The sequence below is a fragment of the Ruditapes philippinarum genome, unplaced genomic scaffold (assembly GCF_026571515.1).
Source record: "Ruditapes philippinarum isolate M1 unplaced genomic scaffold, ASM2657151v2 ctg25_1_1_1_1, whole genome shotgun sequence".
NCBI classification, from domain to species: domain Eukaryota; kingdom Metazoa; phylum Mollusca; class Bivalvia; order Venerida; family Veneridae; genus Ruditapes; species Ruditapes philippinarum.
In genome coordinates this window covers 263,708-399,958 of record NW_026852675.1, presented here as the reverse complement: position 1 = coordinate 399,958, position 136,251 = coordinate 263,708, and the positions used below count along the sequence as shown (strand labels likewise).

At 32.3% G+C, this 136,251-nt stretch overlaps 8 protein-coding genes across 9 annotated transcripts; all 8 read left to right on the top strand.

Moving 5' to 3' along the window:
- The first annotated feature begins 21,454 nt into the window (after positions 1–21,454).
- LOC132720891 (uncharacterized) lies at positions 21,455–29,381 on the top strand. Its single transcript, XM_060705128.1, has 3 exons — positions 21,455–21,873; positions 24,369–24,759; positions 28,355–29,381. The coding sequence occupies exons 2-3, from the start codon at positions 24,714–24,716 to the stop codon at positions 29,338–29,340; spliced, it is 1,032 nt and encodes a 343-aa protein (XP_060561111.1). The 5' UTR covers positions 21,455–21,873; positions 24,369–24,713; the 3' UTR covers positions 29,341–29,381.
- Positions 29,382–38,648: 9,267 nt separating this feature from the next.
- On the top strand, positions 38,649–45,198 carry LOC132720764 (heat shock 70 kDa protein 12B-like). Its single transcript, XM_060704979.1, has 2 exons — positions 38,649–38,763; positions 42,381–45,198. Exons 1-2 carry the CDS (start codon positions 38,745–38,747, stop codon positions 42,890–42,892), a joined length of 531 nt encoding a protein of 176 aa, XP_060560962.1. The 5' UTR covers positions 38,649–38,744; the 3' UTR covers positions 42,893–45,198.
- Positions 45,199–48,148: 2,950 nt separating this feature from the next.
- Positions 48,149–56,649, top strand: LOC132720884 (heat shock 70 kDa protein 12B-like). The gene is made up of 6 exons (XM_060705119.1): positions 48,149–48,203; positions 48,830–48,860; positions 53,155–53,458; positions 54,022–54,240; positions 54,732–54,867; positions 55,358–56,649. Exons 3-6 carry the CDS (start codon positions 53,165–53,167, stop codon positions 56,404–56,406), a joined length of 1,698 nt encoding a protein of 565 aa, XP_060561102.1. The 5' UTR covers positions 48,149–48,203; positions 48,830–48,860; positions 53,155–53,164; the 3' UTR covers positions 56,407–56,649.
- A 7,332-nt stretch (positions 56,650–63,981) lies between these two features.
- On the top strand, positions 63,982–84,816 carry LOC132720877 (heat shock 70 kDa protein 12B-like). Its single transcript, XM_060705107.1, has 5 exons — positions 63,982–64,051; positions 72,462–72,764; positions 73,627–73,845; positions 74,364–74,499; positions 83,266–84,816. The coding sequence occupies exons 2-5, from the start codon at positions 72,471–72,473 to the stop codon at positions 84,315–84,317; spliced, it is 1,701 nt and encodes a 566-aa protein (XP_060561090.1). The 5' UTR covers positions 63,982–64,051; positions 72,462–72,470; the 3' UTR covers positions 84,318–84,816.
- An 804-nt stretch (positions 84,817–85,620) lies between these two features.
- LOC132720801 (heat shock 70 kDa protein 12A-like) lies at positions 85,621–86,034 on the top strand. Its single transcript, XM_060705022.1, has one exon. It carries the CDS (start codon positions 85,621–85,623, stop codon positions 86,032–86,034), a length of 414 nt encoding a protein of 137 aa, XP_060561005.1.
- Positions 86,035–99,111: 13,077 nt separating this feature from the next.
- On the top strand, positions 99,112–104,411 carry LOC132720861 (uncharacterized). 2 transcript variants are annotated; one of them, XM_060705088.1, is made up of 4 exons: positions 99,112–99,321; positions 101,416–101,480; positions 102,659–102,862; positions 103,474–104,411. In XM_060705088.1, the coding sequence occupies exons 2-4, from the start codon at positions 101,449–101,451 to the stop codon at positions 103,766–103,768; spliced, it is 531 nt and encodes a 176-aa protein (XP_060561071.1). In that variant the 5' UTR covers positions 99,112–99,321; positions 101,416–101,448; the 3' UTR covers positions 103,769–104,411. The 2 variants fall into 2 exon arrangements, with proteins under 2 accessions (XP_060561071.1, XP_060561078.1); XM_060705095.1 differs by having other exon boundaries at positions 99,115–99,321; positions 103,495–104,411.
- A 5,739-nt stretch (positions 104,412–110,150) lies between these two features.
- On the top strand, positions 110,151–118,049 carry LOC132720852 (calcium-binding protein 1-like). Its single transcript, XM_060705079.1, has 3 exons — positions 110,151–110,313; positions 115,257–115,460; positions 116,892–118,049. The coding sequence occupies exons 1-3, from the start codon at positions 110,288–110,290 to the stop codon at positions 117,133–117,135; spliced, it is 474 nt and encodes a 157-aa protein (XP_060561062.1). The 5' UTR covers positions 110,151–110,287; the 3' UTR covers positions 117,136–118,049.
- Positions 118,050–120,825: 2,776 nt separating this feature from the next.
- Positions 120,826–133,893, top strand: LOC132720794 (uncharacterized). The gene is made up of 7 exons (XM_060705012.1): positions 120,826–120,955; positions 124,342–124,515; positions 126,206–126,385; positions 127,106–127,275; positions 127,922–128,091; positions 129,091–129,248; positions 130,911–133,893. Exons 1-7 carry the CDS (start codon positions 120,826–120,828, stop codon positions 130,964–130,966), a joined length of 1,038 nt encoding a protein of 345 aa, XP_060560995.1. The 3' UTR covers positions 130,967–133,893.
- The last annotated feature ends 2,358 nt before the right edge of the window (positions 133,894–136,251 follow it).

The window sequence follows — 136,251 nt, the reverse complement described above, 5'->3', positions numbered from 1 at the left end:
TCAAATATGCAGATTTTTACATTTTTATTACCATTTTAATTCTTTGCAAATTTCTTTTATGATTTTACTGTTTTGTGTAAAATAACTTATACTTACAATCAAAAAGTGGAAAATCCTCCGCCTAATCCTTTAGCCTTAGGGCTGAGTTATTCTTTTTTTTTTTTGGTGGGGGAGAAGCTCAATATACCATATTACTCCGGGCGTTGCGTATATTGATTATAAAAATTCAGAGAACATGTTCAATCATGAAGTTGTTCCTTTAATGGAACGAATGGATAATGCGTTATTGCGTCTTGACAGAACTGAAATTATGCTCCCAGATATCGACCAGTCAGGAAATGGTGACTTGATCGAATGAATAATTGATTTGATGTTACTATACAATAATCACTATGAAATAATAACGTTTTTGGTACGTTTTGAACTCACTTCACTGTACACACCGCGAAAAATGTTTCATTTACATTTTAAATTTTTTTTTTTTTTGTCATTTGTTCATATTTGTTAAATTATCTGAACATTATATGTAACATAACATATCTTGGCATGCCAACTTCTGAATCCAATATTCTGAAGATAATTAGATAAGGTGAAATAATTAGAAAACTGTAGTTACCAGAGCCAGGGTCCGTCGCTTCCGGAAATCTTGTTTAAGGTACATTTCGGATTCTGCCGATGTGTCGGCAGAACTTCCAGCACTACTTCGAAACAGCTTGTTGAAATAAGCTTTGTAGGCGTATAGGTCACCTGTCGAACTGATCAGATTTCTGTTCATGTACACGTCATTTTTTTTTAAACATGGCATGAAAAAATAAATCACAAGGCGACACTTTGGCGTCATCGAGCAGGGAACCTCCGTCGGCCTTCACTATTCTAACCTTTAAGAAGAGTTTTGTCGATTTCGTTTCGCAGTAAGTATCACCCTGGAGCGAGGTTTCGAACTCCAGAGGAGCGTCTACACCGCTGTACTGAGAAACGGGTCTAATATCTTCGAGTTCGAATCTTTGAATAGCAACCTGGTTAGGATACACTTGAAAAATGTCCAGGCTACTGGGAGCGCTCTCGCTGTTGCTCATCGGAGAACGAACAGACATCTTTGCCTATCGCGATTTACTGAATATGTCGTTTAATGCTTTGTAGCTGAATTTCTTCTTTTTCTGAGATTTGCCGCCACCAAAATGCTGCCTCTTCTGTCGCTTTTCTACCTTTGATTTTACAAGTTCCAGATGTCTAATTTCCGACTTTTGCTTGTGGAAAATGTCGCCGCCACTTTTGAGTTCGCTTTCGGCCTGATCAACCGTTTCCCCGACTGGTGACACGAATTGTAACTTTACTTTCCCCGGTCCTTTGACTAGTGCTGTAGGCTTATCGGACGAAACAGAGTTTTTCGGAACCCTTTTTCTCAAACTTTAAAGTCCGGGATGTACAACAGCCTAGCGCCTTGCTCCAAATGATTGCTCATCTTTGGCTCGTCAGCGTTAAAACGACTGTAAATTAGCGGGCTGGAAAGCGCTGGTTACTCATGAGCGCTTAAAGGAGGGCTGATTTTGATTGGCTGTATTAATTCCCGCCCATCGTCCGCGTATAATACACTGTAGAAGGAGCAATACTTATGAAATGTAACGTCACGCTTAAAACACACCCAGACAAATCCTCAAATTTGTCCCCAGATTTCTTAAGTACGAATATGCGCACATTTTTTATCTCACGTTGTTGGACTCCCTTATAAAATGAATAATTTTCTACGGTGTCCACCGAAAACACAGTATTTTGGGAATAAGTTTTTTCCCCCAAGCAGCGAAAACGACATTTGAGCAGAGATACAGGTCTTGTCCTCTCAGATTAGCGCCCACATCACGCCCACACTCGACGGTCAAACTTACTAAGGCAACACGCAAACACCCATTCCTTAACAGAAGCGTTTCGTCCAGACCTACCCAGAAATCGCAGCCTTTGTTATCTTGATATAAGTTTAAAGAGTTTAAACTGCATATATCTACGTGAAATTGGTCCATTTTAGTGACGTTTTGTTCAATTTATTTACGAATATTACTACAACTCCACTGGCCTTAGATTTGTTTTTTTTATTAAGATTTCAATGTTACACTACAGTATGAATTCAACTTGATGATTTTTGTTGACAAATCGATACGTATTAACGCATTTCAGTTATTTAAGAACTGAATTTCTCGGAATCCATCTATCGAATTTCGGTCCGAGACCTCTAAATCTTACGAGTACTTCCTGGCTGCGCCCTCGTTTTCTTCTTTTGAGAATTTTCTCGATTTTCCAGTCACTAGAATCGCTAATGTTTTTTGCACACGCTGAATTTCAGTTTCATAAAATGTCCCCTTGATTGGTTCCTGATCAATGTCCATCAGGAAATAAACGGGCAAGTTTTCTCTCATATTCCTGTCCCGGATTAAAAAAGTTCATCCGTGAACTTCTGACTGTACGCACGTTCAAATGTTCTCTTGGCTAATCTTATCCTTACCAGGTCTCCCACACTGTACTTGAACGATCTAGGGCGTGAGTAACGGTTTTTCCTACTAGCGTTTGTGTACATCAAATTCCACAGCTTCACCTGGTTTGATTCGCTCACCTGGCTTGGGCTGAGACCGAACAGCGACGAGTGCACTCGATGATTGTAACCGGAAACCAGTTAATCCAAGACCGGAACATGGGAATATGACCTGTTTTCGTAACACCATCTAAATATCGCGTTCTTGATCGTTTTATTGAACCGTTCAATTGGCTGACATTTTAGATTGCTTATTGAATAGAAATGCTTAACACCCCTTTTCCGGAGCATATCATTAACTTGACTTGATACGAATTCAGTGCCCCTATCAGACCTAACCCGATTTGGCAAGTTGTCGTCTGTAAGAATTTCGTCCAGTGCTTTTGCCACTGTTTTCCTGCTTTTGTTACTTAAAGTTTTCACAAATGCTAGTCTGCTAAACACGTCAATGACAGTGAGCAGGTACTTGGTCCCCTTGTTACCACGGTGACGGCTAAGCTTTGACATGTCGCATAGATCCATATCGTACTGTTGCTTTAACCCGCTGACCACTATCCTGTTTCTCTTATGACGCCTATGAACAGATCTGTTAAGGCTGTACGTGTCTTGTGACTCTAAAAATGACTTAATTTCGGACCTGCTTACATCGTACTTTCCCTCTCTCTCTATTTCCCTTCTAAGTCTTTCCGGTCCACTGAAACTGGCGGGATGTGCCGGTCCGTGTAAATTCGCTGTAAATACAGAACTTTTGCGTCCGGCTGTCTAGTTTTCTCGAACATTTTCTTTCTTAACAAACAGTTTGTTTTCGTTAAATTTAAGTCCTGGGTATCGTAACAGATAGCCTACGGCGGAACTCATCAGCACTATCCAAAGTTCCTGGTTTGATCCTTGACCGAGAGACAGATTCAGCGCAGCTATTAGAATTATACCGTACACTGCAATGATCTGGGCTACGAATGTTACTCTGTTTTTGGGAATACGTTTTCCGCAGTAAAGACATTCGGATGACACGCTGTCCGTTGTCAAGCTCTTTCCGGTATAGGAATTGTCACAGGTTTCTTTAGAGCTTTTATCTGATATTCCACCGATGCTCAATTTATCAGAAAATCCTGCGTGTACTACGCATTCGTTTTCTACAGTACTCATTTTTGTTTCAGTCAATTTTCTAAATTGAAGTTCTAAATTTTATCCGTATCTAAATGTGCCTAACAGTTAAATGATACTAATGATCGATAAGCGCAAAAATAAATCTCTTTTCCGATTTATTGACACTGATAAGCATCTTTTTCTATGACCAATACACATTTTCTAAATATAAATATTATTCATAAATAACACTAATTAATCGTGTGTGATAAGCATCTACTTTCGCGCGTTCTCTGTCCAAGGGTGTAATAAACCGCGGCTGATGCAATACACATGCCGCAATACACTAATTGATTACGTCAAAGGCCTCTACGCCTTTGTCTTCCAAACTTAAACTCTCTCATATCTCCCCTACTGCTAACATACCAAATTTGGAGGCAATTAAACTTATAGTGACCAAGTTATGCTCTGGAAAAGCCTATTAAGTAAGAAAATTAACAAAGGGAAATAATTAAAAAATTATGAAGTGCATAGTACAAGTTTTTGTGCACAGCACTTCTTCTCAATGAGATCTATCATCCTATGAAGTTTCAAGTCCATAGCTTTTATGGTTTATGTGAAATGGCTGGGACAAAAATAAAGTTAGAAAATTTACAAAGGGCAATAACTGAAAAACTCCTAAAGTGCAGAGTACCGGTTCTTGTGCATGCTGCACCTCTTTCTTATTGAGATATCATCCTCTGAAGTTTCAAGTCCATAGCTTTTATAGTTAAGGAGAAATGGTCCGGACAAAAATAAAGTATGAAAATTTACATAGTGCAATCACTCAAAAAATAAGAAGTGCAGAGTACCAGTTCTTGTGCACTGTGCTTCTTCTTAAAAAAAACTATTATCCTATGAAGTTTCAAATCTATAGCTTTTTACAAAAGCTTAGTTAAGGAGAAATGGCCCAGACAAAAATAAAGTATGAAAATTAATAAAGGGCAATTACTTAAAAAGTAATAAGTTCAGAGTACCATTTCTTGTGCATGCTGCATTTCGTCTTAATGAGATCTATCATCCTATTAAGTTAGAAGTCCATAGCTTTTATACTTTAGGAGAAAGGGCAATAACTCAAAAATTAAGAAGTGCAGAGTAACGATTCTTATGCACTGCACTTTTGGCCATTATAAGAAACATGCGTACTAAGTTTGAAGTCAATCCGACTTATAGTGACTGACCTATGCTCCGGAAAAGCTTAAGGGGACGCCAACGCCGACAACGACGCTGAGGTTGCCGACAAAAGTAATCCCAAGGCGACACAAAAAGTGCTTGTTGATTATATAGCTTTAGTGATTACTATAACTATTCTTTGAAATATAAAATAGTAAAACGCTATTCTAATGTTTGTAATATTCCCTTGGTAATTTGTTTGAATAATATATGCATTTATCTAATTTTTTCTTAAAGTTTCCTTGTTAATCAAAATGTGTTCTGATATAGTAAAATACATATCATTTTTTACACCTATTTTGAGATTGTGGCATTCTTCCAAATATTATTCTTCAGTCCTTTAGCATCCCATTTTAGGCGGTTTTTATTGTAACATGAAGGAAAGGCGGACAATCATTGATCGCAATGTTCATTTAGGATTAAACTGTAACATTCAAATAAGAAATACACAGGCATTTCAGAGTTTAATATCTTTATTGAATAATAAATTCCAGATAACTATTCTTTTCAGGCAATATATCAAATTGATTTCCTATATTACCAAAGGGTGAAAATGTAAAAATAGATAACTATCAGAGAAAAAAATAAGAGAGAAATAACCAAGTATAGTGAACATATTTATTCACTATCTTTAGTATCTGTAAGGCAATAAATTCACCGAAAAGAACGTCTGTTATAGCCGCTTTTTCTCTGCGATCTAACACCGCAGTTAAAAAAAACATGAACGGAAAATAATAACAGAAGAGGAATGTTGGTATTATTCCACTTTCGCACTCCGTTGATATTTCAAAGATATTTAACCTTTGAGAGAAACAAGCAGTTACTTGTCCAAAGCAAAATAAATATGCTAGAACTGATGTCATGGACTTAAAGAGTGAAATGTTACTTAAAAATGACCATGTCTAACCACGACTTAGACTTATGTATGGAATGGAATGTACAGAAATGTACAGAATGTATAGAAAAATACCAAGATTAAATCAACACGACTTTAAAGGAAGATAAATTGACATAAATCATTTATCCTAAAATATAAATGTAATACAAAGTATACATTAATTAAATCTTGTGATGATGATGATAATACATAGTTTGATTTTAAATAGCAATATTCATGTTGACATATGGAATTGAATTTACATTCCACATTGTACGTCTGAAAGATAAAGAGTTTAATATTGTCATTTATTATTTTCATTATGTTTATATGAATATTAATTCTTGTTTAATTTTTCAGACATCATAACATACTCAAGCCAGTTGTAACACACAAAACGCTACTTGTAATGGTGAAACATCATGGACTTCACATTGTTTATATTCCACTACATTCAGAGTGTATTCTAACAACAGGACTGAACAGTTTCATCAGAACATTGAAAGTGTTGTGTTGCTTGAGTGATGTTTCAGAACTGATTTTTTTATGTTTGATATCTACATTGATAGTTTATATTGTGTTTTGTTAATTCAATTTTTTATGTATATACTTTTCTTATTTTGATTCATATACTTTTCGAAGTAAATTTTTGTTTTCAAATTTTGATAAGTGTCTTAAATAATGGGTAATTCTTTCCTTCCTTTGTTTTTGACATTATATTTATTAAGATTTAATTTCTAATTACATGGGGTTCTTTGATTTTAACGAGGGAGGAATGTAATAGGATGGGTATTTACGGTAATCTAAGTTAACAGTTAATCTATAAGTTATGAGTTACTATCTTTCATACTTATTGCATGGTATATAGAATATTATTCTCAACCAATGAAATTGTTGCAGTGAATACTGAATTGTATAAATAAGCTGACTTTGGCAATGTTAGCTAGGTTAGGTACTGCACCTACTCTGGTCAGTACTACAAGGTTTAGCCTTGAAACATTAAACTGGACTTAGTCTTAAATACAAACGTTTACGTTTATTATAATCGACCGCATATAAAATATATCATAAACATAATCTAAATCAAATAATAAATATAGTTATTCTTAATATAAAACTAAATATAATTTGATTAGTATACTCATTAAATTTGTTAGGGCTTTTCATATATTAAAACCATTGATTGAAATTGTATTTACTAGTTGTTGTCGTTTAGTCCATCATCTTTATATAATGACACTTATAATTATATATGTCTACCGAGCCTTGAGAATTTACTCGAGTTATAATTTGTGATCGTTTGGTCTCCGTGTAAAGCATTGATTCTCATTAGAACCTGACCACTATTACATTAGATATCATAAAGAATGGTTATAAGTTGCCGTTGTATTCAACTCCGCCTGAAATAGTTTGCAAAAATAATAAATCAGCTTTGTTGGAATCAGATTTTGTAAATGAAACTATTCAATATTTGTTAGATAGATCTTTAATTAAAAGATGTTCAGTTATTCCATATATTGTAAATTAATTGACTGTTTCTGTGTAATGATCTGGTAAGAAAAGACTTATTCTTGATTTGCTAATTTTAATCACCATCACTGGAAACAGTCTGTTAAATTTGAAGATTTAAAAGTAGTTCTTTCACGTCTTCAATGAGGTGTTTATCTGCTCAAATTTAATTTATTCATTGATATATATCACACATGTTTTTGAGAGTTTGCATGGCCAGATAACAGCATTGTTATGTATTATTAATTTCTAGTACTTCCTTTCAGATTATCAAGACCTTGTAATATTTTTTATGCTCCCCGAAAAATTTCGGGGGAGCATATAGTCGGCGCCTTGTCCGTCTGTCTGTCTGTCCGTCCGTCCGTCCGTCTGTCCGTACAAACCAGAGCTACATTATGGGGTTAGGTCTATTGTTCTCATAACAATATATGTCTTTGATGTTATTCATTCCGTTTCTCTTGTGGGGTTATTTTCTGCAATGTGGGGTTAAAAAGAACAAAAGAAATAACAAAAGAAAACCCCATAATGTAGCTCTGGTAAGAACCTCCGTCTATCCGTCTGTCCGCACTCACAGGAGAGTAATTATGTGGCTAGAGGGACAATAGGTAACTGTTCTTTCTCTTTGATGTCGTTCATTCCGTAATGCTTTTGTGTGGCTATTTTCTTTTGCGTGGCTAAAAAGAACAAAAGAGAGAACAATAGAGTAGCCACATAATTACTGTCCTGTGAGAACTTCCGTCTGTCCGTCCGTTGTCTTGTCCGGAGCATAACTTGAAAACCCTTGGAGATATTTTGTTTAAACTACATACAGGTGTAGAGGGCATTGAGGGGGGTGCAGTGTTAAAGAAACATAACTCTATTTTGCCCTGTTTTTTTAATTATCTCCCCTTATAGAAAAATCTTGTCCGGGACATAACTCTAAAACTATTGCCCTTTGTTCACTTTTACATTTAGAAGTTGTCGGGGACATAGCTCGGAAACCATAAGAGATATCAGCAAGAAACTTTGTAGGTTGATAGATCGCATTAATTTTCTAGTGCAGTACAAGGAACAGTAACTCTGCCTTGCCTAATTTTGGAATTATTGCACTTTGAACTTTTTCCAGGGACAAAACTACAAGAGGTGTACTTTCCTGTGTCCAAAACCTATTCGGGGAGCATCAACCGGCTAAAACCAGCCTCTTGTATAAAGCTAACTTTCAATTTTCAACTTTTATTCAGAAATAGGCCCGGTTTGGCTTGAGCTTTACATAAACAACAAGCATAGTAAAACAACATGACAAAAGATAAATGTATACATAAACTGGTAAATACTATATTATATACAACGCATTATGAGATCACTTGAGCCATTTCAATCACAAAATATTACTGTCCATGTACAAATTGAGACAACAGAACGGCTAGATTCTTTTTATGATGATACAGATGAGATTTGTTGAGGACAATATGCATACCTCAAACAAAGAAGATTAAGTTTGAAGGTGGTTAAGTTTTATGGAGAAAAAAAAAACACTTTAAATTAGAAAAATGTCAAATTATTTAAAAAGAAGTATAAGAACATACAATTTTAAATATTTCTCATATTAGTATATCAAGAAACTGTATGCAAACCTTAGATAAACAAAATATATCAATTTTATACATGTCAAAAAACAGTTTAAACAAAAACATGTAGTTAACATAGCATATTGTAGCCAGAAATGTTGAACAACTTATTGAAATTCCATGTATTTGAGCTCTATAATATCAATTGGGTATAAACTTGATTCTATCAACATTAAAATGGCAACATTCAAAAATATACTGAAATTTATCCCCTTACTTGATTATTATTATTATTACATAGATGACAAAATCTCAAAAGCTTCAACACCATACCATATATTTTTTTCAATTGACAATTTATGATTGCGACAACTGAATCTACATAATTGTAAAGTAAAATCTTCCAATAATTTTCAAAAGACCATCTGTTCTTAAAAATCCTATTATTTGTACACTTGCTGCACCAAAAATATAAGTGCACCATGACAGACTAAACTGATCTTTAAATCTGTTCTTTAGAAGGGAGACACAAATTTTAACAGAGTTAACAGTTTGCTGATACCATACATCAGATAATCCAGGATTTTTAAGATTAGTCTGAACATAGTCAATATATTGACTGTGAATCAATTTCTGCTCATGAAGTCGTAGCATAAGTCTATACATAACATTACTAATTTTAGAAGATTTATCAGAAACAATATGACATCAAAAGTTAATAACCCTGCTTTTGATAACACATTCCATTGGCAGAATGCCTAATTCCCCATACAGCATTACATTTGAAGTAGTTTTTTCATATAAAACTCAAAATTTGCTAAGGTTCACCTTTATGACATTGCATATTTCAGTCTTATTATCATCATATTAAAATCATATTTCCGCTAAAGATACACCTGTACGGGGACCTTATAATCGTGTACTTAAGTTATCGATTTGGCATGTACACCTAGCACGCTAAGCACGTGGAAAAGCATACCCAATGAAAATTGGTGTTTTCTGGCCATGTGCTTTTACTTAGACGTGTTCAAGCGGGAAGATTTGTCTCGTTTTACTATAAACCTGTGTTCGAAATTAACAAACTATGGTAAATCGACAGGTTAGACGTCGTATAAGTGAGATGAGATGAACAGGTTAGAAACAGGTTGCATGATGCTGGGTTGAGGTCACGGAGGCCAGCAATTTGCATTCCTTTGACACAACGCCATATTTCAGAGCGTTTGCAATGTGCGCAGACTCATGACACATGGACAATTAATGATTGGACCCCGGTCCTCTTCACTGATGAGTCAAGGTTTTGTGTGGACTTCACGGACAGACGGGCTAAGGTTTGGAGAAGTACAAATGAACGCTTAGTTCCAGCATGCGTTGCACAATGCGACCGTTTTGGCGGGGGTTCAGTCATGGTGTGGGCAGGAACAAGCTATTAGGGGAAACCGGACCTACACATCATTGAAAACTGTACAATGACGACAGTAAGGTACGTCAATAAAATCTTAGACGTCCATGTACGCACGCACGCTGGCGCAGTCGGTCCTAATTTCATTCTAATGGTATCGATATCATCGATATCTTGAGGAGGAAACTATAGTCCGCATGGATTGGCAAGCGAGGTCCCCGGATTTAAATCCAATTGAGTATGCTTGGGATATGCTGCAGAAAGCCATTTCTTCACGCCACGTCCAACAGGAACAGTTCAGGAGCTACAATATGCAATCATAGAGGAATGGGCCTCGAAATTCCTCATCACAAGGTCCGAAAACTTTAATGTATGAACTCTACATCCATGAAGCTATGCTTCTATTGGATATATTTACTTTTGGCCACTTATTCGTTTCTACATAATTAGCTTGGCTTTAATAAGGTTGACGAACTTATCCTCTATGTATGAAGCGAGGCTTCAGTTACATAGTGTAACCTAGTGCCGGTGAATTCTTCTGCAGACTGAGTAATTTTGGCTCTAATCACCGTATTACCTGCTGAGATGATCGCTTAAGCTTGACTTTATTTTCATTGACTGATTAGAATAATCATAATCACTGATACGTTCACAACATTTTATGATATCAAACGATTATTAAAATTCGTTTACCAAACGTATATTCTTAAGTACTGTAAAATAAAATGTATTGTCGCAATATAAAAAAATTAATATAATAGTCAAGTAACAGTATGATTGACAATCTTAATGCAAAACGAACATACTTTAAAAATGTCTAAACATTTCACTACCTACGCCTCCATTTTACATGCGCCCGCAAAATATTATTTTAAACTGCCTTTAACAATTAGATTTGGCATGCACACTCTCCGAATGTCCTGCATCTTGAGATTCCCATAATTACTTTATGTATTGTTCTACAGTGCTGTCTTATGTAAGCTTTCTTCTTACATTTTATTCCACAAACATGACAAATTGCACGGTAACAACCTATCTTGCTGTCATAAAACCTAATCCTAATGTTGCATCTATGCATCTATCCGTCTATGTCAGAAACTATAAAAAGGATTTATCGAAATTTCATCATTCAATTTGATATCTAAATGTGTCCTACCTTTAATTTCTGAAGGTTTCCAGATGTATTTACAATGCTTGCTTCAACCGGTTCTCAAATGACTGGAAACTGAAATCATTCTATAAAACTTGAAGAAATCATTGAAAGTGTAGCACCAGTATCAATTAAACAATTAGCTTTGATCCCATTTATTGTAGCTTCAACAACACAAATTAGACAAGTTTTCACTATCTTTCTCTAACACATTAGTTTTTCGGTTTGAAGACTTTTTGACAGTTGTATTTATTATGAAACTCCTTACCACATTCATAACATTTCAAATACTTTGCATTTGATCCATTTGTAAATGTTCCTGAAGACATTCGTTTACTCGTTTACTTTGTTTTCGCAGGGAAGTATTTTTGTTTCTTTTAGCAAAAGTTTGAATTCGAAACGTTGATAACATATTTTTTATTCCTGCTCTTAATTGTTTATCTTGTATTTTTAAAATATAATACTGATCAGAATTTAATTTTCTCATATTGGATTTTCGTTCTGCTCTGTTGAAAGCCTAAAGCTCAACAGCGTGTCTTAATGCTCATTCAAGCTAGTAGGACAAGCTTGTTTAATTCCTATCCTCATATACCGAGTTAACCAAAGAATATATAAATTGTTCTTTTCCTAAAGTCTCTTTTACATCTGAAGGCGCTGATGGGTATGCCAAATTAGTCAAACGGCATATGTCCTGCCCTATCTCAAATAAAGATTCTGTAGCTTTTTGTCTTCTTTCTCGTAGTTGAGCTCTATATAATTCGGTTTGATTGGGTGGTGAAAACCTTACTTGTAATGCTAATCCAAGTTCATCATTATTTGGTGATTTGCTTGTCAGATTGCCAAATACACCCTGAGCTTGACCACTTAAGGAAAGTGATAAATAAGGCCCCTTTTCTTTGTTTGTCCATTGATTAATTTTTGAACATGCCTCAAAATGCTCTTTATAGTCTATCTATGAGCTAGTTCCATCATACGTAGCTGGGTTCATCATAATACTTCGTTTAGATTTTGGGTCTGAGAGATCATGTTTTATTTCTGTTGAATTTGATGTAACCATTTGTATGTTGCTGTGTAAGGTCTCTGTTTTATTTTCTGGCTGTGATTTTCTCTTTCGAAAGGTAACATATCGATCTCTTGGATAATTTAAATAAGAGCCATAAGATCCAGTTAACCCTCGTTTTTTACAACTAATAGGGCTAGGTCACTTTCTATTTAAAAGGGCTTCTTATCTGGGGTCTGTGGTAATAACCGTCGCCTTCTTTCGAAGAATGATAAAGCTGATTATTTATCAAAATTGCAGATTTTGACGATTGGGGACCTGTCTCTTAAATTTTATATTTATTGCAAATAGTTTTGGTCTATTTGAGATAGACTGGATTGCTTCCGAAAATAATGCGAAAGTAGATCGTTTCTATTCCATATATTTGAATCCGTCTTCTGCAAAGATTGACGCATTCACAGAGTTTTGGGACAATGATTTCGAATATTTTGTCCCACTCATTCCAATAATTCAAATAGTATTGTCAAAGATGAAATTTGATCAACCAAAAGGTGTTATTGTCGTACCTTGTTGGAAATCAGCTGTATTTTGGCCTATTCTCTGTACAAACGGAAATGTTATATCTAGCGTTAAGGATTGGAAAGATTTGCCTACAAATAAAGATTTGTATACTCGATGTAAGTCCGGGAAGGTATTTTTGGCAAAACAGATTCAAAATTCCGGGTGATAGATTTATTCATTGATTTTTCAAATGTTGATTAATAGTATTGCTTGTATCAATATTTTACTTCAGAGCAATAGGCAATAATGTCAGTGAAAAGACAGCATTGCCAGCAATAGACAGATTTGTTAGTGAAAAGGCAATATTGCCAGGAATTGACAGTATGGTCAGTGAAAAGGTAGTATTGCCAGAAAAAGACAGAGGAATTTATTAGACATCTTTTATTTTGTTTTTAAAAAATCAGACAACCATTTGTGCGTGTCTTCTAGCCTTTCGTGGATTTTTTTAGAAGTTCCGAATTGTTAAGTATTAAAGTGTCTGATATTGTTATCATTCAAGCTTACATGTCATGTCAACGTCTCTTAAAAGTGGTGATTTTTTATCTTGCGATTTGCATTGTTCAAAAGAAAGATATTCTGTGAGAAAAATTTACAAGGCTATGTCATACACCACTTTACGTGAAGAATTTCTTAGGATTAAAGACGTCAAGCAGTACTGCTTACATTCTTTAAGGTCAGATTGTGCCACTGTCGCCGCCAGTAAAGGGTTAAAAGGTAGGTTATTTAAACGGCATGGTTGCTTGCTTAGCGACAGTGCAATAGATGGATATGTGAAGGTCGATTGCTGATTATTTGTATCTCTATCTTTTGGATTGTGAATTTTGATAGCCAGTTTTGATATGATGCAATATGCGTGTTATAAGATGTGTAAATATACATGTATCATGATTGATAGTGTTCATTGAAATAGTTTTCGTTCACATTCTATCATTCTGTTTTTCGTCATTTTTTTTTAATTTTTATCATCATTTTTAAAATAATATTATATAGTTAAATTTTCCAGTTCTTTAAATTTCAACTGTTATCCAAGTGCTTCAGTTACAAATTACAATTTGATATTGAAAAGAAGACCGCGTTTCGTTTTATTCCTTTAATGTGATTAATAGATTGAGGGAAATATAATTTCTTCCGTTTGTGCAACGAATGAGAAGGAAATTATTTTTACTTAAGGTAACGTAGTCACTGTCAGGATATTTAGTTAAGCGTGACATGAGTGCACGTGTAAGTTCATTTCGCTTTGGATAACCGTCCGGTTTACATCGTTATTTTTTGTCAAAAATAGAAAGCAAATAATTATAAATAAAAAATGTCTCATTCATAGGTAGAGTGTGAACAGATATGCTTTTGTAAATTTATAAAATGGCGACAAAGTATTTTCTTTAAATTACTAGAAAAACATTATTGTGTCATATAAAATAATGAAATATTGTATGCATTGTTGTACCATCGGTTACCCAAGAGCTTCTGTTACAAATTACAATTTGATATTGAAAGTTAGAATTGTGTCTTTATTCGTTTAATGTGACTTAGTAAATTGAGGGAAATAATGATGTTAAATAATTGTTCTGCAAAATGTTCTTACTATGGCTTTAGATGTCCTTATCAAAATTACTCTGATGAATGAAACTACTAATGGGACAAATGAACTTTCTATAAATTCCTTTCTTTGACCTTGGAAATAAAGAAATAAGAAATAACAGTGACTCAAGTCAGTTTACTCTTAATTCTTTTACAATAGTAATACATACTTAACAACATTACCTATTGAGAGGACGCATAGGCGTGAATTTGACGAACTTCTGACCATCTAGCTTTCACTTTCTTTAATACAGAATTGTTGAAGAAATTGCCCAGATAAACTGTATGACCAGATAAACAAAACGTTTGAGCAACTGGTGATTATTAATTATTTTAAAACAGTTAGTTCAAGGATATTGATTTGATTGTTGTTCAAATTTTCGTATAATGTCATTCAACACGTGACAGTAAAGAAACTTATTTATGTCCATCTAACCACATTAGATCGCTGCCGAATAAGATTGAAATGTTTGGCCTGACAGTTTGAAAAAAAAAACGACAAAATGTTTGTAAAAGTTAAGGTTTAGACAAAGCCAGTGCTAGGGGCTTGAAAGATATCTTGTGTTTCCCAATACGGTTTTACGAACAGTCTCAAACAATGCAAGCCTGCAGCAATTTCAGTTTTGTTGATTAAGCGTTCGTTGGGTACTTTTGTTCTATTTTTTAGATGTCCTGTTCCTTATCGTTGATGAAACTCCTTTTGCGATTGCATGATATTTTGAAAACTCAGTCAGTCAAATTGTGTTGGATTCCAGCCACGCAGTAATTAAAGGAAATTAAAAAGTAGATGCTTTGGCTAGAAAATCTAAACATTCTCAACCAGTAGATTTATAGTTACCAAAACGTGATTTTAAACCATCAATTAATAATATATTTCATCTGTGTGGAAATCAAATGGGGACAAAGCTGTATTTAACAAACTTCATGATATCAACCCTTTTCTTGATAAATAAACATCTCTATCTCTTCTTATCACTCATGATCAAGTTGTTCTTCTCAAATGTAGAATTGGACATACTAGAGTAACACTTTCTTGCCTCTTTTACAATTTGTATTGCATGTAATGAATATTTTACTGTCAACCATTTTCTTCTTGAATACTATAATCTTTCACACGTTCGTGATAGATTTTATCGAGTCAATTTACTTAGAGAACTTTTTACCTCAGGTCTAAAACACTTATCGATAACTTAAAGAAGTAAACAAGTATTTTAAGATTAACTTTAAATTTTACTTGTACGAACTATTTTAAGTTTATCTATTAAAGTATTCTACGCGGTATGACAAGTAATATGACAGTGTTGCCGTTAAACCGAAATAGACAAAGTTCCTTATCGGTTTCAAACTCGTGGTTTTCCTGTGTAACTGAGTATTTTGGAAGTGAGATACTGTATAACAATATTTTGTAACTAAACGTTGCACTCCCTCAGTATCTTCGTGCCCATGTTTCGCTGATACAATGATACATATTATTCATTGAACAAATAAATTTTGTTGCAATTCTTGAAAATAAGGGTAAATGTTTACATATCAATCTCTGAAAACGTTAACTGGCGAAATTAGACTACCGCATTTGAATATTATACTGTAATTAAGAGAAAAAAAATAAAATGAATTATAAAACAAAATTCTATACATGTAAAAAAATCGCCAGGGTTAAGTCAATACTAGTGAATAAACGTCTTCTTTTTTGTTTTTTCCAAGGCATTAACTATATATTTGTATTAAATATATAATGCATAATGATTTCATAATAAGATCAGAAGTTATCGAATCAATCCACGTGAAACGAAATGCTTTGAAAGGAAGTAAATCAATTTACAGACGCCGCATTAAAATTGTGTATGATTAAAATAATTTATACGGAGGTATTTATAACTTTAATAAATATGAGTTCATGAATTTCTTTCAAATATGCTTAAATAAATTAATGGAAATAAATGAAAATAAAACTAAATCTAAAAGCGTAATCATAATTACATATACGCAAATTAAGTATCATATTCAAGTTTCGGTTTCTTTTCCACTAAACTTGATTTGACTTGAAATTCATAAGACGCTAGGATTGTTTTCCTGTTCAAAGGAAACCAGTTACTACTATCGCCAGTTTGTACGTAAGTTTATTTCATGCATCATGTTAAGGATTGACAGATGGACCTATACACTGTGTATTTATCTTTACCCTTTTCATCTGGAGTATTTATCATTTGTATGGTATTTAATTCATCAATATTTCTTTTCTTTTAATGGAAGAGTTTCTTTTACAAAACAACAACCTGAACAATAAAATATACATATAGCGAAAATTAATGTCAATACAATGTATTGTTCAGACTAGAGAGTAGTAATTCCTTCTGGTTCATTTGTTAAGCCATTCAGGATTTACAAACTTGCTTGCTAAGCAGCGATATAGTTATTGTGACTGTTCGTTAGGTGAGGTCTATATATACTGTTTCCGAATTAACTGCCAAATTAGAGTTAAATATTATATGCTACGATAAGTTTAGGTAATAACTAATAAGAAATGAAGCTAATGTAACATATTGTATACAAATGTAAACAAACCGAGTCATTCATAAGAACTTGTATAATAAGTTATATTGAAGTAAAATAATAAATACGAAACTGATAGTATTCCGAGCTCATAAGGAAATATAATTATTTCTTAATCGATCAATGAGATACAGGCACAAATTACAACCATCTATTCACAATCATAGATTCACAACCTATCACAAAGTCTTTAATACGTTCGACATGTATTTGTAAGATGTAAATGAACCCATCAATAAATGACATGATTGTTAACTGGACACCCACATCAATTTATAGAAATTCCTATGTATGACTTAACGATTTAAGCTACAATGCATGACATCCGCTTTATATGATTTACATTACTTATGATTTTTCCCCAATATTAATCCTAGAACGATATTGATATGGATATAATAGTACACACACTATGTTTACAATCATATACAGGTTTTGGCCTGAGCTTTTCGTTCGGCTCGTCGCAATTATGTGATTATAAACTGATTAATATTTTTGGTCTTTACTATCATGCCTCAACAAAATGACTTTTTATTCGTCATATGCAGCGCACCTGATTTTGATAACATTTAAAACGCATATATTATCAGGATTGGGGATCACCATTATTGTGGTTCGGCTTGAGTTAGAAATTCAGCATGCGATTCTCCACTAATACCGGGACATAAAGTACATCCAAGGGTACTGGAGATCAACGTTTTGATTAAGTCTACGAAAACACAGACACACATCTCTTTTAGTCGATCTACCCTTACTACAACACTGCCACATAAATTAACGATGAACTTATTTTCCTTATTCAGAAAACGTTTGCACGGGACAAATAACCTTTCTTGCATGTAATTTTCAAAAATATTTTTCACAAACTGTAAACATTGTGGACCTGTGACGAAGTTTATAGAGTATTCCTTTTTCTTTTTAGGCAAATTTATGTTTGGACAATACTCTATTGAAATAAATCATAGAAAATCCTATATGAACAAACTGTGCACCCCTGGCCGCCGATGTGATTTTGTATTGTTATGAAAGATGCTTTATGTTGGATCTTTTCGAAATAACACTACAAGATGTGACAGTAGAATTTATTAACTCTTCCCGATATCTTAGTGATATTTTTATTTAAATTACTTTTATTTTAATCAAAGGATGTCTAATACCTATACCAATGAACTTGAATTGAATAAAACGAACTCTTCAAATTTCATCACACTATTTTGTGCTCTTTATCTTAATATCAATATTATTCACCAGAGGGATGACTTTGATTTTTGTAAAGTAAATTATCAACATTTAGATGAGGACGTACCCCAAGTAACATCTAACGGGTATATATATCTCAGTTTATAAGATTCGCTAGAGCTTGTAGCCAATTGAACGATTAAATCGAGCGACATATTTGTATTAATAGCAAGCTTTTCAAAGGGGATGGTATATTTAAAAGTCGTAAGATTTTAGGTCATGGTAATTTGTATGCTGTCGTTACTAAAGTTATTAAACATTTTATAAACATAATTGATGACCCTACTATTTTCAGACAAACCGCATGCTTAGTTTTGAATCTGCCGGACAAAGAGGGAGGCACTATGATGGACAGTTCTTAAAACCCATCGGGACTGTATAAAATTAATTTCGGTCTTCTGCTTTGCTTCTCGAGCCCTTATAGGTGATTTTCTTGTCTGTTTTCCTTTAAGATATTGATAACCTTCATTATGGTTATTGGGTGTACTGCTATATGTATCTACATGATAATTTCTATGATTTTTACTTATTTCATATTTTGTAATTATAACAACTTAATTATACAATTTCACTTGGCGGGTATCAACTTTATTTAAATCATCTCGTTTAAAAGGAATATGGAGAGGCTAATCCTAAGACATGTAGTCCCAGCCTTGCGTCAATGAACTTACAGATGTTCTCAGAATTGAAACCTAGCCTACTCAATGCAAGTTTCATTCGTCAGTAGACATATAATCTTTGCTTCATTAGTGCGAAAGTTTATAAAGTCGGTTAGAAGGCAAAGGAATTTTTTTAGGTGATTATGTTGAGAGGGCATACAAATAACAACCTAAAGTGACACTTTATGTTCATTTTTCGCGATGATGTTGTGTTTTTCTATACCGTGTGTAAAATTCGTTCGATATTATATGTTCTATGTACACAACACTAGAGTACATCTTTTGATTATTGACACACATTTGTGAGAACGTATTGATAATTGAAATTTCTGCAGTAAGTATAAATATTTCTTAAGAAACTGGAACCATCACTGAAAGTGATTCAAACCCCCACCAGCAATCGTATTTTTATTACCAGTGACCCCAGAGAGTCCAACAACAATCCAAGACCAGGTTTCAATTAAAGTTTGCTTTAAACAAAATTTGATCACGATTACTTATTCTAAGCTCTTATAATTGTCCCAAAATATTTTTCTGTATTTAGAAACATCAACCTTGACCCAACGGAGCGTTCAAATGCAATCCTAAGCTGGGTCTTCATAAAAGCTGGCTATATACCAAGTTCAATTACAATATCTCATAACTAATTCAGGTATAGTGCGAAAGCCTTTTTTCTAATTTTAGTAACAGAAACCTTGACCCCAGGGGTCCAAGAACAATCCAACCTGGGGTATTCATTTAAAGAATAAAAAACAAGAAAACTTGCAATATATCAAGCTTAGTAACAATATCTCATTCCCAACTCTATTTTAAGGAAATAATTCTTCTATTTCTAATAACAGTGACAGTGACCTTGACTCCAGGAGGTAAAAAAGCAATCCAAATGGGAATCTTCATATAAGTTTGCTAAATACTAAGTTAATAACAATATCTCATTCCTAATTCTAGCTATTGCCCGGAGATAATTTAAATAGTTTAGTAACATTTACCTTGACCAAAGATGGTCAAAAGCAATCCTAACTTGGGTCTTTATATAAAATGCTGTATACCAAGTTCGATAACAATATCTCATTTTCTATTTCTCATTATTGTACGAACCATTTTTCTTTTTTTAGATAAAAGATAAAAGGACCTTGACCCAAGTAGTCCAAAAGCAACCAGAGCGAGATCCTCATATAAACTCCCTATATACTTAGTTTTATTACACTATCTTATTCCTAACTCTAGATATTGCCAGGAAACCACCTCTCTTTTTTTTGTACTGGTGACCTTGACCTCGGGGTAAAAAAGGCAATACCAACCAGGGTCTTCCTATAAGCTTGCTTGATACTAAGTTTGATTTCAATGTCAGTGTCTTTCTCTTGTTATCACCCGGAAACCATGAAGTAGACCTAGCGACTGACCGACCGACAAGCTGACTTCTTTTTAATTCAAAAGTTAAAAAAGTCTACAACCTTCCCTTACAGGCGTGATTTATCAATATTTTTTATTTGTTTTCAGATAAAGGATGAAAAAGATAATATCTTTTTTTACAAAAAGAAGGCAACAATCAGGCGGCAATAATCACAACAAAAGTAAGCAGTTTTATCAATGTAACTGAAATTATTTTTATGCTCCCGAAGGAAGGTATTTAGTTCGTCCGTAGGTCCGTTTTTTTCGATTCACAACTTAATTCTCGGATGAATTTTGAAATAACAATGCATAAAAATATGACATTTTAGAAAAAAATGCGTCATTCATAATCAAGATATGCAACTTAAAATCAATGTTAGACTAGAAAGAATATTGATCATAAAACTGAATCGTTCGTCGTGTGAGATCAACGTTTCTGTAATTTCTGTATTAATTTTAATATGAATTTGTATTTACAATTCCGAAATAAATGGCAATGCTGTCCTATTGACAAATCATTTCATCTGGTTTCTCTGTGATATGCAGGCTTTATAACTTTTGTTCTCCTTTTTTAAATTTCATTGTATGTAGTTTGTCTTTTGCTTTCTCGTTTAAGCACATTGGTTTTTTTATAAACCATACTCATGTTGAATTCTGCTAAAGCCGGTGCTAGGGGCGTTGAAAATTATTTGCACTTTACAGTTCCGTCATAATCAGACAGGCCACATGATCAGTTTGTCGTTTCGAGCGTTCGGTCTTGGTGATGTCTTTTTTGCCTCTATGTTTTATTACTTTTTAGTAAAAAATGTGATAAACAAGATCAACAAGGAAATGCGGCATTCAATGAACGCAAAACCCTGTATTCTTAGGACCTAAAAGAATGTCTTTATGGTCAAAGTGTTAACACAACGATCACTTACATCGACTGAAACAGAAGTTACAGAACTCAACATTTAAATGCACGATATAGGAACGAATATAGTAATCGAAATGCGTATTTTTTTCTAACTGTTTACTATCATTCAAGTTTGTTTTTTTATTGTCTTATTATTAGTTAGATACTTGCATATATATAAGGAAAAACATTTGCTGTTGTTGTAAGAACTCGTAGTTCAACCATTTCGCTACCTTAAATAAATGTGTACAAACATAGCAATAAATGATGTTTAAATCTAAGCTATGTTTTGCATAGCGATTTTTATGTAAGCAGGTGAAAGGAACGGGATAACGGGTGCTAGACCATTAAAGACTGTCGGCCAATGAAAATCGTTAATATCCCTTAAAGAATTTCGGCCAATGAAAATCGTTAACCCTTATCAGCACGCCGCTCCGAGAACCGGTTTAAACCAGTTACGATTGCGGCCGGACACTCTAAACAAAGAAAATTTTGCATTTTAAATATTATTTGTGTTATTTCTTTAACATATTGTTACAATTTCATTGGAATATTCCGTTTTTTGTGACAATTTCATTTTCTGACAGTAGTTTTATCGTATAATATTGAAGTTTATCTGTCGAAAGCAAGTTTTTTCTGCAATTTATTATTCGTCACATATCGAGTGCGGAGAACAAAGGAATTTATTTGTGAAGGTAAATTTCTGACATTATGCGGGACTCTAAAATATCTGTTGGTGTATTAGGCCATAGCTTTATACGGCGGCTTCAGTACGACATAAATCATCGTCTGCTTCCTTCAAATTATGACTTGGCGAAGTGCTTTTTGTTCCATAAAGGAGTTGGTGGGTTTTCAGTTTGTGAGAATTATCAGGGCGTTATTGGATGCACGGAACATTTCAAGGAGCGTTTTCACAATTTTCTAAGAACTTACAAACCTCAAATAATTATCTTGCAGCTTGGGGAAAATGACATCGACTCGGCAATGAGTCCACTATCCATAGCCAGTACTTTGGAAGAAATTGGTTTAATGATAGTGAAGGAGTATAGAATTAAGCAAGTCTTCATATGTGAAATGTTTACGCGATCAAAACCCAAAAATATAGATGACAAACTTTACGAAAGTAAACGGGTACAAACAAACCATATCTTGAAAACTCTTTTGGAATCTCACAACGACATACGGTTTTGGACCCACCGAAGAATATTTCAAGCGCAGGCTGATATTTTTACCAGAGACGGCATCCATCTCAACCATTATGGACAAAGGCGCTTCTACAGGTCACTGAGGCATGCAGTTCTGATGGCTTCTCGTAAAATAAAGTCGTTATAAAGATAAGTATCTGATCAGCCTAATGCATATATAGATATATATATATATATATATATATATATATATATATATATATATATATATATATATATATATATATATATATATATATATATATATATAAAATCATACTGTACAGGGCTAACATAGAAATAGCAAAAAAAAATAATAAATAAAAATTTAATAAATAAAAGAAAAGGTCATTAATCAATAATATTTGGCGATATTTATCTATAAGTAGACACCGGGCTTATTCTTTATAATATATAATCTTTATAGCATATAAAGATCTAAAGAATATTTCCAGCTGATAAATTTTGTTTTGTATACAATTACTCATACATTTAATCGGAATGGCCTTAACAGCAATTAGCTGTAGATTTGGTGAAACATGCTGGCCTAGTTTAGTATTTGTGAAATTTTGGTAGGCTTTTAACATGTGCTTTGACCGCTGTATGTTCGATGCTATGTTTCTGTTTTTGTACCAGACCATGCTTAGACTTAAGTGGGGTCACAATATTTGAAGACAATGGTGACGTTCAAAATATTTACACTATGGCAATATAAAAAAAATGCTACCTATTTCTATATTATACATTGTATATATATGTGTATATATAATCTTTCTATAAAAAACAAAAAACAAAAAAAAAAACAAAAACAAAAAAACCGGCATTTTGCTGATTTATATTTTTTTCCTTGTAAGTCTTTTTGACTTTAACGTGGTTACAGTTTTGTTTGATAAAACTAGTCGTTTACATTTATAGCCTTTCTGTGGGTCTTTTTTACTTTAGCACATATACAGTTATGTTTGGAAAATTTGTCGTTTATATTTATAACCTTTCTGCGAGTCTTTTTGACTTCAGCGCAGCCACAGTTTTGTGGATATGGTTTGCTGTTTATATTTATAGCCTTTCTGCGAGTCTTTTGACTTTAGCGCAGCCACAATTATTGTGGATATGGCTTGTTGTTTATATTTATAGCCTTTCTGCGAGTCTTTTGACTTTAGCGCAGCCACAATTTCGTGGATATGGCTTGTTGTTTATATTTATAGCCTTTCTGCGAGTCTTTTGACTTAAGCGCGGCCACATTTCTTTGGATATGGCTTGTTGTTTATATTTATAGCCTTTCTGCGAGTCTTTTGACTTTAGCGCGGCCACATTTCTGTGGATATGGCTTGTTGTTTATATTTATAGCCTTTCTGCGAGTCTTTTGACTTTAGCGCAGCCACATTTCTGTGGATATGGGCATTTATTGCTGCTTGATTACATTGTGGTCACATTTTTGCCAACATGGCTATTTTATTTATATCCATAGCCTTTATGTTCCTACCTTGGAATATGACTTTTTTATTTACTGCTTCGTTTTATACCAATATATTTGGCATTGTGGCAGCCAAATTTTTATATCCCGCGTTTATAGTTGTTTGTTGTGGTTGTTTTGCCAACTTCTTTTGGAGTTTTATTTTTCATCTATTTAATAAACTATTATATTTCTATTATAAGTGGATATGCAAGTCACTACACTGCAATTTTTTATCATGACATGTAAATGTCATACACATACACGTTACATACATTTTAACTATTATTTCATAATATTTTTCGAGTATTATACATGTACATATTTAAGTGATTAACTGTACAGGTTAATATTTTAAGTGATTAATTGTACATGTACATTATTTTAAGCGATTAATCATTATTTATTTGCGTTCAGTCACCTGAACACATTATCAAATATAACTTTTATATCAGTTTAGTTAAGATGTGGCTTGCATTCCTCATAAGGTAATCATATAAGGGACATGATTGTTTTACTTACATTAAAGTTTATAACATATATACTTAAATTTCAGGAACAAAAATGCCATCTAGGAAAAGGGTCGCGACTTCAACTAAACGGGGAGGAAACAAAAAACAAAAACAAACTGACAATAGGGCAACGCCTGTCACGGAAACAAACGACAATGCTGTGGCTACGGAAACTAGCACCCACCATAACACAAGGAACAAGGAGTCACGACGCCCATCTACGCATCAACCTTCAACAAGTTCTATAGATGTCGACCAAATTGGAGAAATAGTTGACACATTGTCAACCAAACTGGAGGCTATGGTTGATAAAAAAAATTCAAGACATTTTGGGGAAAGACACAAATGCTTCTCAAAATTTGCCTGTACTGGAATTGCCACAGCCCGAGATGCCTAATTCAACTTCTAACTCTGACCATCAACACGGTCATATAGGTACTGGTATTTCTGGGAACCTTTCTCTTCATTCGTCGCCATCTATCCCGTTACATGCAACCGTATCTTTAAAAGTTAAGGAAAAATATGGCTAATGAATTTGTTAATCTATCATCTTTGTTCAACAAACAGGATAAATTGCTCAACATTACTGTCACTAAAGGCCCGGTCACACAGCTTTTCGCGTCTGTATCGCGGGTAAAAATTCGCGATTTGTTTTTGCCCGCGGTTGCCCGTGGTGGAAAATGTGCAAAATTGGCTTACCCGCGGTTCACCCGTGGTATGACCGCGGAACAGACGCCGGCGACTGTTCCGCGTCCTTTTCGTGGGTGAATCCACAGGAACTTGTAGTCAGATGTGACGACTGCCAGGAGGATGACACTGAAGAAGCCCCTGTAGTTGAAGTAGTCGGACCCAGTGTTGGCAGGAGATTTACAGGCAATGTGCTTGCCGTCGATTGCACAAATGACATGTGGAAAGTTTCAACTGTTCATCCAATTGTCACTAATCTGACGCCACTCTGCAGCAGTCAGTGGTGGCGCTAGCAGCTCATCACGGAACTCCTCGACGATGGCCGAACACACTTCGCGCAACACCAGACTGATGGTGTTGTGAGGGACCCTCCAGCCATACTTCATCTCACGGTACTTGGCGCCAGAAGCAAGGTGCCTCAGGGTGAGGGCAACCTTCAGGCCTGGATCAAGGGGTGCTCGCCAGTTGGTGGTCTCCTTGGTAAGGGCTGGTGTCAGTCTCTGCACAATTTCATCGAACATGGCAGGTGGCATTCTCATGAAGTTCTGGAAGGCCCTTGGATCTTTATTACGGAGCTCCACCATGAGACGATCGTACAGCCCCAGCTCAAGGACCACCCTCCTCCTCCTCCTTCGTCTTCTTCTGTCAATGAGGAGCTGATGGACCTGTACCACTTGGTTCTGATGCTGCTGGAGCAGCAAGACGAGGTTATTACGGTGACGGGGATCCATGTTCACCCCTTGACGTCTGGAGCGCAACTGACGAATGCTCGGCAAATCGCGCTTTTAATATACCTAAAATCAGACGTTGTACGGACGCGATTAGGCCGTGGACAATCGTATTTGGGACGTGTACAAGACGCAATTGAACGTGATTAGGCCGGTATTGGGGCGCGCTGTTTACGCGGAGAAAAGCGTTTGTCCGTGCCTATACGCGGTACACACGCTAATGCACGTGATAACAACGCGGTACAGACGTGCTATGACCGTGCTCCAACCGCGATTACCCGCTAAAATTTCGCGTCCTACCGCGTGTAACCACGTCTTAACCGCGGCCGTAGCACGTCCTAGCACGTTCGTTCCCCGTCTGTACCGCGTCTTTACCGCGTGTGTACCACGTGTACCGCCCGCGATTACCCGCGGTCTAAATTTTGGGCAGCCCAAAACTTTTTCGCGCGGCCAACCGCGTGTGAATTTCTTACCGCGTGTAACGACGGGTAAAGTACGGCTGTATCGCGTCTTTATCGCGACCTCAAAGCGTCCAACAGCGTCTGCTTCACGGGCAGAATTTTTTGGCCATTATTCGGCCGCGATACGCCCGTGGAGGGCTGTGTGGCCGGGCCTTAAGGCAGGCATTCAAGCCGTAACCCCTCTTCAGCCCCGGAAGTTTCTATCAATTGAACAGTGGACAGATCTGTTCGCTGTGTTTGCCTCTGTCTACAGACAAAGGTATCCCGAGTCTGCTGAACCTCTCGCCCAGTACAGTAACACTATAAGATCAATTTCTAAAGCTAGAGGTAACTGGCATTATTACGACAATCAATTCCGCCAGTTACGTCAAAGTCATCCATTAGCTTGGGACTCAATTCACCATGAATTATATATAAAGGCACTTAATCAGAGACAGCCCTTTCTATCCAATGGCCCACAAATGGGCCAGTCAAGACAAACCTGTCATAAATTCAACAGGGGACTTAGATGCTTTGGATGCTCCTACGCACATAAATGCAAGGGATGCTATGGAAATCACCCACTCTTCAAATGCTGGAAACGTCCAGCCGAAACAACTCAATCAGGGCCTAAACCTCCACAAAGTCAACCAAACACCATCAGATCTAACCAGGCCAACTCTTCCCTCTTCGTTACCCACACCAGTTAAATGGAATATATTACATCATTTTCTTTCTGGTTACGACTATACAAAGAGACAATATATTAAAAACGGGTTTCAGCTAGGTTTTAAACTCAATTTTCAAGGTCAACGAATCGGCACAGACAGTCCAAATTTGAAGTCTGCTGCTGAATACCCCAAGATAATAGCCACTAAGATCGTTAAGGAACTTAAAGCTAATAGAATCAGTGGTCCGTTTTCAGAAAAACCATTTAACAATCTTAAAATCTCCCCAATCGGAGTTGTTCCAAAGAAAGAACAAGGGGAGTATAGAATGATCCATCATTTGTCATACCCACGCAATACCGGTACTTCAGTCAATGATCAAATACCTTCAGATTTTACAGAGGTCTCGTATGAAAACATTGATGATGCGATATCAATCATTAAATCGCTAGGGAGACACACTTATATGGCCAAATCCGATATTTGTTCAGCTTTCCGAATAATACCAATACATCCATCTGATTATAGCTTACTCGGCTTTAAATGGGAGGGGAATATTACTATGATAAATGCCTCCCGATGGGAGCCTCATCCAGTTGTCAAATCTTTGAGACTTTCAGTACAGCCCTAAAATGGATAGCTCACATCAAATTCGGAATAAGATATATAGTAAAAATCCTTGACGACTTTTTGTTCCTTGCACCTACTTATTCAGAAGCCTTAGCCTCACTCAATGCTTTCTGCGAAATGTGCGCAATGCTCAATGTGCCACTCAATAAGGAAAAAACTTTCTTGCCTTCCAAAAGCATGGTCTTTTTAGGCATCACTTTAGACTCCACGGCCATGGAAGCCCGTCTCCCACAAGAAAAGCTCGAAAAAGCGTCTATACTTCTAAAAGAGTTATGCTCAAAAGAATTTTGCCAACTTCGAACCATTCTCTCCCTAAAAGGCCTTCTTGATTTTGCATGCTCTGTCATTTCATCGGGGAGAGCATTTCTTAGACGTTTGATAAACTTATCAATTGGAGTAAAAAAGTTACATTATAAAGTCAAACTGAGAAACTCGGCAAAGGAAGACATGAAAATGTGGTTAAATTTCCTTGAAAATTTCAATGGCAATTCTTTTTTCATCAATGAAAAAGGCTATCCAGTGATAGCTTATGCTTACATACAGATGCTTCGGGTTTGGCGGCATTTACCAAAGTAATTGGTTCTACGGAGCATTTCCCCAATCATGGCACAAAGCAAATATAACATTTTTAGAACAATACCCCATTGTAACTGCAGTTTATCTGTGGGCACATCTTTGGCGGAATCACACCGTCGTATTCTATACAGATAATGAAGCATTGGTGTCTGTTCTCAATAAACAGACATCAAAGGTCACATGTATAATGTTTCTTATTAGAAAATTAGTATTACATTGTCTTCAGCAAAATATTGTCTTCCTAGCAAAGCACGTGAAGGGCAAAGATAATTGTATAGCAGATGCTCTTTCTCGTTTTCAGATAGACAAGTTCAAGCAGCTGGCACCATTCAGCAAGCCAAATCCAACAACAATAAGCCCACAGCTTCAACCACAGACATTTTGCAAGGGGTTGAAAATTTGTTGAATGTTTCTCTTGCTCCATCCACCTTAGAAACGTACAAAAGAAGTTGGACTCTTTTTCAAACATTTAGCAATTCATACTTTGAAGCTCCTTTATCACTTCCCATATCTGTCTCAGTTATAGCCTTATTTGTGGGTTTTCTACACCAAAAAGCAATGTCTTCAAAGTCTATTTGTACCTACCTTTCAGGCATTAGCTATGTCCATAAGCTTTCGGGAGAATATGACCCCACTAAACACTTTTTGATATCTACACTGATCAAAGGTACCCAACGTTTGTCTCCGTCTTATGACCTCCGACTACCAATTACTACTACAATTTTGGACAAGCTGCTAGCAGCTTTAAAAATTACAAGTCAATCCTACTTCCATGAGAAACTGTTCTCCGCCATGTTTTTCTTTGCATTTAACGCATTTGCAAGATGCAGTGAAATCACAAAGTGCAAACCATCCACAGAGCCATTTATTTTAAAATTATCAGATATGAATTTTATTTCAGAAGCAGGTCAATCATTTGTGTCAGTAACATACCGCTTCTACAAACATAACTCCGGTAAACCTCACACAATCACTTTTTCACATGGCCATGCAAAGACATCTGCTATTACAGCGATGCATGACTACATTGCACTGCGAGGTCAATCCCCAGGCCCCCTATTTTCATTACCCTCTGGTCAACCAGTACCCAGGAAATTATTTGACAAACAGCTCAAATCAACTTTAAGTTTTTGTGGCATAAATAGTGATAGGTATAAATCACATAGTTTTAGAATAGGTAAAGCCACTGATTGTGCTCAACGAGGTTATTCTGATGCAAAAATACGTTTTTTAGGAAGATGGAATAGTAACGCTTTCCGCAAATACATAAGAGTAACAGAGTGTTGAAAAAACAACCGAATATATATTTTCCGGTTTTATTATGACCTTCGCCCAGAATTACCAGTTACCTTATTAACATGAATAATTCTATCGGCTATACATATATGGCCCTATCAAACCATTAATGAAAGCTACTTGCAGGGGCTAGTAGCTAATAAAAAACTTTTCTTAGCAGTATCTATAATATTCATGATTTTATATGTAATAATTTCTATAATTAGCGCCATACTTCGTGATTTATTAAGCTACTTGCAGGGGCTAGTAGTTTATGATGAAGTTATTCTTATATCATAAATGTAGATAAATAAATTTTTATTTTTGTGCTGCTTGCAGATGATATTTCATAATCTATGTACAAATGTTTGTAACGAAAATATTCTAGTCATTTACATACTGGTAGTCTTTAATGGTAATATTAAAAGATGATATAGGTCATTATTTCCATACATTGCGAGTTTGTTGATTCATTCTAAAGCTACTTGCAGGGGCTAGTAGCATACACGAATGTACTCTATATATCATACATGTAAATATTCGTTCTGCAGCTGCTTGCAGTTGATATTTCTCAAAACTATGTAGAAATGTTTGTTATAGAAATATTCTAGTATTTTCTGTTCACAGACTTGTAGTCTATAATGATAATATTAAAGGGTTATTTATGGCATAAAGTTTTATAAATAACTCGTCATTTGGTGATCCATTCTTAAGCTACTTGCAGGGGCTAGTACCTTATAACGAATGCACTATATATATCATACATATGTTAAATCATATATTGGAGCTTCTAGCAGTGGATATTTTTCAAAGCTTACAAAATATTTGTGATGACAATATTCTAGTCTTTTGCAATTACGGATACATTAATAAGATATTCTTTTTCTACTTACTCTAGTCACATATGTTTTTTAATTATCAAACATATTATGTTTTTAACATTTTTCATGTAAGAAATGTGGCGGAGATAGGTCTCAGTAAGCCCTATCTTTAGGCCATTTTCAAAAGAAAACCTCCACATTTTTATTTGTTTATGTTAAAGGAACATCATTTTTACGATATTCACAAAATTGTTTATATATCAACTTACACGAATATGTTTGATGTACATGTATTTAGTTATCAATGTTTAAAATTCTGTATGTGTGTTAATGATATATGTTGTATATAATTCATTATGTTTAAAATAAATAAGGTCATTCACTGACCATTTAATCACATATGGCATTGTTTTTCCTTACACCGGCCGTCATAAATCTAAGCTATGTTTTGCATAGCGATTTTTATGTAAGCAGGTGAAAGGAACGGGATAACGGGTGCTAGACCATTAAAGACTGTCGGCCAATGAAAATCATTAATATCCCTTAAAGAATTTCGGCCAATGAAAATCGTTAACCCTTATCAGCACGCCGCTCCGAGAACCGGTTTAAACCAGTTACGATTGCGGCCGGACACTCTAAACAAAGAAAATTTTGCATTTTAAACCCACCACCATCCCCAACTCCACACTTTATAAAAATTTACAAACATAATCTGATACCTTTAAGTATGCCTATGCTTCAAAATATTTTACTATAGAATTTATACTCCAACTTAGTTTGTATATAGCTTCAGGGTTTGTTTACATCCAATTTATGGTGTCATTTTCTAAGTCTTTATCTTTTATATTAATGGCCATTTTCAAAAGAAAACCTCTGGTCATTTTCAAAAGAAAACCTCCACATTTTTATTTGTTTATGTTAAAGGAACATCATTTTTACGATATTCACAAAATTGTTTATATATCAACTTACACGAATATGTTTGATGTACATGTATTTAGTTATCTATGTTTAAAATTCTGTATGTGTGTTAATGATATATGTTGTATATAATTCATTATGTTTAAAATAAATAAGGTCATTCACTGACCATTTAATCACATATGGCATTGTTTTTCCTTACACCGGCCGTCATAAATTAGATTTATATTCAAAGTTATATTAATTTTTTTATTTGGAACATTTCTTAGATTTTTCTTGCTGGGTGAACAAATTAATATGAAAGCCGAATTCAAATCCAATTATATTCAAGTGACATTATGCTCCTTTTTCGTTGTTGTAAAGTTTTGTTGAATTAGTAATATATTTCATTAGATTTGCAATTATTATGGAGACTGTCAAATAATTGATAACGAAAATATGTATTATACAATACAAAACCTACATAAATTATAATGTACCACCTTCTTAAGTAAGTGAGCAGAACCGATGCAATCTAAACACTATTTTATGGAAATTTCCGTGCGTCACCCAAATGATTGATTATTTGTCATTGTAAAATATACAATTGAACACAATACACAGTATCTTCTAATTATGTGAATGTCGTTCCTAAATAAGCTATAGGTAAAAAGATTTGGAAAAAGGTAAAGTATAAGTTTGTCACATTAGGGTGAAAGTATATCTTAATTATTGATAGGTATGCTTAAATGGGTGAAAGTGTTTCTGTTAAGTCATAATTATAGGAGACATTCTTTGTCTTTATCGAAAAGTATCAATAGTTGGGTGATAGTAACCTCTAATCTGACGAAAGCATTTCCTTATAAAAGATTAAAAACATCAGACTGTGGCCTTTACACATATCCTTACAGAATTGAAAATAAAACTTTCATCTTGATCAATTCATTCATGTAGATCAACATTGTTCTTCCTATCTTACATTACTAGGCCACTGATAGGAATTTATATGCTATTAAATTAGCGTTATAACGCCTTTCGTTTTGCATTATTACGCCTTTTGGTTCGCGTTATTAGGCCTTTATGTTCGCGTTATAACGCCTTTATTCGCGTTAATACGCCTTTTGATTATCGTTATTACGCCTTTTGTTTCACGTTATAACGCGAATAAAGGCGTTATAACGCGAATTGAAAGGCGATATAACGCGAATTGAAGGGCGTAATAACGCGAATAAAAGCGTTATAACACAAATCAAAAGGCGAATTAAAGCCTTCATTCGCGTTATTATGCGAAACAAAAAATCGTAATTACGCGAATCAAAATGCGTAATACCGCCTTTATTCGCGTTATATCGAGAAACAAAAACCGTAGTAACGCCTTTATTCGCATTATAACGCGAAACAAAAAGCTTAATAACGCGAATCAAAGGCGTTATAACGCGAATAAAGGCGTAATGAGGCAAATTGAAAGGCGTTATAACGAAAATAAAGGCGTTATAACGCGAATCAAAGGGCGTAATAACGCCTTTATTCGTGTAATAAAGCGAAACAATAGGTGTAATTTCTTGAATCAAAAGGCGTACTAACGCGAATAAAGGCGTTATAACGCGAATCAAAAGGCGTAATTACGCGAATAAAGGCGTAATAACGCAAATCAAAAGGCGTAATAACGCGAACCAAAAGGCGTAATAACACAAAACAAAAGGCGTTATACCGCTGATTAAATACCATATAAATTCCAAACAGTGGCCTAGTAATGTAAGAAAAGAAGAACAATGTTGATCGTAAATGAATCGATCAAGATGTACGTTTCATTTTCAATTCTGTACGGATGGGTCCTAAGGCCACAGTCTGATTTTTTATGCCCCTGCCATGTAATGGCCGGGGCATATAGTGTTACCCTGTTCCGTCCTTCCGTCCTTCCGTCATTCCGTCCTTCCGTCATTCTGTCATTCCGTCATCATCAGTTTCCGTTCATTATCTTAGTAACGGTTGTACACATTCAACTCAAATTTGAGATAAGGATATGTTATGAGAAAATACTGGTCAAGATCGAATTTGGTTATGGTTCGATGTTTTTTGGCAGAGTTATGCCCCTTTCACTTTGAAAATAATATGAAATTTTCAGTTTTCGCTCATTATCTCCCCAAAGGTACAACACATTCAACTCAAACTTGACATATGGATACGTCAAAGGAATGCGCAGGTCAAGTTCAAATTTGGTCATGGTTCAATGATTTTTTGCAGAGTTATGGCCCTTTCACTTTGAAAACAATATGTAATTTTCAGTTTCTGTTTATTATCTCCCCAACGGTACAACACATTCAACTCAAATTTGACACATGGATATGTCATGAGAAAATGCAGGTCAAATTCGAATTTGGTCATGGTTCGATGATTTTTGACAGAGTTATGCCCCTTTTACTTTGAAAATAATATGAAATTTCAGTTTCCGTTCATTATCTCCCCAACGGTACAACACATTCAACTCAAGTTTGACATATGGATATGTCATGAGAAAATGCAGGTCAAGATCGAATTTGGTCATGGTTCGATGTTTTTTGGCAGAGTTATGCCCCTTTCACTTTGAAAATAATATGAAATTTTCAGTTTCCGTTCATTATCTCCCCAACGGTACAACACATTCAACTCAAACTTGACATATGGATACGTCAAAGGAATGCGCAGGTCAAGTTCAAATTTGGTCATGGTTCAATGATTTTTGGCAGAGTTATGCCCCCTTTCACTTTGAAAATAATATGAAATTTTCAGTTTCTGTTTATTATCTCCCCAACGGTACAACACATTCAACTCAAATTTAACATATGGATATGTTTTTGGAATGCCCAGGCCAAGTTCGAATTTCGTCATGGTTCAAAGATTTTTGGCAGAGTAATGCCCCTTTCACTTTGAAAATAATATGAAATTTACAGTTTCTGTTCATTATCTACCCAACAGTGTTTACATATTCAACTCAAATTTGACATATGGATATGTCAAAGGAATGGGCAGGTCAAGTTGGAATTTGGTCATGGTTCGATGATTATTTGGCAGAGTTATGTCCCTTTCACTTTGAAAATAATATAGATACATCTTAGGAATAAGTTTAAGTTTGAATTTGGTCGTGGTTCAATGATTTTGGACAAACTTATCTTTCTTGAATGTTGGAAAAATTTTGAACTTTCAGTTTCAGCACTCATACTTTTGTGGAAATGTATGTAGCCATTATTTTGGCTACAAATATGAAATATGCTATTTTCAAAAGGTTAAGACTGAATAATTTCAGTGCCTTGAACATTGTATGAAAATGGTTTGTGTTAACATTGAAAAGTTTTAAGGGCTTTGAACTTAAAATGAAAAAAATAATTTGTGCAAACAAATTTGGAACTAAATATTATAACATCTGAAATTTTGGCTGCATGCGGGGGCATCCGTGGCATGATGAAACATTTCTAGTTTTAAATTTTTTTATTAGGCAATACTTTCGTCAGATTAGAGATTTACTATCAGCTAACTATAGATACTTTTCTACAAAGACAAAGAAGACAATGTCTCCTATAATTATGACTTAACTGAAACACTATCACCATTTAAGCATACCTATCAATAATTAAGATACACTTTCACCCTAATGTGACAAACTTATACCTTACCTTTTTCCAGATCTTGTTACCTATAGCCTATTACCTATAGCTTATTTAGGAACGACATTCACATAATTAGAAGATACTACAGGTTATTAGGTAATCATACAGGATAAATCCGAAGATAATTGAACATATGACGCAAATATAACATAAGATAAGATATAAGATAACATAAGAATAGAAAAAAAATTCATTTACAATAGCGACGTGTGTAAAATCAAATGTGTGATACATGTGAATTCAGAGTAACTGTATTGACATATAACCCAATGGCCCTTTTCGTCTCCAAGTCACCTTAAATTGACAAATATCAAAGAGTCTTCATTAGTTTATGACAATAAGTTTGCATTATTACTGCGCAAATGGAATAATAGTTAATGTAAATGTATATTATATTATTCTATATGATTTTATATCTTGAACAATAAATTCAGATTCATATTGGTCTTCCTTTCTCGCGTTACTAGGCGATTTGATTAGTATAAATATTGTATAAAATTGGCATTATAATGCGTTATAATTTGCGTTATTTAAAAAATGATATATCCCAAACAGTGATTTTATCGCTCAATAACATGATCATCACTGTTTGGGCTCGAATGCGACAAATTATATCACGAGGGCGTAGCCCGAGTGATATAATGATGCGCATCCAAACGACAAGTTGATGTTATCAAGCGATAAAATCACCGATTTGGATATATCATTTCAAATCTAACACGACATCAACAAATAAATGCTGCTGAATAAATTAATTGCGCCTAATTTGTTTCTGTACTTTTTTTCGACGGGTCGAATTCTTTAAGAGTTACGTCACAATTATAATAATTACGTCACATATCTAAATATAGAACGTCAACTGTGACTTTATTGCATAATAGCACACACTTTCGGTTCTTCTATATTCAATAGTGAAAATTGCTGGTCGTGTAAGAATACGCCTTTTGGTTCGCGTTACTAAGCCTTTATTCGCGTTACTACGCCTTTTGATTTGCGTTACTACGCCTTTTGATTCGTGTTATAACGCCTTTATTCGCGTTATTATGCCATTTGATTCGCGTTATAACGCCTTATTCGTGTTATTACGCCTTTTGATTTACGTAATAATGTCTTTTTTCGCGCTGTAACGCCTTTGCATTTTTATTTTTTTTACTTTATGTTTACACTATTAGGCTTTCATAACTTTCGTACTTTTCAGTGATTTAAAAATGGGAAACTCTGCATTCCTTGCGGTTGCTTTTGACTTTGGTACAACATACAGTGGCTACGCTTTCTCGTTCAGAAATGACCCGTTGAATGTCCAGAATAACCAAGGGTGGATTGCTGAAAGTTATCGCCTTATCTCAGTTAAAACACCGACGTGTGTACTACTAAATCCAAGTGGACAGTTCGACTCGTTTGGATATGAGGCAGTGAATAAGTTTGCTATACTTGCCGAAAGCAATAAACACCACGGCTGACTTTTGTTTCGAAGATTTAAAATGATTCTACACAGCAGTCAGGTAAATTTGATAACAGAGTGCTTTAAACTTGAATAAGTACTTTTTACAGCATTACCAATTTTCAATTTAAAATTGCGAAACGGAACATCTGCTTGTCGTTATAAAATAGTGCAGGTTATTTCCCGTTTGTTGTATTCGTGTGTGAATGTAGTGATTTATCAATGTGGCGTGAGCCTAAAAAAATTATAATAATATTTTGTTTTGGAATGCAATCGATTAATCATCAAATCGAAGAATACAGGTTTATTGAGTAATAATATATACACCAGCAATTTCCGTATATCTTACACATTTAATTAAATAGGCTCACATATAAAACAAATCAAAGGATCAACACTATGGTTAAAACTTATGTTTTGTTTTCAAGAATTGAAGATTTTAAACTTTTTTGCCATCATACTTATACACTTTTAGACTGGAGACCGAGCAATATTGATTTCGCCTTTGAGTATGTTAATTACAAAATTGTTACTGCATTGAAAAAAAATGTAGATGCAGATACGATTTTGTCAATCATTACCATAATGATACGTACTTAAATTTCGAAACAGTAAGATATGAACGAACAATCAATACTTTTATTGAACGTCTTAATGTCAATAAAAAAGTTAAAACAATAAAGATGTTATAATGATGAAGACGATAATAATGAAAGAAAATAGGAAATGTCGAACGACACATATGTCCCCTTGCCCCCTTTCTAGCACATGGCTCGTATTATTGGTAATTTTGTTATAAAAACTTACCATAAATGGGTATATGAAAGCTATGGAAAAAACAATAATGACCTACTGGTTATAACTAATTAATATGTGAAATATAAATACCTTGACCTTTGAACTAGTGAACCCATTATGACTAATCAATGTGTGAAATATGAAGACTTTGTGATAAAAAGTTTTCAAGGTAAAAACCGGAAACCATTCTTACATTTAAGGCCACTGTGACCTAGACCTTTAAACAAGTGATCCCAATATCAATATTGGTCATTTACTACACACGGCTATTCAATATGTGAAATATGAAGATTTTATGATAAATAATTTTCAAGATAATGATCGGTAACCATTCTGACATTAAAGGCCTCTGAGACTTTGAGCTTTGATGTAGTGATTCCAATATCAATAGGGGACATCTACTATTTATGACCAATCAATGTATGAAATATGAATACTTTGTGATAAATACTTTTCAAGATAATGAGCGGAAACCATTCTGACATTTAAAGCAACTGTGATCTGACCATTGACCTAGTTACCCAGAAATCAATATAGGTCTTCTACAAGTTATGGCAAAGCAATATGTGAAATATGAAGACTTTATGACAAATAGTTTTCAAGATAATACGCGGAAACCAATCTGATATTTATGGCCACTGTGACCTTGACCTATAATATAGAGACCCGAAAATCAATAGGGATCATTTAATAGTTATGACCAATCAGTTTGTGAAATATCAGGACATTTAAGGCCCCTGTTACCTTGACCTTTGACTCAGTGACCCAAAACTCAATAGGGGTCAATATCTAGTTATGACCAATTCTTTCGGAAATGTAAAGACTTTGTGATAAATAGTTTTTTAAGATAATTCGCGGAGACAATGTGTTCTACTACCGGACAGACCGACCGACATTTGCAAGACAATATGCACCGCACCCTCTTCTCTCGAAGGGGGTTTAAAAATACAATTATTGACACTTCGATTGTAATATGGTTATAATCTGTTTACAGGATTTATCAAGATCGACCACTTTTGAAGATATAAACGGGAAATCAATGCCAGCAATGACAATCTTTACAATGTCAATAAAGTATATAAAAAAACACTTCAATCAGGCGCTTAACAAATAAACGACCGGGATAATGGAAAAAGACATACAATATGTTATTACTGTACCTGCCATATGGAATGATAGTGCTAAGCAGTTTATGCGTGAAGCAGCAGAAAAGGTTAATCATTTTTTTTTTTTTTTTTGAAATTTATATATTCCTCTTTCAATGCAATTGACCTTCTGTTAAGCGACTTTGCAAAGTTTGGTAAAAGTAGTTGTTTATTGTTTCTTAATATGAACATATGATATTTCTTAAAAGGAACACACATGTTAGATGGATGTTTTTGTGACCGGGAATAAAAACAAAAAACGTAACTATTTGTAAACATAAGGTTTGTCAGGCTATATATGAGTAGTCGGCCTTTAAAAAGATGTAATATATCAAACAATTCATATTCAATGGCAAATACAAAGTAACTCGAAAACGAGCACATTAATATCCACTTCTTTCGTTTCAAATGTTTCTGTTATCATATCCTTAGATAAAGCCAAATTTGATTAAATGTTATTAAACTGTCACCATTCAGCATAATTGCACATTTCAAACGATTTCAAAATAATATCACTCATTGAAATGTTTTCCTTCTTTTCTCTCATTTCATATTTGTTGCTTTTGCCCGCCTTAAACTATCTTATGAACCAGAAGCAGTGTCTATTTGGTGTCAAACAATTTCTACAGATGTACAGGAGACATGGTCTAAAGCAGGTAGACAAAACATGGTGATCGATCTCGGAGGTTAGTCATGAAATATTGAAATAGCAATTAATTTTACCCCTTTAATTGACTTAAAATACTAACGAAATTAATTGAAACAATACCTCAAACAGTTTGTAGGAATTCTATATCATTTTTGTTGATTGGATTTCACGAATTTTAGAATCAGACCACGCATCATTTAGTTACAGCTATAACTCGAAAAATTAGACATATCGATACCTAAGGACATTGGTCACATGCTGACAACTTATGTGTCAAACTGGCAACTCAATTTAAATTAACTAAAATAATTGATTTAGACATTTATTTTGATTTTACAATAGTTTTGTTTAAAATGTTCTTTGACATAAAGCAGTAATAAATCAATGAATAATACTGAGTAAAATTATAGAAAAATCAAGACCTTTTCATAGAATGAATAACACAATATGATTAAGCCAAAGTCAGATATAAGTATAACCCTAATTAAAGATGTTTTAAGTTGTTTATTTCATTATCAGGGCTGGGAATCATAGTTGCGAGCTTAATTGTTTAAAAGACATACTTGTCAGTTAAATACATATTCGGAAAGAAAAAATTCTGATGCATTTATTCATTCCTGTCACAAATTAGAAATATTTGTAGGAATAACGAAAATCATTTTTTTAAGTGAGATTGTTAATTTCTTTACTCCTGTTTATGTGAACTCTCATACTCAATTCGTGGATGATCGTATGATGCTGTGTGATCACACGGAACGATAATTACTTGATGGAGGAGAGCCCAGAAAGAAGAAAGATAGGATAAATTTGGCGTCCTGATTGTGGCGTTATCTAAGACAATTCATAGTTTATATATGTACGGTTTCATTATCTTACACTTGATTGTCCTACTAGGTACCTTAATTCATAAAATATCTCGGAAGAACATAACAACATTGAGGAAAATAGTAGCCGTTGTTATGAGGAATGTGTATTTCGAAAAAAAATTATCTTTGGACCCCATTAACTTGAAAGAAAACAAAGTTGCTGCAGATAATATTTTGATGTTCATTTTCTACATGGTTTTGTGTTTGCAATGCAAAAAATAGCAATTTTGCAGTTACTTGGATGCTTTTTCACAATGCAGTTTGATATTAGTCTATAAAAATAAACATCCGTTATAACTTACTTCTGTAACTGGGCCGATTTTATTGTATTCATTTTCTTCATAATCGGTGAGAACATATGATCTTTTTAAACTAAATTCGCATTTGAAATAAAGTATAATTATCATTCCTTTCTAAAATAACTTTAAAATTTTAAAATCATATAATACAGTCAAACTTTGTTTCCTCGAACTCGGAGGGCCTGTGCAAATTTGTTCGATCTAGCCAACCGAGGTTGAACTATTATCATGTAGGACATTGACCTGAAGGTTTCCCAGTTTACATCGAACGAATGTTATCAACGTCAACATAATTATTTGTTACTACATCAGCTCGTCGAATACGCCATTTCTTGTAAATACTAACAAATGCGTATTAACGGTACATTGTGTTCATTTATATTGATGCATATTGTACTTGGTTGAGTTCGATTTGGCAAACATTTTCCACATTTGTTTTATTATCAGATAAATTTTATTTTAAACAATAATTAATAAAATATTTTTAAAAAATCATTTTACAGCAGCATCTTTTGTGGTCATTTACTAAAATAAACACACGTACAAGTATCATTCTATATATACCGCGGCTGTAATTTAAGCCGTCCGGGTAAAAGTCATTGGCCTTTACACATTTCACTTATCATCAAAATTATTGAATTAAATTTATAATTTACCAGTTATTTTCTTCTAATCGTTACTAAAGACGGCGAATAAACAATATAATCATAACAAAAATATCATTTTACAACACCTCTGATTTTGTGTCAATAATCTTAATTACCTTTATCACGATCACGAGGTGTTATAAAGATGCGTCGCCGGCTGTCACTAATTCAGAACATGTCGAACCGCAACTTCTGTTGTCTTTTGGTGTTTGAGAAGCTGTGACTTTCACTATATTTCTACCAAAGGGACCAAAGATCAGATTTGAGAGTACGAGCGATCCGAGGTAGAACAATATATACAATATATATTATATAGGACGTTTGCCGGGACTGGGCGATGAGTTGGGGCGAAGGGAGGTATTCGAGCGATCCCAGCTTGAGCGAACGAAGTTTAACTATATATGATTAAGCTACAATATATGTTGCAAAGTAGGTATGCGCTTTCAACTGAAAATACAAAAAATATATTGAAGTATGTAAAATAAAAGAAAACATTGGAACATAGTTACTTGCATAAAATCTATTACGCCGTATATTAAACAGTAATCTTTATAAGTCTAAAGATACATGTTAAGCGCGACGCCAGCTCCTTTCGAAAGGTAAATAAAACAATCGGTGTAAACTGCAACAAAATACAAGATGCTGGTTTTGATTGTTTATTATCTCTACACTCTGCCTGAAGTTCTAAATAGAGCCCCCTTTCTTACTTATGGCGATATTTTGAAAGATATTGTAGCATGTTCATGCTAATCTGAAAAGTAGTTTCTGTAATGAGAACTTTTATTTGAAATGAGACAATGCATTCTAAATAATCAACAGCAACAGTACATTAATTCGCAACTCATCATTTGGTAAAATTGGTTAATAGATATATTGCCAAAGCAATCCCTGCCGACAAAGCTACAACTTCGCCGTATCATACTTTATATTCAACTTTATTGTATCATTTTGTATCAATTATTATATCCTTGGAAAATAAATAATTTCAAATGAAAATTTAGTAACTGATGCAAAACTATATTTTGAAGTTTATGAAAAATGGGTATATAAGTTATATTAAGGAAACAAACGATTGATAAAGCAATATGATCTGCGTCGTGCGACAACAGTTCATAAAAATTCTGGCCCGCTCGCTACTTTTTTTGTTTTACCAAATAGTTCTGTTAGCAATATATACGATACGAAGCGGAAAATTGTGGAGCGAGTTAATACATATATCTGACTTTCAGTTATTTCCAACAAAAACAGAAATAATATACCTTTTTCATTCAAGGATGGTGGCGTTTGTTTACAAATTGATGAATACGATTCCCAGCCCTGATTATCAAAAATTAGTTTGAGGTAAATTCTTTCGCTATACCAATTGTTTCTAAGATATGTTTGACAAATGCAAATTTCAAAGGCACGTTAAGTATCGGATTTTTTTTCTTTGTAAAGTAAGGGGAAACGTGTATGTTTTATGTTGTTGATATGAACTTTAGATGCTGATCACCTGACGTAAACGGCGTCAAATGTGAAATATATGTTGATAAAGAAAGCAAAATGTAAACATGTGTCATAATAACTTCCATAAACAGTACTCAATCATAGCACTGAAACTTTAATAATTGCAAAACCCGCAAAGAAAATTATGTTATATGAGAAACAGTTCGGAAACTTAGGTAATTAAAAAGCTTTTAAAAAATGAAAATCTTACCATTTTTAGGGTTAATGGGACGTTAAAGTAATTTAACGATAATTGTGTTTTAATTTATTATAATACAAATGTATATGAAATATATGAGTTCACAATATATAGAATCATTTATTTCAAATTCATAAGCTAATGAAGCTTATTTTCAGGAGGTACTGCAGATATATCTGTGCATGAGAAACAAATCGATGACACATTAAAGGAACTCCACAAAGCAAGCGGTGGTCCGTGGGGAGGAACGGTTGTTGACGACAACTATCTAGAATTCCTGACCAAGATATTCGGGAAAGACACTGTTCAAAGATTTAAAGAAGAGCAAATGGAAGACTACTTTCAAATGCTTAGGGAATTCGAAATAAAAAAGAGAGGCATCAGACCTGAATCAAAGGGGATAATTACATTCAGACTGCCTGCATCAATAAAAGAGCTTTATCAAGAGAGTAACAGTCTTCCGTTAAAGGAGAAAATTGACCAGCTGTGGTTGTCGGGTATGGTTACATTAACCAGCGACAAATTGAGAGTTGAAGATTCTGTCATTACACAGTGGTTTGAGTCTCCGATTCAAAGCGTGATTGAGCACGTGCAACAGATTCTTGCAAAACCAAATATGCAAAAAGTCGGAACGATTCTTTTAGTTGGAGGGTTGGCGAGTGTGAATTAGCCCAAAACCTCTTACAGAAAGGAATAAAGAACAAAAGAATAATTTTCCTGACAGAAGCAGGTCTTGTTGTGCTTAAAGGTGCAGTACGGTTTGGACATTTTCAGGATACTGTTCGTTCAAGAATAATGACCCACACAAACGGAATGTCTGTCGTTGAAGATTTTGACGAGCAAAGACATAAAAACGCAAACGTAATATTAATAGATGGTAAGAAAAAAGCTGATAATGTATTTAGGATTATGATGCGAGCTGAAGAGGAGGTAAAACATGGGGATATTATTTCTCAAGGTTCATTTACACCAACTGACCCTGACGAAACGACAGTAAGTGTTTATTGTACAGAAGAAATTGATCCTAAATAAACAACAGACATGGGCTGCACACACATGGGGTCGCTAAAAATAGCGCATTCAAATGGAAGATCGAAAGAGGACAATCAACTAAAAGCATCGTTCATATTTGGTGATACCGAACTTCTCGTGAAAGCTATTAATATCAGAACGAAGGAAGAATTTTCAACGTATATTGAATGTCTATAAAAAATCATAAATACATAAATACATAAAACAGTTTTCCATTCTTCAAATGAATAATTCTTTAGCATGCAATATTTGCAAACGTTAATGTGAGAGCAATTATTTTCTCAATTTAAAGTATAAATAGAAGTGAATAATTAGTCTTTAGACAAAACAGTTATGATAATACATGTTCTCGAATATTTTCTCATGTGTTATTTGTGTGATATTCAATAATGAACGGTTAATGCAGTTAATGTTCAGCCTTAAAAGATAACTGCAGAGTGTGACTATTTTCAATGAACTTTTGAGGCGTGATACGTATAATACATTGAAAGTAAGATGGATCAAAGACCTCATTGAAAATAAGTGATGTAAGTACAAGTTGATTTTAAAATATTGGAATATATTAGCAGAAAATGACACAAATATAAAAAGACGCGTAAAGGAAAAAAGGAAAAGGGGATAACTCGGCAACTTACAAATAAAGACAAAAATATAATGAAATCAATGGAAAGTGTACTGCTACAGAAATAGAGACAACTAGAAACACATGTTTCCTTCTTTAAAAAGAAGCATGCGAGAGGTCATTTTGCAGCAACTTACGGCTCCGGTTAAGCTCTATAAGCTCTTAAAAGAAGTAATGTTTAAAAAAGCAGCACAATTTCGGTAAACGGTTCACTTGGTCATGAAATAGTGCTTGGTTTATCATAGCTATTAGTGAATACGGTTACGATTTTTGCGAAACATGAAATGGTAGAACGATATTCAGAAATCCAATCCTTATGTTTATAGTATCCCTTTGGTAATCAGTTTTAATTATATATCAAATGTTTCAATACTTTCCTATAGTTTCTTTCTGAATCAAAATGTGTTCTGATCTGATGAAAAAATAACATTATTTTACAACTATCTTGAGATTGTTGAGCATTTTGCCATATATTAAACTTCCATCCTTTAACATCCCATTGTAAGCGTTTTTGTAACATGTCGGACAAATGGACACACAAGAGGTAATGAGTGCAAAATTAGAAAGGGTGAGTTTACGGTTCTTCTGCACTACACTTCTACTCATTCAGATATATCTACCTACAACGTTTCAAGTTGATACCCTTTAGGTTTCTTATGTATTGTCCCGGATATATCTGAAAGTGGAAAAAATTAAAAAGGGCAATAACTCAAATATTAGGGAAGAGAGGGTTATGGTTCTTATTCACTGCACTTCTACTCAGTGCTATACTTGTTTATCTACCTGCAAAGTTTCTTGTTAATATCTCTTGTAATTTCAAAGTTATGTCCAGGAGAAGGTTCAAAGTGTAAAAATGAACAAAGGGAAATAACTCCAAAATTAGGCAAAGCAGAGTTACGGTACTTCTATTCAATGAGATTTAATACCTACAAAGTTTCTAATAAACAGTCCTTGTGGTTATAGAGGTATGTCCAGGACAAAGTTCAAGTGTAAAAATAAACAAAGGGCAATAAATCAAAAATAAGGTAAGGCAGAGTTATGCTTTTTACACTGCACTTCTACTAAATGATATCTATCTACCCTCAAAGTGTTAAGTTGATACCTTTTATAGTTCTCAATTTATGTCCCGGATAATGTTCAAAGTTTAAAAAACAAGGGGCAATAACTCAAAAATTGGGCAAGGCAGAGTTATGGTTCTTTTGCTTTGCACTTTTATTTAATGAGATCTACTTACCTACAAAATTTGAAGTTGATATCTCTTGAACACTCTGCGTTATGCCCCAGGCGAGACGGGGTTACAGTTATTTTGCACTGCACTTTTAATCAATCAATCTATCCCGACAAAATTTCTTGTTAATACCTCTTGTCGTTTTAGAGTTATGTCCCGGACAAAGTTCAAAGTGTAAAAACAAAAGGACAATAACTTCAAAATTAGGCAAGGCAGAGTAATGGTTTGTTTGCACTACACTTCTACTTAATGAGATCTATCTACTTGAAAAATTTTAGTTCATATTTCTTGTGCACTCTGCGTTATGCTTCGGAAAAGAAATCTTCAACGGACCGACAGACCGCCCGCCAGCTGACACCAGTATAAGGGTATGAATATAGTAAAAATCGGCCTAAATTTTGATTGTCATAAAACTTAAGCATGGGAAACAAAAATATATCCCAGGTAGTTTTTTGTTGGTTTTTGTAACATTTGTTTCCAATTTATGATGTTTCAATTATATGTGATTCAGGCAGTGAGCCTCTGTGCCTTTGGGCTGTTGATAAGCTATTGCCTTTATTATTACTTTGCAACTGATTAAATATGGACTTCTGATGATAAGCAGTTAATTGCTCAGAACATTTGCTGATGATGGCACTTGAATACTAAAATAATGGTGCTGTATGTCAGACAAACTGCCTGCTGTCTTATCAGTGTCCCTTTAGAATTAACAATGACAGAAAAATATCGGATAATAAAGCCACTTTTCTCTGCAATGACACTCTGTATGAAAATATCTGATTTGCAAAATGATCACAAAGAGAGAATTTTACAAAATCTTGACTTTACAATGTCAAGAAACAAAACTTACTTCAAAAAAATATAAAAGTATTTTAGTAAAATTAATGAAATAAACATTTTTGGATAAAAACCTTATATACGATATGACTAACTTGACTGTCATGAAATATTGTATAAAGGTATGCTTTCTGTTACTTTGGATAGAGACGTGCCGGTTGTTTGAATTTGAAAAGATACCAAATGTATTGACAATAAGAAAATAATATGAATTGTTTTTTGTTTTTTTATTTTACTGAAAATGAGATATTATTAAAAATGTAATGATAAGCTTTTCTGCTGCATTTCAAAATATTTATATGTTTGTGAGAAATATTTTTAAGAAAACTCCATGTATTTCTTGTCATGTTTTTGTTTCCTGCAATCTCTGTGCATGCTTTAAATTTATGGATAAAAAGTCTTTTATAAATCATTTTTAAATTGGCAAAAGTTCTTTATTAAATAATGTGCTTTATTTATGAATTGATTTACTGTGTACATTGATGGGACTATAATAAATGGTAAAAAGTTAAAAACATTTTCAAAATCTTTATGAAAATAAACATTCATCTAGAGGCTTGCTAATTTGACGGAACTATGAAATTGTATGACATCAACAGAATAAGAGTTGACGTTTCTTCAGCGCCATAAACTCCTTTGAGTTCACAAATAATATTGTTGCGTCGCAAGTTTCTCAAATGGTATTATACATGTATAAAGAGTTGACACGATACTTCTTATTGCATAATGCAATTTCGCCTAGTATTTAAGACGATATGTTTTGGGCAAAATCTATAGGAATATCTTCGTCAAAGAATATGCAGGAATTGCTGACATTAATGGCTCTTTGCCATTTCACAAAGATTGTACATCCTATATTGATGTCGCACTCATATGACTTTCATTTAATCTATAATCGTAAATTTAACAAAACAGAACATGCACTTGCAAGAGAAAGCTATTTAAAAAATGTTATGCTCTGATTAAATTAATCATACCAGCTTTAAAGGAAATCAAAGGAATTTATCTTAAGCCATAACACACAAGCCATTACACACAACTTATACAGACTATTTAACTTAGCTCAGTATTTACGAAAAAGAATATGAAGATTTTAGGTATATATGTCAGACGACGATTGTACTCAACTGGGACAGACTGATAATAAGGCATGATATTGATTCACTCAGAGATGAACAGGAGCTTACTTTGACGGCACTGAGATATACAATATATAAGATCTAAAATGGAATTTCTGATATAATTTGACCGTCCGAAAGAAAATTTAACATACAGTTTATAATATAACGAGCAATATTCAATATTCAGGTATCTAAGAAATGTCAAGTATTTTGTACTATTCTGATGGAAGAATAGAAGAAGACGAAAAGAGAAATAGTGTACTAAACACCTGCCCGACAACAAGATGGTTACAAGTAAACCTTAGACTCTTTTCCCACTTTAGAATTTAAATGGATTTTCATGCCTTACTTTTATACGTTTAATCTGCAAGTTATATATTTCATAAATAGTTTGTAAAATTAAATAAATAAACGTATGTAAGTTCACGCCAAACACATGTATATATCCTGATATAAGTAAGGCCGATTGAAAATTTGTTAAATTTCATATTATGCATAAGTTTTAAATATAATTATCTCTATTAACTTGTCTTTATTATTATTTTTACGTCTGTAACATTCCATGAAAGCGGCGTGTAGTCGACTATAATAAGAATGTGCATGCCTTTAACAAACCTAAACAGTGTCAGGTATTTCAACTTTCTATATGAAACTTTTTATATGATAGTGATGTATAATGGTTCTGCAATATGTCATGTTCCTTATCGGTTAAGAAACCCCTTTTGCAATTGCATGTTAATTTTAAAACTCAGTCAAAATATGTTGGATCCCCAGCTACGTAGGAATATAAGACAATGAAAAAGAAGCTGTTTTGGCTTTAAGAATATTAAATTTTCAACCTGTAGATTTATCGTTACCAAATAATGATTTTAATACCTCAATCAATATACTTATTTAATCTGAATGACAATCAAATGTAGACAAAGCTGTATCTAAAAAAATTCTTGATATCAACCCTTGTCTTGATAAATCAATATCTTCATCTCTCCTTAACCCTCATGCTCAAGTTTTTCTTTTTAGATTTATAAGTGCACATACTACAGATACACGTTCTTACCTTTTTAGGTTAGACCTTCGTATTGTAACATGGCCAGCGATTGGCTGAAAGTGTGCAGAGAAAAAAGATTCAATTGGACATGAGGTAACTGAATGAAAATGTAAAGTTTTTAAATATGAAAACTAATTTAGAAACTAGCACTATATTGTTTTTCTAAAGATAATAAAATATTTTATGAGGCTCTATGATAATTTGTTACTTGAAAATTTAGAAAAAGTGTATGCCAGTCCTGTGACTTGCAGAAAATTTCAATGAAAAAGGGGTAAATTCTCATGAAGTTATCTTGCAAGAAAATTGATTGGCTACTTCTATATAACAAGATCATCATTATGCGTTAGACATTTCTTTCCCGTAGAAAAAATATATCTTTAGCACGAAAACTCAATTTTAAAGTAGGATTAGAGACCATTTCTCATAATGTAGGTTTATGGAAAAATCAATTCGAGAGTCTGACCTTAATCAATCCACGTGACACGAAATTCTTTGAAAGGAAGTAAATTAATATAGGACGCGGAGGTACAATTTGTAAGATCAATGATTTGATGTAAAAAATTATACAGAGAACGGTATTTATAATTACTTCAATTCACATTAATTTATAGAATTATTTAAAATAGGCTAACTAAATATTAAGAGGAATAAAACACATAATTATCATATAAAAGCAAAATTAATGCAATGTTTAATTCAAGTTTCGGTTTCGTTTTCAGTGAAATTGATTGTGCTTGAATTTATATAGACGTAAGTATTTATCTCTTTTGTCTAAAGGAAACTTATTACAATTTTAGTAAAGTTCCAGAATATTTTAAATGTTGTTCATATTTTTGTTGCAATCATCCATTCCGTAACCAGTAAGTCAACTTATTTTTGTCAGCCTAACATCATTATAACTCTACCAAAGATGTAAATGGTTTTGAAAAATATATTTGTACGAGCCAATATTGGACATAGCCGATGCAAGCTTTAACTTTAAAAACAATTCTATTAACAATAACAATATACATGTATGGTATTTTCGTTATAAGGTTTAACGATATGATAAGATGTTATCTGCTTAATATTCGTGACACGAAATTCTTTGAAAGGAAGTAAATTAATTTTACGCATTCGGAAGTATCGTTTAATATGATTTAAAGAATCTTTGGAAAAAAAATATACAGAAAATGCTTTAACTTCAAAAAGTATTAATTTAAGAATTAATCTTTTATTTGCTTAATGAATCAAAATGTTTTTGTCTGATTTTTATTGCTTAAAAAGTAAAAAAGGAAAGTTAGTTTGAAATTAATTGTTGTTGACATCTGAGATTATCAAACATAATTACAGCCATTAGTTTTAATGGAAACATGACACATATAATAATAGAAAATATATTACGAGAAAACAAAAATGTGTTTATAACATAAATGGAAAGAATGTGCTTTATTCCAGTTTCGGTTTCATTTCCAACTCAGTTTTACGTATATTTTATTGACGACTCAGGGGAATCACTTATAACAATTTTGCTTTCTAGTTCCTTACCTTCATCTCCGTCGACATCAATTATATATTCACTTCTGAATTTTGCATTATTTGTGCGTTTTGGAATTTTTATTGTTTTTTTTTCAAATAGTATTTACTTCTCTTTTCATTGGAGAGTTTGTTTTTTGTTTTTGTTTTTTGTAACAACAATCTTAGCAATTAGGATTAACATATAATTCAATATACTTTTCATCTTAAAGACTTTATTCCCATCCATTCGTTAGGTAATAGAAGTTTTACAAGTTTCTTTTGGTACTTTTCCTACTTTATTTATGGTAAGCAGCTGTTTATTAAATCATTTTGTAAACACGTCATTTTGTTATTGTCTGTATATTGTTTCCGAAACAATTTTCACTATTTAACTTTGACCATAGCATTAATCATAGCATAATTATTGTATATAACATATGTAACATGAATTCAATCATACAAAACACACACAGACAGACACACACAAAGGCACGCACGCACACACGCAAACACCCACAAAAACAAAAGCAAACAAAAATATAAAATAGCAAATATTGTCGACATATAATTGGCACAAAAGGCAAATATTCGTGCACTTAATTTCGCATTATGTAGAACGTCAAATAAATGTAAATTTAACATTTCGTTGTTAACATCAAGAATTGATAGCAACACAATTGTTTTTTAATCTTTATAACAATCAATAACTTGAACACTTTTTAACCTTAATCAAAATTGTATGATAAGAATCAAAACTTACTTTAAAAAAAATATGACGCATTCGTATAAAATACCGCTTTGGAAGAAAATACCGTGGTTGCGATGTAATTCGTGTACATTTTTTGGTCCATTATAGCACTTTCGAAACATTGCCATTCTCATTTACGACCCCGCACTCTCTCCTCAATTCTTTAAGTGTTTATTCTATATAATATATAGTTGTTATCAATTTTATTCATTCCTATACTTTTACTTTAACTACCGTATAATGTGCATTCGTACAAATGCGATCTATTTAACGTTTTGGGTTCATAATAGGTATGTTCAATTCAATTCATCAAATTCGTATTTGTTTTACACAGAAGAATACCCTTACGATGAATTTAAAAGCAATCGAATAAAGTTAACTGATAAAATATTTTCTGAACGGAAGTAAATTAAGCAAACGCAGGTAAATTTTTATATGACATTGAATGTTACGTTAATATATAGCACAGAAATTAACGTTTTGTTTTTCCAATTATATCCATTTTTATTAACTATTATTTTTCATTTCTGTCCTGAGTTTAACGAATTTAGAAATTCTGTAACTGGTTATGTAAATTTGAAAACGAAAGAGAAAGTATTTTCGTGTATATTAACTACATTCATTATCACATGACATAATATCGATAACGTCATTGCCTTCGTACCAAATAGTTGTACATAATAAGAAATAAAATTAGGTCATAAAATCAACACAAAAAGGGTTTCATTCAGCTTTTCGGTTGAACTGAACGTGCTCTGGCTTCATATCAAATACAATTGACAGATGCAACTTTGTCGTGTCGCGTATTTCAGTCGGTTCTTTCGTATTTTTTATTTCTACATTTCCCATTGTGTTGAATTATCAATGAACACATAGTTAGTTACTAGTTATTAATGAACTTTTTTGTTCAAAGTACTATAATTTATTTTCGTTCAATTAAATGTCTTACCGTAATTACAAGACAGAACAAGTATTTGTTATATGTGTTTGGAAATTAAAATATCTATGCTTTCATATACATCAAGTTCCACCAAATCGTTCAATATTCACATCCATCCTATTGTTTGGTAAGTCATGATTTACAAGCATATATGCAAAGCTACTTATATATTCTCAGTTTGTTTTAGATAAAGTAAAAAATAAAATGCTACATGTTTTTTTAAATGTTTGGGCTCAATTGATTAACCATTATCTTACTGCTCATGACAGTTATCTAACATTCTAAAAATAACAAATTGTATGAGGTATTAATAAATTTATCATAATTGGACTGGTGAAAATTGGAAATAAGAGTATAACTTTTCGAAAGCAGTCTTACGAATAAAATATTTCCGTTAAATGTCGTAAACATAGAAAATATAGAAAATCTTATTAAAAATATATGAATATTTCGAGAGGGTGTACCACCAGTGAAAATTGTAGAAGTCTAGCTTCAAAGTGAAAAATACTTCGCTTTCATTAGAACAAAACGTTGTCTTATGCAGCAGTGCTCGCTTTTGTGTTTGTCCAAGCTAGTCAATGCACACAAAGCGCTAATTTGAATGAAATATTGCTTTACTAATTAACTAAGGTTATAAATTTCACTTAGTTTTGATAATTTGATATGCCATATATGATTAAATATACTAGAAGGAGTTGAAGTGCGATCGTATTCACTATTCATCGCGTGAAAGGTAAATATTATCAGATAACATTTAAATAATTTTAAAAAATGAAGTATAATTCCTTTTGAATACAGGACAATACAAACTTCAACAGAGAGGAAATAATTATCTTTTAATATAACGACAAGAACATTTAGGTAAGAATGTAGTGCAAATCTAAATTTACAACAAAATGGTAACGCTGTAAAAAAAAGTTACTCACACTTCAGATCCTTAAGTTGAAACAGTTCAAAATTGAAAAGATACACATTGTTGCTGATAGTTTGTATGCATATATGAACTGTTTTGTAAAAATAAACCGAAATACTAGTATCAAGCCTCAGTAATAAGATATACTTCAAACAAAAATAATACTGTTGATAAAGAATAAACAAAAATATAATTTAATGTTTAGCTGTATATTTTAGTGTTTGCATTTGAACAAGATATAAGCTTGTATAAACCGATGGTAATCATGATCACCTATTTACGGTATGCGTTATACTGTGATATGTGTATTAATTCATAAATCTACATTAGTATATAAACGAAATAGTTCAATTATAACTTCTGATAATTATAACGAATATTTGATTGACTTGGTACTAACGTTGTCTTTAGAGGACAATTATGAAATATTTATGCCCAAAAAATGAGGTTCAACGTTAATTTACTAACTTTAAAGAACATTTAATTTTAACACATACGGAAGTATACATGAAAAGATTTAATGACAAAAATTTGAATGAGAACAACCATCAGCACAATACGTAAACAATGTGAAAAAAAGCTTTACTTCTAAATGACATGAAAGAAAATTGTTTGATAAAAAAATGATTTGAAATAAGATATTACTATCAAAAAGTCATCAAAATTAAGCATGTTGGGCTCAATCTTATTTTTTCACTCTAAATTTTTTAATCGATCTATTTTAATAACTTATCAGACAACTGTACATTGTTATTGATTAAGTAAATCAAATAGTAAATAACAATTGAGACATTTTATTCTATACAAACTTTTTGTCGTTTTATCTGTAACACAGTTAAAAAGATTAAATTAAAGGATTTAAACTTCATTTAAGAGATACATTTTTAGTTTGTAAGCAACCAAATGTATTGCATATTTGTTCAAGGACTTTGAAATATCTTTTCAGTGATTCAAAAATGGCAGGTTCCGCATTGCTTGCGGTTGCGTTTGACTTTGGTACAACATACAGTGGCTACGCTTTCTCGTTCAGGAGCGACCCGTTGAAAGTCCAGACTAACCAAGGATGGATTGCTGGAAGCGATCAGCTTATCTCACTAAAAACACCAACGTGTGTTTTACTCAGTCCAAATGGGCAGTTTGACTCGTTTGGTTTTGAAGCAGAAAATAAGTTTGCTACACTTGCGGAAGACAATAAACACCATGGCTGGTTTTTGTTTCGTAGATTTAAAATGATTCTCCATAGCAATGAGGTAGATGATATTATTTTTTACAGCATTACCAATTTTCAATTTTAAATTACAAACCCACTCATACTTATTTGCTTCTCGTTATCAAATAAGACAGATTTTATTATAAACTTTCAGACTTGAAGCCGAGCAGTATTATCTTGGTATGTTAATTATAATATTGAAAATATTGTATTACAAGAAATTGTACATGTATTACACCGATTTAGAAACGATTGAGTCTATCATTACAATAATGGGTGAGGTGTCCATGGCCGAGTAGTAAAGGTCGATGACTGCAAACCACATGCCCCCCGCCACTGTGGGTTAGAAACCCGACAGGAACTCTGGATTCTTTTTATGTGATGAAGCTATCCAGCAAGCTTACAGAACGTCGGTAGTATTTCTCAGGTGCCAGTTCGTACCTGAAATAATGCACGGAGAAACACCTAAGGTCTTCCTATAGTGCCAACAAAAAAAACCGTAATTATACGGCAATCATAATTATATGATGGAGAAGATTATAATATAAAAAATGACATTAATCAACATGACGATTATAATATGGTTATAATATATGTATCCAGGAACTGTCAAGATCGACGACCGTTGAAGATATAAACGGAAAATCAATGCCAGCATTGAGTATCTTTACAATGTCAATAAAGTATCTAAAAAAACATTTCACCGAGGCGCTTAACAAACAAAAGACCGGGATAGTGGACAAAGACATACAATATGTTATTACAGTACCTGCCATATGGAATGATAGTGCTAAGCAGTTTATGCGTGAAGCAGCCGAAAAGGTAACCCATTCTTTGAATATTATAGGTAAATTTGATATATTTCTCTTTCCATTCAATTGACTTCCTTTTGAGTGAATGTGCAAACTTTCAAGAACTGGAAACTGATAACTTATGTTTCTTTTTAATCTAAACAATGCTATTACTAAAAATGAATTCACGTGTGTTATTAAATTGTACGAGCTATGTATTGTGATCAAGGATAAAAATGAAAAACACAACTTATTTGTTTATGTATAAGTAATCAGCCCTTGAAATGTTGTAAGATACCAATCAATTCAGATTCAAAGGCAAATGACTCGAAAACAAGCTCATTGATCCTCGTTCTTTCGCTTAAAATTGTTCTGTTGGCTAAGATCAAACCAAGTTAAAAAGAAATGTTATTATACTGTCTTCATCCAGCATAATTACACATTAAAAACGATTTTATAATGGTTTCACTCAAATTAATTCCTGTTTGCATTTTATGTCAAATCGATATTTTTTATTAAAAGGCTGGCATAGAAAAAGCACGTCTAAAACTGTCTTATGAACCAGAAGCAGCGTCTATTTGGTGTCAAACAATTTCTACAGATGTACAGGAGACATGGTCTAAAGCAGGTAGACAATACATGGTGATCGATCTCGGAGGTTAGTCAAGAAATGTTGAAATAGCAATTAATTAATTATAATTATAAGTACTTACGAAATCAGTTGAATCCACCCTTGTAACAGTCTGTTTAAATTTCATAAATTTTATAATCAAATTACGCATCATAAAGATACTATTTTCGAAAATATTTTGTAACATAGAGCAGAAATAAATCAATGAATAATACAGTAAAGACCTGTTCATAGAATAAATAACACAATAGCATTGAGCCAAATATGATAACACTTTCAAACTCAAAGATATTTTATTAAGTTCTTAATAGATGGTTGTATTATAACTCGAAAAAGAAATTCCACTTACTAATTGTTCCTAAAATATGTCCTTCTTAAGCACATTTTAAGTAATTTAACGATAAATGTAAAAACTATATTATTTTATAATACGAAATATATGACATTCCATAAATATAGAATGTTGTAAAATAAAACACGACATTTGAATGCTTAATCCTATAAAGGTTATTTTCAGGTGGTACTGCAGATATATCTGTGCATGAGAAACAAATCGATAACACATTAAAGGAACTTTATAAAGCAAGCGGTGGTCCATGGGGAGGAACAGTTATTGACGACAACTATCTGGAATTTCTGACTAATATATTTGGGAAAAAAACTGTCCTGAGATTTAAAGAAGAGCAAATGGAAGACTACTTTCAATTGCTTAGAGAATTCGAAATAAAAAAGAGAAGCATCAAACCCGAATCAAATGAGAAAATAACATTCAGACTGTCTGCATCAATAAAAGAGCTCTATCAGAAGGAAAATATACTATCATTAGAGGACAAAATTGCCCGGCTTGGATTGTCAGATAATGTAACATTTACCGGCGACAAATTGAGAGTTGAAGCTTCCGTCATTAAAAAGTTGTTTGAGTCCCCGATCCGAAGTATAATTGAACATGTGCAACAGATTCTTGCAAAACCAAATATGCAAAAAGTCAAAATGATCCTTTTAGTTGGTGGATTTGGCGAGTGCAAACTAGCCCAAGACTTAATACAGAAAGAAATACAGTACCAGAAAATCATTATCCCAGAAGAAGCAGGTCTTGTTGTTCTCAAAGGTGCAGTACGTTTTGGACATTTTCAGGACATTGTACGTTCGCGAATAATGGCCCACACGTACGGACTGGCCGTCTGTAAAGTGTTCGTTGAGCAGAAACATATAAATGCAAAAGTAAGAATTGTAGATGGTAAAAAAAATGCTGATAATATTTTTGATATGATTATCAGAGCTGGAGAAGAAGTAAATATTAGGAAAGAAATTTCTAAAAGTTATGTTCCCACTCACCCTGACAAAACGTCACTCAATGTTTATTGTGCAGAAACAATGGATCCTATATATACAACAGACATTGGCTGCAAGCTCTTGGGTACGGTAAGAGTAGCACATGCAAATGGCAGATCGAAAGAGGATAATAGACTAAAGGTCTCGTTTATATTTGGTGATACTGAACTTTTCGTTAAAGCTGTTAACATGAGAACGAAGGAAGAGTTTTCTTCGTATATGGACTGTCTTTAAAGAGTGTTTACGTAAAACACAGTCTTCGTTTCTACAGATGTATAATACCTTTGCATGCATATAATTGCAAACGTTGTTTAGACTGCAATTTTTGTCTTAATTTGAAATAGATTTGGACAATTTGTCCATAGAAACAAAAATTATGATGATACATTCTCTTGGACATTAGTTACGTACATATCTCTATGAAATTTTCATTTTTCCTGTATCAAGACGTATTTAATAAACGGTGACGAGGTTGCACTGGTGGCTTCCCTCATGCATGGATCAATTTAATGAATTTGTAGATGCATTTCAAAGGAATATTTTACATATTAAATGAATTGCATGTTTTTTTAACAAATTTCATACTTGCAAAACAATATTTACACTTCAGAACTAGAATTTAAAAAATGGCACAAAGTTGCATGATTGACTTTGACTTGTTTGCCTGAGGCATACTGATGACACTAGCTCATTCGAAATGCGTGGGAATCATTTAACTAATCAAATATGGTTTTTGTTTCTGTGTATATAACGTACTAAAGTTGTTTCACACCGTTTTTCGTAATGCAAATGGTTGTATATATATATATATATATATATATATATATATATATATATATATATATATATATATATATATATATATATATATATATATATATATATATATATATATATATATATATATATATATATATATATATATATATATATATATATATATATCGCAAGTGGATCTGCCTATACGTCATGGATGAATGTTGTTGTTTTTTTTCAAATAATATACAGAAGGTAGTCAAACAAGTTTTGGTAACATTAAGGTATGATATCTCAAGATTTGATAAAAAGATCAACTAGGGAGAGCGACGTTCCCCGAATGCAGCCCCGTTCAAAAGCATACCAAAGAAAGATCATGGTGAGGCTCCGGTAAGGCGCCGAGCAGAGCAATGAAACAAAATAGAAGAGTATATATTATAAATACATGTCGTATAAATTATTGAAAACTTTTATACATATTCATACACGAAAAGGAGAGAAGTAAAACAAACAAATTTCTTGAAACCAAAATAACAAAAACATCAATTTTTTATTTTCTTCTTTTTTTTGTCTTGGAGAGTGTAGTCTTATAATTAATTTATAAACATGACTTAAAGAAACGAGGTATACAATGTCATATGTCCCACAATAATATTCATTTGTCTCTCGTTTTGTTGTACTAAGTTTCTATTCGTGTTTAAAGACTCTGAGCTGTATAAAAAGAATCACTTGTAAAAGCTTCTTCCTACATTAAAGAGACTAATCATTCATCTTTGAACAACCTATATACCCAAAACTGTTATGTCTAAATACATGTTGTAAAAGCCAAAAGTTTAAAATAATTGTTTTTATTCATGCTCTGATAGTAATTTTACAAACAGTTACTCACTGATTTAATAAGCGATCGACCAAGAATAAGATCAAATTTTGAAAGTCACTGTATCCGATTATAGTTTTATGATTCTTTACAGTTGAAAAATATATTTATGATCAAACTCAAGTTTATTTATGTTATTGTGCGTTTTCGATATGACAAAATACATAGTTCACAGGGATATTATGAAGATAACATTATATATTTCTTTTTGGCAAGATTTGTGTCTATATTACCGATTGATCTTACGAAGTCAGATTGCGCTTCGCAGTTTCAATATACTTTTTTTTATCAAGATGCATATCAGTATGTCAGAGATACAGTGTCAGTATGAAGTTAGTGTATCTTAGCTTATACGTACAGTAGGATGTATTGAATGCTAGAAAAAAACTTTCAAAGTCATTTCTAAAATGTATAACGTACGCCTTTCATTGATAACTGCTCACACTTTTATGCAAGTCTTAAGAGATCATAACACGAAAGTCAACATTATTTATCAAAATTAAAATACTGATAAAATGTTATGACATGTATACATATAAATCATTTGCTTTGAAAGACTGTATTGGGATATTATGGTTTCCTAAGTTTACTATTTACTTGTTATATCCATCATAGTGTGAGCAGTTCTCTTTCCTATATTGTAAAATGCAATGAAGTAAATAAACTTTTGCAATCACAACTACGAAAATGCAAATTCCATTTTCAATGAAGGAATCTTAAATTATGTTTGTGCATTTTTTTGTGTTAGACTGGTGGGGAGAGATAATTTAGGAGATTATATGACCATTTATCCTGTTGTTGTTTTGTTTGTTTGTTTGTTTGTTTTTTCATTATATTATTGCTATCTTTCTTTTCCCCCATGTGCTATTTGTAATTGTTAAATGGTGTAAGATTCCAAGCTACACTAGAAATATGGAAGATTAAATGATAAGATAAGGAAGGAATTTTATAAGATTAAATACATGTGTCTTATGTAAACATATTATTTTTAATGTGTTTTCATCTCAGACCTAAAGCATATGCTTTGGTATTTTGATGTATTTGTGTTTGATTTATGTTCTACTTTTGCGAAATACTCGATAAACTTCTCTAAAAAGTAAGCACATAGTTTATTGACAAAATTAGTGAAAAAGCATTCATGACGCAAATTTTAATGAGTTCTTTTGTACGCTTATTATTCTTCTTATATGCAACTATAGCATAGTCCAGTGGAGATACTCTTACATAAAAAGTAATAAAAAACAACATAATAACGAATATTTGTAATAAGTACCTACATATTTAGGAAGCTATTTAATGTATATGTTTGCATATAAGTCCAACATCTTTTTAGATATTTTTTCATCATTTTACATAATGTAATGGATTTTTTATATCCAACCCCAACATAAATTACTTAATAGCAAACTATGGAATTTCGTTGAATAGGTGTAAATACAGATGGTGTTGATGTAATTCTTCTTTGTTGCTTATCAAATAAACACTTAAACATTCTGAACATATTTTATTGTATAATAGTATAAAATTTATCAGAGCAACACGTCCCTAGATTTATATTATTTTTGTAAAATTAAAGAAAATGTTTATCCATGAAAATATTTTTTCATTTATTACGTACACTGTAAATATTTTCTTTTCTTGGTTAGGTTTTTCACCCAAAGTATCTTTCAGCTTTAACACATCAGTCATAGCCTTTACTTGTATCCAAAGGTTACATCTATCGATATATTTCACTGAAAATAGTCGCAAATATATCTCCTTAAGGTCAACCAACTTTCCAACAGGATCGATTAGACTGTGCCAATTAATGAACGTCAGTGGTACGTAAGTTATCATTGTCAAGCATTATTCTCCGCTCTTATTAAAATGAGACATTTCTTTCAATTTATATGTTCATTGACATATTTTATCGCCAATTTGTTTTGTTCTTCTTTTTCAAAAGTCTAAATGTATCCATTTTTGTTTAGCTATAATAAATTAATAACGTGAATTTGTTTCTTTGTTTGAATATGGAAGTGTTTTTTTTGTCTGGCCGATCATCTCTATACATGTGTACAGAAGAGTTCATTGCTGAAACAGTAAAATATTAAAACTATAGACCAGAACCCATTTTTATCTTATTTTTCTTTTATTTTGTAATCATTTTGTCTGTTTTGAAGTACAAGTCATGCGTCATTATAAATATATTATAAATGGCTACTGACACACATTTTATAATGAAAAGTATTTATAATTATGTACAAAGACATAGATCATTTTTCGAATTTTTTAGTTATGTATGTAAATAAATTCTGAAAAGACAAATCAACACTAAGATAAAGGTTTTTGCATTACTTTCAATAAACATTGCACAGTAAAAGATCAAAATCGTTGTTTATTCGTTCATAACATACCATACTATCAAAATACTTGTCATGTTGAAGCCGTTTACAAAAGAAACTTGTGTTATCATCATTTTATGACCATACGATAGTTTATACAGAATTTATTTTAGTTTGATTTTGTGGTTAGCTATTAGCTTATAGACAAACTCTTGATTTCGTTCCAATTCTAGAAATCCTGAGCTGGCCCTGTGTTCACTTAGAAAAGATCACAATCAGGATCACGTGATCCTGATTTTATTTTCATTGTTTTATGTTACTAAAATTAATTTGTTTTGCTCTAATTAAATGATAATATTCAAAATGTAAAAAATGCTGATTTGCAAAGAAACCAAACGATTTGGGATAAAATTAACATTAAACAAAACAAATACAAAAATATTCGGATCAAAATAAGGATCAATTTAAGGATCAGGATGAATATTTAGACCAACTGTAAAATGCACGTATCTTGCACAAATAACAATAAATTTATACTAAAATTTCATAAACTTGCTATTGCAAGTCCAATTTTATCAAATTAATATTAATCTATGAGAATAAGCAATGAAGAATAATAAAGTTTTTAGATTTGATCCTGATCTTGATCCTGATTCTTACATCTTTGTGAGCACGCGGCCTGGATTTTATCCCCCATTATTAGTACACACATTGTCGAATCATATTTTGTCCGATTATTATGTTAATGATTCAGAAGAGAAAACAAATATGATATCACGTGACAAGAATTCGAGATGGCATGTGTATCGTTCACGCGAAATAATTATTTAGTAAAGCAAAGGAAAGTAGCTCATAGAATTTGAGCTGGACTATGTTGAGAGTCTGTAATAAGTTTCCCAAACATGAATTAATAACCTTATGCAAGCATATAATTTATATAATTATATTTTTTAGATATATTTAAAACATGAATGAACAAACAAGACATGCATATCATTCGATATTTATCAAGACTAGAACTTTGTTTGCAAATTTATTTAAAAGTAAAATTAAACTGTTCCAATTAGAAGTAATTGTTAATGACAAATACAAATTTGTGTCACCTTTTGGTCCATCAAGTTAAGGTAGATCTATTTTTAAAGCAGTGATTCGACAGTTAGTTACCCAGTCGGTTAGTTATCAAACCGCTTTACGTATTCCCTGTAAAATAATTGCGAAGTTTTGAGGTTCTGAAAATTTGACAGGGAAAAATTACCTTTTAGTTAGTGCATACATAATGATTAAAAAAGAAATGCGATGCTTACATTTATTTATAATTTGTTCACTTATACCTTGGCTACACACTCTACGTCTGAACTATTGTCTAAGTATTCAAGAATTAACCCGATTGAAATGGTTATGACTAATACAAATTAAGGTAATTATAGTAGTGGAACAAAACACGACCATTCAAATAGCTTCAAATCCACGAGCATAGCCTAGATAACAGTTGTAGACATAAGGTACATACAGTACGAGTACTTATTTCACATATAATGAAAATGTATATCGTTACAGATATGTTTGTGAGAAGTAATGTTTGAAAAAAAAGCGATTTTGAAAATCTCACTCTTAACATTGTCGTTGTGCGTCTATCTGCTACAAATGTTTCGGACTAATTGTCACTGGATATCAATAAAATACAATCAAACAATATAGTTCAGATAAAATGACATTGTTTTAAATAAAGAAATGATTCAATTTCAATGCCTAGCCTTGCTTACTGTAACAATTAAAATTTATGCCTCGTGTATTTTACGTATATCTTGAAATGATGGGTTGTTACTTGATAGATTAATATAAACAGTTGGAATAAAACTATATTCATCGGCCAAGGAAACATAGTTAAGAAGTTGCTGTTGAAACATAAGTCTTTGCACTTTCTGTTTCTGTTCACAACATAGTACATTATTGAAAAATCTGTACCTGTAAAGGTGCAGGCTTTATGTTGTTTTGGTTAGAAGACTAACGATATATTGTATTTTTCTTTGCCCATCCAAAAAAGGCAATTTATTCCATTACTTACTTCAATTAAATAGTTAAAGTGGTTATAGATTACCCAAGCATGTGTTGTTACAAGACTTGAAACAAACATGGTACCACATACCAAACTATCTTACGCAATGGTGTTATTAGCCGTTTGGTTATTAAAAGGTTATTATTTATGAAATGTTTTTAACATGGTATCCTGTTAATATTCTGAATCTACGAGAATTCTGACTTAAAAAGTACGATTATATTGATGTTATGGAATTGCACGTAATCGTTATATGCTTATCAAACACCCACAGAAAGAAATAAAAATATTTACAGTTAAGTGTTACTGATATCGTTAAGGTTGTATGTAAGAGAAAGACATGATCCAGCTGTAGATTTCTGAATTAATCATTTTTAAACTCTCTACCGACTGTCTATAAATTTCTGGCCAAGAAAACACGAATTTTGTGATTTTGATAGGTGTTACATTGGGGCAACATACGGTCTTCAAGGCCTCTGGCCGAGTCACAATCAAAACATCACATACAAGTCTGAAATCACAAACTTGAAGGAAAATTGTAAACATAAACACATGAATCGCACAGCAAATAATCATTGATACATGTCAAAGTTCTAATTTTCTAGTAGATAGGTCTGTGTTTTCGCGAAAATTTATAAAAAAAAGATAGCAAATTTAACCTATTTGAAATAGAAAAGAATATATCAATTGTAAGAATCGCATGCTGCATTGTGTCTTGAGCCACTTTGGATTATAAGGAAATGAAAAGGAAGATGGTTTGGCTCAAGAATCTTTTAATTTTCAACCAGTAGATTTATCGTTACCAAATAGTGATTTTAGTACTTCAAAAATGTACTTATTTTATCTAAATGACAATAAATTGGGGACAAAGCTGTATTAAAAAACTCCACGATATCAACATTTGTCTTGATAAATGACCATCCTTTCCTTTCCTTAACCGCCATGATCAAGTTGTTCTTCTTAGAGTAGAATTGGGCATAATACAGTAACATGTTCTTACCTTTTTATAACCTGAATAGAATGTAATGAATGTTATACTGTCAAACATTTCCTTCTGGAATATAATAATCTAGAACACGTTTGTGATAAATGTCATCGAGTCAATTAACTAAGAGAACTTTTGCCTCAGATCCATCCATAACTTACGTAATGAAAATAAACGTGTATTCTAAGATTTAACTAATTCACTTGTGTCAACTCTTTTTGGCCTACTTATTTTTGTATTCTGCGCGGTATGACAAGTAATATGACAGTCTCGTCGTTAAACATGAAACAAACAAATAAATAAACAAAGCTCCTTGCTTTTCTGATTAACTGGGTATTTTGGAAGTAGGATACTGTATTACATCATTACGTAACTAAACGCTGCTATCACTCGTTATCTTCGTACCCATGTTTCGCTGATATCACAATAATTCATATTACTCACTTGGGTCAAACTCTTCAAAGTAAGGGTAAAAGATAACATATTGATCTCTGACAAAATGTTTGCATAATAAAAGTAAGAGAAATATTAAAAATACACTGAATTCTAAAACGAAAAGTCAATTATAGTCAAAAATGTAGGTTCCTAGTAAACTTAGTTTTATGTTTCTATTTTTAAACTGAAAATGGAAAAATACAACATAACACTAAGAATCTGCAATACACCACTGAAAAACTACCTTAACCCTATTTTTGTCTAGAAAGTTGACGGTTAAACAATTAAATTAATTATATATTCGTAATAAATATATAAGATATATAAGCATTATGATTTCACATTCAGGTCAGAAGTAATCTAATCAATGCACGTGACACGAAATTCTTTGAAGGAAGTAAATTACTTTAGGACGCGGAGGTACAATTTTGAATGATTAATGATTTGAGGTAAAAACAATTATACAGAGACCGTTATTTATAATAATTCGCATTAATTTATAGAATTATTTCAAATACACTAACAAAGGCAAAGAGGAATAAGACACATAATTATCACATAAGCGCAAATGCAATGTTTTTTTCAAGTTTCGGTTTCATTTCCACTAAAATTGATTTGGCTTGAAATTTAAAAAGACTCGAGTATTTTTGTTGCTGTTTTGTTTGTCCAAAGGAAAGAAGTAATTACTTTCGGTAATCTGACAAGTAAAGTTTAAGTATATTTTAAATGTTGTTCTATTCTTTCGTTGTAATCATCCATCACGTGACCAGTAATTTAACTTCTTTATGTCAAACTAACCGCATTAGAACGCTGCCAAAGATTGAAATATTTGAAAAAAAAGATTTGAATAGATAATTTGTTTGAGTTAATATTAGACATAGCCGGTGCAAGTTTTAACGTTCAAATCAATGCCATTAACAATAAACTGATATACATGTATGGTATTTTAGTTATAAGATTTAACGATAAGATCAGAAGTAATCGAATAAATCTTCGTTCGTGACACGAAATTCTTTGAAAGGAAGTTAACTATTTTACGGACGGACTCAGAGGTAACTTTTAGTATGATTTAAAAAATCTTTGATAATAATTCATACAGAAAATGGTTATCTATAACTTCGAAAAGCATTTATTCAAGAATTAATATTTCATTTGCTAAAGGAATCAAAATTATCTTTTATTGCTTTAATGCTTTAAAAATTGAAAAGGGAAGTTTATTTGAAATTAGTTGTTGTTAACAACTGCGATTATCAAACATAATTACAGTTACAAATTTTAATGAAAACACGGCAAATATAATAACAGAAAATGTATCAAGAGAAAACAAAAATGTGTTTATAACATAAATGCAAAGAAAGTTATTTATTCCAGTCTCGGTATCATTTCCAATAAACAAGATTGGGCTTGATTTATGTAAATTTAAGTTCACGACTCGGGGGATTACATAGCACTTTTGCTGATTGACCCTTACCTTCATCGCCGTCGACATAATTATATATTAGCTATTGAATTTCAATTAATTTGGAATTTTTATTGTTTTGTTTTGTTGTTGTTGGTTTTTTTTTTCAAATAGAATTTTCTTTTCTTTTCATTGGAGAGTTTTTTTATAACGACAACATCGGCAATTAGGATTTATATATAATACAATGTACTTTCATCTCAAAGACTTCATTCCGATCCATTCGTTAAGTCAAAGAGGTTTTGATACGTTTGCTTATTTATGTATGCTTAGCGGCTATTGGCATTATGTTGCGAACATTTGAAAAAATTCTAATACCATCATTTACTTTTCAAGTGTACACGAATGTACTTTCAGGTCGCCCTTAGGCGTGTTCAAAGAAACTGTAAATGTCAAAATATGTAAAAATATCTCAAATTCAATTTGAAACGGTGCTGAAATTTGCCGGCTATAAAGTCAATACATTAACTTTCACATCATTGAACCTGTACTCTTTGCTCACTTGACGTAGTTTCATCAATTTCTTTTAAAAATACAAATTTTGGGTGAATGTTACACGCAAAATAATTGTTCCCATTGAAAATTCCCGCTGACTTTTTGAGTGTTTGTAAAAGCTATAAGCTCAGGGTACAAGCGACAACAATTCTTTAATCAACACAGGCGGCAACAGGTCTCGTATGTAAGTTAAATGGATTTAATATAGTACAAAAGCCTAAAAGTATAAAATAAAATGAAAAAAAAAATGCAAAGGCATTATAACGCGAATAAAGGCATTATTACGCGAATCAAAAGGCGTTATTACGCGGAAGAAAAGGCGTAATAATGCGAATAAAGGCAAAGTTACGCCAATATAGGCGTTAAAGCTTGAAAATTGGCATGCAGAAAGTTGACATTATTTCTGATTAGATTCCGTTGATTTTATTCCAATAGTTTCAGCCAATCTTTGTACACACGTCTTCCTTGTAACGTGTGAAAGGAAGAACAATATTGATCTGAATTAATTTCTCAAGGTATTAATATAATATACATTTACAATAACTATTATTCCATTTGCGCAGTAATAATGTAAACTATTTGACTCTTTGATATGTGTCAATATAAGGTGACTTGGCGACTTATATGTCCATTGGACTGGATGTAAATGCAGTTTCTCTGAATTCACATGTATCTCATAATTGATTTTACACATGTCACTATAGTAAATAAATTTCTTTTCTTATCTTATCTTATCTTATTTTATGTTATCTTATACGTGCGTCATATGTTCAATTATCTAAGGATATGACCTGTATCCAAATAACCTGTAGTGTCTTCTAATTATGTGATTGTCACTCCTAATTAAGTTATATGTAATAAGCTATAGGTAAAAATATCTGAAAAAAACGTAAGATATAAATAAGTCACATTAGGGTGAAAATGTATCTTAATTATTGATAGGTACGCTTAAAGGGTGATAGTGTTACAGTTAAGTCCTAATTAGGAGACATTGTCTGCCTTGTCTTTGTAGAAAAGTATCTTATGGTTGGGTGATAGTTAACCTCTTATTTGGGGAAGGCATTTCCTTATAAATTATTAAACAAGAGGGCCATGATGGCCCTGAGGTCGCTCTCCTGTATGTAGGCCCCCCACCCCCGGGCCAATTTTTACCCAAGGGCTTTTATTTGTTTATTTGAACAGACTTGGTAGACACCCATAAGAAGATGTTTCATGTTAAACATCTAAGTTCTAGCTCATTGGCATTTTTAAAAGAAGATTTTTAAAGTTTTTACTATACACATATAGTTAAAAACAATGTCACCCCTGGGGCAGGGCCAGTTTTGACCCCCGGGCGTTTATTTTAACAAACTTTGTAGATATTTACTTAAAGATGTTTCATGCTTAATATCTAAACTCTAGCTATTTGGGTTTTTCCAAAGAAGATTTTTAAGTTTTTGCTATACACATAAAAAAAAATTATAAGGAAAATCAATGACCCCCCTCCCTGGGCGGGGCCAGTTTTGACCCCAGGGCTTTTATTTGAACATACTTGGTAGACACCCATTAGAACATGTTTCATGCTAAATATCTTAGCTCTAGCTCTTTGAGTTCTTTAAAAGAAGATTTTTTAAGTTTTTACTATATGCATATAGGGAAAATCAATGACCCCCTGGGGCGGGGCCAATTTTGACCCCAGAGCTTTTATTTGAACAAACTTGGTAGACACTCATTAGAAGATGTTTCATGCTAAATATCTTAGCTCTAGCTCTTTGGGTTCTTTAAAAGAAGATTTTTTAAGTTTTTACTATATGCATATAGGGAAAATCTATGACCCCCTGGGGCAGGGTCAATTTTGACCCCAGGGCTTTTATTTGAACAAACTTGGTAGACATTCACTAGAAGATGTTTCATGCTAAATATCTAAGCTCTAGCTCTTATGGTTCTTTAAAAGAAGATTTTTTAAGTTTTTACCAAATGCATATAGGGAAAATCAATGACCCCCGGGGCGGGGCCAATTTTGACCCCAGGGCTTTTATTTGAACAAACTTGGTAGACACTCACTAGAAGATGTTTCATGCTTAATATCTTAGCTCTAGCTCTTTAGGTTCTTTAAAAGAAGATTTTTTTAAGTTTTTACTATATGCATATAGGGAAAATCTATGACCCCCTGGGGCGGGGTCAATTTTGACCCCAGGGCTTTTATTTGAACAAACTTGGTAGACATTCACTAGAAGATGTTTCATGCCAAATATCTAAGCTCTAGCTCTTATGGTTCTTTAAAGTAGATTTTTTAAGTTTTTACTATATGCATATAGGGAAAATCAATGACCCCCGGGGCGGGGCCAATTTTGACCCCAGGCCTTTAATTTGAACAAACTTGGTAGACACTCACTAGAAGGTGTTTCATGCTTAATATCTTAGCTCTAGCTCTTTGGGTTCTTTAAAAGAAGATTTTTTAAGTTTTTACTATATGCATATAGGGAAAATCAATGACCCCCTGGGTCGGGGCCAATTTTGACCCCAGGGCTTTTATTTGAACAAACTTGGTAGACATTCACTAGAAGATGTTTCATGCCAAATATCTAAGCTGTAGCTCTTTGGGTTCTTTAAAAGAATTTTTTTTAAGTTTTTACTATATGCATATAGGGAAAATCAATGACCCCCAGGGGCGGGGCCAATTTTGACCCCAGGGCTTTTATTTGAACAAACTTGGTAGACACTCACTAGAAGATGTTTCATGCCAAATATCTAAGCTCTAGCTCTTATGGTTTTTTAAAAGAAGATATTTAAAGTTTTTTCTTTTGGTTTCCATGGCAACCAGAGTTCTGCATGGAATTAAATTCTTTGAACAATTTTTAAAGGTGACCACCAAAGGAACATTCCTGTGAAGTTTGGATGAAATTGGCTCAGTGGTTTATGAGGAGATGTCATTTAAAGCAAAAGTTTACGGACGGACGGACGACGGACGGACGGACGCCGGACGAAAAGCGATCACAAAAGCTCACCCTGTCACTTTGTGACAGGTGAGCTAAAAATCAGAGTGTGATATTAGGATTTATTCGTACAGAATTGAAAAAAAAACGAAAATAAAACGCACATCTTGATCAATTCATTTAGATCAACATAGTTCTTCCTTTCTTACATTACTATGCCACTGACTATTGTTTTGCGTTATTACGACTTTTGGTTCGCGTTATTACGCCTTTATTCGCGTGTTGATGTCAATGATAGATAACGTTCATATTATATTAAATGTATTAAACAGGACAGTGAGCCTACTGAGCTGATAATAACGGATGGGTAAAAAACCCGTAGTTAGACTGTAATTTATGTAAAGTTTAAATTGTCTGATTAGTTATAGCACGTTTGAAATATTGTCGTTATCATTTATGGCCCTACACGTTATCTGAATTCTAAACCCTTATCTCTTTTTAAGTGTTCTGTATGATAATAAATAGTTGTTATCAATAATTTTTATCCATTCACTTTAACTACCGTATCATGTGCATTTGTATAAATAAGTATAATGTTTATGAACGTTTTTGATTCATATTTGGTATGTTCTATTCATCGAATTCGTATTTGTTATACACAGAAGCACAACCAACCGATGAAGTCAAAAGCTATCGAATAAAGTTTACTGATACGAGATTCTCTGAACGAAAGTAAATTAAACAAACGCAAGTATTTTTTTTATATGACATTGAGTGTTTACATAAGAATATAAAACTGAAATAAAGTTGGTTTTTTTTGTTTGTTTTTTTACAAATTATTTTCATTTATTTTTGTCTTGAGTTAAACGAATTGAGAAATTATGTGACTGTTTATGTATCTTTGAGTATATTCGTTTATATTACGCCATTAAATTAAATCGGTAATGTTTAATGCAAACGTACTAAAAGATTGTTCATGTTGAAACAAAAAATGAGTTCATAATAAAACACAAATGAAACACAAATGAAGAGCGTTTTCAGCTGCCCTGAACGTGCTCGTGCTTTAAATCAAATCAAATTGATGGACATAATTTTGTGGTGCCAAATAATCAGTCTGTGGTTTTTTACTGCTTGTTGTTTTATTCTTCATATCCCTATTTCCCGTGTGTTAGATAGCAATTGACAAATATTTACTCAATAATGAATTTTTATGTTGAAAGTAATTACTTTTCATTAATGTTATATCGGGGTATCAAAAATTAAATGAATATATTAATATAGGGTTTAATATTCTCTTCTTTTGTTTGAGTAGTCAGGATTTACAAATATATAATTAAAGTTGCTTATAACTTCTCCGTTTTTTTTGGTAATACATTTAAACGTAAATTTTCATAACTCTTAAAATCTTATCATATTTCGACTGGTGATAAATAGAAATAAGAATATAACTTTTAGAAAGTAACTTTTCGAATAAGATATGTTCGTTTAATGTCGAAAACATAGTTATAAATGAAAGAGAAATATATTTCATTAAGAACATGTATGAATATTTTGATATGGAAAAGCGCGTGAAGAATATTGATTTCTAGCTCCGAAATGATATATATTTCATTTCTCATTAAAAAATAAACAAAGCATTTTCTAATCCAGTAGATTAAATTTGTCTTAGACCAAGCTAGTCAAAGCACAACTTCGTTAATTTGTATGAAATAACGGCAATCTACAACGTTATGCGTAAAAACTTGATTTGCTATACTAATAAGATTAGCCGGCAACCAAAATATTTGAATATTTGATGTGACGTATGTAATAGGGGTGGTTCGGCGCAATATAAATATAATTATCCGAGCCCCTGAGGGTCAAGTAAGTTCGGGATTAAATCATTTCAACAACAGCTGTAAAGTTCTGTCCTGTTTATATACTGATCCAATCTTCAATTAAGGTTGTTACAACAAGTAGATTTGATAGGTACAAACAACATTCTGAAATAAGTATATAACAATATGTAAATATAAAGTAAAATAAAGTAGAAACAATGCATACAATGAATTAATATCATATCTTATGTTCTAATCTAGAACATAATCAATTACATGTCTAGTGGCCAATTCAGTTCTTTAAACTCAGCAACAGTCCTTAAATATAATATCATAGCTAATGGAATTATACACACAATTAACATATTTTACCTTTTAAACAATACACAATACATCACACATGTAACTATCCATCTGAGGGATGAGTGTAGTACCTAATACCTTTTCTGACTATCACACCAGTGACTGTTAACTGCAAGGTTAAATATTAATAGTGAATAAAAGATGAAAGGTGATTTGATAGATACATGTCATTCTGAAACTCATACTTATTTACAAATTTCACAATCAATGGACTGAACCAAAATAGAACAGAATCACAATAATGCAATTCTCCATATTTACAATAAAGCATTTAGCAGCAGTCAGGATAAATACATACCAACTTAAGAAATAAAGAACTTGACCACAAAACACTAATTTTTCTACCAACTCTTCTTTACAACAACAAAGACACAATGACTTTTCCCACCAAGAAATCACATGACATAAAAATAGCTTAAAACCAACGATCCGTGAACCAATCATTTGAATTCTTAGAATACTGACCAATGTCAACATATAAAACCAATAGAGTAATCTCCCTTGAAAAGTATCAGACAAGACCGGCGGATTTGTCTCCCTTTGCAAAATTATAAAATCCAACAGTAAAGCAAGAGTATTGTCCCTTAGACCTGATCCTAAAAATAAGACCCTGTTACACGTACATCGCAATAATGTATTTCAAATTAAATCGTAAATCATAACATAACTAGAACTCCGCGAATCGGATGTGTCGCCTTGTGAACAGTATAGCTGACACTAAGGCATTTCCTTCTTAAATATAGGTTATTTATAAACGCCGCTAAAGGGCAATAACTCAAAATACGAAATGCAGAGTACCGGTTCTTGTGCACTACACTTCTTCTTAATGAGATCTATCATCCTAAAACGATTCAAGTCCATAGCTTTTATAGTTTAGGTAAAATGGCCGGGAACATCTGGTGTTCACTCAGTGAAATTTAATTCAATCTTACATGCAAAACAAACAAATACCCTCTATATAATAAACTAAATAACACATGACTGTCGGGATGAAAGAAGCTGCATGCCTCGGGATAATATACCTGTTCTCCGGTGGACAATATCCTCTATAACCCCGACAGCCATGTGTTATTTATATAATCTCGTCGTTTTAAGTTCAGAAGGATAAAAATAGGCCCAATGTGCTTATTTTTGATAAATATTCCAAAGCAATGTCTTATTTAAAATCACTTGCTGGTTTCCAAATCAAATTCAGTTTTTATGTGTGCTCATTCAGAATTCTATAAAGTTAGTTAATTGACGTTAAATTATTTTGTGTATAAATATTAAAGCTATACTATGTTAATCCTTGAATAAAATATTTTTATCACGGAAATTTACTGAAATCTATTGAAGTCGTACTGTGTATTTGGAATAAAAGAATGGGTGAACTATTCCCTAATATATGTCAAATAAAGTTGGTCTTTTGCCAGTTTTTAATGACACATTATATTTCTATTGAGACCACATATGTGTACAGTTTTAAATATAACATTTCTACATTCTACATTTATGTGAAGTCAAAACAAGTTTTGTTTTATATTTACAAAGAGACTGTGTAGGTAGCAATTATCAATATTTTCTATTATCAAATTTGAGCATAGTATATCTTTAAAGGAATGTCTTCTCAAGGCATTATATTATTATATAAATGATATTCTAATATGATATACACATGTACTTCATTACTGTTTGCTGTTTTATCTGTATATTTATAAAATTAACGGTTTAAGTCTTCAGTTGAAAGCCACATTAATAGTCTGTAAACAATACAATTTACCCAAGGACTTTAAAATCTCACACTTTTTTCAAGCACCCTGTTCTATTTCAGTGATGTAAAATGGCAGGTTCCGCATTGCTTGTGGTTGCGTTTGACTTTGGTACAACATACAGTGGCTATGCTTTCTCGTTCTGGGATGACCCTTTAAAAATACAGACAAATCAAAAGTGGATCGCTGGAAGCGATCAACTTATATCCTGGAAAACACCAACTTGTGTCCTTCTCGATCGAAGTGGGCAGTTCCACTCGTTTGGATATGAAGCAGAAAATCACTTTGCTACCCTTGTCGAAGATAAAGAGCACCAGGAATGGCGTTTGTTTCGTAGATTTAAAATGATTCTTCACAACAATAAGGTTTTTTTTAACTAACCTCGTTAGACTTGAATAACACTATGATAAAATTTGTTTTAATTTTAGGCTAAAATATGTAGCTTTAGTCTTATTTTAACACTTGTTATCTATTTAAGATTATTGAAAGGTAACTGAATTGACCATACAGTATTTTAATAATTTCTAACAGCTTCAGCTTTGTCACCAAAATATCTCAATAAACGTTATGTTCAACTTATGAATTATGCGTGTGATTGTAAATTATATTAAATAGAAAAACACACAATTTATTCAAGATAGATTTTTGCTTTTGATCATTTGAACAACTTTGTATGGTCAAAGCGTGGAGTATGCATCAATGATGAGACATACACCAGAACTTGTCATCTCAAATTTATATACAATTAATAGTATGTGTAACATAAAATTACTTAGACTCAAAGAAACATAAAATTACTTAGACAAATCTAATAAGCAACAACATTTTCATGGGTTTAATTTCTTTGTTAAACAAATGTTTAATTTTCAAACGTTTAAGTTTTTTTGCAACTTTTTTAATAGTATTTATGAACTTCTAGACTGAAGGCCAAACAATAGTTTCAAAATGATGTTATCTCTTTGTTTATGTTTACCTCAACATAGTTAAAGTTGTATACGTACTACATTTAGGCAGATACGATTAGGTATACCAACACAATTATGGTTACGTACTTGAATTTCGAGACGATAAGCAAACATTCGTTAAAGATATGAACGGAGAAACAATAATTTTATTTAACTAAAAATCGTAAAATATATGGTCAACATTTTAATAATGAAGGCGTTAATGATAAAACGACAATAATAAATAATTCAGTTATAAAAAGGTAATTATTTATGTTCGCAGGATCTATCAAGATCGACCACCGTTGAAGATATAAACGGAAAATCAATGCCAGCAATGACGATCTTTACAATGTCAATAAAATATCTTAAACAACATTTCACTGAGGCACTCAACAAACAAAAGACCGGCATTGTTGATGAAGACATACAATATGTTATTACTGTACCTGCCATATGGAATGATAATGCTAAGCAATTCATGCGTGAAGCAGCAGAAAATGTAAATTACGTTTTTAATACATAAATACAGAAATATATTTTGCTTTTCATGTAGCTAATTACCTTTCAGGTGATTGTGTAAAGGTCCATCAAGATTCGGTAAAGAGTAGTGTGTTTAGTTCTTTACCACAAAACTAAGCAATTTCCTTAAACAAATTGCTTTTTAAAAGATATTCAATAGTCTTTAACTTTAGCTGAAAGAGAACACAGATGTTTCATGGAATACTATGAAATGTTGTAATGTGACTAACGATAAAATAAAATAAAAAAACACATAAACTTATAGGGCAAATAAACTTTGACTGCCTTATGTAAAAGGATCGGCCTTTGAAATGATCAGACAATTCAAATTAAATCTTATATCTAACTAAAGCTTACATCAAAACAAGCTTAAAATTGTATCAATCATTCAAATGTATTTCTTCTGTTGCCGTTTCGTTTTTAAATTTTTGTTTGTTTGTTGTTTTATTATGTTGTTGTTTTTTTACTGATAATATTTATTTGGTTTTTAATTAAAAGGCTGGCATAGATAAGGCACGTCTAAAGCTATCTTTTGAACCAGAAGCAGCGTCTATTTGGTGTCAGACAATTTCTACAGATGTAAAGGAGACATGGTCTAAAGCAGGGAGACAATACATGGTGATCGATCTCGGAGGTTAGCCAAATAATTATAAAAAAACAAAAAACAATTAATTCTGCCTCATAACTCGGCTATAAATGCTTAAGAAAAAATTAAAAATGACTTGTAACAGTTTGTTTGATTTCTATATCAGTTTGGTTGATTTTAATTTCGAGAATCCTAGAATCAAACCTGCACCATGTAGTTAAGGTGGTACATTAGATGTACCGATACTTAGGAACATTGGTCATAATGTGACATCATAAACCGGCAGTCCAATCTAACCAAAATAATTGATTTTAAAAATTATAAATCCTGTTTCATATAAAAATTATTTTAAGTTATAATAAATCAATGAAAAGCAGTTATTTTATAGAAAATTAAGTCCCATCTAAATGACGGAAAACTACCAAAGAATGATGATACGAGAGTCACTGAATAAGTCCTGTCACTGGCTACAATTCCTGTAACTCCTACATTTTATAAAAAATAATGTTTTCTATTTTAACTCTTCTTATATGCATCTGTATGATCTCTCTGTCCCGTTTCGCAAGGCTGAAATCTTTTTTTGTAAACTGTCACAGACACTGATACATTGCGCTGCAAGGAAAACTCCTGAACATTTACATGTATCTTGTACCTGAAAGCAAGTACGGGAAATCTCAAGGATTGAAGTCAGGAGAATAAAGCGGAAAATTAAAAATTCACATTTTCAGACGTCAAGAAAGACTTAACAATCTTGTTTTTGTGATAAGATGCATTGACATGTATAATAAAGACTCTTCACCACAATTTGCATGGACACTTCCTGCTGTAAAAATGCCTTCTCGATTTTCAGTAAATGTACATAAGTCTTATAGAACAGTCCAGCTACTTTGTGACATGGACCCGGTTAATCAAAACAGTGTTTAAAAGTGACCAATGGACAAGTTAGCCACTGGTTAAATCCTTTTTTCATTGCTCGACAGTTAGATAGTGCCCTGGCCACCTAACCAGTGACTTGCGTTTTTATCCACTGATTAAGTACCACGGTTAGTGAATTAAAATGAACGTTTTTTTTTAATAAGAAATTTTAAAGAACTACGAATTCCCTAAAGAATCAGTTTAACATGTTTTCAGCCTTCAAGTATCGAAAGATCTTTTTTCCCCTGAGACACACATAAGAAAAAATCAAAAACATGAAAATGAGTACTGACACTTGTTTGTTTAATTGAAAAATATGAAAGTTGTGACTGTTTAACTGAATATTCTGAGCAACAACAAAAAACAACAATTAAATTGATAAAGGTTCTAAAAGCACTTTTTTAGAAATGATATGCACTTCAAATGAAATGTTCTAGTTAAGAAAAAATAAACATATATTTGTAAGAAAAAACTTGTTTCAAACATGTTGTAATGATTTTTATTGTTTTAATGATGACTAACCACTGATAAAAGGTGTTATCCGGTGGTCATAGGACTGCTTAAAGTAAACCACCGGATAGAGCATCTTATTTGTAAGACAATTTTTGAACAACAGAATTTACCCAACAGACAAATTCTAGCCAGTGGATAATTATTTTATCCGTTGGTTATCACTAAGCAATGTTTTGTACAACCGGGTCCAGATGGACAAGATGGCTTTTGAATTACTTGTCAACTGGAATTAACGAAAATTATATACAATATTTGACCGTACCAATAGTCCTTTAAGAAATACAGGGCCGATTTTGATATTATTGGAACCAATGTTTGTTATCAGTCCTTCTTTGAGGCAACCGTTGCCTTGGTAACCTTGGTTGTAGGCGTACCCGAACGATAATCATATTTTACGGACAATTTAAATCGTTGACCTTCCTAACGATTGTGCGCTTTGAAATGACTTAAGGTCCATATTTGCCACGCAATTCATGATATATCTGCTTTGCTGCTATATCAAACTCAATGTAACTTCTATTTTTTGTTTTGTTACATGCATTTTGAATTAAATAATCTTGATCATTTTACCCATTATTGGCAAGAAAGCGTTTTATATACTATTGGGATAAACCAATGGAAACCTGATAGTGACATAAATCATTAAATAATTCTCGTAGTAACATCAACAAAGATCTTTTATGTTTTTAATTTCAAATATTTCTTAGACAGACTTTGTGAAAACAAACATGGCTGACAAAGCGGAATCACCTTAAATTAATTTGTGATATTTGTTTTACATTTACTAATTGTTTTATCACATTTTTTACATAATGCACTTTAAAATTATTCAACATTTAGTGAAGGGTAAAAAAATCAATAAATAGCTTTGAAATGCTCTTCTCTGATCGGCTTCGAAATACTTTTTCTCAGTATCAGTGTATATTCACTGTTTGTTCATAAATATAGAATTTCTGGATTTTTCAAACTTGCCAAAGAACGCGACAATGAAATTTGAAGTCACACACGGTTGTAAAAAACGCTGGTGAACGCGTAAATGAAAGTCAAGTTAGTCTAATTTAGTTGGCGTCTTTATGTTTATCAGCTCACCAGAACCGACTGTTCAGGGTGAGCTATTAGTATCAAAGCGGAATTCCCGCGTCGTCGTCAGCCGTGATGCGTCAACATTTACCTTCTTCTCTGAAACAGCTGGACTGTTTTACTTCAAATTGAGTCTGTAGTATCCTTGTGATAGTCACAACTAAATTTGCTCATATCATTTCAATTGGCTTCTTTTAGGGGTCAAGAGAACTGAAAATAGAAAACCTTTAATCGTCTTATATACTGAACTAATTAATGAATGATCAACAAACTTTGTCCGTAGCATTCTTAGGTAGTAGACTTTTATCATATTTGCTCATATCAATTTGATTGGCCTCTTTTAGGGGTCTCTAGAGCTAAAACTAGAAAAGCATTTAAACATCATTCTCTACTGAAGTAATTGTGGATGATCACCAAACTTTGTCTGTAACATTCTTAGGTTAACATTTATCAAAATTTCTCATATTAATTTAATTGGCCCTTTTATGCACCGCTAAACTAAAATACCCAGGCCATGGCATGTCTTAGTAATGAAAAGGAAACAATTGAATGGAATGTCTTCCATACATATGTTATGCAATTTTCCTAAGAAAATATTAAATAGGTGGGAGGAGGTCTTAATGTCATGACCTGTTTGCAATGTAACTAACCTTCTCAGTTATTGATATTTTTGAAACATCTTCACCTACTTTCTTGTTGTTTTTTTATGTAAATACTTGGAATTTGGGTCAGAAATCTAATTCCTGATGCGAATTGAATTAAGATATCAACTGAATTAATTTTGATATTAATGATACCGTTTTACCTAGTTTCTCGTTTTTTTAAGTACCCACTTGAAATTTGGACAAGGGTTTAATTTCTGATCCTGATTTATATTTTTAATTTTAATATCAACTGGCCTACTTTAGATATTTTTATTTTTAATATTTTATCGCTTGACATACTTTTTTGTAATGTACAGACTTGAAATTTGGATCTGGTGTGTAATTTTGTGTTGAATTGAATTTTTATATCAGCTGACCTACTTCTGATATTTTTTAACCAAGTGACCGACTTTTTTGTTTTGTGACGTACACACTTGAACTTTGGTTAGATAAAGTTGAGCTATTGAAAAATAATTTCTAACATTGAAAAACAGTTGTTTCTGGCGAGTGACTTAGGGCCATCAAGGTCGTCTTGTTTTAAAATACTACGAATACTTACGTTCGGATGCATTCATTTAAAACTTAAGGCTCGAGTATGGAAAAAGTGAACAAACTAATACAATTTCGATTTGCGCTTGCGCGTAGATGTACTATTTATTGACCAAAGTGATAAGTCTTACAAAAGCTTTTTATGTATTTTGATTTAAAGTAGATCTGGACTCTTAGAAGGTGAATATTATGCGATATACGCTGCAAAATTAATATCAATTCAGTACTTTTCTCGTCATATTCATCTTAAAAGTCAATTTTTGTATAAATTGGACAATGTGAACGGTTTACACGTAATTTTGGTGTCGCTTACTACAGAGCGGCGACACATATATATCACTTCTCCGGCGTCCGTCTGTAACACTACTCCTCAAAACTACTGTTATAGCCCTTTAAGGTAGACCACTGCTATGGCCCTTTAAGGTAGACCACTGCTAATACATACCTCAATTTTGGAGAGTATTCAAACAGGCTAGACTCACTTGTCAACTGTATTGAAACTGAAGGGCTTGGGTTCAAACTCCAGAAGGGGCAAAAAACTCTTTCTATTTTTTCTTTTTAACATTATTTATGTTTCTCCCAGATCCCTTATGGAAGAAAAACGTGTTTGATATTAATTAAATAATTATAATAGGTATTTAATTGCTAAATATTGATAAAATTAATAGCAAAGTGATACCAGATAGTTTCAAAGTTTATTCAAATAAAAACTACACGGTAGAAGTATTTAACATTTTGCAAAATATCAACCAATACACTTTTAAAAAAATTAAGGCAAACTTTGTAAACAGCCTCTTAGTGTGGTAAATTTTAAGGACATTTTGAATAAGGCTTTTTATGTAGGGAAAGGGTAACATAAATGTTTTAAGTGGGTGGGGTAGGGTTACATTTTTATACATAGTAAAACATCTTGTTTAGGAACAATATATTTTGGGCGTGTATATTTTGATACCTGAATGTTATTATTTGTTTTTTAACAATGAGCATTAGGAAAACATTAACAATGAGCATAAGGAAAACATTTTTCATAATGATGATATTATAGATTTCCGCTATTACGAGTTTTCCCATTTCTGAAAAAAAATGTCCTTCTATTAGCAAAGTCGTAGCTCAGAAAAATGTCAATAACTCATAAACCAAACGGATAATTTTATTTAAATTGTGACTACATGTGACCTTTCAGGCAGATAACCGTCCTATGCTGTCCATTTTACAGTTCCTTGCAGTGCCGATTAGCAGTGGTCTACCTTTATAAGTTTTGTTCTTAAAGTTTGTTATGCAATTTCTCAATGAATTGAGATAGAGTTAAAGGCTTTTCAGCGTCGGTTACTAGTTACGGCAAGATCGACCTGATGACATTTTTAGCCTGTCACAAATCTTAATCTTAAATTTTCTTGGCGATGAGGGAGACTGCCGCCCCCTTCAAACCCCCAAACAGAAAGGGACACATCTCCCTTCTGGCAACCCCCTGATGTAACATTTAGATGGGAGCGGCGACGAAAGAGTGGTCACTATTTTAACAACATTTCTCAAACGAATATCATTGTTTAGGGCCTAAACAGGGCATTTTTCATTGTTTGAGGCCTCAAAAAGGGGGGACAAAAACCTTTCAAAGCACTTTTATATGAGGGAAAAAGGTTAACAAAAAATGATAAAAAAAACATTGGAATTACCCAAAAATTAGTTTTAAAAATAGCTTTTCCATGTTAACACGCGCCCTTACGCTTTATTTTGGTGAAAAGTTATTGTTTTTTAACATTTGTTTATTTTTCTTTTAATTAACATTTTACCCCATGAGCATATTGCGAAAATGGCCGTTTTCATTTAAAAGCCTCCTGTAACAAGTTCAAACTGCTATGAAACTATGAAAAATGCTTCAATACTGATGAAACTTGGCACAAATGTTGACTAGACCATAGCCTCTGTAACAGAATCCTCAATCGTAAATTTCTGTTACCATGGCAACGGGGGACGTCTCAAAATTGCCAAAAATCACTATTTCGCATTGTTTTTACCCATCAAAACTGATTTCAAAGTGCTGCAACTTCTCAATGAAAGAGGAGATGCGCATATCGTTGCCTTGTTCCGGTCAGACACTTCAACTCAAGAGCTATGGTCATTGATTAGTTATGCAGTATGCATATAGCGCAATAATCGTTTCCGTGCTACTTCTCAGCAACTACTGGCTGGAATTCAACGAAACTTTATTGGAACATTCAATACCAAGAGGAAATGCGCATAATGTCGCATTGTTACGGTCAGACACTTCAACTCAGAGATATAACCTTTGATTAGTTATGCAGTATGCATATAGAGCAATATTCATTTCTGCGCTTCTTCTCTGCAACTACTGGCTAGAATTCAAAGAAATTTTATGGGAGCCTTGTTCCGGTCAGACACTTTAACTCAAAGTTATGGCCCTTGATTAGTTATGCAGTATGCATATAGGGAAAACTTTTAAAACCTTCAATACCAAGAGGGGATGAGCATATCATCGCCTAGTTCGGGTCAGACACTTACTAAGAGTTATGGCACTTGATTAGTTATGCAGTATGCATAAAGAGCAATAATTGTTTCCACGCGACTTCTCTGCGACTACTGGCTGGAAATAAAAAATCACTTCTTTGCATTTTTTCCCATCAAAACTGATTTCAAAGTGCTGCAAATTGAGATAGAGTAAAAGGCTTTTCAGCATCGGTTACTAGCTACCGTAAGATGGACCTGAGGCCATTTTTAGCCTGTCACATGTCTTAAATTTAAATTTTCTTGGCGATGAGGGGCACTGCCCCCCTTCAAACCCCCCCCCCCCAACAGAAGAGGGCACATCTTCCTTCTTGCAACCCCCTGGTGTAACATTTGGATGGGGGCGGCGCCGAAAAAATTATCACTTTTTAACAACATTTCTCAAACGAAAAACAGTGTTTGGGGTCTAAACAGGGCATTTGTTAACTGTTTGAGGCCTCAAAAAGCGGGGGGGGGGCAAAAAGCCGTCAAAACCCACTTATATAAGGGAAAAGGTTAACTGGTTTTGAAGTTGAATGTTTTTTGGCTGAGTTTAAGCCATTGAACAGTTTTAACTTGTTAATTATCCCCCGCCGATGGAATCAGGAGGGGGATATTGTTTTGGCGTTGTCCGTCCGTCCGTCAGAATTTCGTTTCCGCGCTACTTCTCTGCAACTACTGGCTGGAATTCAACGAAACTTTATAGGAACCTTTAATACCAATAGCATCGGCTTTTTTCGGTCAGACACTTAAACTTCGAGTCATGGCCCTTGATTGGTTATGCAGTATGCATATAAAGCAAACATCGTTTCCGTGCTACTTCTCTGCAACTACTGGCTGGAATTCAACGAAACTTTATGGGAACCTTCAGTACCAAGAGGAGATGCGCATATCGTCGCCTTGTTACGGTCAGACACTTTAGCTCCGAGTTATGGCCCTTGATAAGTAATGCAGTATGCATATAGCGCAATAATCATTTCCGTGCTACTTCTCTGCAACTTCTGGCTGGAATTCAACGGCACTTTATGGGATACTTCCATACCAAGAGGAGATGCGCATTTCGTTGCCTTGTTTCGGTCAGACACTTTAACTCAAGAGTTATGGTCCTTGATCAGTTATGCAGTATGCATATAGCGCAATAATCGTTTCCGTGTTACTTCTCAGCAACTACTGGCTGGAATTCAACGAAACTTTATTGGAACCTTCAATACCAAGAGGAAATGCGCATATTGTCGCATTGTTCAGGTCAGACACTTCAACTCGGAGTTATAACCCTTGATTAGTTATGCAGTATGCATATAGAGTAATAATCATTTCCGCGCTTCTTCTCTGCAACTACTGGCTGGAATTCAAAGAAATTTTATGGGAACCTTCAATACCAAGAGAAGATGGGCATATCTCGTCTTGTTCCGGTCAGACACTTTAACTCAAAGTTTAGGCCCTTGATTAGTTATGCAGTATGCATATAGGGAAAACTTTTAAAACCTTCAATTCCAAGAGGGGATGAGCATATCATCGCCTTGTTCGGGTCAGACACTAACTAAGAGTTATGGCCCTTGATTTGTTATGCAGTATGTATATAGAACAATAATTGTTTCCACGCTACTTCTCTGCAACTACTGGCTGGAATGTAATTAAACTTTAAGGAAACCATTTATACCAAGATGAGATATGCATAATATGTTGCCTTGTTCAGACCAGACCCTTCATTACAGAGTTATGGGCCTTGATTAGTTATGTAGTATGCATATAGAGCAATATTGCTATTTCTTTGCCACTGCTGTATTGATTTCAACAAAACTTTATGGGAACCATGGATACAAAAAGGCAATTTACAACTCATTGTCATGTCCAGATATTACTATTTAACAACCGAGTTAAGGCTCTGTTATTGCCTTGAATATTTATTATGCACAAAGTATATTACTGTTTATGCCATGATAAGTATATAAATAAAGCCTTATGTCTGTTGTTGTGTTATTAATAACCAGTACTCGGCGGGGGATATAAGGTCAACGAATTTGCTTGTTATTTTTGTGTCGTTGCTATACAGTAGCTGCTGCATGTTACAAAGTAGCCATGACTTACAGAAATCACTTCTCCGTGCCTGTCTGTCTGTCCCTCACAAATCTTGCCCGGAATAACCTCAGAATCTACTGGTTGAACTTCATCCAAATTTTTTTGTAGTTATCAGTAGTAAGGTTAATTGTGTGTATCATAAGCATTTTCTATATCAATTTTTGTTTTAGAGTTATGACCTTTCGATGATTTTTATCATTAAACTTTGTCCGGACTTATCCGCTTAAACTGCTTATGTAATTTGAATGAAATGTTACAGGATGGATCGTTACCAGAAGTACTGTGCATAATTAATGAGTTGTTTTAGCTAAATGAATTTTGGCTGAGTAATTGTCCTCGAATAAAATGGCGTTCTGACCTGGTAATAGTTTTTTATGTAACCTGCTACAGTTCCTGCAACATGCTACTAAGTAACTGCGACATATACAGAATAAAATGTCCAATCACCTCTCAAAACATATGTGATCAGTTATCGCTCTTGTTTAATTAAAATAAAATATTTGAATGCATTAGCTTGTAAATGTTGTTTCAGGCGGTACTGCAGATATATCTGTGCATGAGAAACAAATCGATGACACATTAAAGGAACTCCATAAAGCAAGCGGTGGTCCCTGGGGAGGAACAGTTGTTGATAACAACTATTTAGAATGGCTGACCAAGATATTCGGGAATACCACAATGGAAAGATTTAAAAGTGAGCAAATGGAAGACTACTTTCAAATGCTTAGGGAATTCGAAATAAAAAAGCGAAGCATCAATCCCGAATCAAAGGGGAAATTTACTTTTAGACTGTCTGCATCAATTAAAGAGCTTTATCAGGAGAGTAACAGTCTTCACTTAGAGAAAAGAATTGCCAATCTGGGATTGTCGGGAATGGTTACATTTTCTAGCGACAAATTGAGAGTTGATGTTTCTGTAGTTAAACAATGGTTTGAAACTCCTATCAATAGCGTGATTGAGCATGTACAACATATTCTTGCAAAACAGAATATGCAAACAGTCGAAACAGTTCTTTTAGTTGGTGGATTTGGCGAGTGTAAATTAGTCCAAGACCTGATACAGAGAGAATTAAAGTCCAAGAAAATCATTATCCCAGAAGAGGCAGGTCTTGTCGTTCTCAAAGGTGCAGTACGGTTCGGACATTTTCAGGATACTGTACGTTCAAGAGTAATGACCCACACATACGGGATGGCTATCTTTGAAGATTATGACGAGCAAAAACATAAAAATGCTGAAGTAGATTTTATAGATGGTAAGAAAAAGGCTTGCAATGTCCTGAAAAAAATTATACAGGCTGGAGAAGAGGTTACTATTGGAAAATGTGTATCTAAAGGTCCATACACACCAACCGACCCTGACGAAACGACAATTTGTGTATACTGTACAGAAGAAATGTATCCCGAATATTCAACAGATGTGGGTTGCAAACACATTGGTACACTAAAAGTTGCACATGCAAATGGTTTATCGAAAGACGATAATAGTCTGCAGGCTTCCTTCATATTTGGTGATACCGAACTGCTTGTGAAAGCTGTAAATATCAAAACGAAGGAAGAATTTTCAACGTATATGGACTGTCTGTAAACAGTAGAACATCTGCAGCCTGATATTCTACAATAGAGAAATACTTTATTGTGCAGACGTTATTTGAATGCAAATACTGGAAGGTTTGACTTCAAGATCCCCTTTGAAGTTATCAACAAAGTAATCTATTATTAAGACTGTAATGAAGAATGAAGTAAATGGTCTATAGTAAGAAATATTACAATTATAAATTAAATATATGTATATGATTTATGATTTTGATACTTTGGTTCATGTCAAATTATTTTCTTAATATATGATGGTATAAAAAACACTTTTTCAAAAAGCTATAATAGCTGTACATTTTATGAATTAGGGCATACCTATCACTTTTAATAACACCAATTTGAAATATTTTGAAGAGTTGCTTATAAAGCGTTTTTCAGCGTATAATTTATTATGCATGTATACAATTAGATAGAAAAACTGAGTGGCTGTTTTAAATACGTGTCGTATGAATCATTGAAATTTTTTATTAGTAGTTCATTTTATACAGAGGTTTCTTTTCTCAGGGTCTCCAATCACGGAAATGAGACAAGTAAAACAAGCAAACTTCATAAAAAGAGATTAACATTTCTTGGTGAGTGTTGTCTTCTTATGAACTTAATATACATTAAGGGAAGGAAACAAGGTAGCAATATACCATGTAATATAGTAACAAAACAATATTTGCTGTCTTTTGTTATACTTAGTTCCTTTCCATACTTGAAGACTCTGAGAAGCTGTATGAAAATAACTCCTAAAGGCTTGTTCCTACATTAAATAGACAAATACAAGTGAAATTATTCATCTTTGAACGACCCATATCCGTAAATGTAGAGATTTCAAAACGAGAAAATGGAAGACTACTTTCAACTGGTAAGAGAATTCGAAATAAAGAAGAGAGGCATCAGTCCCGAGTCAAAGGGGAAAATTACATTCAGACTGTCTGCATCAATAAAAGAGCTTTATCAGGAGAATAACAGCCTTTCATTAGAGAAAAGAATTGCCAATCTGGGGTTGTCGGGAATGGTTACATTTACTGGCGACAAAATGAGAGTTGAAGTTTCTGTCGTTAAAAAGTTTTTTGAGACTCCGATTCATTGCGTGATTGAGCATGTGCAACAGATTCTTGCAAAGCCAAATATGCAAAAGGTCAAAACAATTCATTTAGTTGGAGGGTTTGGCGAGAGTAAATTATCCCAAAACCTCATACAGCAATACATAAAGAACAAGATAATAATTATCCCGGAAGAAGCAGGCCTTGTTGTTCTCAGGTGCAGTACGGTATGGACATTTTCAGGATATTGTACGGTCAAGAATAATGGCCCACACGTATGGAATGTCTGTGCGTGAATATTTTATCGAGAAGAAACATAAATATGCAGAAGTAAAAGTCATAGATGGTATAAAATATGCTGGTAATATTTTTGGAATTATTATCAGAGCTGGGGAAGAAGTAAATATTAGGAAAACAATTTCTAAAGGTCCATACACACCTACTGACCCTGACCAAACGTCATTAAGGGTTTTTTGTACAGAAGAAATCGATCCTAAATACACAACAGACATTGACTGCAAGCACGTGGGTACGCTTAGAGTAGTCCATGCAAATAACAGATCGAAAAAGAATAATCGACTAGAAGTCTCGTTTATATTTGGTGATACTGAACTTCTCGTTAAAGCTGTTAATATCAGAACGAATGAAGAGTTTTATTCTTATATGGACTGTCTATAAAGAGTGAATACATAAAGCACGGTCTTCTTGTCGACAAATGTATAATACCTTTGCTTGAAAATAAATGCAAACGTTGTTTAGACTGCAATTATTTGTCCTCAAAAAAAAAACTTATGATGATACATTCTCTCGAACATTGGTTACGTACATATCCCTATGAAATTTTCATTTTTTCCTGTATAAAGACGTATTTTATAAACGGTAACGAGGTTGCGCCGCTGGCTTTCCACATTTACGGATCAATTTAATCAATTTGCAGATGTTTTTCAAAGGGATATTTTACATATAAAATGAATTGCATGTTTTTTTAAACAAATATCATACTTTCAAAGCAATATCACGACTTAAGAACTAATATTTAAAAATTTGGCGCAAAGTTACGTGATTGACTTTGACTTGTTTGCCTGAGGCATACTGATGACACGTGCTCTTGCGAAATTCTTGAGAATCATTTGACTTATCAAATATAGATTTTGTTTCAGTGTTGATAACGCACGAAAGTTTCACACCCTGAATTTAGTGCAGATGGTTGTATTTATATATATTTCGCATGTGGAACTGCCCATACGTCATGGATGAATGTTGTTTTTTTAATAATATATAGAATGTAGCCAAATCAGTTTTGGTAAAATTTCGGTATGATGTATCAAGAGTTTATTAATAGATCAAATAGGGAGAGCGACGTTCACCAAATGCAGTCCCGAACAATAGCATACCAATCAAGACCACTGGTGAGGCATCGGTAAGGCAACGATCAGGGCAACGAAAAAAAAAAGAAGTGGATATTATAAATACGAGTACATGTAAAAATCATTGAAAACTTTTGTTAGTTGTTCTTTTTATACATATTCAAACACGAAAATGAAATAAGTAAACCAAACAAATTTCTTGAAACCAAAATAACAAAAACATTAAATTTTGCTACTCTTTGTCTTGGAGAGTGTTTTCTTTATATTTAATTTAAAAAACATCACTTGAAGAAACGACGTATACAATGTCATATGTCCCACAACAATATTCATTTGTCTGTCGTTTTGTTGTACAAAGTTTCTATTCGTGTTTGAAGGCTGAGCACCTGTATAAAAAGAACCGCGTCTTCCTACATTAAAGAGACTATTAATTCATCTTTGAACAGCCCATATACCCAAAACGTTTATGTCTAAATACATGTAATAAAAGACCAAAAGATTCAAATTAATTGTTTTGTGCATGTTCTGACAAACATTTTACAGACAGTTACTCACTGATATCCTAAGCGATCAACCAAGTGTCAGATCTTCGAGTTTAGTTATAATAGAGACATGTCCTGATTTTTTGCAGTTGAAAAAATATTTTTATGATCAAACTGAAGTTTATTTATGTTATTGTGTATTTTTAATATAAAAAAAATACAATATTCTTATTCAAAAAGGATGTTATGAAGATAACAAGGTACATGTCATTTTAGCAAATTTGTGTCTATATAACCAATTGTTTTAATAAAGTCAGATTACGCTACTCAGAACCAATATATTCATTTTTATCAAGATGCATATCAGTGTGTCAGAGTTACTTTGACTAGACAGTATCAGTATAAATTAATGTCTCTTAGTTAACAAGTTCAACAGGTGCACATTGAATGAACGAAGAAGAAATTGTATAACGTACACCCTTCATTAATAAACTGTTCACACATGTTTACAAAATTACTACTGATAAAATGTTATAACACATATGCATCTAAATCGTTTGCTTTGAAAAAAACGTTTTTTGGGATATTATGGTTTCCTGAGTTTACTATTTACCTGTTATATCCATCATAGTGTGAGCAGTTCTCTTTCCTATATTGTTAAATGCAATGAAGTAAATAAGCTTTTGTAATCACAGCTACGTACATGCATATTCATCTAAGAAAGCAGTATTTCACTGACTGAATATTTTTATGTTTATTAAGATATGGCATTTGCTTTGTGTGTAGCTGCTTGAGAGAGATTATTTAGAAGATTATGATATGACCATTTTACTGTTGTTGTTTTTTTGTTTTTGTTTTTGTTTGTTCTTTGTTTCATAATTTTATTGCTATCTTTCTTAACCCCATGTGATATTCAATTGTTAAATGATGTAAGGTTCCAAGCTACACTAGAAAATTAAGGAAGGAACATAAGGAAGGAATTTTTTTAGTAAAAACTTCTTGGGTCTTATGTAAACATTTTATTTTCAATGAGTTTTTATCTCAGACATAAAGCATATGTTTTCGTTATTTGATTTTCTAACATTGATTTATTTTTCACTTTTGCTAAATACCCTATAAACTTTTATAAAAATTAAACACAAAGTATATTGACAAATTAATGAAAAGGCATGTATGAGGCAATTTTTATTTACATGTAATTCTTTTGTACGCTTATTATGTTTCCTATATGTAACTAGTATAGGCATGTGGAGATAGTCTTACATACAAAGTAATTTAAAAAAAACGTAATAACGAACTATGTAATAAGTACCTACATATTAAGGAAACTTTTTTAATGTATATATTGTATATCAGCCCCAACGTCCCTTCAGATATTTGATCTTTTATATAACATTATTTAATGGATTTTTTTATATCCAACCCCAACAAGAATTACTTAATAAAAAATAATGGAATTTTTATCAATCGGTGTAAACACATATCTTTTTATAATTATTAATTATCTTTGTGGCTCATCAAATAAAAACTTCAATATTCTGAACATATTTTTATAGTATCATATTATAAAATTTATCACAAAAGCACGTCCCTAGAATTATATATATCATCCATGAAAATAATTTTCATTCATAATGCAAACTGTAAATATTTTTCTTTTCTTAGGTTGGTTTTCTCACCCAAAATATCTTCCAGCTTTAACGCATCGGTCAAAGCCTTTTCTTGTATCCAAAGGTTACAAATATCGATATATTCCACTGAAAATAGTCTAAAATTGAAATTGTATCAGGATCAGTTCGACTGTACCAGTTAATGGGCATCAATGGTATATGCAAGCTGTAATTTTCAAGCATCACTTTCATTCTTCTGAAAATAAGTCATTTCTTTCAATGTATATGTGTATTGATATGTTTCATCATCAATTTGTTTTGTTTATCCTTTTGAAAAGTTTACATGTATCCATGACATCATATTTTCTTTTGGTTAGCTCTAATACACTAAGTACGTGACTTTGTTTCTTTGTTTGAATTTGGAAGACTTTTTCTGAACGATCATCAGAAGATGATTACAGAAGAGTTCATTGCTGAAACAGTAAAATACTTGAACCCGCATTTTAACGCCCATATTTTATCTTTTCTTTCCTTTATTTTGTAATTGTCATTAAATGGCTACTGACACACATTTTATTGTGAAAAGTATTGTATAATTATGTACAATTTCGTTTTGTTTGTAATGTATGTAAATCTATTCTGACAAGACAAATCAACACCAAGATAAAGTTTTTGTATTACTTTCAATAAACATTGCACAGTAAAAGAAAACAACATCGTTGTTATTTTGTTCATGACATACCATAATATCAAAATACTATTATTAAGAGCATACTTGTCATGTTAAAGCCGAATCTTGTGTTATCATCATTTGATGCTCATACGGTAGTTTATACAGAACTTACTTTAGTCTGATTTTGTTGTTAGCTATTAGCATATTGACAAACTCTTGAATTCGTTCCTGGAACAAACCAATTGTAAGAAATCCTCAGGATTGTATCCTACGTAAATAGTACACACATCGTCGAATCATATTTTTGTCCGATTATTAATGTTAATGATTCAGAAGAGAAAACAAACATAACATCACTTGACGAGAAGTCGAGATGACACGTGCATCATTCGCTCGAGATAACTATTTAGTAAAACAAAGGAAAGTAGCACATAAAATTTGAGCTGGGCCGTGGTGAGAGTCTGTATAAAATTTCCCAAACATGTATTAATAACAATATGAACGCATATGATTCATATAATTATTATTTTGAGATATACTTAAAACATGAATGAACAAACATTACATGCAAATTTTTAGATATTTATTAAGACTAAAATTTGTTTGCAAACTTATTTAAGAGTAAAATTGAACTGTTCCAATGGGAAGTAATGACAAAAACAAGTTTGTGTCACCTTTTGGTCCATCGATGCCCAACAATTGTAAAGGTAGATCTATTGTCAATCAGTGATGAAAAACAGGTCAGTTACCAAAATCAAATAGCTTTAAGTCTTCTGCGAAGTTTTGAAGTTCTGAAAACTTCAAGATTAAATGTCCTTTTAATTCAAACATAATGATTAAAAACATGCGATGCTTTCATTTTTACTTTGCGTTTAGGAATACCTTGACAACACACTGTACGCCTGAACTATTGTCTAAGAATTAAAGAATTAATCCGATTAAAGGTAATGTCTAATACAAGTGAAGGTAATTATAATAGTGGAACAAATCACGACCAATCAAATAGCTTCATCCACGATTGATTATAGTTTAGCATAGCCTAGATAACAACTGCAGACATAAGGAGCATACACTACTTAATTCGTATATATTCACAACGTATATCGTTACATATATGTTTGTGATAAAAGAAATATATGAAAAAAGAGATTTTGAAAATCTCACACTTATAGATCCTGTAACACAGTTTTTTATGGTTTAATATAAAAGATATGATGCTCAAATTAAGATTTATCAATATTGTACGTTCCACAAAGCATTATTTGTAAAGATATTACCGAATTTAATATTTCATGTAAATAAAGGAAGGTAATTAGAAATTTGTTTTCTATAAATTCTAAGTCAAATTTTCCAATAAGAAATGAAAGCATATAATCTAATGATTACTTTTAATATGTACAAATATTTGTAGTACATATTTTACATGTTCTTCGATGTTTGAAAATTGTTGTATTACCATAATTATATACATATATAATTTCACCCAAGAGTGGTATACAACGTCAATTACAAAACATACAGGATCTTTTACATTGTTAATCTGCTACAAATGTGTTGGACTAATTTTTACTTGATATAAATAAAATCAAATTAAACAAAATAGTTATGATAAAAGTTTTCAATAAAAATATATGAAAATTTCAGTGGCTAGCCTTGCTTACTGTAACAAATAAAACTAATGCCTCATGGAATTAACGTATATCTTGAAGTAATGGCTTGCAACTAATGTGTTGTTTAACAGATGGAACATAAAGATCACTTTAAAACGATAAGTTACTTGATAGATTTATATAAACAGTTTGAATAAAAATATATTCATCTATCAAGGAAACATAGTAAATATGTTGCGGTTGAAACATTAGTCGTTGCGCTTTTTGTTCCATTCATTTATTATGCACTTTCTCTTAGACATATTCGCATTTGTAAATTGCAGACATCATTTTTTTTTATTTTCTTCAAGGCTCACAACAGAGTACATTGTTGAAAAATCTGTACCTGAGAAGGTACAGGCTAGTGTTGTTTCGGTTAGAAGACTAACGAAATATTATATTTTTCTGTTTCCATCAACAAAAAGGGCAATTTCTTCAATTGTTTTAGTTAAAATGGTTATTGATTACCCAAGCATGTGTTGTTACAAGACTTGAAACAAACATGGAACCACGTGCACATACCAAACTGTCTTACGCAATGGTCTTATTAACCGTTTGGTTATTAAAAGGTTATTATTTATGAAATGTTTTTAACATGGTATCCTGTTAATATTCTGAATCTACGAGAATTCTGACTTTTAAGAGTACGATTATATTGATGTTATCGAATTGCACGTAATCGTTAAATGCTTATCAAACACCCACAGAAAGAAATCAAAATATTTACAGTTAAGTGTTACTGATATCGTTAAGTTTTATGTAAGAGAAAGACATGATCCACCTGTAGATTTCTGAATTAATCATTTTCAAACTCTCTACCGACTGTCTATAAATTTCTGGCCAAGAAAAAACGAATTTTGTGATTTTGATAGGTGTTACATTATGGCAACATACGGTTTTCAAGGCTTTTGGTCGAGTCACAATCAAAACATCACATACAAGTCTGAAATCACAAACTTGAAGGAAATTGTAAACAATAAAACACATGATCAAGTAAGAATAATTCATTTGATACATGTCAAAAGTTCTAATTTACATAAAAATGATATACCCTTTGTTTTTATTCCTTGTCGCTAAATTTAAAAAGGAAAAACATGTGCAAATTTATAAATGTAATTATAAAACAGAAAACATAATAGATTAAGAATTTATGCTTTCTTTGTGTTTTTATGCTTTTTTTGAATTTTTTTGTATTTGAAAATAATCTTTAAATCAGCATTTGATATGTAACATCATTTTCACATTTATTTAGATTATTTGAAAGCATGTAAATTAAAACAAAAATGATATTAAATTTAGATTAATTAAATGTGGGTTTTTTCAACATTGAATATAAAATTTTTAAACTGCAAATAAATAAAGTCAGATTATTGAATATTCAAAGTTTTGCTTGTTGTTTTTAAATTTTTTTTTGTATAATGAAAGGAGGTCTTTCATTTAATTTACTTTCAAATTTAAAAATGTTTTAATAAATAATAATCTAACATTTTTATTTATTTTCGTTCTTAGAAAAATAAAATTAACTTTAAAAAAATTTTTTGATTAAGAATATGGAAAAATAATCAGAGGAAATTGTATGGTCATTTAAACAAGTACCCTCAGCTAAGGAACCTTATAAAACAAAAATAAAGGAAAAAAAATAAACTTTTTTACAATATTTTATAGGACATGTAACAGAACAATGTCAGTTTATAAATTTGTAGTCTATAATTGAAATATAGGAATATTATGGTTTTTTTATTTGAAAGGAAATATTGACCGGGTAAAATGAGTTAATTGCCCAAAATAAACGGTAATTTGATTAAAATTCGGAAAAAATGCTTTGAAATTCAAGCTATGCAATTTTAAGATTATTATTAAATGTTGTTATTTTGAACTATTGTAAATATAAAGAATTATTATTATCCCAGATATATACAGCTCCATTTTATTTTTTTGAAATATATGCTTTATTTAATTTAGCTATGTTTGTTTTTCAGGCGTTTAATTTTAGAAACAGCGTTTTTCATATGACTCATTGAATACTTTTTCAATTATTAAACATGGGAAATATCTTTAATAAGATTATAGTATATATTTATGATGTTGTTGTGTTCTGAATAATGACGAGAAAGAGGACAATAATAAATAATGTCTTTGCACTCAATGCATCATTCCAAAAGTTTTTTCTAATGTAAGGTCCAATAATCTTTGTATTGATAACGTTTGTCTTTTAATCAATACCCGTTATGCTTTGATCTTAACGTAAGGATGTAGTAAAAAGAACAAAAGTATATATTACAGCAAAAATTTTACTTTTTAATCTACAGTATTTAGGTACATGGTAACAAGAACTATCATTTAATGCTTAGTTCTAATGACATTTGTCACGTACATATGATATATAGGAAGTATTTTTATGGATTTTTTTTTAATTCGCAAAGGAAATACTGACCTGGCCAAAAACTGGACGGTTAATTGCCTTTAAAGTACAATATTGGTGTAAAAGTAAATATGATCATAATGTTGATGAAAACAAGATGCTGCTACAACATATGGAAGTACTCAGTGACTGTTTCATATTTGTTGGATAGAATCATTCGAAAAGTGCTGATACAAATTTCGCTTATACACTAATACTAAAGTACACAACATACATCTTTATGCCATGAGTTTACGTATGTAAAAAACAATTGCCTATTCTGTCAACACATAAAGAACGATTTTTTTGTCTCACTGTCAGTATGCATAGCACACAATTATATCCTAAGATTTTTATAACGTATATTGCAAATCAACGATTTTGATGATATGGCACTCTGATACTTTACCGTTACAAACAGCAGTTAAAAGGAACTGTTACATCATATATTTATACTTGTATGCTTGTCCAAAGGGCGTCCGTGGCCGCGTGGTGAAGGTCTTTGACTTCACACCTCTTGCCCTTATCGCTTTTGTTTCGAATTCAATGTATCCTTTGGATTATTTCATATGAAGAAGCTATCCTGCTAGCTTACGAAACAAGTAGTCCTATTCATGATCCCTTCTGTGTCTGAAATAATGCACAGAGGGGCACATTAGGTCTTCCATCCCATTAAAGCTTGAAAGTCGCCATATAACGTCTATTGAAGAGAATAATTTTTATTAATTTCCAAGTTCGTTAAAGGGTATCCGTTTATAAAAAAAAATTGTCAACGCTAATGACACGAAAATTATGTTCAAATGAGCTATGTTCTCATATCTCGGATATTATAATGAGTACATACGTACAGTTTAGAATAAAGTTATGACTGAGATATATTTAAAACAAATGGGCAGTTACAAACAGTCCAATAAATAGATGTAATATACTCGTAGCATCATGATAAGTTAAATGCTTACAAATTAAGATTAAGCGTATTGTGTCAATTAGTTTTTAAGGTGCTTCGTTGGTATATGTTATACCATAAACTGTGCGATTTACGTTTGATATAAGATCGTCCGTCTACCCGCAGAACGTCCAATTGTCACAAAAAGGAAACAAATTTTAACACACAATGCTAATTTATCTTCGGTGTACCACGTTTTAGCAAAGAAAGTTTGCTATGGAATTTTATTTGTCAGTTATTACTTTCTAACATTAATGGATAATCCTAGAAAACAAATTTTAACATGAAATCATCTACCTGTAAAACACTTCTGAACTTCTCGAATATTTGGCAGAGATGAACACTTCAAACATATGTTTCAAATATTTGTTATGCTTGCATGTATTTATATTTTACTTTCACGAAGAGTCTTGTGAAAGCTGTCTGCTTCTGAATAACTTCATGCATTGCATTACAGAAAGTAAACCATTAAAACTCAACAAAAAGAAAAACAGTAAAAGTAGTTACTACACAAACAAAAGTATTTTGAAATTACTCGACCACCCACTGAACTTCATCGAGATTCTCAATGATATGTTAGTATTATAAAAATGTTCATAAAATTTGTTTGTTGAGACTATCAGTTCGGAAAATAATATAAATTATCATTAAATGTTGCCTAACTGTTTTTATAACATAAATAAGTAAATCCTTAAATTTACACTTTATATTACCGCCCGTTCATGAAACAAATCAATTTTGGAAAAAAACCTTATCTCTTCATACACGATATTTGCACTCACAGACCTACAGCTACATATAACTAACAACAGTTCATTGGTTCCATCAGCGTTAAAAAAACGATGTACATACTTTAGTATATTGCTCACAGTGACATTGCAATTGACGTTTTGCCTTGTTTGATATGTGATGATGTACTTATCTTCCATGTCATGTTATAAAATTGTTATTTTTATGTCCTTAAAAGTGTTAACAATGTTCTTTAGAAAAATCAAAATAGCCTAATACCTTTGTTTAAGAATGAAATACGTATATTCACTGGAGATCAACATTTCAGACATTCTTATGAACTAAACAATCTCATACAGTATAAACTAATATTGTTTTATTATTAAATATTTAAAATTTAATTTAATTTAATGTCAGGTAAACACATTATAATTATAAATATTCAATTGTTATCCATTCATTTTATTTATTCTGTTTAATAAAACGCTGCTTTAAAGTTCTGAGAGAAGTATTTTATTTTTTATGCTTTAAATTTATCATTTATTCTTTTTGAATTACATTGCATGAGTATCCATCTACAATCAAAGTATCAATACAGGTATCTTCCAATCTGTACAATGCACGAATCTTTTCACTAGTTATCCAAACTCACAAGAGGGTATCGCCAATTTATGCAATTTGTTTGACAATTTCTCATGAAGTGATCGTAAGATATATGGTATAGAAGATGCTCTTTTCTTTGATTGTAATGTAGTTAATTGAAAATTATATACTGAATTTACAAAACTATACGTTTATATTCGAATTTATGGGAAAACTTATGATTGCTTTATGTATTAAACAACTACAAAATATTTACAATCATCTATCACTTATGCCGTTAGAGGGTGTATGATTTACGGCTTTTACAAAAGCCTGACATGATCCATTTGCAGGTTTCGACACTTAATTAGTCATTTTCAGATTCTTTATCGTGTGTTTACCACTCCACTTCTAAAAGTACAAACACTGTAAAAACACAAGAGTTTTAGTGAGTTATGACTTACTGTTACTTCCTACAACCCACCTGTACACGAAAAGTATGAATGAATGTTTAAAAAAAATGTACAGTGATTGATTAGTAGACGTGTGCGTTTGGTTCGACTAGAAGATAACGTAATGAAAACTTATACACACATTAAAGATATCATCATCATCATCATCATCATCATCATTATTATTATTATTATTTTTATTATTATTTTTTTTATTATTATTATTATTATTATTATTATTATTATTATTATTATTATAAAACGAACAATACACATAAACAGATGACAGGAAAGGTTTTGGGTTTTTATCTTGTTCAGTATATTCTACAGAAAGGGGAATCCAAGACATAAACCCTTGACAGACCCTTTCACAGATATATAAGAGATTGTTTCTACGTACATAATTATATTCTAGCCAAACACAATGGGAGTTTTTATTTGAATAACACCCCTGGTATTGGTTTTAAAGATAATTAACATTTTTCTATCAAAAAAAAACTTATGCTATTTACGAGGTGAAATAAGCATCGCTATGATAAAGGAACCGCAGACAGGTGGAAATAGATTTGAGTTGTTGAAATACTGAAATGTTTCATTTTCAGTGGTTTAACCACATGCCCAATAGCAAATAAATAAAATGAATAACCGAGAAATCTATATTGTGTATTTATTAACCTAATTCTAGAACATTTGATATGCAAAGAAATTAACATTATTTTTCAATAAAAATAGATATTTGCAGTGAATTAAGATAGGTATTATGGAGTTTGAATTATTAAGGGGAAATACATATTTTAATAGTTTATAAGCTTGTAACATTAAAAGAAATGAAATATCTTAGAATCACCAAATGCCTTTCTAACTGCAACATTATGTGATTGTCGTTAACAAGGTTATGTTCTCTAGAACCAATATAAGCTGTTGTCAGTCTTTATAAAGAAAAATGGGTTACTGACCATGAAGCTCAAGAACTTGCCGTGACACTTATAAACAAGTTTTTAACATCTTATCACAGATAGTACATATCATTGACACATGTTGTGAAACTGTGTTTTTAAAAAATTTGATCACTTACAAAATTCAAATTCATTTTGTTTCGCCCATTGTTTTCTCGTTAAGGGCAAACGCTATCTTGCGGACCATAACGTTGCTTTTCATGGAATGATACTCACGTACCACATTGAAGGTTCCATAATAACAGCCGTATGTCCACATAGATCTCTGGCTGTTTCTAAATTCAAAGGTTTTACCATCTTTATGTTAAATGTAGAATTCTGCTTAAGCCGGTGCTAGCGGCATGGACTGTGGCTTGCTCTTCCAACTTCTGTCGATGAACAGGCTTAATCAAACCGCAATTTAAACTTGCCGTTTAGGACTTTCTTAAGGGATTCTTTTCTCTCCCTTTATAAAATTTCATAGTTACCGTTTATAATGACAATACCCTGTTAAATAAAATTAACTTTAAAAAGTTATTAAATTATCTAGCACTAATAAATTAAATTTCCGACGAAACTTTATGTTATGTTGAAACTAATCATTTTTATCTTTACGCCTTCTAAAGAACATGTCAGGAATTCTTTGAAAAATATATCATTGTTCATTCATCGAACTCATTTCATACAGGACGTTTACCTGGAATGTTCTTTACTGCGATTTTAAGCTTATCATGTGGAATCTAGATTAAAATATCATAGTAAACAAGTGTATAATGGTAAGAAATGACAGGTGAGTCATGTACACACCTGAATAGAGCGCACCTTTTTCTGATTCAGCTTGCATACTACACCGTCTCGGAAACAAAATTACCGTTAATTCTCACTTCATATGTTTTAGTCATGACGAGCAAAGAGGGTGATTTTGATGGGGGTTTATAGTTTTTTTAACTTTTATTCATAGATGAGACATTCAAATCAGAAAGAGATAAATTAAATCATAAATACATATTTTTCGTGCGATTTTTTGCGCCACTTTGTGAAATTGCCTGATTTTGATTGAGTTGTATATTAATCTGAAACTTAACGTAGATTATTAGTTGTAAAGATCGTTGACATGTTATATGGCCCTATATAGACGGCTATTTGTAAATATAACCCGAGCCGTAAGGCGAGGGTTATATTGCAAACATCCGTTTATATACGGCCATATAACCTGTCAACAATCTTTATAACGAATTTATAATACAGCAGGCATCATTTTTAGGGAGAAAAAGTAAGATTTCTTCATGAATCGACAGAAGCCGTGTATATAAAACTATATAAACGTCACGATTATCCAATAAAAAAGACGTTACAAACGTGCAGTATTATAAGTATAAATATATTTATCGAAATATATAACATCATAAATCCCTTAAAACAAATAGAATGAAATATAATCTTAAATATCTTTATCTTGTTCAATGTTATCAGATGATATTAACATTTCTATCCTTTACATTTTGTTTTATAGTGGCAAAAACTATCTCTTACATTTTAGAGCTATCCTTTAAATTTTATTTTAGAATGGTTAGAACTATCGTTTACATTTTATTTATAGAATGGTTAGAGCTTTCCATAACATTTTATTTAAGAATGATCACTGAGATTCGCCGATTTCAGTTTGCATTTCTAAAATGACCAATGAAAATTCTTTATGTATCCAGTTCTTTCCTGTTAATTTAACAGGAAGTCCAACTGATAACAGACGGAGTTCGTCCGAAAAAATATAGATATAATCTTTGTTACAAATTCCTGATAAAAACAATAGCGTCATCTTATAGGAAGAGTATATACAAACGAACTTTCATTCAGTGCTACAATTATCCAATAGAAAGCACGTAATTTCGAGAAAAAGTATTCTGGTTCCATAATTCAACCTGACGTTTATGGTTTTTGGTGCGCATGCGGGAAACCAGTCGATTATTGCGCTGAAATTTCGTCTGCAAAAAAGTTCTTTAAAGTGACTAATTCTTGAGATAAAGAAACATATATATTTCAGAAATTTCTTGTGTGTTGATCAAAAAGAAAATTCTTCTCGGAATTAAAGGAAGAGGAACTATTCTGTTTTAAAATAATACTTTGTGTATTTTTTGAGAGGTACGTGTTTTACTTACAATTTATGTTTCATTTTGTATTCTTGTTTTAAGATAAGAAATTTTCACCGAAACATAATAAGTAAAACTATATAATTATTCAATATACCATTATAAATACTCAGCGCATAATAAAAGTTATCATGGTATTGCATATGATTAAGTAAGGGTCTGAAATATTAGTTTTGTTGATGAAAGAAAGTAAAGAAATGGATTTATGCTCAGAATAATGTTAATTTATTTAACTCAGTATTTAATATAGATTCAGTACGCTTATATCATCATTAGGGTTCATAAGTATAATGCTTTTAGCCAAAGTTTGGAAAACAATGGTAATATTATAACTATAAAATATCGCGAAATGATACAACAATATGATGCGCGGTGAAATATAGTGTGATATATTTTCACAAAATGAATGAAAAAAAGAAATACCAATTTTAATGATAAAGTTAAGTATTATCATCTGAATTACCTAAATATGCTGCTTAAAAATAAATATAACTAAGTATCTAATTCTGTTTTAAGAAGCTGTTTGACTGATTTGCTTATAAACATTGTTTTTGACTCAAATCAAATTCAAGACTTCGGTGAGGTTTACAGTATAGAAATATTCATAAATGACCCAAATAACTATATGAATGGATTTCGCTTTAGTTTTTAAAAATACATATGTTGTCATATAGAAAGTGTTTGAAAGAAACTTTTTCGTTATAAAGCACTGCTGTATACATGTTTCCTTGATTATGCCCAAACATTCATTTCATAATTTACGTTATGCACACGGCCTGTACTGATGTAAACTTTCACTATCAATTATTGTCTGCCAGCAAAATACAAATTAACGTCAGGAATTCTCAAGGTGAGGATAGTGTACAGAATAAAAAGATAAAGATTTAAATAAGATGTAACAAAGCAAAAACAGATGCTGTGAAGTTTTTGTACCTTCTTTTTATCTTACGATTGCCAAGAGTAAAATATACACCGAGCAAAATGATAAGAACTTTATCGGTAGAAAAAAGCTAATACAATTTAATGTAAAACATTAATTTAAGAAAAGATAAATCTTCTACTTCACTTGCAAAAAACGTAATGGAAATGATAAGCATTTCATTGCATTTTGTTCTTTATCGTAATTGTACAGGTGCATTAGAAAATTCTTATTATATTATGTTCGTGAATTTATAACATTACTCGTAGTTTTGTTGTCTTTGTAAATAAAAAATGCTAATGGGGGATACCAATGATATCACATATATAACAAAATATAAAGTCGGATATTCACTAATGTGTAAGAAGTTAGATTTTTTGGGGTTTTTTTTATTGCATTTCAGAAATTAACAAATATTATATACTTCATAACACCTTGCTAAAAGTATTTTGTAATCTCGCTCCGCCTGTAAACAAACATTTTAAAATTAATTTGGTTATAATCTGCTATTCGATGGTCTGTCTATCCTGCTTATATACATATTACACTTTTTGAATTGTTACTTTAAAAAATCAAAATCATTAATGTTCAAAGGATCTCATTTGAAATGAAAATGTCTGTAAATTTCCGACAACGCGGAAGGTGCGTGCACAAAATTATATCTAAAAATCTGGAAACAAAGTGATCCCTCGGAAGCATTAATCACAACAAAATTACATGAAAATTGCAGACTCGGTTTGGTTGAGTCTATACATGAGGGATAGTGGATAAGTGCAACATCCCTCACGCCCCCTAGCACTGGCTTGAGCGGTACTCAATTCTCAATACTTAATAGTGCTGGCATCAATGATCAAGAAGACCAGAAACCTGCTTAACCTACTAAAAATGCAATTGAATATTTTATTAATATGTTTTATTTCTTTATATAATTCCTTTGTTGAAACTCCTTTATGATTTGACCATTAAACTATTACAAACCACGTGATTGTTCAATTGTCTTTGAGATCTTTAGTAAATTTAGCCAGTCGAAGTATCACCATACTTCTATTTACCTTTACTAGAATAACCATATGAGCTGAAATCATCGTTATCTTTAAAACATTAAAGTACGTTATCGTTTAAGTGATATCTTTCCAGTCAATTGATTTATTTTTACTTTTATTTCAGTTTTATAAAGTAACCCAAAGCACAGCCGTCAAGATGATGAAAGGTGTCATGAATCGTAGAATTCCGTAAGTTCGCATCCGGTTCTACATATAATTAAAATATGCTCTAAAATAAGATATTGTTTTATAGAAGTTTGAGGAGGTTTGAATTTAGGATAAACAACATTACTTATAAACAAATTCCTGATATTTGTAAGAAGAATTTTGTTTATAAATCTGCTACTACAATATAATTGTTGATTACGAATGTTTACGTTCGTTTGATTACTTTTAATTATTATTAAATTGTATTTATTATGAATGAATATGTTCTTAATCAAGAGTTGTTTTGCCATCAAAATGAGGAAAAGTAATTCCTAATGACTACGGCTTGGAACTCATTCTTGGTTTTTCTCCCTTTATATTATATTCTGGCAATAATTCGTTACATTGGCAGTGATGTTAATATTGTAGATCCTGTTTTCTATGCCAGACATATTTTTCATGTTGATGCAAAGATATGACACTAAATGCTTTCTTATATCTGTTGTTTATATTACGTGATGTTCATGCATTTATCTTTCTGAATAGCTGCGGTATATTTAACGCGTAAACGCATAAAACCACTGATCAAAGATAACTCAAGCGTGGATGAAAGTGTGAATCAAACATTAACAGCATCCTAGCTGGAAAACTTTTAAACTTTAGCACTATTATAATTGCGTTTTCTTTATTTTATCGAACAATGTAACATTGTCTCCTGCTTTAAAGAAAGAGAGGGAACATTGAATTCACGATGCTCAACAAAAATATGTTTTATTACATTATGAATTTGTTTTATCACCTGTGATGATGGTAACCAAAATAGAAATAAAGTATTCCCTTTAGCTATTTGAAGATAAAATACATAAAGCAGGTGCAAAAAGTAATAATTAAAATTCAGGAAAGAGCTGATACAAGTCACTTGATAAGAAAATTCCAAAATATATATTTTTTTATCCACAGACCAAACATGTACACCTTACACTGTATCTATTTATATAGTTTGTTCATCATCATAACAATTTCCGCAGCTTATGTATTCAAATTGTTAAATATAAAAAATGTAATCATTGAAACACATATCAAAAACAAATAAAAATCTACATATAACTTGTAAGCTTATCCTTGAATACAAACCCTACACCACTTGGCCATGTATATTGAGCATGTCAAGTTTTGACTGCAGGAAAAAGATAATATATATTTTCTTTCTTTTTCTACAGAAAAGAGATCTTGGATCTCTTTGAAAAATACATTGCTAACAACGTAAGGCATCTAGACAGAAAAGATGCCATTGCCATGTTACAAAAAGAATTTGGTTTGGACGAAGAACAGGCGGCAACAATGTTTGACACATTCGATAAAGACCAGAACGGACAAATGAGCATTTGGGAATTTCAACAGTTTTATGTTTGCATGGGAACACAGTGAGTACCTCTTGTGGTTTTCTAGCAGTATGAGTTTTTTTTAAAGATTCCCGGACCATTGTTTTATCTTGTCAAATAAGTTCTTATAGTAATTATTGGCCATTTGACCTTTTAGTCTTTTCTTATTCATTCTTCTTAAATAGACATTGACATATTTAACCTTTACATTTTTATGAGGTAAATTGTGAAGTTATATGTCTTTCATACAATATAAGATTATAATGGCTGAGTATAAAGTTGATTTTTCTGTGTTGATATTGTATTTTGGGGTTTTATTACTATTTCGAGCCAAGAGATGAACCTGTGCATGCTTATACATGTAGCATTTGTATTGATGTATGTGGTGTCAATTGTATGTAAGAAGCAAATGGAAATTGTACCCGGATAACTAAAGTTCTATAAGTAGCAAATATGGGTTAAGATGGTATGATAAATCTATGTTAAATACAAACAAGCAAAGTGTTTTAAAGTAATGATCCACTATCAAAGCGAAAATAGACCAAAAGGAAAATTGAAGTTGGTAATTGTCTTACGTTTGCACGCATGTTTGTTTACCATGTTGTAAAATTACTATGATTAATGTGATTTTTCTTGATATATTTCTGTGACAGTTCGTCTAATCCAATTTGCAGTGCAAAGGAAGTAGTGGAAAAGTTTAAAGAAATCGACTCCGACGGCAGTGGTAAAATAGACCGCAACGAGGCTGTAGAAGGACTTAAAACCCTCAAAACAGCAACTGGCCGACCTCTTGACCCCAAAGAAATCGAGTTCTTTATTGAAACAACTTCAGATGAAGATGGCCAGATAAATCTCGGGTCCTTCACGAACTTGCTTTACAGGTTAAGACTCTATAATGCTCCTCCGCCATCCAAGACGATGAAAATCAAAAGTGCTAAAGCAAGTTAGATTTTGATGTAACAAATGTACCAAATTGTCTTTCGATTTTAACGCCGCTGGGACGTTGCTCCAGTTGATAGCTCTGCATGAAATGATTCCATTTGGACAACGAATAACCTTTGCACATAGACAATTAATCTCAGCAACGTAGTTTTGTTCTCTATTCCAATGTTTTGTGACTTTTTGTGAAATATCAGTTCACAAGACTGTTAACAACTGTGGATGATATTACGGAAAACATTGAATAACTGAATATACAATATACTGAAATAAACAAAAGTATGTCAGAAAAGCTGAAAAACTTAAAAAATGTAACACATATTTCGAGTACATTATACAAAAGAAAATGCTGATATAATGCAAGAAAGTAACAATAAAGTCGTATATTATTCAACAGCCTTTCTTGCTTTGTTTTTGCTCAAGGAATACACAGTCAAACCAAACTTTAGTATATCATAGATAATGCTACAAATCATCGTAACTCATGTTTTTATTCGCGCATTAGCCATCTTACCATGTTGACATGTGCTCATCATTCACAATGGTCTATACCACGCGTTGTATTTCATATCGTCATGCATGCTCATTATGCACATATATTTGTTCATTTTTTATATATATTTATTTACTGAAATAAAATTATATAAATTGTCATGTCTTTGTTATATTTTTCATCCTGATACAATAAGAAATACATACTTGATACGTATTGAATAGTTAATGAATATCAAGGGAGACAATTCGTTACCACATAAAACAAGTATGTCAAGGGAGTCAATTCGTGAGACGCAAAACAGAAAAATTCTTTTTTACATTGCACTAGGCAGAAATGAAAAACACATTTTGAGGTTTACATAAAATAAGCACGTGTTTCATATATCTTTTTATAACTCTTTTTGATTGATCGACGTAATCGCGTTTGTAGGCTTATCAAAAGGCTGGGCTTATCAGCTTATTATCACGGACGAAGAAAATGTCTATATGATATAAATCTTTTGTATCTTATACACATCAAATACAACTTTGCGTACCTTTCCTGTAAATGTTATAAATTATTTTTGTTTCATGATTAATTTTTTTAAATTAACTGAGAATGAGAGATGTTTCAAATATTGTAAATTCCAACAAAGTTTATTTTTAATAAGATATCTTAAAGTGTCGAAATACCTTAAAATCTAATCTCAATACCCAGTTAACAGACAGGTGCAGTATCTTGTAAATACAGACTCAAATCATAAAAGTATATTTTTATAGCATCGATAGCTAAATGTTACACATTTTATTGAGGGAAACACCATTGTCTTTTGAGATTGCAAACATATAAGCAGCAAAAGAAAAAAAAACAATGCGCGTTTGTAAATATTTTATGTCAGCAATAAAAAAGAACAATGCGTATTTATGAATATTTTATGAAGCCGATCAACATTGGCAAAAGCCACCTCTTTTCTTAAAAATGAATTTATTTGCATTTAAACTGATGAATAGAAAGTTACGTTCATTCATGGTGTCTCGGGACCTGTTTGCTTTTGTGTGTACAAGAAAAATAGCGGTTCTATGTCATTTCAATACCTTTAAATAAGAATTAATGTTAACTACATAATTAATTTTAAACCTAATGCATGATACGTATTTAAACCTTATCAAACATTTTTTTTTCAAATCAAGAATTAGAATTACCTGAATATTCTGAGAAAACCCAAGGGAGAATTTACTTATATTACATTTAATTTACTGTAACATTTGTATGAAACGGAAATTATAACTTTGGCAAATAAATACAATAGAATTACACTTTATACGATAAAGGAAATAATAATTTTAATAATAAAGTATATAGCATTTAATCCACTGTAAACACAGAGAAAAGAATAATGCATGTTTGCCTATAGACAAGAAAATTAATACATATGTATTATAGTATATAACATCAGGGTTCCTTCTAAACCTTAAAACAAGTAAATTAATAAAAATTAAAAAATGATAGCAAACAGAAATGTATAATTGCATATTAAGAACCAAAATAATATTTATAATAATAGAAATGTCAATAAAAATAAATAAATGACAATGGAGAAAGGTAGAAAGGTAGAAAATTATCAAGAACAATAAAAATCATTGTTATTATCGACACGTGAATTACAACAAATAAATTACATTGAACGATCCAACACAGATAAAAAGATAGATAACATATACAGAACAATCAAAAATATTTGAAATCATAAACTTGAACTACTATAAATGAGCCGCGCCATGACAAAATCAACATAATGGGTTTGCGACCAGCATGGATCCAGACCAGCCTGCGCATCCGCGCAGATGCGCAGGCTGGTCTGGATCCATGCTGGTCGCAAACCCATTATGTTGGTTTTATCATGGCGCGGCTCAAATGAATGAAAAGAACTTTTCTGAAAATATAGCCAAGAAGATAAATTTATGCATATAAAGAACAAAAACAATACTTGTAATCGCCTACAAGTGAATTTAAATACAAATTGTTCCTGCTACTATAGAAAAGGGAAATACTGAAAACAAATCAATATGATCCACTTGGAAACTATGTTTCGCAAAAACATTTGAAAAATTAAGGCGACATATTGGAACTACTTTCAGTCACTTGGTGAAATTACGGCGTCCATGTGTCACTTTTGCGGCAAAAGTGATGCAGTAATATTTTTGTACAATGGAAGATAATAACAGTGATATGAGAAACTGTCAATTAGTCCTCTAAATCAGGTATAAACAACGTTTGTAAAAGTTGCTGAAGACGTTAATTTCTTACGAACGCGTTGTTGTATTTGTGCTCTAAATCGAAGTATACGGAAGAGAACAGAAAATCATATATAGCGTATCGTGTTTTTTTCGGTGGTCGAGAACAGTAAAGTCTTTTGTCGATAAAGACAATTTCATTTCTAAATGCTGTAAGGCACTTCACATCATTAAAGGTTCTATGTGTGAAATCAAGATATATTAACACAATTTGTTATTACGGATACAGTCGTCAAGTATTCATTTTCGATAAAATCCGATCGTCTTTCGCAGAGGCCTGAAATTAGACAAGTGAGTCAAAAACTGCTTGTTGGACATAAATACTTATTCCGATTTTTTATTGGTTTTAAGTACTTTTTGGCAACTTAGAAAGTTATCATGTATTGGGTACTTCAGGGTTAACCGATATTTCTATTCCTTCAGTACCATTAATTATATTGTTGAAGATTGACACTGCTAAAACCGGTGCTGGGGAGAGGGGCATAGACTCATTGCACGTTTTTCATCTCTCATAAGCATACCCAATACCTATTTTATTTAATTTCTCTTACTCTTCAGGTGTCCTGTTTAAAAATTGTAAGATTAATCCTTCAACGTTTTTATTTTTCATTTTATTGCGATCAAAAGTTATTGCGATCAAAACATGCAATTAACTTAATATTTGAGTGAGAGGTGGCACCTGTTTCTAAAGCACTAAGAGGTAATGTTTCTCATAACCATGCTCTGATAAGGGTGATGAGATCCTCAAGAGAATGGTAATTTAATTGTGATTGAGAAGGTATATTGTGGTAAGCAAACGCATTTTACATAACTAATTAAATGAAATGAAATTTGCGACTTATATAACAATAATTGTCTATTTTTGACCCAAAGACTTTACAGTTTTTTTTATTTATCTGAATTCATGATATTATGTTAAGTTTGTGATTAAGTAATCCTATTTTATATTTATATACTCTTATGTAAATTAAGCATTTTTTAAGAAGCATTGATTATCTGCAACAAAGTAACTATTATCAAAATATTGACCTTATGGACATTATAATTGAACCCCACAATTTCATGTATTATTTCTATGAGTTTTATTTGCTGAAGGAAATCATCTTGTGTCTTGAAATTGTTATCAAAATGGTATAAATGGGTAGTATTGAAGAATACAACCATTATTGGATGCTCAGCTTGCTTTCGGCAAAATGACTGGATAAACCAGACCAACTTTAGACGTTGGGTGTCTTCTGGGTGCCCTGCTTGGGTGTGTTTGGGGTTGCGTCCTGTGAACGTTGCCTTTGCGCCTTGTTGATCTTTATTCTTGTGTTTTTTTTTAATAGTTAAAAATAGAATTTATCATTTATAAATGAAGTTGAGTAATTACGGCAACCTTTTCAGCAAATTATGGTCTGAAATAGACGAGGGAAGTTGCAAAAGAGTGAAAATGGGTAAAATATTTCAGATTACAAAATGTTACCATTTTTGTAATTATTTCTATGTCACCATTTATGGTTTGGTCTATCTGCTCATAGATTTTGATAGATTTGCATACATAATGAAGTACTATTTTCATCATTTTACAATAGGATTTTTGTATGTTATTTTATAAAACACAAGTGCAAGATAAGAAAATACTGATAAGCTCAACATTATATCACCATATCTTTAATATATCTTTATCATTTTTTATAAATGCTGTAGTATATAGAAATATTGTTTATTGGACGTTTTCTTACGTTATCAATAAATTTCCTGCAAACATATCTACTTGTAACATACTTAAAATCTTTTATTCGAGCATATGTTCGGCATAAAATTTTATCTGTTAAATGTCTATATTTTTATCTTCAAGTAAAATATATGTTGAATTTTTAATGAAAGACTTTAAATTACTGGCTACTTATTTTAAATTACATTTTTAAATTTCCGATTAATAACTTTAACTTTTGCACTTTTCGCAAGTGTAATATGAACTATGATCTTCTTTGTTTATTTTTTTGTAATAAAGAATATATCTATTACCTCAACTATTTTCATGTGCTACTTTTATAGTGTGGACATAGAAGGAGAGTTAATTATTGAGAGACAATATTATCTGAAGGTCACTGTTCTTTGTTATTATATTACAAATCTTACATGTCGGTATTGTGGCCAGAAGGTATGTAAGCTTTACATCATGTTACTTTTATCTGTGTCCGACACCATATTATTATTATCTTTGACCAGGGTCTTCAATTTTATATTGTTCTTTTCTATTTGAAAGACTCTGCTTTGACAGAGTTCATTTTTATCATTTAAGAATCAGTGTTTGTTCCTATATTAACATTCAAACTCTTAACTATAGCTTGAATAACATGAAGGTATTTTATGGATTTAGCAGTGTTTCAACAGAAATTAAGATTTTATTGTATATCAATGGGAAAATGTGCACACCATATCGGGAATCCAATTGTTTCTTATCAACTTGAAATGCACATGCACCATTATTTAATTCTCAATGCGTGAGGCATCTATGTAAGGGAAACATCGTCGAAGTCAAACTGTCTTTTGTTCAATTTATTTAGCTCTTTGTAAAACAAAACTAAAATCTTTTTTAAGAAAATAACAAAATGAAAATCTATATTTTGAGAAAAAAATGTTTTATTATTTATCTTTGGTTGAAGTAATCTTATTTTTTACTGCTAATGTTTTCAGTTTTGTTCCTGTATGATTGTCAGACTAACGCTTTCTTCGTCATGAAAGAGGAATGCGTGTCTGTGCAGACTGTAAAAACGTCAAGGTAATTCAAAATTTTATAGCATTCATAAAACGTTCACATTTTTATGCAGCTAGCAAAATATAAGTGAAGAAACTCATAAAATATAAATAATATTTTGTGTTAGATTATAGAACATTGTTTTTTAAGATTCAGAACAAACAAGTTCTAGATATTTACTTGTTTACTGGACATATTTTTTATTCTGATGTTTTATTTGAAATTTATTCCCTACAAATGTAGAAAGACATTTGTATGTTTATTTGAATGTTTTATTTGTAATTTGAACAAGACAAACATATAGTTTTATTTGTATATATCATCATTTATTCAATCATCATCAAATAGGAACTTTTGAAAAGAATGAAGAACACTTGAAATTCATTAATATAACTGTGGCGTACATTTGTGTTAGTATCTATACTTATGATGTTCTCCAGCAGTCTGTTTAAACATGTTACTGTAATATTAAAAACAATTGCTTAATGTAGTAAACATTGCTCGCTGAGGGTTTTCCAGGTTGAGGAGATGATAAATTCAAAGATGTCAGAAGAGGTAATCCAACATATCCTGACTACCATACCCCCTGTGGTAATGAATTGCAGAATCATTTCCTTTGCCTTCACATCTATCTATTAGTTTCTCGGATCAGATAAAAACTGGCAGTATCTTCAGTAATATAGATATTATAACAGTTTGAGCTACCGAGTGGGAAATCACGCAAACAATCAATTTTATAATTTTCAAAATCTTATTCTCAAATATATTTATAACATGTTACAGCATTCTTTTTAGTTTTAAGATTTTATGTTCATGTTTTATTACCGTTTATTAACAAGTAAAAATGATTTTATGTTTATAGTTATAGCGTGAAAATATCGAACCGGAAACATGTTTGTGCTTACAGTAGTGAAGTGTAGGAGTTTATGCGCACGCCCATGTTCTACACATTGATATATACTCTCATCCCTGATTGATCTGTGATCTGTGATCGACGACAGGTAAAACCAGGAAACATGGCTATGAGGAATAGAAAAATTCCGTAAGTTTGTTTTCTATTAATTTATTCAGTTATCTTCTCGCCAGAAAATTGACGTTTCTTTTTCTCTATGCTAACACAAAAAATCACTACTTCTGAATGAAGTAAAATGTAACATAGACATTAAAAACGCTACTTCTAAACGAGAACGAAGAAAAAATGTAACATGGACAAAAAAGGCGCAATTTAAATTTTAAAAACATTGACTTTTACATTTTCAAAGATTCAAAGCTTAATTGATGTCTTGTAAATGTATGAAGATTGCTTTACATACTGAAAATTGTTCAAATAATATAACCCAGCTTGGTCTACTAACATACCATTATATAAATAACGATTGCATAACACTTTTTGTACTGTTGTCCGAACTTTCCTCCGACTTAAGATATTCCCTAATATTAAAATATTTTATTACATACAATAAAGAAAAGTAAAACATGTCTTTAAAATGACATTCAACTTTAAAAAATAAGACACATAACATCACCAGACGTGTGATAGAGTTAACATTGATTTAAAAATTATAAAAAAAAATGCCGAAGGAAAGATGCCGTATTCACAATTCATGTAATTTTTAACGTTGTACTTAATTAAACGTATTTCTACTCTGTTAATAACAGAGTAATAGTTAAGTTGAAATATTTTGACTTATCAAATGCTTACATTAGTGTAGATCTATATTATTATAACAAATTTTTTTACATAATCAAATTAATCAAAAGCGACTCAAATACAATTCGACTCAAATACATTTCGAATACTCGCATTCATTGAGCAAAAATAATTTCAAAAACACTTAATCACTTTATTTATACTCTTAACAATAGTCTAGCTTTTAGAAAACATACTGTTTATAAATATATTCACGCATCCGTCGCAGACTGTTTTGGCTTTCATAAAATTCATTTCACCGCCTACATAAACAAAACGTGATTAAATTAAATGCACTGTAATACCGTTAATCAGCTGTGGTCTATAAGAAACGTCTCAGACGCCAGAACGCTACCTTTTTATCTATATATTATTTTGCTGACGATTTAGGATGTGCATATAATTACGAACCAGAGAATATCATGCAGTGTTATGTAAATACTTATTCAACTATCGTACATTATCAGTCAAATGCGCATCATTATATCAATATCTCTAAATCAACGATATCTGTAGATATGAAGATAAGGAACGCGTCTTGATAGAAAACGCGTCTTGCGCATCTATGTTTAAGATAGGAATGCCTAGTAAAAATATGGTAAATAAATCACCAATGCATTGTACACTCATATACACATGTTTACTATTGGCAACTTAATCAGTTCAGAGGCGAAGTAATTCAAAAAGGTATGCTAATAACGTATATACTCGCTTTGTATTCAAACTTGGCTTAAAAAAAAGACGAATGCCGTCTGTTATAAAGAAACCCCTAGACTTACTACACCTGTATTAATCATACACCGATTGAAACAGTCATACATTTTTTGGCATGTATATAACATCAGAAATTTCGGCTAATGTAAATAACATAAACATAGCATCACGGCTTAATTGCTTCTCAACCAAATATTATATTCTCATCGTTAGTATATTCATCGCGATGTTGCTTGTTTTCAAACATTACATTACTGAGCAAAAAGAAAAAACAACAAAAAAATTTCAGATGCGTTGAGTATATAAATTATTATCTGTTTTCATTATCACATATCAAGCGTTATTTAATTGCGTACAGCATAACTCAAACATTTGTTTTGCCGAAAATGTCATTTACTTTGTAAATCGTTAAAAGCCTCAGAAATACGGAAGAAAGATATTTGATAATAGATGTATTGTACAATGTAGTATACAAACGCTTAAATCTAATTCGTACATAGCAATTTCTTATTAACAAATTGGATTTAATTATTTCAGTTAAATTACAAAAATAAAATCTACATACGAATCACAATTTATCTGTACCATCGTGTATATTATTAATATTCAAACACATTGGAAAACATTAGAACGCGAATTAAGCTATTGTTATCCATCGTTACGCTAAACATACATTTCGTGGCCTAAGTGCAGTACAGAATAAGCTCTTCTAAATTTAATATGAGTTTATCAGTTATTGTACTAAGGTGACAATTTTTGTAAGTGTCCAGAGGACTTGTAATGAAATAAAGGACATGTTTAGCGGAATAAAATATTTTGATAACGAATTTTGATACTGATAAATGCCATGAAATGTTGTTAATGATTTTACTATTGCAATCATACAATTATTCCAATACGGCAAGCAATATACATACAATTAATCAGTTTACTAAAGGTGATGAACGTTTGATCCATATATCAATTTTGTTATGATGGTATCTCGAACCACTATTTCCCTAGAATAAAATCATTTTCGTCAGATGAACTACGATCAAGAAAGAAATCGTTATTGTCTAAAGGTTTCCATAATTTCTTCTTTGAAACAATGGTTAACTAACAGTAAACACATATGATAACACTTTACACATTTCATATTTTATTGCCCTTTACTTCATTTTATGCGGAAATTCCACACAGGAGATGAATACCTTGTTCTATATAGGCTAAGTCAGAACTCTTCTGCTAACTTTTGTTTCGACATGCAAACATATTTTGTTGAATTAGCGGTTGATGATGCCATAAAAACGGTTGATTATTCTGTTTATGACATAAACCTGAAACTACACCATTTTTAATACCCAGTTGAAGTATATTTGCAAAGAGTTAAGTCAAAATATTTGTTTACGGCAATATGATTCTCACCAACACATTTTTTTATAACAATAATTTTCAATTTAGAATAGTTGTCAAATAATGAGATTTGTTTAGTTCGACCACAATTTGCCGTGCAACTCTTGTCCAGCACTTTTAAATTATCCTAATATTTAACCTAACAACCAAATGCCAACATATACAAATTATTATTAAGTAAAAGCATTATCTGTATCAATAAAATATAACAACGATGTTTTCCTAGATACATGTTTAAGACAAAGTTTTCGGTATTTTGCCCAGCATTATATGTATACGTGAAAACGACTGAGTAGTCTGCTAAAATTACCGCCAAAATAACATTTGCCACAGACATTCGCACTAATGAGATATGAAATACCTCAAACTATCGCATTAACATCTATGACCTCGTAATAATATGGCTTATATTTCCTTTTTTAAACATTTTATAAACAACTGTTACATGTGTCTACCATCAGAGCTTTTATCAGACATTACTTCATAGGCTAAGTCATAGGCTAAGAAATCTACTTATCAAATAATTTGACTTTATTTGCTATTGACACAAGCTACCTCGCATTAATAATATATGTTATTTTGGTTTTGGAGTGATGTGGATATATTACCTGTTAAGATTTTATATCACCCGAGCCGTTAGGCGAGGGTGATATTTTATCTTGGCAGGTAATATATCCACATATATCACTCCAAAATCAAAATAATAATTTTATTACCCTTCCCCTGCCGAGTTTAGACGATTTTTAAAAAAATCATTGCTGTTTCAAATGAAACGACGAAATAAGATTCCCTTTAGGGTACCTCTTCGTCACAACATGACGTCACATAAATACATGACGCATTTTCCCGTACCTAACGAATGTAAACAAGAGAAAAGGAACGCACTTTTTTGTAATTAATATCAAGCTTTCACAAGGTCATATTTGTTTTCCATACCGATGGTAATATGTATCATTACTCTACTTTGGTAAATATTTATCATTTGACAGTTAAAAAGTGCTTTTAAATCGGAATTTACACCGCGTAAAATCGAACCGTACGCGCATCACCTCAGTGCATGTTGTTTACAACGTTGGGTACCCAACGGGGAAATTTAGTGTGAATATTACCCGTCTGGCTCGGTTATATCAATTTCTTTCGGGTGATCAATATCCAATCAAAAAGGCGGAAAAAATCTGGAAGGGTAATAATATGGGTTATGTTTCCTTTTAAAACAGTTTATAAACAACTCTTACATATGTCTACCATCAGAGCTAATATCAATCATTTGTTCATGGCTAAGGGAATCTTCCTATTGTTATAATTTGATTTTAATTCTCTCTATGTGCACAATATATAGCATTGAATCATCATCAGTACCCTAAATTGACAGAAATCGTGTATTATTATGTGCGTCTGCATGTAAAATGATTATATTATAGGACCTGTCATATTGGTGAAACAGCCATTTATTTCAGTTCATCTTCATTTTTTTTTGGATGATGTCATAACTTGGAAGACATATTCAGCAGTGCTCTTAGACATGCCACTTAACTTTTCAGAATCTGCAATTATTATCTAAATTGCACAATGTGTTTCTGTGTGATCAGAACCTCAATATAGTTACTTTATTCATTCAGTTTTTACACAAGCAATTAGGTTACCGAACACGTATCATGCATGCTTATCTATTTTATTGCGCAACATCTTCTCTGGCACTACTGTAAATTATGTGTGTTTCTCCCTATACCTGATATGTTTTGATAGTATATACAGATAATTCGACGTACGAGTTTTATATGCCTGTAAAATATAACTCAGGTTTTCATATCATGACATGTTAATATGGACGCGTCTGCTTCTGTCATGGAGATTATAATATAGTACAAGAAAAATTGGAAATGTTTTATCCTTAATACTTTGAGTTTACGTTCTAAAGAGAAGTTGAAAAAATTTGTTCAACATTTTGATGATTTTCTCTCACTATGTTGGCTTTTCTACAAAAATGACACAAAAAATAATAAAATAAACAAAAAAACCTACATTAAACTTGCATAGTTGATCCACCATATATAATTTTTGAATTCTCGAACACCCAAGATATATGAAAATGTACATTAGGTTTTGATATTTATTACGGTTATCCAAAATATTTTATTATCGATTTTCAAAAAAACTCATTTGAAATAACTTTTCGTTTGCATTTTCAGGAAGGAGGTGTTAGCCGTGTTTGAAAAGTATATGAAGAATAATGTGAGAAATCTGAAGAAAGAACAAGCTCTGGAATTGTTTCAACAAGAATTTGGTCTTGATGATGAACAGGGACAGATCATGTTCGATACATTTGACAAGGATAAGAATGGAATAATGAGCATATGGGAGTTTCAGCAATTTTACATGAGCGTCGGCGATTGGTAAGCATTTTGATACAAATCAGAAGCCAGACAAAATCCACGAAATTAGCTTTATAAAAGAAAAAAATTGATAGCGCTATGAGGGTAATCATTTTGTGGTTGAAATATAATACAATAGACTATTTTCGAAGAAAAACAAATGATTGAAGACGCATTACTTATTATACTTAAATCTTTTGTTTTGTTTTTCCAAATTCAACGATTTTATTTTGGAACTATTAAGGAAACCTACACATTTTTCTTTATGGTATTTTTTTCCGCATTATTGCCAGTATCAATGTTTTGAAACACGATTGGTATTTACATAACAAATAATTAAAAAAACACCGTGTTTCTTGTATCTTACCACATATACATATATATATCCAGAAATAAAATGACATTGGGGTATGATAAGCATTTTAATCTCAAATGAAATATTGAAGTAAAAAAAGAATCCATCAACAACGCTCACTCGCAGGCTACATTTGATTGCGCGTGTTTATAGAAGATATTTTTGCAAAGAACCGCTAGCACAGTATTAGCAAAATTTAGCATGAAAGAGTTTAACATAGAATTATATTTAGAAACATCCACACATGAATTATATCATATATGAGCCAGTATTTGTCGCGAGATTAAGTTGTATTAACAGATTTGAACAATTTACAGCTTTGTAAGATATCTATTTAAAACATTAATAACGAAGTAAGTCAGAACCAATTACATAAAAGTCTTTTGAAATTATAACGAAATACATTCACATGATTTTGGCATGTGAAATAACAGAGACTGCACAGCGATTTGTTTTTCAATTGATATATGTATTTAAATCAGTGATATAGAAACTGTTAATGCATTCTGTAAATCTACGTTCGGAGTCAAGTAACAAGAGTTTTCTTTTATCTTTCCTGCAAATATCTCAATTTGTAAGATGTCGCTATCAAGATAAATATATTATGTCCGTGCTTTCGTGCCATATCAACTTTGACAGTAACATTTCTTTAAAATATATGTTTTTATCTCGTTCACTACATGTAGAGATATTTTTGTCTTGGGGTGATCAGATTTAACCTCTATTTACCCTCCGGATAATTTCTTTATCGTTATTATCGTCAACATCCATCAGCAGTTCCATAGAGGAAATTCTACGTCTTCTTCTAAACATATTCAATGTTTATTATGATATGATTTACACAAATAGAGAAAAACATAATCCCTGAATCCCTTAAGACCATCCAGAAAAGGCAATATTAAAAATGTTGGAAGATCGGTTTGATTGAGCATGTTTATGGACGGTTGTTGTAATTGCAATTTACCGTCCACGCCCACTAGCACGGGCTAAAGAAGAGTTGAACATTTAAACATGAAAATGGTGAAATTTTGAATTAAGATTCATCTGCAGATGTGTTTCATCTTTTCAAATGCTGCTATTTTCCCTCTTAATTTTAGTGCCCAGGATGTGATAAACAAATTCAAAGAAATAGACGCAGATGGAAGCGGCAAGCTGGACAGTGATGAGGCAAAGGAAGGCCTCAAAACATTAAAAACTGCAACTGGAAGAAATTTAGAAGAAAAGGAAATAGATTTTTTTATGAAAAGCTGTAAAGGTGAAGACGGCATGATAGATCTTGGCCAGTTTATGAATCTTTTATATACATTAAAACTTTATAAAGCTCCAGCCCCGAAGAAATAATTGATGAAAGTGTTGAAGGACTTGAGTATTCTTTGAAGTGTACATTTAAAGAAAAATGCAATGGTGTTTTACATTTATAATATACGTGTTTTTTATAATTACATATATATTTTTGTAGGGGTTATTCTAGATAATCATTTACTAACATTATTTTTTTGTTATAAACTTCCCGATATTCAATTCAGAATTCTAGAAGTGAAGTTCCCAATGAAAATCAAAGCAGTAGAGGTTTTAAAGTATTGAGAAAGGCACAAAGGTTCAAAATATATGCTGCAATTAATCACAATTAAGTTGCGTCAGTTTTAGAAAAGAACAAAATGAGATGTATATGCATGTAGATGTTTTGTATCAACATATTTACGTTGTAATGTATTAAACCTTTAGACAGGCGAAAACTGGTTCTAACTATCCCACCAGTGCAGAAAAAGACCACGTACTGGACTGTACGTAATTCAGACAGTAAATATTTTGAATGGTTTTGTCCGTCTTTCATTCCGGACAAGTCAATTTTAGATATTATGCGTAATAAGGGTTTGATTTAGTTCCAATCCTATTCCGACAATTTGTTACTACATTGTACTACAGAGTAAAAATACACTTTTCGATATTTCGGGTAGGGTAATTTAAGCCATGCTTGAGTGCATTTTGTGTTAAATTAAATCAACTTAAGAATTTCCATAATTATATCATTAGGCTTTTACACGGAAATGAGAGTAATTTCAGAATTGTTACACTTCATTTCCAGCAACATTCAAATCGTATTTGGGGTGATTTGCTTGACCTCTATATATCATTGTTTGTTAACAGATAATTGGAATATATATACTGTATTAATACTTGCTTTTTTATATGTTTCTTTGAGATGGAATGTATTCTTCTGTATTTTTTTGTTAATAAATATTCTATTAAACTAAGTCTTGATCTCATTTTTAAAGTTCTTTTTTAAAGTGGTAAACTAATTTGTACGGATGTTATACTATAAGACGTCATTAGTTACGGGGTATGTGATCACGTGATATTTGTTTATGGTAACAGTGAGTCACCGCAAATGGTATTTGCTAAATTTTCGTTATGTCTTTCAATATTTGAACATGTTTAGATGAGTATTTGCCAAATGTAATGGTATAAAATGTTACATTAGAAAAATATATACCATTAGAATAAGAAAATATTTGTCATGGTATATATTAATTATTAAAACATTGAAAGATACAATGAAAACAATAGCAAACAAAAATTAGAAGTGATCACATTTACCGTAAACAAATGTCGCGTGATCACCCACCCTGATTTATGTAACTCTTTTTACTGTTTTTAACAGGAACATTGGACACTCACTTAATGGCTGTTACCTTGCTGATATATTTATCATTCGGCAACACACAGACATATTGTTTGCTCGTTACAAATGTATATACAATATTAAGTAAATTTAACGACAAATCTGTTTAAATGTTTTTATTCCTAAATAACCGAAAGGCGGGAATGGCGACAAAAACTATTGAATATGCCGTTTGCAACATTTACAAAGAAGAATCTTTACTTCGAATGCTGCAATGAAAAAATATAAATATAAAGTAAAGAAAACATACAATGAATGTTTGAGCTGGTCAAGATATGCTTAACATTTTCTAAAACATAATCGAACACATATATAGAGAAATGATCATTATTGTTTTTACAATTTCAAACGTTTCATTTTTGAAGAAAGGGAGGTAATTAGGAACCTTTCACATGTCAATATTTACGTCTTAATCATCTTTTCATCAAGTCTTATAAAGGTATAAGTAGTATGTAACGCTGTACAAAGTTTGCTGAGGTCACCAGTGTTAGGCAAGGTACGAGTATACCGAATATCAAATAATAATGATAATTAATAATAATAATCAACATACTTAATGCGTAGTTGTATCAATAATTATCGACGATATAGCCGTAGTCTCGCAAATGTTCTTGAAAAAAAAAGCATTTTCTTGATCAAGCTTTTCACGATGTTCATTATATAATGTTTACTATCACTTTGCGCTTATTGAATTTAATGTTATTTGCTATAAAGTACAATGGTCCATTTACTTACCGCGATGCTCGATTCACCGATAGATTGACTCATGTCCGGTGTAACTTTTGCACAATTTCTGCGTTATTTTCACCTCTGGCATTACGGGATATTCATGGAGTAACAAAGCGGAGATAATTTGACATCAAAATGTATGTACTTGTGCTCATGTTTTCGGTGTTTTCGCGGAATATAGAATACATTTAAGGTCATCTCAGCGGTCGGTCTACATACCCGTATTTCCTGGAATACTGACAAGTCATCACGAATTTCTAGGCAAGTGACCGACAGCTAATTTCACATGATTTATGAATCAATGGTAGGAGACATATGATAATTTGGCTTAATGTTTGTTAAAAAAGCATTAATATTTCAGGCAAAGATAAAGTAAAACCTTTTAGCTATTATTGTTGATGAAATATGTATGATTTGTGTTTTACGTACCAACATTTATTGAAAAAAAGGACTTTAGATCCATTAGTAGGCAAAATGTCAAAACAAAAACATTTATTGATTTCATTTCTTAAGTGGGGTATTGATCCATTGTACGTATATTGGTTTCGTTTTAAGTCTTATAGAAGACTTTTTTATCCATAGCACAAGCATTAAAGCCACATTATGCTCCGCTTCAGAAAGAATTTTTTATTTTTATTTTTTTTATGTTTGCTTCTCAACAGCATTATATTATATGACTCTTTCATCATTTGAATTCCGTTTTATTTTTAATCTTGAGTAAAGGGCATGCATTAAACAGAACTGTATATTCCAATTTCAAATGTGATATAATGATGTTTTAGAATTCCATGTCAAGATAAGTGCTGTGACTTATTTAGTCCTTATTTTGAAGAACTTAAAAGTAATTAGCAAAAAAGCAAGACCGGCTTGCTCTTTTTTATGCATTTTGACTATGCAATCCCTTACCATTCATTTTTAAAGTACAGCTAATAAAGCAGGCTAGGAAAAAGAGAAGTGGGCGTGTGAAATAAGAACAAATTAAAATATCAGAAGAAAAAATCAAAAAAGCTCAAAACATTGACGCATATGCGTATATGTTGTGATGTACAAAGAGAAAGAAATGCAACTTATACCAGTAAATATTAACCTAAACCGCAGAAATAAAACCCGGAAAAGGTTTTTGCAAGTAAAAGCACCACGGCCAAGTATCTTTTTAAGGATACTTTTTGTTTAACGTCTCATCAATCTGGAACTACAGAGTCCGTGCATAAGAAAAGTAGGTCAAGGACGTCAGTTAGACACTAATAATTGCTGTTTAAATCGTTTATATTTTAAATTAGCATCTAATTACTGCAAAATGCACACAATAAAATATGAAATGAACCTCGTCGATGAAGATGGTGGTGATGAAGATGAATGTGATGATAATAATCATTATTATATTTTAACTATTAAAGATTTTGGAAGTCAGGAATTTATAATTGATGATGATGAAAATGATGATATTGGATTTCATGATGATTGACGTGAAAATGACTTTAATAACGATGTTGATGACGATGAAGGTGATGATTGTTGTGATGATGATGGTGGTGATGATGATTGTTATGATAATGATGATGATGATGATGTTGCTGCTGCTGCTGCTGCTGCTGCTGCTGATGATGATGATGATGACGATGACGATGTTGATGTTGACGATTATGATGACGATGATGCTGACGATGATGCAAGTTAACATTTTCTTGGCATCGACGTTGAATATCCTTTACCAACTTTATGACAGGAAGCTTTATTCGTTGAAGCGAGGTATGAAATTTGAAATACTTGCAGTTGTTAACAAATATTCCCGTTGTTTTTCTTGACGATCTTTATGTGGTATAGCGCTCAAGTGAGAGATATTTGTCGGGAGCTACATGTAATAGAAAGAGCATTGAAACACGATTAGTATTCTGACTGCGTAGCCCCCAGAGTATTAATCTGATTGCCTAGTGTTTGGATGTTATTTCTCTTTTGTATCATAGTCAAACATAGTAACACGTTCCTTGTTGTCACAATATGAAACCCCAGAAAAAAGTAACCAATGAACGAGCATTTGAATATGATATTTCTATCGCTTTCCCTTTCTCTGTCCCAAGCAAAAATGAGCCAATCAATGGGCATGCTCTGGGGTGCGGGAAAGTTATACCTGCAATCCAGTTAATGCGCTATGCATGTATATGCATGCGATTTAACACTGACACATTTTCAACAGAAAAGTCCCACAACTATGATACCAGTTTGAATACAAGTAATTTGCCATTTTGAAACTGATTTAAGATATATACAAAAGTTTCAACTGAAAACAGGAAATTATTATTTAATGATACCATTTGCGCATGTCAGTTTATCTATGACGAGTTTAACTTTATTAATAATTCAACTCTGTTGGCAATACTTGAATAAACAGAAAAATATACAAAACGCGATGCACGAAATTTTGTTTAAGGCACAAGTGTAATTCATTTAACTGAAGGACTCATAGGCAAAAATGAAAATGTTTTCATATTTCATTTGTTTTTATATTTTCAACTTTGCAAATAGTTTTACTGACATTCAAGTAAACGGGATTTCATTTAGTTATACGCTCTCCGGGACAACAAAGTGTAAGGAAGGGGACACTCGTTTTGGCTTTTACAAAGGCATTTCTATTAACGATTGTGTTCTTGAATGTGGATTACGGCCCCATTGTAAAACATTGAATTATGTTAATAAGTTAGGTATTTGTGAACTTTTCTTACTAGATTCAAGTTTGAAGGATTTTAGAAACGGCACGTGTATGCGAGTGAAAAAATCGGACATCATTTTTCAGACGGTATGTCTTAGTTTGACTTGAAACACAATACACATCCTAAGATACAATGCCACTTATGTATGCGCCGAAATATAATACCATCATGCAAGGGCAAAGCTCCTCCGCCACATGCTAACCCATGCAGGCGTTTCCCTTCACAGCCACGCAAGCGCACTTGCGCAGCTACATGGTAACACATTCATGTTGGAAGCTACTCATCCATATATGCACGCACGGAACTACAAATTCACACATGCACGCGCGTAAAAACACAGCCTCAAGCATACGCCTGAAGGTACAGAGCCAAACATACACTCGTACACGTACAAAGCTATACAGTCACGCTCTGCTTTTTCATTTTGAACACGTAGCTATTTGTTTTCTTTTTGTTTAATTGTTATTTTTGTTTTTTGTTTTTGTTTTTTATGTCCTTTTTGTGAATATTTCAACTAAGAGCTCTGACAAAAGCTACAATATATAGCAGGACTTTCCTAGGTAGGATCGGTCCCAGCTTTACACTCCTTAAGGTTTTGTGCATGCAACATCATATATCATCAACCACTAATTATATTTGCTAGTAACGTCATACATCTTTTAGAAATAATAATAGGAGGTCACTTGTGAAGGGACATTACTCTAGTATAGATTGAAATGGACATATGGCACTTTTTGAACTTAGAACATTTTTGGTTAAAGTCTTGCATGCAATGTCATTCTTAAAAACTACTTAAAATATTCTCTAGAAACTGAATGCATGTTTTGGGGTTTTTTATCCTTAGGTTGGGTCACTATTTCGACAGAAATTACACCCTTTTTGAACTTCAGAAATAATCATTAAAAGTTTTGCATGCAACATGATTTTGATGGAATTCTAGCTCCCTTCTTTAACTTAGAAAATTATTGGCTACAGTCTTGCATGCAACATCAATCTTAAAATCTACCAAAGTTTAATTCACTAAAATTCGGGATAATAACTAGAGATAGCTTTCAAGGTCCGTTACACTATAATGGGTTTTAACAGAATTATGGTCCTTTCTCAACTTTAAAAAATCTTGGTTAAAGTTTTTCGATCATCATAAATCTTTCTAACTATTCAGGGTATTCACTTGAAACTAATGCATTTCTTTGGGTTATAATTGGAGGTCACGTTCAAGACTCATCACTCTGACATGGATGTTAACTGGATAATGACAGTTTGTTAAATAAGAATTTTGGGGGGTTTTGCATGCAACATCAATCGTACATGATGTTACTAATTAGGGGCCAGTAACACAGACGGTCGGACCCCAATCGGTCATATGATTATAAATTTACTCGCTGTTATGATCGGTTGTCATGCGTGATTTTATTTCTGGTTTTCTGTGTAAACGGCCATCGGTGACAGAAAGCAAACTCAAACGGGGTTGGATCGCTGATAAAAATGCTTAAATACAATCGGTTTTTATCGTTTGTAAATCGAAGCTAAATCGGGCGCAACGCTGATTAATCGGTGGTTGATAGCTAGTCATCAGTGGTTAAACACTTTCCGTCAGATATGGCCGGTGATTCATATTTGGTCATCTTTGTCCGATCGGCGATATCGGTGATTAAGAGCTTAAATATCTCGTGATATCGGTTGCTGACGGTTACTTGTAAAATATTTTCACCGATCTAGAAATTTAAACATGTTTAAAAATCCCAATCGGTAATTTTTCACCGATGAAACTTATCTTTCCCCAATAGCAGTTGATAGGTGGCAAACAAGTGACCAATAGGTGATATCAGTGTTAAATACGTTGTCATCGGCTCACTCCATAATTTGGCTCACAGAACTACCGATCAATCACCGATTGCTCTGTGTAACTGGGGTGTTACCACTAAGTATTTGTGATTTGAACCAACAGTTAAATAATTTAATTGAGGCAAAAGTATAAGAAAGATCTCAATACAAATGATATTTGATTTTTTGTCTAAAGTTTTTTAGTAAAGTACATTTATTAATGTGTTTAGAAAATCACTTGTCATTATTCCATAACTTTAAATTCAATTCAGAAACCGTGTGGTGAATGAATAGAGGCCAAGTTTGCGATTTGTCTACGAACAGATGCCTACAAAGTGGTAAATAACTTTAAGAAGTATTTAATTGAAACTGATTTGTTTCTTGATAGAATTTGATCTTTTTTTCTTAATCAAAAAGCACTTGGTAAAGCGACGCATTGAAAAACTTGGAACTACTTTGTTTGGAACTAATTTGTTTGAAAAGAAAGTACAATAAAGTTTTCTTCCATCATTGCCAAAAATTCAAACACTTATATCTTAAATAAAACCAATAACGATGTATCTCATCAAAAAGAAAATGTTGTTTTGTCATTATTAACCGCAGAATGTGTTAATGCTACTCAACCTGCCAATGTAAAAGTGTTAAGCAATCTTAGAGGAATAGGTGACGTCATACGGTACAACTGTGACGTAGGATACACAGAGATGCATGGGAAACCTGTTGTCGCCAAATGTCTTGAAAATGGAAAATGGAATGCTACTGTACAGTGCTTAAAGGGTTAGTATAAGTTATCTTGATATGGTTTACATGAGAATAGCTTGTGCTGACATTCATATGGTATATAGTTACTACAATATCGTAAACTTGTTCTGTTCAGTCGAAGATTGTTTTACAAATCTTTTAAGTTATAAAGAATAAGCTTCCCCACTTTCGCTGATTAGATAGCGGGTATTCAGTTACTAACCATTCTGGAGTTTGAGTGACTAGATAATTATAATGACGTACGAAACTCCCGGTAAAGACTTTAGCCAGCCTTTCCTATTCTCAGTTAGGTTGATTTGCTTTGAAACACTACATGAGTTATTTTTTGTAAACCAGATCAACAAGTGTAGAGCTACCACCCTCCAAGTGTAGCAGTTGTAAAGTCAGTCTGCCAAATTGCATACTATTATAAATACTTGAAAGGTCCATAAGAAGACTGAGCGTCTTTTAGTTACGTCTTCAAATTTCAAACACGAAAGCTAATACTTACTAGTTTAATCAAAAGATAAAATAAACAAAATAACATGATAAGTCTTCGCTATTCTTAAGTTAAATGAAGGGGACTCATATTAAAAATTCAGACTTTGTACTTCATATAAACTGTCTTCAGCGTCGTTTATTTAACAATCAAATACTCTATCCAAATAAACTCCAGTTTATACAAAAAGTCATCCTAGTGGAGGGAGTCTTTTGGTGCCTAATGTGCGAAAATTCAATTATAGCGGGAGACAAGGTAAAATCACACACCTTCCGTAAGTAATAAAAGGAACGAAGTGCTAAGAAACATCCGAATTCAAGCAGCACCCTAAACCACTCTGCTACGGACGCCATATAGTTTTTTAATATATAATTCATAACTTTTAAAAGGCTTTCACATAAAAATATCGTACATTTCAAGATGATAAATTATTCAAAGTGTTTTAACAGATCTTTGTATTGAAAGATTTTTCATATAGCTGTAATGGCAATCCACAAGGGTTGTTATACCTCAGAAACAAATAAATTTAAATCTTTAGAAAAGGGCATACATGAATTTTACAATGTTTAAATGATTTTAGCGAATGTTAGATGCTTGTTACCTGAAGAAAGTAGCGATAAATGCTAAATTATTTGACATAAAAGAAGCAAAACATAAACAAAGAAGTAATTTGTCTTCCATACAAAATACTAATTCACTCTAACTGAACTTATTGCTAAAAAGCCACAGATGAAAATGATGGTTCAGGTAATTGGCCAATGAGTATATTTTTGGATACTAGAAAGTACACTAAAATTAGAAAGTTTTTGAAAAAGAAAAGTAAAAGCTTTTCTGAGGCATAATAGGTCTTTAAGATTTTTGTCAAAGATAGATCCATTTTGTTTCTTTCATTTTAATGTGTTTACATATTTTCCTACGTTTATGGAAAGAATTTGCAGAAAAAAATGATATTAATTTTCTGTTAAGTGCTTATTGTCAATGGGGAAACATTTTTAGAATATATCTCTTTTTTTACCTGTTTAAACATGTTTTTAAAATCCTGGGAATAGCAAATATGAATGCACTTACATGTCATAAGTGAACACTCTTATTTATAATAGATACACTAAAAACTGATAAAAAAATTTCTCACAGCAATTTCACAAAATGGTATATTCGAATCTCTAAAATCCGTGAAAACTGTATCCCTGTGATTACTAGTAAGTGTAACGATTTTTCACTGTTCAGTATGTGATGAGCCTTTCATCAGAAACGCCGCTATATCCAGTGGTGGAACAACTGAAGGATCAGTCAGAACTGTGACGTGTAACGGCCAGACAACGATTGATGTCAACACTGTGACGTCAGACATTGAGTGTATGTCGGATGGATCCTGGAATCCGGATATCACATGTACCAAGTTTAACAGTAAGATAAATTTTAGGGTGTTAAATGTAGATAAAAGAGAAATTATATGATGTCTTTTTTGTTTTGTGAATACTGCATGTTTTGTTAGATATTTAACAGTTCAAATAACGTATATTTTTTCAGAATGAAATATAAACGTTAAGCATAGGGTAAAGTTGATAAACTTGTACGTATTTACAAAATTAAATTGGTCAAGAGCGGCGCAGCCATACGTACTTATAAATTTTAACCAGCTTAGTGTTATTATTTTTTAAAAAACTGTCGATTTACTATGATGTTCTGTTCTATGTTGAACATTTGAAGTTATGACTGTTTTGTCCAAAGTAATGTCTTTTTTGTTCGAGGTTTAATATTTTATGTCAGGTTGGTCGAATGTTTATTTTTTTTTATTTAAGGTGATGTATATTTTGATCAAATTTTTATACATCAGAGCGTGTCCCTTAAATTTAATCGAGCTTTGTTAGTGTAAGGGATGCCTGATTTGTCCACAGTTACACTGTTTAATTCTTAAATGATATCTTTTGGTCGTACCGCTGTACTGTAATACTTTGTAATACTGTTGTATTTCTTTATTTTAGGACGATTTTGTTTCGGTTGTATAACTGGGTTCAACGTTTATTGTGATGTAACATCTTATTTAAATGTTTTTTTCTCTTTTAGTTCTAAATATAAATCTGTGTTTATTTGCGAATTATTGGTCTTTGACATTGTGGTTTTTAGGTGTAATATTTAAGGTTGTAGCTGGGAATGGGAAAAGCGCACTTAATGCCTGGAGAAACGGTACTGAATCCACAAGTGATAAGTCATGCAGAAACATTTCCAATACGAATTGCACCCACCATTACAGAGATCCAAGAATTGACGAATGGGATACTTTAAATGTTACAAAGGTAAAGTCGCTGTGAAATTACATACCAAACACAAAACAAGCAATTGAACCTGTCATACATTTACAGTGATTTAAGGAAAACAATATTGTGTTAAATTCGTTTCAAATACATTTTCGACCGCATAATCAAGATAAATCAAGATAAATACATCAACTTTAAATTGCTTTAGACTCCATAATGAAACTTTTATTAAACCTGTATTTGTATACTGTTTTATTCTTCTTTCATAAAACCATACCTTGAATCCTGTCTTTCTATTCTTTACATTTATATTACGTCACATCGTCATGTTCAATGTCATAATATCAGTTGTTGAAGAGCTCCGTCTTTTTCATTTTTAAAAGAATTTAGCAAGCTCGTAAACAGTTATCAAACTATTATTTTCACAAAAAACAACTAACTAAGTATGTGAATGTTATTTTTCTTTCATTTCATGCAGTATCATCTTGTTTGCAACCGGTTTACAGTTAGTCCAGCATGGCATGTTTTATTGTAAATTCAAAAACTTTTCACGACCCATTTACTACTGTTTGTTCAATTATCTGAAGTCCTGTTCTAATAATAATGAGTTCATATCTCAAAGATAAAAAACAACATAAAACTGTTTGATCAGAATTGAAAAGTTATTAAATCTATTTAATTTTAGGTTAGATATTCCATTTATAAAAACGCCACTGAAGTTGCTTGGGTAGACTTCAACGGAACCGGAAGCAGTAAAATGGATTGGTTCCAGAAAGAACGTGTAATTGATTCAAGCTATACTGATTTGACCCAAACGTCAAGAACTAATTATTTTGGAATTGTTCCTGGTGTTTTGTGAGTATTTTGAGTAGATACGTTTTGTAACTTTAATCTGTTGCTATGGCTTTGTCTTTTGTTTATCACATGAGAGCACGGCGGTATACATAGTATGTCATTTATTTTTTGTTACTCATAGTTAAGCATATATCTCTTTGAATCTTATTATTTATGGTATGTAACAAATGTTGCCAAATAAAAAATGAATATTTGTGTTTATGTTAATCAGTGCTGTTAATCACGACTTAGGCAAGACCCCAAGGCTAAATATACTTAGCATAATATACTGAAGTGTGATTATACCTGAAATAGAGAAAGTGAACTCACTCAGAATCCTTTTTTGGGAAAATGAAATGAGAAATACTTGTGACTCCACGTCTATTTCATTTAGAAAAAAATATGATAAAAATGTAATCATGTTAGTAAATATTGTTTCTGAATATCTGAATCAGTTACATTTTATTTCCATGTGTGATTTGAATTCCCGTAGATAGTGCGGATGATTATTTTTAATGATAGCTACTGACGTCACTTCCCCCTTCCTGCAATTTATCTATCGTTGAGAACATTTTCCTTAGTATACTAGTCTCCTAGCAAAACTTTTATAAACCGTCAGATAACCCACTTTTGACCAGTAGATTGGCATTACCAGAAAGCAGGCCTAGACTATTGAACGATGTTTTAGTATATATGTACTTGTGTTTCATAACATTTATATGTGACACATATAACGGTCAAATATCGTTAATGCATTGTGTGGAAATTATATTAGCTGTTTGTACATTTTCTTTAAAATAAAGCAACATTATGCTTAGTTTATGATAGAATTTTGTACCTTTACTTGCGTTTGTTTTATACGAAATTAAATGTGGCTGTCGCGTTTTTAGCAGAACAAGGCTTATAAGAAATAGTATAAATCAGGGGAAAGTGTGCTGACGTACGTTATTGCATGCTCACATAAACCAATACCCGCTTATTTGTAAAGCCTATTATTATTTAATATTCTTCTACCTTTAGAAAAAGACACTTCTATGCCAGTGCTTTATTTAACACTTGTGAAGGGGACAAACTTTGGTTTTGCACTATTGACGGAGAACCGGTTTGCTGGTATGACCATGGAGCTATACCAAATATTATTTATTCAACCCGCAAGACAATGGTCACCTCAACACCAGGTATATTAAAAAACAACGTTTACTTGACTTTGTTATCAATGGTACACAGCTTTAAAACCGAACCTCGTAATTAATCTGTCAGCATGAATAATGTGTGACAACTTATGCATCAAGTTTTGTTCTTAAATAATTTTGTCACATTTCATAGAATACAAAGTTTTAGTTTCTGGATCCAATCTTTACTTCAATTATTGCTTTAAAAAGTTTTGCACTATAGACTCCTTGTGCGATGACGCGTTGTCTGACATAGACCAAACATGTTGCGGGTATTTTATTTTCGAAAATATTCGTTTAGTTTTCGGCGAACTTGTTAAATTTCGCATTAACAGATTTGTCTTCAGGAACAGCAACTTATATGGCCGGAACTTGGGTTGTAAAGAAACTAGTATAATTGCTTTCTTTATACTGATGGACATTTTTGCAATTTATGGTCTTTTGTCAGACTTGGAAGCCAAAATTTTGTTTTGGTCAGGTGTTTGTTTTGGCTTATGAAAATTAACCCATGTTTCGGTACCGGTGACTATATTTACAAACGACTGTGCATTCTAATTTGGATACTATTTATGCAACATCTTAATGCCTTGCACGCTAGTCATTTTCTGCTCATCTGTCAGCCAATTGGTACTTCATTGACATGATGAAAAATCGATAAACAACAAGAAGGCACATGAATTTTTTTATCTATTTATTATCTTACACAAATACTTTATAATGTAAAAGAAGAATAGTTGCATATAACTTATAGATTAAATCACTATAAGGTCAATATTTTCATTTATATTTTTTGATACAGATGTATGCTCCGTTGCCTAATTTATGACTGTTTTCATTTTTCACTGAAAGTCCGCATCGTAGCTAAATGTATGCCCCGTTGTCGAGACAAAACAGAAAGTAGACAGATTTCGACACGACAAATCCACAGAAAAAATGTCGAAATTGATGATTTTGTTTATGCATGTCCTGTAATAAACAAGTGTATTCACTTTAATGTAAAGTGCCTGTTGTGTGAAGATTGACTAAAATTTTACCATTTCTCTCGGTTCGAATTTCAGGTGCATTTATGCAGCAAAATATTTAGTAAATAATTCATATAAACATATCTGACATTCCGTGTGAACATATTGATGTTAAAGCGCATTTATTTTATTTTTTTTATTCATGTATGGATGGAATCACCGTAACACGGAAACTATATACACTTTTACGTACCCGATAGTCTCATATGTTTCACTTACTTAACGCTGTGTTTGTACAACACAAATGACGTCCACGGATGTGCAAAACCGTTATTATTAAGCCAGATCAGCGGCATGGTCATGTGATAATCTAGGAGCTATTTAAAACGTGTTGTGTCACAAAGCAATGAAAGCAACGAAATTTTTTTAATTTATTGAGCGAAAAAAAATTATTAAAACAACCAAAAGAAAAGTATTATGTCTTTGATGAATAAATAACTATGAGAGTTTTATCTATAACCATGACGGATGTTGCGCTGGGATGAAAAAGAATTGATCATCGACTTATAGATATATACTAGTTAATCGTCTTTAAAAGGGTAAAACTTCTTGTTTACAAAATATACCTATATTTAAAGAATCACAAGCCATCAATATACACTCATTCGTTCGACTATTAAAACCAAATCCTCTTTTATCGTTTCAGGAGATGTCAAAGAACTGGATTTTGCTGATGCCGCTACAGTGACAATAAATAACTGAATTGTTGACCAATTTCTGTTTGCTCACTCTTGCCTTTGTGATGGGTGATGATATGTCCGTCGTCCGTCGTTTTTCGATACCTAAAATTTATTTAAACAACATTTCTTCCTAAACTATGAGGTTAACATTGACTAAACATAACATGCATCTATCTTTACATTCATAAGTTTCAGTTTTTATTTCCAGCACATAGGCCAAGGAAGCAATTCTACTTACAAAATAATGATATGCTTTTTTGAAAGACTGCGTGTCCAGTCCAAAACTTTGTCATTTATGACTGGATTGTGAAATAAATTTGCATTATTTTGTAGAAATTGAGTTAATGTGTCGCACGCTAGACTATGGTTTTTAGCTCAAAGATCTAAAACTAAATTTACTTGATTTAAAGGCCATTCGAATGTGATTACATTTGGCATTTATCTTTCACTGAGTGCCCAAATACGCATGAGAAGTTATACCGATTAGTTTTGTAAAATTAATCTTTAAGGGAAATAATCCAAATAAATACAATGTAAAACCTGACATCATTAATTTCCTTAGGACCTCTTGTCGTGTGTTTGAATTTATGAAATAATGTCAATATAGATTTAAGTTCTAGGTGTGTTGACGATGTTAATTATATATATTAAGTATAATAGAAGTGTCATGACAATAATTGTAGATAAACATTTCATTAATTCAAAATGCATTGGTGTGTATGTGTAAGTGTTGGTGTGTGTGTGCGTGTGTGCATGCATGCGTGTGTGTCCAGTCAACAATCCTAACAATCTAGGATGGAATTTTACGTACCTTTGTAAAATGTTTTGTATTAATTAAGTAAACGCGAAATACATAAGATTAATAGTTCAAAAGTTAGCATATGATTGTGGTATGTGCTTTAATGATTTATTCATATGTATAATTCGAAATATTTATAGTGTTGTGATGGGTGGTTTTGTGTGGATGTTTTGAAATAACCGAACGTTATAGCATGTATTTTGTATAACATAGCTAGTTCTTATTATGGCTGCAAAATGTATTGTTTATATTAGTCATGATTTGCTATTTATGAATGTATGTACGAGTATATGAATATTCATTAATTATATCATAGTTTGGGGACCTTTCTGTTGAAAATGTGACATAGTTAAATCGTATACATATACGTGCACAGTGCGTTAACTGGAGTGCATGTATTAGTTATCCACACTCCAGAGCATGCCCATTGATTGGTTCATTTTGTCCTGGGTTTACATATTGTAACGACAGAGAAAGGAATAGCGATGGAAATATCATATTCAGATGCTCATCCATTGGTTACTTTTTTGTGGGGTTTCATATTGTGGTATCAGGGAACGTGTTTTTTATGTTTGACTATGATACAAAAAAGAAAGAACATCAAAACACTCGACAATCTGATTTATACTCTGGGAGCTACGCCCCCTCGTAAAAATCAGATAGACTCGTGTTTCGATGTTTTTTCTATTACATCCCTTAAAATGTATTTATTTAAATTAAACCAATTTATTGATGAACATCTGTTAAGTTAGATACTTGCCTGAAAGTATTGAACTAATGTTGATATAATTTTTCGTTTGTTTTAATGTTTTTGATACTTCCTTTTTATGATTATTGTTTTTATTATTGTTATACATATAGTTCGTAAAGAAAAGCTTGAAGTACTAATTTTGAATGAGACTAAAAAAAGTGTTTGAGCACCAAACTACTTATCGTACTCCGGTATATACAGAACAAGGCGCTTTAATGATTAAATGCTTAAATCTCGCATTTTCAACCGCCGAAATGCACATAAAATGTCTAATTCATCTCTTCACACCTATATATAAATATATATATGGTTTGGCCACGAGTTACTAAGTCGATTTAGTTATCTCATGGCCACGACTTAGCTATCTCGTGGCCACGACATAGTATCTCGTGACCACGACATAATATCTCGTGGCCACGACTTAGCTATCTCGTGGCCACGATTTAGTAACTCGTGGCCACGACATAGTATCTCGTGGCCACGACTTTGTAACTCTTGGCCACGACATAGTAACTCGTGGCCACGACATAGTATCTCGTGGCCACGACTAAGCTATCTCGTGGCCACGACTTAGTAACTCGTGCGCACGACTTAGCTATCTCGTGGCCACGACTTAGCTATCTCGTGGCCACGACTTAGTAACTCGTGGTCACGACATAGTATCTCGTGGCCGCGACTTAGCTATCTCGTGGCCACGACATAGTATCTCGTTGCCACGAGATAAATAAAAACACACTAATGTCACCTTTGTGTCACCATAGAAATGTCCATCAAACATTGACAGAAGAAATATGTTTGTACTGTAAAAATGATAAGTATTTTAAAGCAAATCATGATCATTCAGTTTAATGTAGACTGATTCTAAAGATGTGGAGCCAAACTTTGATAACAAGAATGTATGCAATAATCTTCCTTAATATGGAGATTTCTATAATTCACGTTAGGCTAATTTGAATTTGATAAAGAAAGGAACACGATAGATCAACGGTATGAACCTTATGGTGTCTCACATTTATTATTAAAGACTTTGTTTGTATCGTTATATTGTTGTCATAGAAATTGTGGCGTCCCTATAGCAAAAAAAATGATACCTTTTAGAAATCAATATATCCGTTGAAAACATGAAGATGACCCCCACCTCATTGATTTAAGATAAAGGTAATGTACTTCATATTTTGCTACAAACCATTTACATGTAATTTGTTTTGGTATACCGATAACATAGCCTAAAGCTGGCAATAATATTGTATACATGAAGACATTATGATAACGTATTGAATTCAAAGCTTATATTATCTTGTTAAACAATGCTCTACATCAAACCTTATTTCAGTCTACAATATCTGCGTAAGCAAAAAATCTTATAAAATGAAAAAAAACAAAAACAAAACAAAAAAAACCACAAGAAATATTGGTTAGAAAAAATATCTCTTAAACTGAAATACACCCAAAACCAACATTATATAACCACATGTTTGTGCAAATTATAAGCGTACTTTGCTTCGTAATAATTAACACACTTATGGACCAATAAAATGTGCTATAACGTACAAGAAACACACTTGCTGTAACAAAAGTTATCATAAGAACTCTATGGCATCTTCAGAGTTATCACAAGAACTCCGAGACTTTTAAAAGTCGGGCCTTGGCTTTACGTTTGCAACTTTCCATTACAATAAGGTAATTTAGTATGGCAACGAAGAAAATCACAGATGAAAGATCAAAATGTACAAAAGAGCAAGTGAGCCGCGTCATGACAAAACCAACATAGTGGGTTTGCGACCAGCATGGATCCAGACCAGCCTGCGCATCCGCGCAGTCTGATCAGGTTCCATGCTGTTCGCTATCAGTTTCTTTACTTGTTATAGGGTCTGTAAGCGAACAGCATGGATCCTGATCAGACTGCGCGGATGCGCAGGCTGGTCTGGATCCATGCTGGTCGCAAACCCAATATGTTGGTTTTGTCGTGACGCGGCTCAAGTACATTTTTTACTCAAAACTATCAGATTTTAAACAAAAGGCGATGAAAATGGCTATAATTCTTTGTTCTGGCACATAATACAATATGTAAGGCAAGCTTAATCATCAAAGTAAACTCCTCATTTAAAATTTAAAAAAATTGTACGTGTGTTTCTCCAGTATACAATAAAGTTTTCCGACGAGATCCGTAATGTTTTCCAGGAACTCTATGACAGTTGTCCTAAGAAGTCCATCCTTCGTGTAAAAGTTCATCCCTCGTGATAAGAATTACAACACTTTACACTTCAAGCCTTGAATATAAAAATGTTTTATAAAAATGTAATAATTTCGGCGATTTGTACAAAGTATTTTAAAATATCAATTAAGTACGCTTACTATTATCACGGTGTATATCCAGTAACGCCGGAATGTAAAAATAACGCACCATTCGTGCAAAAAAGAAACGCAGAATTGTGCAATAAATGACGGATACATGACAGGATTTACAAAGCGTTAAGTAAACTTGGAAATATATTTTTTATTTAGCCACACTGAAAAAAAGAGTTATCCTCATAAGGCTGTAACACATTATTCTTCATCTCTCATCAAGATTATTTCCACAAAATTGCTTCATTTGTGAAAATGATGGCTTGACCACCGTATTAAGCATGGTTTTGGCTTTTGTCGATTCAACAATGCATATTATACCGTATAATTTCGATTCTCGATAGGCAAGTTTTTATTTACTAATCTTCTGGTGACATAGAAAGTTGAAAGTAAGCTGATCAATGTAATTCAAACCGTTTTTATGAGGTAACGCAAATGTTCATAGGTTTTTTTTTTCATATAAGGTATTAAATTGTTTACACAAGTTTAACGCCTTTCGTCGGCGAATTTAATCAAGTATTTTGTGATCTAGTCAATATATTTTCTTCTTCAAAATTTATTAAGAAGTTTATGATAATAAGATCTTGACATTTGTCAACATTTTCTATTAATATCTTTTTCTATTTTATATCAGTAATCGTAATGAAGACAGTCATATGCATGTATAATATACAGTTATTTTTTATTCATTTATTACTGTTAACCAATACCTAGGTTGTTGATGTTTAATAAAATGTAATCGTTTAATTAAAGATTTCTTTTAACATGTCACTTTCTAATACATGTACTATTATCTCGATTGAAAATCTGTTGTATCTAAAGCTGGAGGCCTTAGAACACGAACATGTGTATTCATACCTGGGGCCAGTTTCTCAAAGCTCTGTTAAATTTAACCGTCTGTTAAATCCACTAACGGACGGTTAAATTTAACCGTTGTGTTAAATTCTGTTGCTCAAAATTAACGCTCACTTTAACTGCCACTTTAACAGCTGAATCTGTCTGTTAATTTAATCGAGGTTTGAACCTCCGTTAAGATTTAACGGAGGGATCCTAGAAATGAATCTGTATGTGTGATATCTGTTTTTATGCATTGACAGTCATACTTAAATGAAATATATGCAAAAAATCAAAATAGATATAACGAAGAAACAAATTTAACAAATTCCTTATAGAGAATCTAGTTCATTTTTCTCCAATTGAAATTTCCTCCTATACATGACGCTGTTCAAATTTTTTTAATGTATTTAATCATTACCATAAATTATAGTGTAAGGGTTAGGGTTTTTGTTTTTGTTTTTGCTCAGGTTTAAAACACACAATGATACATACAATGAATAAAATAAGGTAATTTTAATTTTAAGTGTCCATTAAAACAATTTTGTGTGGATGTTATTCTGTAACCATATTTATT

Excerpts from the sequence above, each read along its gene's own strand:
- LOC132720891 (XM_060705128.1), top strand. The coding sequence starts at position 24,714 with ATGCCTAATTCAACTTCTAACTCTGACCATCAACACGGTCATATAG. Across the intron at positions 24,760-28,354 it reads CCATCAACACGGTCATATAG|ATAGACAAGTTCAAGCAGCT; the intron begins GTACTGGTATTT and ends TCTCGTTTTCAG.
- LOC132720884 (XM_060705119.1), top strand. The coding sequence starts at position 53,165 with ATGGCAGGTTCCGCATTGCTTGCGGTTGCGTTTGACTTTGGTACAACA. Across the intron at positions 53,459-54,021 it reads TGATTCTCCATAGCAATGAG|GAACTGTCAAGATCGACGAC; the intron begins GTAGATGATATT and ends ATATGTATCCAG. Across the intron at positions 54,868-55,357 it reads CATGGTGATCGATCTCGGAG|GTGGTACTGCAGATATATCT; the intron begins GTTAGTCAAGAA and ends GGTTATTTTCAG.
- LOC132720877 (XM_060705107.1), top strand. The coding sequence starts at position 72,471 with ATGGCAGGTTCCGCATTGCTTGTGGTTGCGTTTGACTTTGGTACAACA. Across the intron at positions 72,765-73,626 it reads TGATTCTTCACAACAATAAG|GATCTATCAAGATCGACCAC; the intron begins GTTTTTTTTAAC and ends TTATGTTCGCAG. Across the intron at positions 74,500-83,265 it reads CATGGTGATCGATCTCGGAG|GCGGTACTGCAGATATATCT; the intron begins GTTAGCCAAATA and ends ATGTTGTTTCAG.
- LOC132720801 (XM_060705022.1), top strand. The coding sequence starts at position 85,621 with ATGGCCCACACGTATGGAATGTCTGTGCGTGAATATTTTATCGAGAAG.
- LOC132720861 (XM_060705088.1), top strand. The coding sequence starts at position 101,449 with ATGATGAAAGGTGTCATGAATCGTAGAATTCC. Across the intron at positions 101,481-102,658 it reads GTCATGAATCGTAGAATTCC|AAAAGAGATCTTGGATCTCT; the intron begins GTAAGTTCGCAT and ends CTTTTTCTACAG. Across the intron at positions 102,863-103,473 it reads TATGTTTGCATGGGAACACA|TTCGTCTAATCCAATTTGCA; the intron begins GTGAGTACCTCT and ends TTTCTGTGACAG.
- LOC132720852 (XM_060705079.1), top strand. The coding sequence starts at position 110,288 with ATGGCTATGAGGAATAGAAAAATTCC. Across the intron at positions 110,314-115,256 it reads ATGAGGAATAGAAAAATTCC|GAAGGAGGTGTTAGCCGTGT; the intron begins GTAAGTTTGTTT and ends TTGCATTTTCAG. Across the intron at positions 115,461-116,891 it reads TACATGAGCGTCGGCGATTG|TGCCCAGGATGTGATAAACA; the intron begins GTAAGCATTTTG and ends TCTTAATTTTAG.
- LOC132720794 (XM_060705012.1), top strand. The coding sequence starts at position 120,826 with ATGACGATGTTGATGTTGACGATTATGATGACGATGATGCTGACGATG. Across the intron at positions 124,516-126,205 it reads TACTGTACAGTGCTTAAAGG|TATGTGATGAGCCTTTCATC; the intron begins GTTAGTATAAGT and ends TTCACTGTTCAG. Across the intron at positions 128,092-129,090 it reads GGAATTGTTCCTGGTGTTTT|AAAAAGACACTTCTATGCCA; the intron begins GTGAGTATTTTG and ends TTCTACCTTTAG.